The 144,179-nt window shown below is 34.7% G+C and overlaps 1 protein-coding gene across 5 annotated transcripts; it reads left to right on the top strand.

Moving 5' to 3' along the window:
• Window positions 1–35,942: 35,942 nt before the first annotated feature.
• GABRG2 (gamma-aminobutyric acid type A receptor subunit gamma2) lies at window positions 35,943–123,378 on the top strand (the record flags this gene model as incomplete). 5 transcript variants are annotated; one of them, XM_081308529.1, is made up of 10 exons in its annotated part: window positions 35,943–36,049; window positions 64,060–64,202; window positions 65,719–65,786; window positions 69,059–69,279; window positions 72,357–72,439; window positions 73,265–73,402; window positions 114,224–114,376; window positions 119,217–119,422; window positions 121,697–121,720; window positions 123,103–123,378. In XM_081308529.1, the coding sequence occupies 10 exons, from the start codon at window positions 35,943–35,945 to the stop codon at window positions 123,376–123,378; spliced, it is 1,419 nt and encodes a 472-aa protein (XP_081164655.1). The 5 variants fall into 5 exon arrangements, with proteins under 5 accessions (XP_081164655.1, XP_081164652.1, XP_081164651.1 ...); XM_081308526.1 differs by having other exon boundaries at window positions 64,051–64,202; window positions 114,227–114,376; XM_081308525.1 differs by having other exon boundaries at window positions 64,051–64,202.
• Window positions 123,379–144,179: the final 20,801 nt, after the last annotated feature.

Here is a 144,179-nt window from a genome sequence, read left to right as displayed (position 1 = left end):
TGGGCTTGTTTTTTTATCAAGTCAATATTCTATAGCCTTATATCAGAATTTTCTACATATTTCAGTAATTAGAGGCCTCACTGTAAAAACTTTTCATAAGTATCAAGCAGGTTGTGTCCTCCTTCATTTATCTTTTTTTTATTGATTATTCAAAACATTACAGAGCTCATGATATATCATCTTTCATACATTAGACTCAATTGGATTTTGAACTCCCATTTTTACCCCAAATACAGATTGCAGAATCACATCTGTTACATACTCACATTATTGCATAATGGCATATTAGTGACATTTATCTTATAAATACTTCTTTAAAGAAATTCTGAAGAGTAATCCCAGTTATCCTGCTTTAAATGGAAAAAGTGTAACAACAGCAAATGTATTTTTATGCATATTTTGGAGACCAAGTACAAGGAAGACAGGAAGTTGGCCTGGTGCTGTCCTGCAGATCTGTAATCCCAGTTATTTGGGGGACTGCGGCAAAAGGATTGCAAGTTTGAAGGCAGCTGTGCAATTTAGCACAATATTGTGTCAAAATTAAAATAATAATAATAATAATAAAACTGGGGATGTAACTCAGTGGTAGAGCATTCGTGGGTTCAATCCCCACTGGTATGGGGAAAAAGAAAGAAAGGAAGGTAATAACATTTAAATTATTTTTCTATACAAAAATGTTTTAAAAAGTCAAGCACCAATCACTATTCATCATATTCTCGTAAAAAGTGTCAATTAAACATATTTGGGAAGATTGTGAAGACATCCTTATTAAGAGACTCCATTTAATATTTAAGATGGGTGCAGACTTCACTCAAATTTACCACAAAATTGATTAGAATGTTATAAAATATATTCTGTAACTTATTGCCCTCTCTTCTAGAAAATATTAGGAAAAACATTTGATGTAAATTCAATAATCAGGTGCAATATGTTGTGTAAATCTTGAACTTGTAATTCTCCAAAGGACATAATGAGTTTTTTATGCATCAAAACATGTACAAACACCTACCAGATGGCATCTTGTGCCTAGAATTTTCTCAAGAGGAATCAAACATCACTTAGGCTGTCTTTGTGTCATTTCCAAAGGGAAAATTCTAATTTTAGTAGTCATCTATTAAAATGGGTCTAAATTAACACAGGGTGACTATGTTCTGATATTAATGCCTCAAGATTCAATAGGTTTCAGACTGTCCTCAAGGAGATGAACAAACTGAATTAAAACTCTTCCCAGTCTTTTATTTTACCAAAAGCTAAATGAAAAATGTATTTGTTAATAGGTGTAGGTAAGTCACAAAATTTCTGGTCGTCATTTCTTATTTCCTGAAATTGTCAGAAAACTGATCACATCAAGTGTTTTCTAAGGAAAGCATCACTTCATTGGCTATGTTTATTTTTAAGAATGTCTTATGGATCATAGGTGTGTTGCAAATTTTAAAAAGACATACATGTTAATTACAGAAAGCTTTTTGTACTCACGTACGTGTGACAAATTGGTTTAAAGAATAGTAAACAGTTTCACCCACTGATTTTTATCAGCATTATTATTATTATTATTATTACTGCATATGAATGATGCTTAATAAATTTCATACTGTTACATAGTTATCTCTCATCATGAAATTTCTCTCAGTGGTTGATTTATATGTAACTATTTGCCTACATCTCTGTTAACTAATATCCACATGATGATTAGCTAAAACAGTGATTTCTGTGATACAGGACATGCAATTTTTATATCACAGCCAAAAAATGCCTATTGCTTATTTTTTTTACAAAAAAGAAAGAAAGAAAGTAGTGTATAACTTAGCAAAACATCCACCAATCATAAAAATGTATCAACATTTATCACATAAAAATAATTCTTCAAAAAAAGGTGGATTTGGGGTTAGAAAAAAATGTCCCTTTTCTGCATATTTGATAAGCCAAAAATGTGAAAAATTCATTCAGAAGCATAGTTTTATATTCACTTTGTACAAAGAAATAAGAGCAATAATTCAATTAACAGATATTTCACTGCATCAAAAGTTTATGATTATGATCTCTATTTAGCAAATTACAATTTGAACTAATATGCATGGAACTTTCTTATGTGTTAAATACATCAAATGCCTTAATTAAATGAGTTTTTCCAATGATCCTTATGAAGAAAGAACTCTGTTGTCTCCATTTAACAGAGAAAAATTGCAGCTTAGAAAAGGCACTCACCCAAGGTCACAACAGCACCACTGGTGTAAGAATTCTGATGTTCTGATTTCAAAGCTCAAAATAAGAAGTTTGATTATTTGACCACATACTTATCATTTGCCCTTCTAATTCTCCTTCTTGTTATCTGTACTAAATATTTATCAGAAATAAAAGTAAAGATTTACATAGAGAATCATTGCCAACTCATACATTGATATACATACATATGTATGTATGCATATACATATATATTTATTTCCATTTCAATCTTTATCATTATTACCACACTGTTTACCTATAGTGCAATAGATATTCTACCGCTTTCCTTATTGTCTTCACATTAAGGTGTAACATAAAAAGGGTATACAAATTAGATCTATAGCTCTAGAATTTACACATATGGATAGACCCCTTTAATTCACTATACTGACAGAGATTTTTCAAGACACCAGTAGAATGTATTAATCCTCTTGGAATCAGTATCCCTGCTGAAAGGAAAACATTGCTTTAATGTCTGTTAAAATACCTTAGTTTCACCTCTTTATAAATTCATATTTACGGAATTGTGTAGTATGCTCTCTTTTGTGTCTTACTTCTTTTGCTATAGGTAGTGTTTATGAAATTGGTCTATATTTCTAATAAGATTTTTTTCAATTTGTTGAATAAATAAAAAACAGTGAATAGATCCATTCTACTGTCATTGTAGCTGGGATATTTCCAATTTAATCAATACCCATTTTTTTGTAGAAAATAATACCTCTTGAAAATGTTATATATGTGCTTTTGTGGATTTACAAAGAAGTTTTGCTGGATTTATACTGACTAGTACTCCTGCTGGGACATAGAGTATGTACACGTTCAGCTTTCTTGGAAACTGTCAAGTTGTTTTTCAAAGTGGTAATATTAATTCACTAGCAATGTAACAGGCAGCACATTGGCAACACTAGACATTGTCAGTCTTGTTAATATTAGTCATTCTGTAGAAGGAAATCAGGGTCAGATCACCAAGACCTGGAAGCAACTTTATTAGTGGAATCATGACCCAGAGCAATAATTCCCCAAATCTGAGCCCTGATCATAAATAGGGCTTTTAATTTTGTACATAAGTGAGTTTGGGGTATATCAAGGCAAAAGGCTTGGTTCAATTCTATTGGAGGGTGCATTCCACATTCCACATGTGGATAAAACTTTGTCAACAGCCTACTGACTCTTAGCTCATACAGATTAGAAACTTTTTTCTGTATTAAGCCCCAAAGGGGTTGTTCTATCCCTGCTACTTTTTTTTCCTACTTCTGTTACTGGGGTTATCTGTTACAGTTACCTGTTAGCTGCTGCAAGCCTCTGTGGCTAGATGTTTGTAAGCAGAGCTACTATGTGTCAGCATGCAAAACCACAGCCTGTCCGCTCTTAAACTGCTGAAGTTTCCATTTTGCTCCACCACATTGTTTGGGGTGTAGAGTTCTATGACATTATGTCAATGATTTGTTTTTCTCTGGTGATGAATAATATCACTCACTTTTTTGTTGTTGTTGTTATCAAACAATTGAGGATCTTGAGTTGATAAGCTTTTTGAATCTTTGCCGATTTTTTTTTTACAATGTATTGTTTCCAAAAAATTAATTAGTCAATTTTGTTTTAAGTTTGTATCTTTCCTGGCAATAAGTGTATTGCCATTTTGTTCTCTGATTTTGTGTAGTTATTATTTCTGTAATGCTGGGTATCAAAAAATCATCCTATTCTCAAAGTAATAAAGATATTATCTTTGTTCTAGAATTTTTATAACCAGAGTTTTCACATGCATTTCTTCATGGATTACTTTTGTTTATAGTATGGAATGGGCATCACGGTTATATTTCCTCATTAAAAAAACCAATTTAATCCAGCAACATTGTTTGAAAAATGATTTCTTTCTCCATTAAATAATATTAACTTATTTATGAAAAATCAAGTGAGTATATTTGCAGGTATAAGTCTGGAATTCCTTTCCATTCTATTCTAATTGCCTTACCTCACCCTAATGCCATATTGCCTTAATCACTACAACTTTATACAAATTCTGGAAATCCAGAAGTAGAACTTCCAAGCTTTTCAAGTTCGCATCGGAGTTCCAGTACAGTGTTGAATGCACATAGTGAGAGGGACTTCTAAGCACCTTTCATAACCTTTATCCTGTGCTGCCTGCCAGAGGGATGAGGAGAGGTTTGCTATTCAGTCTGAGAACCTCCTGATATTGCTAGTGGGGAAACTCACTGTACTGTGCTGTGTCTGGGAATATGGAAGCCACCAGGAGTTTCACACTGTTTAGCTTCTGCACACTCAGCCTCTAGCCATTTATCAAATTTGCCACTTGTTTCTACATATTTATGACTACAGTAACTTCTCCTCCAGGCAAATGTATCTCAGCATTGATCCAATGCTTTAGAGTTGCCTGTTAGTTCTGTGACCTTACCTCTGTGATGGTTACAAGAAAAGTTATTGATTTTTAGTTTCTCTTCATTTTTCTTCTTCCCAGGATGGGAGTGACAATTTCCAGTTTTATCTGTTTGAGCTCAAATTGGAATTCCCTGCTGTATTCATTTATTATGATAAAATGATAATATGGTTACACTGGTATACCATTTTCCCTTTTTAATTTGCATTTCCCCATGTTATGTTTTCCTCTATTATTATAATCCTTTGTGGTAGTTATTATTTTATTTCTTTATTAGCTATTTATTCACACTTTACTTGTTATTCATTTTATATTGTTAGTGGTTACTCTATAGATTAAACTATATATCCAAGATTTATTGCACTATTATCAGTCCCTAAAGAATGCAAGAAACATAACATTTTATCCTCATTTGCCACTTCCTACTCTTTGTGGTAAATATAAAATTTAAAACATAATAAAAATTTAAAAGACATTATATTTCTTTTAATAAATAAGAAGTATTAATTCATATTTATCTTTATACTTACCTTTCTAGTTTACTTCTTTCTCATCTTCTTCCATCTTCTCCTCCTCCTCCTTCTTTGTTTTCCCTTAAGTTCTGAGTTTTAATTTGGGGGTCATTTTCCTCTTATCTAAAGAAATATTTTTAGTCATTCTTGCATTTTAGCTCTACTTGCAAAAAATGTTGATAAACGTTAGTTTTTTTAATCTTAACAATTTTTATACCTCAATTACTAAAAACTACCTTATCTACATACAATTCTGAGTTGGTAGTATTTTTTCTTTTATTTCATTAAAGATTGTCTTTGAACTTTCATAGATATTTCTAAAAAGTTTGCCATCAATTTCTCATTCCTTCCCTTTTCTGGGTGGGGGGGGGGTACCAGGGATTGAACATGGGGTGCTTGACCACTGAGCCACATCCTCAGCTCTATTTTGTATTTTATTTAGAGACAGGGTCTCACTGAGTTGCTTAGCACTTTGCTGTTGCTGAGGCTGGCTTTGAACTCCTGATCTCCTGCTCAGCTTCCCAAGATGCTGGGATTACAGGTGTCCCTGGTGTCCAGTGTCATTCTTTCTGTTTTCAACATCTTTTTTTCTTTAGGCTGTGACTAAGATGACGCTTTTATTTTCGTGTCTTAGATGTGATTTCTTTGTATTTAATCTGTGTGACATTTGCTGGATTGTTTAAATGGGTACTTCATGTTTTCATTACACTGGAGAAACAATTAAATAACATTTCTTCAAATATTACTTATGCTTAGTGTTATTCTTCTGTTTTTTCTGGATCTCCAAATAAAAATAGATCATGCATTCGGACTGTATCTCGGACACTATTTCCCCGGGGTACTATTTTTAAACTAGTTTTCTCTTTGTATTCTAACTTGGATCTTCTCTATTAATTTTTCTTTTACATTATAAATCCCTTTTTCTTCTCTATTTCTCTAGTCTGGTCTTAAAACCACTGAAATAATTCTGAAGTTCAGATGGTGTATTTTTTCAACCCCAAATGGTCATTTGATGTTGGAAAATGGGTTCTGCTTCTGTTGATGTTCCCATTTTCTTCTTTATCCATCTGTGCTCCGGTGTTGTCACGTGTGAATGTTTTTATGCTGAGGTCTGCTCCTTCTATATACAGTGTCTAGTTAATCTCTGGTTATGATTCCACCGACTCTTCCATTCCCTTTGATTATCTGCCACTTTTCTCTCTTTCTCACATTTTTTTTAAATGTGCACTGAGCATCTTAGAAGATATGTGGTAGATATATGTTAGATTACCATTTTCTAAAGAGTATTCAATGGTATCTGTCAGGTATTGAATTATAAGCAATCACTTCAGTTGTTTCAACCTTTTAGTGAATCAGTGTCAATTGTTTCCTTAATACATTCAATCAATAAATATATGAAGAAATGTTCACCATCTCCAGTAATAAGAGAAATGCAAATCAAAACTACTTTAAGATTTCATCTCATGCCAGTCAGAATGGCAGTTATTAAGAATACAGACAACAATAAATGTTGGGAAGGATGTGGGGAAAAGGAACACTCATACATTGATGTTGGGACTGCAAATTGATGCAACCAATCTGTAAAGCACTATGGAGATTCCTTAGAAACTTGGAATGGAACATCTGTCACACTCCTCAGTCTATATCAAAAGGACTAAAAATCAGCATACTTTAGTAACACAGTCACATCAAAGTTTATAGCAGCTCAATTCACAATAGCTAAACTGTGGAAGCAACCTATATGCCTTTCAGTAGACGAATAGATAAAGAAACTGTGGTATTCTCACACAAAGGCATATTACTCAGCATTAAAAGAAAATAAAATTATGACATTTGCAGATAAATGGATGGAGTTGGAGAATATTATCCTAAGTGAAGTAAGCCAATCTCAAAATCCAAAGACCAAATGTTCCCTCTGATGAGTGGATGCTGATCCATAATGGGGAAGGGGTGGTTCGAATGGGAAAAATGGAGGAACTTTGGGCAAAGAGTAGGGAAGGGTGAGGAGAGGGTATGGGGGCAGAAAAGATGGTGGAATGAGATGGGCATCATTACCCTAGGTACATGTATGACTGCACATATGTGTGATGCTACATCATGTACAACCAGAGAAATGAAAATTTGTGCTGCAATTGTGTACAGTGAATAAAAATGCATTCTGCTGTCATATATACCTAATTAAAATGAATAATTTAATTAATAAAAAGAATTTTAAAAAGAGGTGTTTTCTTAAATTTTTAGAGCTCTTCCCTTGTCTTTTCCTCTCTGGAACCAGATTCCACTCTGTCTGAGAAATTCTCAACTCCAAGTACATGTCCTGTATCTGCAGAGATCCCAGTTCTTTACCTGAAACCTACTTCCCTGAAACACATTTTAGAATAGTGTCTGAGAAACTCTTACAGGGAGAGTATAGTTTACTGATGCCTGTTTCCTTGTGTCAGGACAAAAGCTACTCTTAAAGTTGAATTCACATTTTCTGCATCACTACTCTTAATAATTTCACCTATCACCCCAAATACACAAAATAAGAAACAGGAGAATTTAGAAAACTATTCTGTCCAGGTCTTTTAGTAGTTTTTGTTTGTGAGTATTTTTTGTGTGTGTGTGTGTGTGTGTGTGTTCTATAACAATATGATCTGATGCTCTCCTAATTCATCTTTGGTCTTTATCTCTCATTTCTATTTGCAAATGAAGTTTTGTAGTTAAATTATAGGGTAAGGTAAACCTCACTTCTAGATGGCACTTCCTCTGCCAGGCTAAATTTCTTCAGATGATCTCAAAGGAAGATGTGAGGCATGAAGAACAGAGAGAGGGGAGGGTGAGAATAAAGGTAAAAGAAAAATAACAGGAGGGGGAAAGAATCTTCATTTGCCCGTTGTTTTATATCTACCAGAGAAGCTGAACTATCTTTCTGACTCAAAAAGTAACCACTAAAGTTTGTAGCTGGTCCTTTTGCTCAGAGTTTTTTGTTTTTTTTTTAATTTGGTTTGAGTCCCTTCGCATTTGATTGGCATCAATTTAACATACTCTGATCAGAGCAATATAGAAATATCTCAGAGCAATATATAAATAATTAGAAGCATACTTGAAGTTTGAGACTCTCTGAACTCTTGTAAATTTCCATTAACAAGTATAATTAAGAGGTATGAAACTGGTAGACACTGTAGAACTCTCCTGATCTTTTTTCAAAAAAAGTGCCTGATTAAAAAATGCCTCCTGAGTAAGGTGTGTTCTAGAGCTTAAGTAACATTACATAAGAATGAAAATTACTTAATAAAGTTTTTAATTTAGAACTTAAATTTTTTAGACTGCTAATTATATTCTTTAAGGAAAGTTTTTTTTTTGAAAACCCTAAGAAAGGAAAAAAATATATTTGCATAATATATAGTTATTATATATATATATATATATATATATATATATATATATATATATATATATATTCCTAAATAGCTAGAGATAATGGGGGGAACTATCCAAACACTTATTTAGAGGTAACAATTATGTTTCAAGGTCATGTAGGCATTTGAATTCTGAACTTAATTCAGTTCATATCCTTCTCTTAGCATTAAACTAAAGTTTGTGGAAGTTGAAAATAATGCTAACTCATTTGTACTGACCAGTATTTCATTTGTAAAATCACGAACCTATCACAGGGAAATACCACCTTCAATGAGCTGGATGCCGTGTGAAATAAAGAACTCTAAATTGTCACATAGAAGTTTTTCCTGCTGTAACTGCCCCACTTATTTTCATGTTGGAGAAAACTTTGAAATTACCCTAAAACTGTGGTGGAATTGCCTTTGAGAAGATGGTATTTAGAATCTCCTTAAGAATGGTGGCAATGCCTTGTCATTTAACGAATATTCCCCTTCTGAATATAAACTTTGATATGAGAAATAAACATAAAAGGTGAACTGTCATAAAAGTTCTACTTACCCCTTGTGGTAATGAGGAACTATGGAGAGCTGAACCCACTTTGTGCCAGAGGAGCCTCATGAATCTCTAACAAAAATCCTAGGAGCTACCACTGATGAGCATTTATAACAATGCCAGACATTTCACATGGGTTATGTCTTTTTTCGTTTCCCAATTTATTGTAAAGTCTTCTCTTCATTTTACGTTGTACACCAAACAAGAAAAGGAGACTTAGATGGTGAAGGCATTTGCCATAATTCTTAGAATTAGTGTCCACTCTGTGTTTACTGCAGGTATCTCTGAACCCAAAGCTCAGGATCTCAATGCCCTTGCCATTTTGCCTCCACGTGGATATGACATTTATGAAAAACTAATTTATTGGGTTTTTGGACTAGTCAATTAATCTACAAGCTCAGGGAGGGCGAGGCCACTTTAATTCATTTTCATTAATTTTTGGTTCACTCATTTGTTACTTATTCATTTAGTAACTATTTATTAGTGCAGATGCCTGGACATTAGAAATTAAAAGCAAGACTGACAAAATCTTTATCTTGATAAAATTGTATTTTAGTTAGTGTGACATGAAGCATGGAGGTTAGGTGGTGATTTTGTCATGCAAATTTGAAGAATGAAATCCACAGACAAAAGAGTGAGAGTGAAGTAACTGGATTTATTAGAGCAATAGAAGAAAAGCAGAGCGCCCTAAGAAGGAGGGATCCCAAGAGAAGATTGCTAATGGGTGTCTGTTGTCTAGGGGGTTTTATGGGTTTGATCTGTCCCTAGAGGTGATTGGTGGAGTATTAGGATTCAGAAAAGGGTCATTTAACTGTATTTGTCTTCTTCAACAAATCTGCGGAAAGGAGTTTTCCAGCCTTTCTTAACATCAGGGTGTTGCACACACACACACAAAAAAAGTGCTTTAGATATTTTGTGGTTGGCTGGTGCTAACAGAAGGGTTAGGGAGGAAGAGCTGTTGTAGAGGAAGCTGTCAGAGGTAGCAACAGAATATTCTAGGTAAGAAGGAGCCATCTTGGTTGAAGCTGTCGGGGAAGTGACAAAATGTTCTCCAGACCTGATATTTCCTTCACTGATGATGAGGACTCATTTTTTCCTTCCCTTCTCCAAGGCTATTATCCTATATGCTCACTCGTGGTCTACCTTCTTTCCCATTAGGATGATTGACACTAGCATTACAAGAAATCAAAACAGTAAGATAATTCCAATCAGTGATGAGTTCTATGAAAATGGTGGTGTGATAGGACAGAGATAAAATTTATAAAAGTGAGATCAATTTACCTAGAGTGGTCAGAGGAGACCTTTTTAGTGCAAGTCACAGTGGAGTGGATAAAATTCACAGCTCATCATCAGCATTTTAAGGAGTGGATTTCATCCTTGTCAAGCCATGATTTTGGTTAAGTCAAATTTAATTTTTTTCTCCATTTCTTTAAAATGATTCTAGACAAAAAGTCACAGAGCTCCTTAAATGGAAATTTATCACTAATATGCTTCTTTTAAATCACAGTTATTACTTCATAGTAAGAACATATTTTGAAAAGATAATTGGTTTCTATAGTAGTAGAAGTCATTGGGGAAAATGATGATTTATGCACTCCTTGTTCTTCACCTATTCAAAGGGCTACTATTGCCATTGTAAGTCTTGTTGATCACTCTTGGAAGTGAGAGAAGTATGATTGTCTCTAGAGTATGTAAGGAAAAACATAAACCCACCAGACATTTAGAGGAAATGTAGTAAGTATGTCAAATACTTCTTTACACACTATCATGGTGCTATGGTTTAGATGAAAGGTGTTCGCCAAAAGCTCATGTGTAAGACTATGCAAAAAGGTTTAGAGGTGAAATGATTGGGATATGAAAGTCTTAACCTAATCACTGCATTAACCCAGGGATAGGGATTAACTGGATGCTAGCTGTATGCAGGTAGGATGAGGGTGGAGGCTAGAGGCTCCTGGAGGCATGCCTTTGGGGTACATATATTTGTCCTTGGTAAGCAGAGCTCTCTCTCTCTCTCTCTCTCTCTCTCTCTCTCTCTCTCTCTCTCTCTCTCTCTCTCTCTCTCTCCTTCTTGATGCCATGTTCCCATCTCTTCTCCTTTGCCGCACTCTTCTGTTGTGATGTTCTGTCTCACCTCAGGGTCCCAAAAAATGGAGTTGGCATTCTATGGACCGAGTCCCCTCAAACCATGAGCCCTCAAATACACTTTTTCTCTTTAAAATTGTTCTTGTCGGGTCTTTTGGTCACAGCAACAAAAAAATCTATGCCAAACACATGGGTTTTCCTTTAATGAATAATTGTCACTACTTGCACAAGCAATATTTTCATAAATTTTACCTTAAATGCAATGAAAAAAATTCAGGCCCCAAAGATTTTTTATGTTCTAAAATTCCCATCTCCTTTATAATATGCTACTATGTATATTGTCTGATCACTTAAATAATGTAACCTTTGAATTTTGTTTGTAATGTTTCCTGATAGCACCTGATATCATTAAATAAAAACTCAGTATGTAGAAGAAATTAACTTGTCTTCCATTGGAGAAAAGGTACACTGAAGAAAAGGTTTTGATAATATTATTCTTTTTGAAGACAAGGTATCTAATGCCTTTTGAAACTTGGAAATGGCATTTTAAATCGAAGTTCCGCATTGTTTCATCAGTGGGCAAACTAGTATTTTAAGAATTTTTATATTCTTATTAGCCCAATATTATAGTCTTATTAGCACATATTTTTTTTCTTTGCTGTCTATTAATTGAAGTGATGCAATCACTAAACATGAGAATAGAGGCATCTGTTCTTTTTTCTTTCTTTAATTATTTTGCATTGGCTTTGACAAGGTGTTACTGGAGATTTAGTGCAAAGAATCTCACTTTGCCTGAGCTTATGCCCTGTTGTCTAAACATGGCCGAGCCACATGCCTTGTATATAAGGCTTTGAAAAGAGCTAGAATTTCTTTTTTTTTTTTTTTTTTTAGAAGTGAAGTACAGTGTTTATTAGGCAGCATGGGTTGAAGAGGGCCAATATCATGGGAAACAACAAAGAATAAACACTTTCTTCTTGGATATACCTGATGATTTAATGAAATATGAGCTTGGCCAGGATGTTGGTTTTAATTCCTCCTGTCTTTTCTTCTCATTCCAGAAGAAAACAAAACACTATTAGGAAAATGTTTACTTCAAAGAATTCCAATGCCTATCAAGAAAAAAAAATTCTAAAACAAAACTTAACATCTTCAATAAAGCACAACTATTACAGGTGCCAAATGAACTATTGAATTGTTGCCCAATGCAAGACCTGGTAAGCTAATTCCTGTTGTGTTAACTTTTTGTTACTTGTCATGACTTCCTCAATTTGTGTGCCATGATGTTCAGTACTCCTTCTTTCTCTAGGCTTTCTTATAAGGTCCATTACAGAAGACTGTTTGGAAAATTGACATTTCATCTTTTCCCCACATACTACCTTTGAAAGGGTATTAGTTATGCTTTTCCGCTTGAGAATTTCCTAAGAATCAAGAGTGGTTTCATTTTCCTAAAATTACTTCTGTTAACTTGTTTAATTATCTGAAGTTCCTACAATAATTCAATCTCTCATCATCATTGATATGAAAACTTTCTTCCCATCGAATAACCCTCTTCCACCACAACATGCACATCCACACTAGAATATATCCATTGAGGCACAAGCAATCAGATAACTTGATGACCATGAAATCTACAAATTTTTTCATGGTTCTAAAGTGTCAACCTTGTGTGTTTTAGGAAAAGAGAAACAAAATAATATAAAAAAATCTGTGACTAAAAATAGTGTTGAAGCAAAGACACTATTATCTCAATTCTGGATATATAGTGGAAAGTTAATGTGTTTAACTTAAATATTTTTATTATTGTGAGAAATAACTACTAATTTTTCTCTAACTTCTAGTTATGGAAATTTATGAATGACTTATTATTTAAATAAGCTTTAAAGTGTTATGAGCTGATTTGAAAATTATTCAGCCTGACCCCATTCTGCTCATACATCTGACCCAAGCAACATTGGCCCCCCTTCCTGATGAGCCCTATGGCATAGAAACTAACACCCCAACCCACTTGTACCCTGACCACAATGTCTATGGGGCTGGTGATAACTTAATTCCTGAGTACAGGAGGTGCAATTCTGACAACTTGATGACACTTTATGAAATGGGTCTAGTAATTGTACTTGCCCCTACTGCCCCCCCTCCTTTGTGGATTTTTGGTTTTTAAGTCTGGCTCTCAACCTTCATTCTTTGTCTTGGGCTACAGAACTCTCTGCTTTCTGATTCTTCAGCCCTGGCCAGAATAAATCCTTTGTCTTTACTTCAAAAAGACCCAGAGTTTTACTTGGGATTTTGGAATAGCAACTTAACAAAAGGACACTTTCTGTTAACTTGCAGCTCAAAGTAGTCTGATATAGTATCTCAAACATGACCAGTGGTAAAATAAATCATTAAAAACTTTTAAATAATTATAAGAAAGCAACTATAAGTAATATAAATGTACAACTAGCTGTACATTTTATAATATCACATGATACAAGGAAGAGAAGCAATGAACTCACCTTCTCAAGTCTTTCTAAAGGCATTCGGATCCCTTATGGCCAAATCACCATCTAAGGTTTCATCTCTTAACACTTTAATATGGGGAAGTAAGTGTCAACACGAAATTTGAAGGACAAACACATGTGTCATCAGAATAGAAAAAGGTAAAGGTTGTTTAACTCTCTACTTGTTCACCTCATATGGATTGAAGTCTTCCATCCAAACCAGCTCCCATTAGGCAGAATTTAGCATATTTGTTTTTGTTTCAATTTTACATATGAATAGATAGGAATATAATTACACTTATTTTTATTTCAATTTTATATGTAGATAGAGAGTTTCTACACTTAAAATTAATATAGAGTAGTCCCCTTTTAATCACAGTTTTGCTTAGTAGTTTAGTTACCCACACTCAACTTTGGTCCAGAAATATTAAATAGAATATTCCAGAAGTAAACTATTCATAAGTATTAAATGCCAGGTCATTCCAAGTAGTGAGAATAAATCTTATGTCAACCTGCTCTATCTCACCGGGGACAGAAATCATTCCTTTTTCCAGTGTATCCAAGTTGTGTAAGTACTCTTTTTTTAGTAGTCGCTTAGTAGCCCTCTCGATTGCCAGATTGATTATAGTGGGATCCCAGTGCTTGTGTTCAAGCAAGTTTTACTTTACTTACTCCCAACTCCAAAACCTAAGATTAGTGATGCTGGTAATTCAGATATATCAGAGAAGCTGTTTATCATTTTGTACATCATTTATTAAATTTAATCAAGGGAAGTAGAGAAGAATGGAAAGAAGAAAGGAAGGAAGGAAGGAAGGAAGGAAGGAAGGAAGGAAGGAAGGAAGGAAGGAAGGAAGGAAGGAAGGAAAGAGCAGGTCAGTAGGCAGACAGGCTGCCTGGCAGACCACTAAACTACATTGATTTACAAGGCTTACCCTTCACATTTACAAACATTATTTTAAAGATATATTCATTTAAAAACATATATTTGACTAAAAAGATATAAATTAATTTGTTAATTATTGCCTTTTTAAACATCATTTAAAATATAATGGAATATAGAGGTCTTAAAAGGAAATGCAAATATCATCTAATTGTGATCTCTTTATGTATACAAGCTGGTTGAATCATTAATGTGGGCTGATGGAAGAAAACGTTTGCTAAAGGAAGAGAGATAAGGATTATGTACTTAATCACTGATTAAGAAATATAAAGATTAGGTACTTACTCACTGATTAGAGGCTATAAAAGGGTAATCTTAACACATCTTTTAAAATATCCTAAGTAGATACCTTCAAATGTCAGCAACAGTGTTGAGTCCGTGGAATACTTGGCTATGAAAGGGAAAAATGGTAAAAGGATTTTGAAAAATAGTCTGCATTGCCTTATAGTTTTGGATTCCCACACATCTAGTCGCCCAGCAGTTCCATTCCAAAGTGTATGTCTATAGACGCTGAATCCTTGACTATGGGTCCAAAAGATATATCCAAGAATATACATAAATAAACAGTTTGGAATTACAAAAACAGCACATATTCTGAATGACCACCAACATTTGGAGAATGGAGTAATATGTGTGAGATATTAATTCCACAGACTGCACTCGAGCAGAGACATCCTACACAAAGCAAAATGGATCAATCATAGGAAGTTAACTAGGTGAAAAGAAAAGTTGAAGAATATACAGTGTCATTTTGTTCATATATTTTTAAAATGAAATAGGAAATTTATGGTGATGCCAGCATGTATGGCTGAAGAAAAACAAAGGAACAATAATTTCAATATAGTGGCCACTGGCAGAATGAAGAGAAGGAGATGGGGAGCACACAGAACTTCAGGTTATGTTAACAATCTTTTCTTTACACTGAAGGTTCTGCCCACAGGGATCACCTTATCGTTATTCTTTGCTATTTACCTAAGTTTTATATTTATTCTTGTATCTAGTCAATACTCTGTTTAAAATCATGTAATGCAATGTGAGAGGCAATTGTGTCATATTTATGTTTTTAAGTAGATATTTATCCTGGTAAAATAAAAAGCTTAAACCCCAAACAAAATGTGAAAATAAATAGCAGAAGACAAATGGGATTATTTGAGATTGGCATTCCCTACTATGTTTATCTATTTGCCACTGTTGTGTGATTGAAGTGAAAATAAAGTCTTGGCTTATCTCTATATTAGCACTTAAGGGTTGTGGCTCAGTATCAGAGTGGTTTCCTAGTACATATAAGGTACTGGGTTCAATTCTCAGCACCACATATAAATAAATTAATTAAAGGTTCATTAATAATTAATAATAAAAAAACTGATTCATATAGAATAGACTTTGGCCATACTCCCAGCCATGTTTTAGTCTACATTTCCTCAGTGGTAAATGCACACCCATGTGTGTATGCATGCAATTCAAGGAAATTGCCATTGGTCCCACACCTTCATGTGTTGGAAAGACTACTTTTCCTTTTAGTAGTAATGTGTTTGGAGAATTAAAATATAATGGGATAGTTTGATGATGTATTGTTATTATTGCATTGTGAATTGTAAGGAAAATCAAATCTATCTGTGCCCAAAATAGAAATAGACAGCATTGGAATTCTCTCACAGAGGGTGCTCTTCCTACATTATTGTGTCCTATGCCCATGGTCCACCTCATAGCTTCTTCCACAATGCATGTCTAGCCAAGGCTAAAGATTTAATCACATTGAGTTTACTAACCACCACAAAGTTGATGTTACTTAACAGTAACTTGACCAAACTGTATGGTTTATGGTCTATTTGTGGGAATATATTGCTAATGGTTATTACCTATTGGTCATTTGAAAGGATGTAAAACATCAAACTGAATTTTGATTCCTCCCCTAAGCGGTGACATTGTGTACATTGTTTCTCAAATCCAAGATAATGATGTTTCTTCCCCACCCCACTCTCCCAGATAATCTAAGACATATTAACAGGATATTACAGTGTGCCACAGGGCTGCAGAATGGACAGAGAGGCTGCTGTTGTTGGAAACTGTCCTCCAGAAATTCATGTATTGGGAACTCATTCCACAGTGAGGTGGTGTTGGCAGATCAGGCCTAATGGGAGGTGTTTGCTTCACAAGGGCTCTGTGTTCCTGAATTAAATAGTGGAGTTATAAACGATCAAGGTCAGTCTTCTCTGTCACTCTTGCCCCTTGACCTTCTGCTATGGAATATCACAGTAAGAAAATCTCGGCCACATGCTAGCACCACAATTGTGAATTCCACAGGCTCCAGAAATGTGAGACAATACAGTAAATTTCTATTTATTACAACTTACTCGATCCTGAGCATTCTATTATAGCAACACAAAACAGACTAAGAAAGAAGCAAGCAGAGTAATACTTTGAAGATGCAGAAGTTCTAATGCAAATATTGGAAAATGTGTTTTAACTATAATTTTCCTTTTTCATCTCTTTAAATGCTATTAAAGGTATTATTTGTCTTTAATATTTTCTTGTTTTTTTTTTTTCCTTCTAATTTGGATCCCACCAAGTTAATTTGGCACCTAGAGTTAAGAAAGAAAGAAAGAAAGAAAGAAAGAAAGAAAGAAAGAAAGAAAGAAAGAAAGAAAAGAAAAGAAAAGAAAAGAAAAGAAAAGAAAAGAAAAGAAAAGAAAAGACAAAACTAACAGGCTTTGGGTACATTCTCCTTCTATTTAATCAGGCCAAAGAACTTTCACTTTAAATATAGAAGTTTGTCTCTCACAAGTTTCTCTGCAAATATCATGCCAGCCATTTCCTATTTGTTTGTTTTTAGATTCTTGGTCCCCATAAAAGGACAAGATCAAGAAGTGAGAACAGTCAGGTGAAGGTTCTGAATGGACTGGAATTAAAAATAATTTAACACTCCATATGGAACTAAATTTTCCTTAAGTGTGAAACTGGGGGGAAAAATAAGCTATAGTGTTGTTATTGCCTTATATGTTTTTAGAATTTTCAAAGCTAATTCACACACACCAACTTCATGACTTTATAAAGGCTGTGAATATATAGGATTGTTATTTTAATTTTTATATAGTGATGAGAAATGAGCTAGTCACAGAACATTTAGATAACCTATACAAAATCACAAAAAAACACCTCATGAAGTGAAAGAGTTGGTGAACATTAAGAGCTGATTGCAGTTCTAACACTCGTGAGCTCTACTATGATCATTTTTTTTTCTACTTACAACTTGTTTTCAGTAATGTCAAGAAAGTTAGGAAATGGCAAACACATCTAGGTTGTATCTTGGGAAGAGTATATCACTTTTATTAGTTATTAATCAGCTATTCATCTTTGGGTCAAATATAGAAGCAAATAGTGACTAATCTTGAGTCTGCTGATTCAGCTTTACCTGGATGCATATATTCAGTAAGTAAAACAAAAATGTAAAATATGCAAGTAGTGGAGCACCTATTTCCATAATTGGAAGTTTTTAGTCTATGATCTCTAAGATCTCCGTCAGACTGAGCACAGTTCAAAGTTCCGACACTTCTTTCCTGTTATGCCTAAGAACATGCTTTTGAACTCTTCTAGCACATGACTCTTTTATAAAACGAAATTACAGTATAAATGTGTACATAAATCAATATTGACTTCCAAGTTAAAGATTTTACCTTAACCTTATTTGTTTTAAACAATGCATAGTATTCCACAGAACTCCATGGTATTTCACTAAGTTTATTCAGTCATAAATCTATTTAAGGGAAATTATATTATTTTCAGAATTTTTTGTGTTTTTATTTTTGTTCTTTTGGCTTTTACAAGTAAAATTGCAGTGTATAAATATATACATATATTATTTATAATATGTATATATACATATGTGTGTATATATGAGTGCAAATATATACATATATGTGACATGATAAATAGATCATATGTATACATATATGTTTTATTTAAACTGAACATATTTCCAAGATTCCTGGTGTATTGGTAGCTGACTCAAAGAATATGAACAGCTTAAAATATTTATGTAATGATAATTATCCAGAAATGTTACAATTCTCTACATTACCCCTGACAATGTTTGAGGTAGAAAATCAGGTTACTGCTGGGATGTAAAAAACTGAAAGTGTTGATATCAGTTTATTGAAACATTAAGAAAATACTTCATCTCCCAAAGTTGAACATTCAGAAGGTGAGAGGATAGTTTTCAGGCCAACTCCCTCTTCTTTCTTATCACCTTGTGACTCTTCCTAGTGACTACAGATTGAATGCTATGGATCCTCCAGTTGTTCATTTGAGATATAAAACCATCCAAAGATTAAAATTGGCCTCTTGGCCTATTTTTGAGAGTATGCAAATCTTTTCCCCAATAAATTATCATTTCATTTTATTTTATTTTGCATTTATACATATACTTTTTGCATTAAAATTCTTATCACACATATATACCACAATTTTTCATATCTCTGTTTGTATATAAAATATGTTGACACCCAATTTGAGTCTTCATACATGTACTTTGGATAATGATGTCCATCACATTCCACCATTCTTGCTAATCCCCTATCCCCTCCCATTCCCTCCCACCCCTCTTCCCTACCTACAATTTATCTAATCCTCCCATGCTCCCCCTCCCTACATCACTATGAGTCACCCTTCTTATATCAGAGAAAACATTCAGCATTTGTTTTGGGGGCACTGGCTAACTTCACTTAGCATTATCTTCTCCAATGCCATTAATTTAACTGCAAATATCATGATTTTATTCTTTTTTAATGCTGAGTAAAATTCCATTGTGTATATATGTCACATTTCTTTTTTTATCCATTCATCCACTGACAGGCATCTAGGTTGGTTCCACAGTTCAGCTATTGTGAATTGTGCTGCTATAAACATTGATGTGGCTGTGTCCCTGTAGCATGCTGTTTTTAAGTCCTTTGGGTATAGTCCGAGGAGTGGGATAGCTATGTCAAATGGTGATTCCATTCCCAGCTTTCCAAGAAATCTCCATACTGCTTTCCATATTGGCTGCACCAATTTGGAGACCCCTCACACATCACATAGAGCACCAATATCATGTCATTCCAGTCAGAATGGCAGCTATTATAAAGACAAACAACAATAAGTGTTGGCGAGGATGTGGAGTATGCACATTTTTTGCAGAATTTGAAGAGCAGACTTCTTCAATTTCATTGGCTTGAAATGTAGCAAAAAAATCAATGTTTATACCAAGTACTGGGAAAAGGTATGACCCATCAGGATCCATCCTTGGAGTTGGATCTATGGCCAGCATATTCTAAAGTGTACAGGTATACCAGCAACTTGGGAGGCTGAGGCATGAGCATTGCAAATTCAAAGCCTGTATTGGCAACTTAGCAGGAATCTGTATTAAAATAACAAATAGAAAAGCCTGGGAGCATAGCTCTATGGTAGAGTATTGCTAGGATCAGTCCATACTCCCCCCAAATAACTAAATATAAATAAAAAGTGTGAGTATTCTGAGAAGGATGCAGAGCTGCACAAAATCGGTTACTTGTAGAAACAACTAGGTAGTTAATTGTGGTTAGGCAACCAACAATGTCTGTCATAGGTATTTTTGCCCTTGAGGGAAGGGATTATACCCATCTCATGGGCATAGTGGCATCATATTATTGTTTTAATATGCATTTCCCTGATAACTAATGTGATTAAGTTTTTTTTCACATTTATTTATTGGCTTTTGTAATTCATCTTCTGTTAAAAATCTATATCCCTTTTTCATTCTATCAGAATAAACATTCATCAATTAGCAGGAGCTCTTTGAAGAATACTATTAAAGCCTTCTGGATCCATATTTTTTAAATCATGGTCTACAACTAGACTTTGACTTATTTTAGAGTCTACTTTTGTCATCAAGATTTTTTTTTCCTACCTCTCCCTTTATAGATTTTGGATGTTTAAGAAACTATTAAGTTATAAAAATATTTTCCTGCAACAGTGCAAATAAAATGTAATCTGTTTATTCCCTGATATTATTTCTTTGGATATAAAAGTAATACAATAAAAGGAGGGGGAGTTGTCATTAGGAAATATTAATCATAATAATTTATCAGCCAGGCATGGTGGTGCACACCTATAATTCCAACATTTTAGGAGCCTAAGACAGGAAGAATACAAGTTTGAGATGAAACTGAGGACACTGTCTCAAAATAAAAAAATAAAAATAAACAAGGCTGGGGATGCAGCTCAGTGGTAGAGTGCCCCTGGGTTCAATTCCCAGAACCAAAAAAAGTAAAACCAAAATGATTTTTTTTAAAAAAATTGTAAATGTAATCAATGATCAGCTGAAAGTATAGCTCAGTGGTGAAGAGTTTGCACATCATGTGCAAGATCTTGGATTCAATCCTCAGCAATGATGATGCATTAGTCAGTTTTGGATCACTCTGACCAAAATACCTGACAAGCACTTAGAGGAGGAAAAGCTTATTTTGGCTCATGGTTTCAGAGTTTGAGTCCATGATAGGCCAGTTCCATCACTTTGGGCCTCAAGTAAGGCAGAACATAATGGCAGAAGTGTGTGGCAGAGGAAGGATGTTCAGCTCATGGCAACCAGGAAGCAGGGGGATGGAGGGAGGGAGAGAGAGAGAGAGAGAGAAAGAGAGAGAAGCTCATGAGAAAATATGATTCACGAGAGCATGTCCCCAGTTACCTACTTCTCCAGCCATACCCAAGTGCCTACAGTTAACCACCCATTCGTCTGCTCAAGCTGTTAATTCATCAAATGGACTAATCCACAACACAGTCACAGCTTCCATAATCTAACCATTTCATCTCTGAACATTCCTGCATTAACACATGAACTTTTCAGGACACACCTGAAAACTCAACCCATTAAAAAAAATGTAGTAATAGTAACTGAATGATTAGAAAGCAGGATTTCTTAAACATTCAACATAGCCTCCCCTGAGCTGAACCTCAATACAAATATGTCCTCAACCCTGTTAATACTTCTTATTATAATGTATTTAGTTTTTCTATGTACTTACTAAAATTTATTATTGTATTTTGATGTCCTGATGTACATTTGTTTTTTCTGTTTAATATCTCACCTAGAAAATAAGCTCACAGAAGAGAAGGACCACACCTGCTTTCCTCCCCACTTTATCCCCTGGACAACTAAAAGCATTGCCTTTACACAGGAGACACTAGATAAAGTATATTTAATTAACTAATTGACACAAGATAAAGTAATAGGATGCTATACTTTGGATGTTGAATGTCATCTAAAGGTTCATGTGTGAAGGGTATAGTTTCCGGGTTGGCCCTACTGGGAGATGATGGAGTTTTTTGAAAAGTGGTATCTAAATTGGGGGTCTTTAGATCACTGGGGCAGGCCTTCTAAGGGGTTGTGGTACTCTGACCCCTTCCTTTTTATTTTTATTTCCTGGCTTAAACCTTTAATCAGAACTAGAGTCAATTTCTTTTTTATTCCTACTTTGAAATATTATCTCTCCCTAGTATTTACTTCTACTATTTAGGAACTTCAGCAACAAGAATCACTGCCTCTTGTTAAATCTCTCTGGATGGAGCTAAATGTCCTAAAATAGCATAGAGGAAGTTACACAAATATAGACCTTGTGTTTTTCATTGAAAAGGACACAAAGTATGTTGAAATATGCAATTTTAAGAAAGGAAATAGAACTTAAAACTTGAGGGATCATAAATTCAGAAATCTTTTAATTTTAGGGGTTAAAGAGTTAGAATATAATATACTAATGTACTGTGCAGTGCACATTGAGTAGGGTACCAAAATATTTGACTGAAAGATTTTGCAAATTGATGTCTTTCTAAAGTATTCCTATAGATTTTCAGGCAAAGGACATAGAATACTAAAACATAATTAGCATATAAAAAAACTCCTTCATGATTCTCCTTAATCTTATAGCTTCCATTTATTTAATGCCTGGAAGTTATGCTTAGATTAAATTAGAAACAGAGTCTTTGTTTTTTATTTACCTGTTGTTCTTCATCAAGGTCTATCTCTAGCCACAACCTAATGAGTGGGGGAGGGAGAGAGAATGGGGAATACAGCATAGTTGGCAGAGGATCTGAAATAATTGCTTTGAACAGAATGTAGTAGTTTTAGGGACACAGTCTGACATCAAGGGGATCTAGCCTACAAACCAAGCTCTACTACTTTTTACCTATATTGTCTTGGCAACATAATTTAAACCTTCTCTACTTCAGCTTTCTGCTCTTCTGTGAAATTGACAAAGCATTCCTCCCTATTTCAAGGATTTGTTCCTATTTATTTATTCAAATTTGTTATATATAACAGCAGAATGCATTTCAATTAATAATACACATATAAAACACAATTGACTTTCTTAATAAGACTCCTATTGCACAAGAAATAAAATCAAGAATCAATAAATGGGATGGATTCAAACTGAAAAGCTTCTTCTTAACAAAAGAAACAATCAATGAGGTGAATGGGATCCTACAGATTGGAGCAAATTTTTTATTACATGTACATCAGATAGAGCACTAATCTCTAAGATATATAAAGGACTCAAAAAAACCACAAATAACCCAATCAATAATAATAAATGGGCCACAGACCTGAACAGACACTTCTCAGAAGATGATATACAATCAATCAACAAATATATGAAAAAACGTTCAACATCTCTAGCAATTAGAGAAATGCAAACCAAAACTACTATAAGATTTCATCTCACTCCTGTCAGAATAGCAGCTATTATGAATACAAACAACAATAATTGTTGGCAAGATGTGAGAAAAAAGGCACACTCATAGATTGCTGTGGGACTGCAAATTGGTGCAACAATATGAAAAGCAGTATGAAGAATCCTTGGAAAACTAGGAATGGAACCACCATTTGACCCAGCTACCCCACTCCTTGGTTTATACCTAAAGGATTTAAAAACAGCATACTACAGTAACATAGCCACATCAAAGTTTATAGCAGCACAATTGACAATAGCAAAATTGTGGAACCCACCTAGATGCCCTTCAGTAGATGAATTGATAAACAAAATGTAGAGTATTAAGGATTTGCTCTAAAGATTAAATAAGATAATGAGCATGAACCAGCTAACATAGTGTTTGCTGCAAAGCATTCACCAATTTCTTCTCTGAGGCCGGCATTATCAATAGTCCAGACCTGTCTCTGCTTCTGTACCTTATGCCCTTCTCCTCTGACCAAATGAGATTTAACGGAGCATATGTCTTGCACATACTAATATCCTTCCTCTCAGACATTTGATTTTTAGAACAGAGAGAACAGGATCATGATGACATTTGAGGAATAACATTAAAGGCAGGTTCTAGAGATGGTTATGAATTTTCATAGCAGAACTGTTTCCTTTTCTTTCCAGCTTGTAAGTTGTTCAAGTTTGGGGGCCTATAATATGTATTATGAAACTACTAATATTTTGATCTACGAGTTTTAACAAAAAGAATCTCAACTAATACAAAAGTGAAGAAATGCTCCAATTCTTATGTGAATACTCACATTTCCTTTTGGACTCAAGTGGCAAATAAAGACTATGAAGTTAGGAAGTGAAATAGAAGAAAGATAATGTGTATTATATGTCTATTGCACTATATATAGTGCAATAGACATATTATATATATATAATATATATATATATATACACACACACACACACACACACACACACACACACACACACATATTTGTGGATTTGCTGGCAGCCCAAGCAATAAAGAATCTCACACTGTAGCCTGGAAGTCTTCCAGATCCTTCTGCTGTTCTGAGCTCCATTCTCCATTCAAGACTAACACCATCGTGGGTAATTCAGTAAGCAGGCAAGACTCCAGTATGTTAGTATCTTGTGAAGGGGGAGAGTGATGGAGAGTCTCAGCAAATGAAATATAACATGAGGCTGGAGAGTTGGTATATTCTTAAGGGCTGTACTTGTGCCAGTTGCTAAATTAGTTTGTGCACGTGATTTTCAATGATCTCAGGTTTGCAGCTATGGGAGACGAGGGTCTCTTTAGGGCTCAAAGAGAAATTTCCATTTATTTATGTGGCACTTGAGAATTTAAATTCTCAGGCTTATCCTTTTCTCTGATTTTTTACCAAGGAAACTAGGAGTAACCAGTCATTTTCATTGTATCCCTTAGTTTGCCATATATGCAGGGTCACTCCGAGAATCCTTGCTTCTTATAAGTAGTTGTTTAGGAGTGTCAATATTTGTACTTGTTAATATCACGTAATTATTACTTTCAGGTTCTTTGGGCCTAATTTTCCCTGTAAATTGGTAATAGTTGCTTGTGAAAACAGGTCTTTAATATTAAGGTCTGAGGCAGGTATTACATTGAACTATTTACTCATGACTAGCAATATGTGCATCTCAAGCAAAATTATTGGATAGATATGAGAGAAGAAAAGAATTCTATTTGACTCCCAAAGAGAAGAAAGCCTTTAAAAATCATAAGGTACAATTTCTAATTTTAAGGAGTTTATGATTTCCTTGGAAAAATGAGAAAATATATTGATGCATTCTTTTGAACATTTCATTTTATGTGTGCTTAGATTTATCACACCTATGCACATATATATACAAACATATCCAAACAATCTTCTTGTCACAGATGCACATTATTTTTAAATATTAGCTAAGAGTGTAAGGCTATTGCTAATATTACTTCTTAGAGATTTGATACACTGAGAATTGTTAGTATGTACCAAACATTATTTGCTTTAGAGTTTAATAAGCATTTATTTTTTCCCTTCCAGTTGAAGATGAGAGAAAGACAGATAGACACAGGAATCTGCCATAATAAAATGGAATCCCAGAAGAGGAAAACATTTAAATAATGAGAGCATAGTTCCCCTGAAGAGTTACTCAAAGAATGGTATTACAGAAGATCAAGACTGTTCTTGCTCGTATCACACATTTATTGTGTGTTCTTTGGCAAGCCATTTAGCACTTTCAGAATTTTATTTCAGAATTATTTATTCATAAAATGAATAGAATGAACTGTACTCTCTGCCACTGAAGACTATTCAATTAAAAATTGTATACAGTTTTATTTAAGAACAATAATATATTTTAAAAATTCATTTTATGAATCATGGAGAAATGGTTCTTAATGTTTCATGTAAGATAAAACTTAAAAATCGTTAAAATATCCTTGAAAATAGCAAAGTTTACCATGAACTTCCTTTTATTAAATCATAGAGTCACAGAAAACCCAGTAAGATGCTCAAATTGTAAGCGGAAAGTAGGAAATTGAGGTAGATAAAAAAAATAGTAAGCAGTTCATTTATTGCTTCATCTCTCTTCTCCTGGAAGCAACTGTGGACATCAAGGGAAGAGTCACCTGGATTCTACTCCTTCTTGATCTTTGCTTTTTAGCTCTTGTTTTTAACTTTCACCCACTTGGATCAGATTTGCCTTTTTCCATGTTTATTAGCATAATGACATTTGCATGTGTCCATATCTTACTCAAACCTACACATTGTTGGTAACTAATAAATGCTTGCTAGAAAAAATAAAGGTTGTATGTTTACAATGAGAAGCAAATGTATAACATCAAAATATAAGCAAAAAATCATATTTTATAAACATATAATAATATAATAAATATATCATAACAGCAATATAATAGGACTCTTTATTGCTGTGATGTGGCTAGATATGTGTGTGACGTGATAATTAGTACTTGGTTGAGATGATCTTATTTTACTTGCAAATGATCTATGAGCTAGTTACCAGTTACTACCCACATTTTGCAGATGGGAAAATTATGGCTCAGAGAGGTTAAATAATAGGCATTAAAATATAATATAGGACTGGAAATATAGCTTAATTGGTAGAGGGCTTGCCTTGCATGCACAAGGCCCTGAGTTGAATCCCCAGCACTACTATATTGGTGAATTTTCAGCCAGTCTTCAAACAGTCTCATTCTGATGGCCACAATTTTTTCCATGTAGGTGTCTGGTTACTATCTATTCATTTATCCATCCATCTGTCAATACTTTATAACTTTGTTTACTTATTTAGCAATTCACCACCAATATTTCCTATGCTGTTAAATACTTTAATATTCTACTAATGATACGCATTTCCTCTTGTTTTTGACATTATGTACCTGTTTCATCAAAAGTAGATTGTGCTATTTTATTCTCTTTATACTTAATCTGTGCTTTAACAGAAATTAAGCTCACAGTTTTCTAAGTTAACTCGAATATGGCATTTTATGTGAAAATATTTCATAAACAATTTAAATGTAGCCTTGAATTTAATTATGTATTCATAAGCTAATTATACTTCTAAAAAAACCCTTAAAATAGCTATTTATCACATTGGAATTTGAATTTTTGAGGATTTTTTTATTCTTTTAAACAAAGCTCAAATTCTAAAAGAAAATGATAGATGACTAAATGATTCCTCCTTAGGCAGCAAGAGATGACAATGTTAATATGGTTTGAAGGGAAAAAAGAAATGTTTGAAGGCATGAATTTTTATATTAGAAAAGTTTTTCTTGGGCTAGGAATCTAGCTTAGTTGGTAGAATGCTTCCCTCATATGCACAAGGCTTTGGGTTCAATCCCCAGCACCACCAAAAAAAAAATAAAATTCTTCCTTTCTTTCTTCCTCATACATCAAATGCTTTATAGGAAACTAGCATATTTTGCTCAAATAAAAATACAACTTAAAATAATTGCTTACACTCCACTTGTATAAAGCACTTTTTAAATTTTATTTTTTAACTTATTGGTTTACTGATTATTTTTAGTTATATATAACAGTAGAATCCCTTTTGATATAATTATACAAGCACTTTATAAAACATATCTGTTTGTCAGTTTTGCAGCTAGCTGGATATGATCAAAATTCCATGAGAGAAAACTATCTTTCTGAAGAGAAAAGTAAAAGTTTTAGAATGTCATTAGTTCCATGGTTCAATCTAAGTTCTACCATTAAACTAAACTCTTATGTTGACCAACACTGTGGAAATGGACATCACCGCCCACCTTGCCCTACAATAACAAGTACTCCTGTCTTCCATACCAAGTATTGTGAAGTTTGATAACTAGAGTACTGGCATATTGTTGAACAGATTAATATCAGGAATCAATAAAAAGTAAACCATCTTTTGAAGACTGGCTTAAATAAACAAGGAGCAAATCCATATACTTCATAGCACTCAATAAGAAGAAATGAAACACAAGCTATGGTCATATCTTCACCTTTCTATGAAAGTACAAATTGAAGTTGTTGTCAGGGATATAGGGAAGATGAAGACTGCTAGTCTAGGAAACTGTCATTAATTAACTGGGCACTTTGAATCAGTCATCAAATCTCTCTGAGCCAAATTTCTCTCTCTCTCTCTCTCTCTCTCTCTCTCTCTCTCTCTCTCTCTCTCTCTCTCTTCTCTCTCTCTCTTGTTTTTCTCTTTCTCCCTCTCCCTCTCTTTCTCAAAGAGAAGTTCAAACATTTTATAAAACCTATTTCAAGTCTGAAATAATATTCAATAATTTTTTAATATTTTTTAAAGAGAGAGACAGAGAGAGAGAGATTGAGAGAGAGAGAGAGAGAGAGAGAGAGAGAGAGAGAGAGAGAGAGAGAGTTTTAATATTTATTTTTTAGTTATCGGCGGACTTTACATCTTTGTTTGTATGTGGTGCTGAGGATCGAAACCAGGCGAGCACGCTACTGCTTGAGCCACATCCCCAGCCCCCAATATTCAATCATTTTGAATGAGTAGTTAATATGATGTTGATTAAGGCATATGTGGGGAAAGTATCAAAGTTATTACATCATTTAATTTCATAAACATCACACCAGCAAACTGGTAATTTCTAAAAGTTTCAGTTGCCCTTCTATTCAGTATCAAATTCCCACATCTAGCCACGAATAAATGCTTAAGATTTCCATGAATATTTCACTTTTTTAAGTCATTTTTTTCCAAAATAGATATATGGGCCCTTGAAAACCAAGTACTAGGCTACTTCCCTGATATATCTGTGAAAAACATGAGGGAAAAATCATGGCTTGCTTCTGTCTGTATCCCCACACTTGGCAGTGCCTGTCACCTCAGGTGGCAGTTAATAGTAATTGTGCAATGAAAGAGTGAATAACTGACTTGGAAGCTGACTGGTTTGTCCAGTTTTCTGTAGAAACAATATTAAAAAGTTTTTCTATTAGAAATTGGACTCAGATATAATCAACCTCATAAATCAGTGAAGTCAGTAGTTGCTTTACTAATATTAATTGAAGAGTTAATATAAAAGGAAACCCTTTTCCTAATTATTTTCCATATTCTTATATTACAAAAGTTACAATTCCAATGTAATATATCATGTCCCTTGTTTTACATGTTTTCATATTTTAAGTTCAATTCATGTTAAGGACACAAAGAATGTGTCATTTTTTGCCATTGTCTTTAAATCAACCAATGCAAGGATTCTCTCAAGTGCACATAGAAACAGAAAACCAAGGAATGGGGTATAATATGAACAACAGGATTTCAGCAGAGACACTCAGTCATCACACTTTTATTCCACTATGCAAACAGTACCGGACAGAGGGTCCACCTTCATGAAATACACATTGTTGGTGGAGAGACAAATGTTAAATGAATAATGAATTAATTATGCAATTACAATCACCCATATTTCAAATAATGAAAATTCAGAATAGAGATGGGTGTGTGGCTCAGTGGTAGAGCACTTTTCATGACATGCAGAAGGCCTTGGGTCTAATTGCTAAGAAATGAAAAGAAAAAGAAGAAATTTCAGGATGATAGGAAACCATATCTCCTACTTAAGCTGGAAATTTTACCTAGTTTGTATGTCTGGTAAATCTTAACTGAAGAAAAAAGTTTAAAATAAGAGTTAATAGGAGATCAATAGAAAAAAAAAACATTTAAAGGCAGAAATGACAGCATATGTGCAGGTCCAGGGGCAAGGAAATTATAAAAGTGCCCTATGTAATGAGGTTTCAGTGTGACTAGTGCATAGGAGGCATTTATGAAAACAGACCGAGTTGAAAGTAGGCAGGAGGCTATAGGGAGACCATGAAGTCCTGCTTGTGAGTTCTCAATTTTATTACATACCTGAGTGATAATCTTTCACTCTATCCTTAACAAATCTACAGCCCCCCACATACGTATACACTCTAAAGCATTTATCATTCATTATTTGTACTTCTTCTTATTTACTTTTAGTATAATTTACTCTTTTATCCTCTAGTTTCTGAAGTTGGAAGTCTAGATAATTGATTGATTTATTTTTATTTCTATGTATCTTTAGCTATACATTTTCCTCTAAGTTCTGCTTTAGTTCCTCAAACCAAAATTGTATATTTTTTATTTATTGAGAAAGCTCTCTAATTTTCCTCATGGTTTCTCTTTGATGCCCCTGTTTTATTCAGAAGTATGTTATACAATTTAAAGATTTTTTAATGATTTTCTATTATTGATGTCTGAATGAGTTCTGTTACAGTGAGCTTTCAGAATCGTGAAATGTACTGAGAATTCCTTTAATAGCAGTTCAGTGTTCTATAACTGTCTAGTTAGAGAACTCCATTTAATATCTCCAAGGATGATGTTAGAAATTTTTTTATGTCCTGTTAGCTTTTGCTTCAATTACTTTGAAGCTCTGTTATCAGTTATACAAACTTTTTTGATTTTTAAAAATTTTCTGATGAGTTAACTTTTTTGTTATTTTATAGATAAAGCCTCTTTGTCTCCTTATATCCACATGTACTTTCAGCCAATATTTTGCTATGTGCCATTATTTTTCCAATTATTTTCCTCTTCTCTTCTGTATTTTCTACTTGCTTGGTACTTACTAAATTATTTGTAATATTAGATTTTAATTTAGTGTTATTTAGTGGGTTTTTGTTGTGTTTTAATGATTACTAGTTTCATCTTTCATTTATCATATTCTATTTATGGTTACTCAGATACCAATTCATAAGATATGCAGGAAATGTGTAATAGTATGATTTTATTTAACTCCATCTCTGGGGTGCTTTGTACTATTGCTAACATATTTTTTATATGTATATGTGTTGTGAACTCCAGAATTCAGTATTATAACATTAACATTACACATTACACATTACACATTAACATTACACAGTCCAGGTGTCAAAATTAAAATGAAAAAAGATTTTAAAAAATTAAAACAGAAACCAAAGGAGCTTAGGGTCTTTTAAACAAATCAAGCTAAAATAATATGATGCTTAATGTTTTTTTTTTCACATATTAACCATTTTTCAGCATTCTTCCTTAATATGGATCTGTGTTTCCATCTGGTATTTCTTTAAGCATAAAATTGTTAGGATTATTTTTAGCTCAGCTTTACTGGTGACAAATTCTCCCAGCCTTCACTTATTGGAAATATTTTTATTTTGCTTTCATTTTGAAGGTTTTATTTACCAAATTCATAGTTCTATGGATACATTTAATTTTGATGATTTACAGATGTTTTCACCCACTTTCCTGGCCACAGTTATTGTGGTAAATCAACTGTTACTGTATCATTGACCACCAACAATTGCAATTATAATGTTGCATTTTTTCAAGATACTTTCAAACTTTTCATTTTATTTTTAGTTTGTAGACACATGACCTGTATATAAGTTCCTAGACATAGTTTTCATTGTTTAACATAAATTGCATCCACTGAGCTTCTTGGATCTCTATGTTAATATTTTCCAGAACAAATTCAGCGTCATTTTGTACATTATTAAGTTAAATGTGTATCTGCTTAATTTTTTTATTCTCCTATACAATTTTATAAGTATTTTTTTTTTATTTAAGCTCACCATTCCCAAGGACTTCTTTAATTTTTGGTGTTCAGTATATTGTCTCTGTACTTTTTATACTTACTGGATCATTTTTATTGGTCTGTGTTCAGGTTTATTGTTCCTTTGTTCTGCTTTCCTACAAGTGTGTTTCTGCTATTAAGGTACATGCAGTGTATCTTTCTTCCCAAGCATTAAAAATTTAAGCTCTAGAATTTCCATTTTGCTTTTATTTACTAGTTTTCCCTTTTCTGCTGAGATTTCATGCTGCTTGATGATTTGCTTATGCAAACATCATGATCAGATTTATATTTTAAGTGCTTTAACTGTTTTTTTAATGTTTGATTAAATGTCCTCATCTGCTATTTACACTCTCTGTGTCACATTACATTTTACCTCTTTTATTGACTGAAATTATTTTTTGATACCTTCTCATCCTGTACTATGTATATCTAATATTTTTTACCATGTACTTGACATTTTCTGGAATATATTAATAATATTCTTGATTAGTTATTTTCTTCTGAACAATGGTGGTTTTTGTTGCAATGGTAGTTAAATTGCTAGCCAATCACTGTAATGTGGTGGATGGTCAGTTTTCAAGTTCATCAGCTTCAGTCCTCACTCTTAGGGCAAGTCTTTAGTCCAGGACAGGTAAGGGTGTGGTCCTCCCAAAATCCAAAAGGAATATCTCTGGTGGTAATGATGATCCTTTAACTAAAGTTCCAAACTTTGCAAGTTCTGCGGTGAGTAGCAGCTGAAATATTGGCTCAGACTTCACGAATTTTCAAGTGTTGCCTTCTTCCTGGCTTCTTACTATCTGTTTGTTCCTCCTTTCCACACAAAACAGACACTTGAGGCAAATGAATATTCAGATATGGAGTCTTATCTTTCTCTTGTTGTTTTGCTAGCTATGTCCTCATATTATGCTGCTCTGCAGTCCCTACCCTCCTCTGAAACCCCAAGCCAGTAAGATTGCTGCTTTCTGCTGTTTCTGGCTTCTTACACTTCTGGGTTTCCTGGGATGTGGGAGTCTTCATTCTAAAAACAGGACAATGTCAGGGAAATAGGAAGAAAAAGGTTTTCACCCTTTAAGTGTCCTGATGAGAAATGCCACAAAACATTAAGTCACATCCAATTCTGTTTCTTCTTCACACTTTCTAATCACTTTTGGTAATTTTCTACTTAACATTGTTGTATGTTTAATATTTTTCCAACAGTTATAATTATTATCTACAGAATGGTTAATTTCTCAAATAATGAGAGATTTTGTACATTGCTCAATTTTAATCTCATAATTTCTGAGTGTAGTGGCCATAATGTTAATAGTTATGATACTGCAAATTGGAATTAAAAGTAAATGAAGACTTTACTCAAAAATAAAAATTCAGCTGGGTATGGTGGCAGACACCTGTAATCTCAGTGACTCAGGAAGCAGGAGGCAGGAAGATTGCAAGTTTGAGGTAAGTATCAGTAATTTGTGGACGCACTAAGCAACTTAGGGAGAACATGTCTCAAAATAAAAAGGGCTGGGTATGTAACTGACTCAGTGGTTAAGTGTGTCTGGGTTCATTCCCAGTACCAACATAAATAAATAAACGTTCACATCCAAAATAACTTTCTAGCATAATGCCAATGCCTCATTTAGATCAAAGGCCATAGGTGGTAGTTTTTGTCTTTCTACTTCCCAATTTTTTAAATAAATTTTAATAAAATTGTATGTAAATAAATATATACATAAACATATGTACTATTTAAGTGACTATATATACATCATGTTTACCAAATAATGGTTATGTTTATGTATGATAAATCTTTTCTTCAGAGTGGTTAAGAAGAAATATACCTACAAGGTGATTACAAAAGAAACAAGACAATGTGTCTTAAATATACCAATAATGTAACATACAAAATATTAGAAAACTTATTAAAATAACTTTTTTTCAGAGGCTAGTCACCAGATCAGAAAGATCCACAGAGGCATAGTGAGACCAACGAGGCATGAACAGCACAATTAAAATTGTGCCCAGATTCTACAAATAGTAAAATTTCTTCTATGAAATCTCTTAACAGGCTGGAAGCTATTCTGTTATTGAAATAGATCATAAGTTAAGGGACCATTATATTCCATTATGGCTGTGAGTTTTGTGAAGGGTAGCATTCATTCTCACAGCATCATTATGCTTGTTACTAAATAAACTCACCTGAGGGTCTCACTAAGTTGCCTAGTCTGGTCTTGAACTTGTGATCCTCCTGCCTTAGCCTTCCAAGTGGCTGGAATTGCATTTGCTCCAGAATCCAATTTTACCTGAAAACCTTTACAGTGGAAAATTGAGAATATCTTGTATGGTAGAAAACAGATTTCTTATATGTAGTTTTATATATATATATATATATATATATATATATATATATATATATATATAGTCTATAATTAAATATGCAAATTAGTAGCCTGACGGGCCTATTAGATTTGGCCTTCTTAGGACATTTCACAAAATAATTATCATTGACATTTCTTCTGGGAACTCTGGGACCAGACAGTGGTAACTACATTCAGATGACCACTCTAGTTTGCATGGATTCTGCCACTTTACAAATTCATAATGAGCCTGATTCTTTTATTTCTCAAACTTGCTTGGTTTTTATAAGCATCTAAGTATATATATTTAGGCTTTATGAAAATATGATGAGTTGTCTTCACTAAGACAACTATAATTATAAACAACCTGGGCTCTTTTAAAAAGTCAAATTTTGACCATAGAGGGGCAATGTTCCTCATTGCAGCAAGGAACAGGAGAATTTCAGAGAAATGGGATTTACATTGTTCTGCCTCCATTTTAATCTCAGTGGAAAGAAATCATTTCACTACATGTGAATGCTTTTGCTTTTGCTATGTTTTATTCATATTTCCTCCAAATGAATGAAAATAACTTTTCTTCAGTCAAAGTTTTAAAGCCATGCTGATTTTGAGGTGTATCTGTCAAAGCTTGTTGTCAGAATGTATCTCTTTGGACTATGGCATGAGCAGCAGCCACCAGTAATTCTCTCTGTTTTTTTTGGGTATGTTTTGGAGTTAGTGATGGAATTTGGACCAGATCATCTTGTGTTCTGTTCCTGTCTCCTGAACCTGCCACTCAAATTTCATTTCTGGAAGAGTTTTTCTTGAAGAAAAAGTACCACTTTAGAGACAACTTCCTTGTACTTTCCAGGAAGAGGTCTGATTCCTCTGAATCTCTTCATGAACACCTTGATTGTGGCATGTTGGCTCTCTGGGAACAATGCAACATTCCTCCATCTTCTTCCCCATGATGAGTGAGTGGGGTTTCCTCTGTGATGGATGATCTGGGTTGGCATAAAAAAGGGTATCTCCATTCTATCAGTATCCATGGCAACATTCTACACTAGAAGGAAACATGCTAATACCACTCATCCACCCCAGGAATGTTTAGAATTGCTACTAAAGGACCCAAAATTTTCAATTCTCATAAAAGAAACAGAATTCCCTCTGCAAAAAAGAAGGCCCTTAATGTGTGGTCTATGTTCTTTGCTCTAGCAGCTATCTGGATGAAATTGTCTTCTTCAGTCTTCAAGGAGTTCATGTCTTCACATTTTCATTGGAGTTGGATAACTGAAAGGGTTGAAATAGAATCCTGGGAGCATAGAATGTTCCCATGTCTTGTAATCCCATCTGCATTTTCTCCCTTCACTCAAATTAAATTCACCAAATCCATCTTCTTACAGGATGGCTTATAGGAAAGCAGCCACTTTCCCCAGTGCTCCCCCACCCCCAACAATGTAATCCTGATTTCTAAGACTACCCAATTTTAAATTAAGGCTTCTTGGCAGATGTGACAAGACAAACCTTCTGTCATTAGTGATGTAGTTTATGGACTTGCTACAGCAGCTCTTCTTTCCATGAAGGCCAATCCTTACATGTCTGTGTGCATGGAAGGGTTAAAAAGCAGTGGCAGGATGCCATCCATTCATGTGTTAATTCTTGCTGCAGCAGCGTGCAGCCTTTCCCCTTTCACCTCTAAGTTAATCTGCGTGATAATCACGCAGAGCTTCTAGTGATTTTTTTTCCTTTCTTTTAAACACCACACACACACACACACACACACACACACACACTGCCCTTACTAAAAGGAAAAAATAAATAAATAAAAAAAATAAAGAATACAAAGCAAATAAATAAAACCTAAAACGATGAAACTGGGGTAGTTCGCGTGAGTGTAAGCAGCATGAATGTGCGTGCTTTTCTCTATTTGTCTCCCTGTGCATCTCTCCCTGTGCCCTCCCCCCTACCTCAATTATATTATTCCCCCAGACTTGGAAGCCGCTGCCTGAGCTGACGCTTTGATGGTATCTGCAAGCGTTTGTGCTGATCTTATTTCTGCCCCCTGAATATTAATCCCGAAGCTGGTAGCAATACATCTCCCCAGTGACGGGACCTACTACAGGCAGTTGGGGGGAGCCACCATCAAACCATAAGCATAATAATAATACAAAGGGGAGGGATTCTTCTGCAACCAGAGGCAAGAGACACGAGAGAGGAAAAAAAAAAAAAAAAAAAGCGATGAGTTCGCCAAATATATGGAGCGCAGGAAGCTCTGTCTACTCGACTCCTGTATTTTCACAGAAAATGACGGTGTGGATTCTGCTCCTGCTCTCGCTCTACCCAGGGTAAGATGTGCCTTTTTAGGCGTCGTTTTTTTTTTTTTCCCCACGAGAGGTGGGGGGAAGGGGTGGGGATGTGGAACTAGGAAGACCACCCAGATTTAAAACACTCTTCTAGGATTTGGGGCTTTATAATCTGGGGCAGAGTGAATATATGGGGCGGGAACAGGAGGGATGAAAGAGGAAGGTTACGTTGGTTTATTTATTCATGTATTGGATTTTATTTTGGTTTTGTTTGACAGCGGTAAAACTATCCCTTTAGACTTGGTATTGGGGGAATAGCCTTTCTCTATTACTGCAGTGCGATTTGTTGAGGTGGGCTTTTGCTGCACACGCCTGAGGATGAGGCCATGTTGAAGGCATTTGGGTGGGGGTCTGGGGGAGAAAACTGCAAATCGGGTCCTGGCGCACACAGGAGAGATGTTGTGAGGGAAGATGGGGGCGGGGGCAACTCTGTTTCTATACACCAAAGTATCCCTTGTTCCTGCACCTGGTTATTCAGTTAGCCAGGTTTTCTATCCAGCCCCATTGACCCTGCAGCCGACTTCCTGATGGGCAAACATGGTTCAGCACCAAGGACAGCGGTCCTGCTCTGGGCCCGATGGAAGGCGGCTTGTCAAACCTGATAGAGCATCTCTAATTCTGCACAGGACATCCCTATAGTCAGGTAGAAGGCCCATGGAGCCAAGGAGCAAAAATAAAGCCTAGAGACCCTGCACTGGTTATTGCTACTCCCTCCCTGTGGTGGATGGGAATGTAGTTGAATGAATGCTCAGGGGAATATATGTCTGCAAGAGTTGGCCTTGCTGCAGTGTTGGAAAACATGCTGAACCAAATGAATGTGAGGCCAAAATTCTGAAGTATGCATTAACGTTTTATAGCATTGCTGCACTGAGTAGAAAAGAGGAGGGGGGAGGGAGTCCTAAAAATCCTGAGTATGAGTGTGCTACAAAGTGTCTTGCATCTAAATTCTTGGAACTTTCCTGAAGCTGGAGCATTAGGGATAACCCTCCATGTAGTATAGTAAACCACTCATCTACCTACATAAATAGCCTCCACCATATCTCAAATTCCAACCAGGACCAAAAGCAGGTTAGAGATCCACTATTTACAATAATTATACTCCTCTATTTTGCTATTTTTAAATAAAACTGTATAAGAATTACCCTAAATTGCCTTATTCCCTACCCCCTAAAAAGAAAAACAAATAGCCATAGAAGAAATCCAGACTACCCCAAGGTTCTCTTGGGAGTTAGCACTCTTAGATAGTAGTTATAACCAAGCTGGAAGGAATGGGGGTTAAGCTTCATTTTACTTTTGCTAAGTGTATCTGGTCAACTGCTTTGGTCCCCTGTTCTCTAGGATGGGTGATGGAACATGCAATTGTCTGAAAAAGAAGAGTTTTAGGCAAAACAAGGAGAAAAGGGATAAGTTTGTAGATGCTGACAAAGACAGGTCTGTTCAACTCCTCCAGTGTTTTTTGTATTCTATTCCTTTTCTATAAAATAGAATACACTTTCATTAAAAGTGTAAGATTAAGAAGTTTACTCAGAAAAGAAGAGGACCTTTTTGAAAATGGTTCTATGTGAAATACATTTTAGTGGAACCCTGGAACAATAATTTTTCTATTCAAAATTCACACACACGTTCTCCTGTTTAATGCTATATGTGGTTCTTCATCTTTCTTACAGAATTAGAGAGTTCATAGTTGCTTACCAATAGAAAGTATTTTTCCTATATTCCTAGAGTTGAAGAAACCTGTGGATTAAAACCTAGACAAGACATGGGGGAATACATCTTTCTTTTATACTCGCTTCAAATAAATAATTTTATAATTAGAAGGGTTTATATTCTTATATATATAGTTTCTAACAGTTCTATTTTAACAAAAATTAATTTTATTGTTATTTAAATACTACAGTATTTAGGATGGCTCATTGTTGTAACAGTCCCACTTTTTTCTAATATCATATGAAAATCAATACCTTATGACATATTTTATTTTTCAATTATAACAGAAGCAGCCCAAATGAGCTTTTAAAGGAGCTTCAAGTAATGAGAATTATGTGTCATGAAAATATCTCCAATAGAAGGATTTTTTAAAACATTTTCTCAGTAGCAACCAAGAATGGAGTCATTGCAGCTTGATGCAGAGAGTGTGATCAGAATTTCAGTTTGCTGCAGTCCCATAAACAAGCAATTTGAATGGCTGAGTAAGACTGGATGCAAACAGAAGCTTTGATGTATGAGGCTACCCTGAGAAAGAACTGAAAAAAAAAGTAAAAATAAAAACTTGGAAACTAGGAGCCTTTGAGTTTAAATACTAGTGGTAGAGTCATATAGAAAGTTGGAGGAAAATAAAACAAACATTTAATTGACATTTTAAATTGACAAATTTCTGGAAAAAAAACTTTCACTCCTTATGAAAAGACTACACTCATTCGATTGTGTCTACATAAATATAAAACAAATAAGAAAATAAAACATTAGAGTGAGCATATTGATAACCAATATCTTTTCTCAGCAATTAAGTAGTTCTTTTAAAAATTCAAAATCTTCCGAAATGTCATGTATCTTTCTTGCAGTGCTGTCACAGAACCACCTAAGACTTAACCAAACTAGAGATTGCTATGCTATACACTAATGATTTTGAATCATTAGTAGAGTCCAGAAATATGCATTCCAAAAGTACCCTAGAACTCATTCAGAAGAAGAGGCCTATACTTTTCTAACTTCCAAAAGTTTATTCATCACCTCATTTAATATTTATGAATACTTTGCTTTTTGATATTTATTATTGAGATGGGCATAGTGAATCAATTTTGTATCCAGACAGGTTTTACTCTTATATAAATCATTTAGTATACTATACAAACCAAAAGAAATTATGAATACTAAAAAGAATTTCAATAAACTCACATAATATATATATAAAAACAGTGCCTAAAAAACCCCAAAGATATGTACATGTATAAATATGTACCTAAGTATGTTCACAAATTCTATTTATTTATATCCACATTCAAATACAAATAAGTTTTACATGATTTTGTAATTCAAATTTTATATTTTTTTAATCCAACTTGATTCTGTCTCAGAGTAAAAATATCATAAGAGAAAGAAAAATAATTAAAATACAACAAAAAATGATTTATGGTAAGTAGGAAAGACATTTATTTCTACTAGAATAAAATATCTCATAGTTAGGGTGACAAAGAATTGTTTTCAAAGATAGATCGAGCAGAAATGAATTTTATTTAATTTTTGATAAGTTGAACTAAATATTTTTTTTAAATTATTTTATTGTTGGTTGTTCAAGACATTACATAGTTCTTAATATACTATATTTCACAGATTGATTCAAGTGGGTTATGAACTCCCATTTTTACCCCGTATACAGATTGCTGTGTCACATCAGTTACATTTCCATTGATTTACAAATTGCCTTTCTAGTGACTGATGTATTCTGCTGTCTATCCCATTCTCCACTGTCCCCCCTGCCCTCCCCTCCCCTCCATTCCCCTTCTCTCTCTCCATCCCCTCTACTATAAATCGTTTCTTCCACTTATATAATTTTTCTCCTACCCCTCCTTTCCTCTTATATGTAATTGTGTATAACCCTGAGGCTCACCTTCCAATTCCATGCAATTTCCCTTAACTCTCACTTTCCCTCTCGCCTATCATCCCTGTTTAATGTTAATCTTCTTCTCCTGCTCTTCGTCTCTACCCTGTCCTTGGTTACTCCCCTTATATCAAAGAAGACATTTGACATTTGTTTTTTAAGGATTGGCTAGCTTCACTTAGCATAATCTGCTCTAATGCCATCCATTTCCCCCCAAATTCTATGATTTTGTCATTTCTTATTGCAGAGTAATACTCCATTGTGTATAAATGCCACATTTTTTTAATCCATTCATCTATTGAAGGCCTTCTAGGTTGGTTCCACAATCTTGCTATCGTGAATTGTGCTGCTATGAACATCGATATAGCAGTGTCCCTGTAGCATGCTCTTGTTAGGTCTTTAGGGAATAGACCGAGAAGGGGAATAGCTGGGTCAAATGGTGGTTCCATTCCCAGCTTTCCAAGAAATCTCCATACTGCTTTCCAAATTGGCTGCACCATTTTGCAGTCCCACCAACAATGAACAAGTGTACCCATTTCCCCGCATCCTCGCCAGCACTTGTTGTTGTTGGACTTCTTAATGGCTGCCAATCTTACTGGAGTGAGATGGTATCTTAGGGTGGTTTTGATTTGCATTTCTCTGACTGCTAGCGATGTTGAGCATTTATTTTATCTTCCTAGATGTTGCTGAGTAAAAATGCTTCAGGTGACATTTTTGAGAGCTCCTGAATTTACTCTATCCCATGATTTAATTTCACAGAGACTTTAACTTATAAATTATGACCATTCACATAGAGAAAATATTGTGAATTTTCAAACAAACAAACTCTATTTACTTACGTAAGTACTCTCTAGGGATAATCTTGTAATTCCCTTACTTTCAAATGTTTCACCTGGTTTTAGATAGAGAAAATCACATTTCCACAGCATATTTAATTGCTTTAGTGGTAGGCATAGCATTATAAATAGTCTACAGTGAGGCTGGGATTGTGGCTCAATGGTAAAGTGCTCACTTAGCACATGCAAGGCCTTCGGTTCAATCCTCAGCACCAAATAAAAATAAATAAATAAATAAAGGTATTTTGTCCAACTGCAACTAAAAATAATATTTTAAAAATATTATTATTACACTAAAATTAGCACCTGAATAATAATAAAAAAGAAGAAGAAAGAAATATTAATGACTCAGAGTTTCCTAGAATTTAGTTGCCAGTCACTATCTAAACAAAATGAGGACAGGAGGCTGGAGTTTAAAAATTATCTTTTAATTTAAATAATTAGCTTCATAAATCTCTCTCTGATATATTAGATTCATTTTTAAATAGTCAATCTCCTCAAAAGAACTGTCACAGAATATTTAATTTAAAACAGAATTTAAAATTTGTTTCATGCCAAGGATTTTCACTCAAATGGGAAGGAAGTTAAGATTGATGTTAGTGACAATATCACTGTTGTAAATATTGTGTTACTAGGGTCATGGCTACCTCTCTGCTGCAATTCCCAGCCTTTCCAAGATAGACTATTCAGAGTTTAAGTCAGTGTAAATATCTTATGACCTTGCCATGTGACTACACTTGTAAGAAAAGATTATTAAGAAATTTAAACTGATAAAAGAAACAGAGAAGGTAATTATTAAAATATCTAAAGTATAACCAGTTACCTTTATATAATATATATATATACATAAATATATATATATATATATATATATATACATATTTGTACTTTTATCATTATATACATGTACCATGTTTACTCATCATTTTGCATGCTATATTTACCAACAAACTCATCTTCTAATTATGTTTCCCTCTAGCCAGTCATTTCTTCTGTCTGTAGTCTTGGTTTCTTAGTCTATCAAACATGATTGACAATAATTACTTTAGAGTCATGGTGAAGAGTCAATGTGCATGTGTGTGTGTGTGTGTGTGTGTGTGTGTGTGTGTGTATATTTAATATAAATATATAGTTATACATATACATATATATACATACACACACAATACATACATGATACAAGGAGGTTTGAAAGTATGAATATTTTCTGGATTTGACAATGCCATTTAGCTCTTTTAACCTAGTAGTAGAATGGTGTTTTTGAGCTGTGCATATGTGGTTCTGAAGACTGAACCTGGACTTTGCTCATGTGAATCAGGCACTGCACCCCTGACCTTCATCCCTATCAGGATGTACTCTCTTTGAATCTACCAGAATAAAGTGTCCCATCTGGAATATCCATACAGATTGAAATCTTGAATCTTAGAGCACTTGCATTGTGAATACACCATAGTGATCTAACTTCTAGACTGCCTTAATTGCAACTTTTAATCAATCTCCTGTGATCAATTTGGCAAAAATAATTTGTAGAACTGCAAGTCTGTCATTCCAGTGAAGGCTAATTGTATTGCATCAACTTTAATATTTATAATTCTGAGTCTATTTTCAGATGACCAGAGTCTAGGACAGATACAGTAGATGCCGTTGGCCCATTGACTAAATTAAAGAGTTCAATTTAATCTATTCTGACACTGGTTTGAGAAAAATCAATCTCCATCAATTACACCATTACTAAATTTTATCTTATTATATTGTTGAAAAGCTCTATATAGAAATATTTAAGAGGAGCTTGCTATTTGTTATTTTGATGAGTTTAGGAACATATTAAATGACATTATTTAGTTGCTAAACCAGAATTACATTTTGAAAATTTATTTCCCCAAATGCTGTGTATATGTAAGTAAAGAATAATTTAATTTGCAATTCATTCATTATGCAGAAGCTTAACTACTGCATGACATCTCACCTATAAAGAGATCTTGCCATCCAGTGAGCAAATTTGCAGGATAACATGTTCAATGATATTCTTCAGTTTCCTTCCCATGTTAGTCAGCATTTCATAACTGTGACCAAAATACCTGATAAAAACAAGTTAGAATAGGTAGATTTTATGTTGAGATCATGGTTTGGGATTCAGTCTATGGTCAGCCTGCTCCATTGCTCTGGGCCTGAGGTGAGGCAGAACATCATGGTGGATGGGTATGGCAGAGGAAAACTCAGCTCACAGCAGCAGGAAAGTGGCGGGAGGGTCAAGCAAGTACCAGGGACAAAATATAATCTCTATGGATATGTCCCTATGACCTTCTTCCTCCAGCCATGTCTCATCTGCCTACAGTTACCGCCTAGTAAATCCACTAAAATTATTAATCTATAAATTAATTAATGAATCAATTAGGTCACAGCTCTTATGATCTAATAAGTTCACCTATGATCATTTCTACATTACCTAGCATGAGCCTTTTAGGGGACACTTCTCATCCAAACCATAATACTTAACAAACTTTTTAGAAAAATGCAAGACAAAATTGAGTAAACTATACTGAATATTAAAATATGAATAATATCACCACTTCAGTATCTGGATACGTATATTTGTAATACATATATATTAAAGGATGATGTACTTTTATCATCGTAGTACAAGCAACTGCTTAATTATCTTTTTTGTGATAACAATATTAACACACTTAAGTTTTAAAGTCTAGAGGAATTAGAAATTATCATTTCTAGAAGTTGAATGGAACTTTAGTTTTTTACAAGAATGTCTATATCCCCATTCTGTTTTTTTCTCAATAGACTTGTGTTACATAAAAAATATTTTCTGCTCATGAGAATTGCCAAAAGTGACATACAAAGAAGTTAAAGAACTTGTTCAAGACTCTGTGACTCTCAGCTTCAGGGAAGGATTAGGATACCTCCTGTTGCAGTCCTAGTGCACAGGCTACATGGCACAAGTACAGCCACTCTTTTTCTAAGTGTAACTTAGATTATTTTGAGAAGCAAAAGGACTCTCCAGCTTCTCTTACTGGGAAGGTTAATTCTTTTTATTTGTTCCATGTACTACAGGATAAATATCCTTGAAAAGGAATAAAAAGCTGTTTTTAAGTTACACATTAGTGGCATAGGGTAAAAATAAAATATTTAACTCCAAATCATATTAATCCCTGTAGTATTATACTATAAGTACACAAAATATGGTAATAATACTATATTATTATAAAATCATTGTATAACTCTGCATAGATAAAGTACCATGTAAATAAGTAGCACTTATTTATACTCTCTACCCATTCATAAAGAAAACCATATGAATACCAAGTAACATAGCACTGAAGAAAACAAGGGATATTTTTAAAGCAATGATCCTTTGTAATAACTGAAACCCTGCCATGATCTCAAGTCAGTTGTAGAATCAAAGTCTATATAGTAAGACAAATATACTGTGAGTTCTTTAATTTATTTAGGCATATTTAGGTAAAATGTCTCAAACAAACTGAATGTACTATATACAAATTCATTATATTTTTTTGGTCTAAAAAATAAATGATTGACACAAAAGTGTTCTTTTTTCCTGGTTATACATAACTGGAAAAAAAACATGGATATATAAAATTATAAATAAATGTCAAATTTCTCATTTTATTAAAGGAATAGAATTTAAGCCAATTCTTCTCTGGAGACTGTGTGTGTAATTCGGGGTCAGCAGAATCCATGGTATGTACCATCATAGAGTTTACATTCTCACACAGGGGATGATAAGTAATTACCAAGACAGTGTGCAAATAATTATTAAGCTTTAACTCAGGCAAATGCTATACATGAAAGTGACATGTCTTCTTGACAGAATATAGATTTTGATTGTAATGAATGCATGGAACAGAGAATCTGAGCTTCCCAAACTAGCAGAAATTCATACAAAATCAATTAACTTGATAGTTGGAATATTCTGATATTTTTCATGTCAGATTTGTTGCTGTCCTTTGCAGACATTCGCATTTGAAAAGGATTTTTTTTTGAGAAGTATAGATTTCTTAAATGTTCTGAAGACTTGTTTTCTTTAGAATTTAAAAAAAAATATCTATGCAATAAATAAATCTATATTAAGGACAATTTTTAAAAGCACCACTGAGGTATGACACTATCCTTACAAAGACTTAATTTACTAATTATTAACTGATTAATGCATTTTGACTCCAGCAACTTCTCACACAATAGTCAACAGATACATACATAAAACAGAGATCTTCCAGCTATTTCCATGGAAATGGAACTAACTTCTTACTTTCATCTTCCAGTGATACAACTTCTCTGAGTCTGTGGTAATTCCATGTGAATAATCAAATACGGTAATGAAGAAACCATGACCACTTTAAATGCACATATCATTTGTGAGCTGAATTTGTCTTCATAAATATTAAGGCATGTTTACTTGGATACACTAGAACTAAGAAATGCATGAATTTCTTTGGAATTTTTGAGTATTAAGTGAAAAATATACTATGTTCCAATAAAAATACATAAGGAAGGAGATGTTAGTGTCTTGATATTTTCCAATATTGATATATTATAACATTTCAGTAAGATAGTAGATGCTACATTAAAAAGATTGGGTGCATCTGTATTCCTCTTAAATGACTCCAAAAATTGAAAAAACAAAAACAAAACTCCTTTTAACTGAGGCTACATTCAGATACACTTATCCTTTTTTAATAGATGCTTTTCACCCCCCCCCATTTTTTAGTAAAGAAAATTCAAAAGGATAATTTTAGAGTCTGTAACAATATTTAGAGGTTTCCAGGTAAAAATTATCATTTGACTGAGTCATCTCCTTTTAAGTTCCTCTTTGCTGATAGAACTCTATATTTGTTTTTTTTTTTAAAATTGTGCTATGTTTAGTAAAAACCTCTTGAACATTTTCAGATGTGTATATTTAGAATTAATTTTGTCTCAATTTCAAAATAATGTAACATATTATTTAAATCCTTACTTTATAAACCTCATACACCAATATTTTTTGAACAAATTATTGCAAATTCTTAAAAATTGAGTACTTTTAGTCTATACCCAGATAATATGTACAATTTAAATTAACTTGGGTGACTTCCTTAACCCTACGACCAAGATTTATTTTATACATAGAAGATATTTGTTGTTGGTGTACTGAAATGTGCGATATTCTCTTCTAAAAATATGAATGCTAAGCTTGGTGGCACATGGCTCTAATCCTAACGATTTAGGAGGGTGAGGCATGAGCATTGTAGTTTGAGGCCCTTGGCAACTTAACAAAACTCTCAAAATAAAAAAGGCTGGGGGTGAAGCTGAGTGGTGTAGCACCTCTGAGTTCAATCAATCCCTAGTACAAATAAATTAATAAATAAACAATTACCATCACCACCACCAAAAAAAAAAAAAAAAAAAAAACACCTGACAATAATACAATTGCAGCCATGTGTAGGTATTAGTATTAATCCAGAGATATTCAATGCTATGCTTTCTGTTTTGAGATGATATTTAATTGGCCTGAATTTTCCCATACTTGATGTGTTCTGCAGCCAGGACTTGGAAGGGAATAGGTTTAAAAGTTATGTTTTCCTCCAAACCTCACCTGTTGAGTCTCCCCCTCACTTGTGGACAATGTGTTGGGTACACTCCAAAGCTTCTTGATTAACTTTAAGGTTGAGAATCCATCAGTTCGTATTCTGATATTAAAGTCTCATTAAATTAATCCTTGAATGTCTCACTCAGTTTAAATCATCCTTCTTGCTGTCTTCAGGTTTCTATAACCTCAGGCTTTTCCTTCCCTTTATTCTGCTGCCTTTGGCTTTTTAGGATCAGGGTGGGAGGAGGGAGGAGAGTGAACAAAGCAGAAAGATTTTTATTATCTCCTAACAGATGCAGAAAGACTGAATCATCTTTCACTGGTGGGTGAGGGAGAGTTTCACAGGCTCTATGGAGACAATCCCTTCCTCTGTCCCCCTGGAGTCCCTCAGCATCACAGAATTGAGCCGACTGAGTGATGCTTCATGAAGACTGACAGTATGAGACATTCCCTCAACCCCATTCCAGAGATAAATTCGTCCTGAGTCTCTGCTAGTATTGTTTGTCAAATGGGCAATCTTTTCAAAATGGTCCTGCAGGACTATCTTTGTAGCATCCACTTAGTTCATAGGAAAAAGGCAAAAGTGAAGCTCTTTCTGTCTCAGATTCATAATTGGGGAAGTTCAAAGCCAACAACTAATCTTTCTGTTTCTTCAGGAGAGAAACAGCAGTCTGTTCATGTTACAGAAAATGTACGCCAAATTTACCAAAGAATCCCCTATCAACCTCCTTTTCAGAGAGCATTAGGGAACAGGTATTTGAGTTTTTCTGTCTGGGGTAGAGTTAAGAATTTCCCTGTTAGTCTTCATTGTCTCAATTCTTTTTCTCTTGTCCTGAGCTGGTGGTGTATCCAGCACCACCGTGGGGAGAGGGGATATGAAATTGCACAGTTCATTCTACTATTAAGTTAATAACCTTCTACTAGAACTCCTCTTTCATTGAATCACTGAACTTCCATTACCTGGATGAAAAGCAGCAAAGGAAAGGGAAACAAGAGCTGGTTTGTGGTCAAATGACAGTGAGAGTGTACTTGTCACCTGTTTTTCTCAGGTCTGAGATGTCACATATGATAACAGGGAAAGTCTTATTTAATATTGTGCTTCATAGGCAAAGCATTTCTTCAAAATATCCACTTTCTTCAAATCTTTGCTTAGGCATCACCTTCTCTATAAGACCTACCATAATCTTTCAAAGCCCTATTATGAACAGACCTTTAGCCTATACCTCAATTCCTCTTAGTGTCTTTGGTATTATATTTTTCCTAAGTACTTAACTGAAACCATCAGTAAGTAATTAGAAAATTTTTATTTTATTGTCTGCTGGTTTAGTATTTTAACTTTCTATCTTAGCTTTGAACCAAGTTCCATGAGAGAAGAGATGCTATTTTGTTGCACTAATACAATTCAGGCTTTTAGAGGGTGTTTAGCTCCTCATAGATGATCAACAACTACTGGTTTAATTAAATTAAGAAAATTGCACCTTGTATTCTCTAAAATTTGTCCTGTTTTAAAAAGGGAGGAAAAAATATTTTCATCTTATCTGCTTTATCTCCTTCAAAGCAAACATATGTGGCTGTCAACTAAAACAGAACAACCAAACAGGGCCTCAGGTGCAGAGTGGAGGCTAAGAGCATAAGCTGTAGAAATCACCTGCCCAGGACTCCCTCTTCCAGCCTTTCCATGTATACAGTGACTTCCAGTCAACTTAATTGCATTTTCTCAGCCTCTTCATATAAAACAGGAGGATTATAATTCTTCCCAAATTTACCTTGAGTTGTAACTAGCATGATACACTCCGAGGATCACATATATAGAAACATTCCTTGTGCAGTGCTAGTATTGTGCCTATTGTGGTTATTGCTGTTTCTATAATAATGTCCTTATATAATTCCCAGGGAAAGTCTTACAGGCACAAATAACCCTTCTACTCCTGTTAAACTCTAAAATGAGGGAACATACTTCAACATGTACAGTGCATATTAATATATAGAATAATGTCATACATTATAACTGATAACAAGAATATTAAAGAATTTGATTTTCTTTAGTATATACATTGATTGAAAGTTAGGATTTTTAGGCTATACAAACATTTGAAAAGTTTGACAAATATTATAAAGGTCTTTCCTATAAAACAATTTATATTCTTTTACTATTATGTGAGCGATTTTTGAATTTTTCAGTCCTTCAGCTTAACCTGTATGAAAAAGTGAATTTTGTCAATGTCTCTAAGTTTCTAAAATATCTATATCATTCATTTTAAGCATATCATTTATGTGAACTCAGTGATACTAGTAATATTTCTAAAAATATGGATTAATGCCTCACAGGGGCAAGAGCCAATTGCATGAGACTCCTTCCTTAACACAACTTCCCTAACTACATGTAAAGAAAAATTTTTCCCAAAATAGTATGCAACAACTGACATTGAGTTGCTAAGCAAAATTACTCAATTCATGATTCAGAGCAAACTTGGGTTGCTAATCTTGATGGACAAGTCTATTTTGATCAGCATGAAATGAAAGCCATGGTTGTTGAATCTGCCAGAGAGGAATGAGGAAGGAGAACATCCAAGCTGCTATTTTGTTATTCAAGGTCATGACTAACTCTCCATTTTACTTTGTGCCTCTTAGATTTAAAAATTAAAGAAAAATCATCCATCACCTAGGTTACTGCCTCAGCACCCAAAATACCTTTCTGATACCAGTTTTGCTAATTTCTGATACCGATTTTGCTAACTTCCAACTCATTCCCAACATAGCAGAGAGAATTTCTCTCCCCAACTATTCCTTAAAATAAAGACATACTTCAGATTCAACAAACTGTTTATAATTTAATGAATAGCTAGATGGGTTTTCCCCTATTTTCTCTTTTTACTTAACACAGATTAGTTTTTCTTCTTTGTGAACCTCATATTGATGAAATGAATAATGTAGGTATTTTTTGTGTCTGCCTGGTTCTTTGGTTCAAAATAATGTTTTTGAGATACAGTAATGTAGCACACATCATGTGGTCTTCTTTTATTTCTATAATTGTATAATATGAGTTACTATGCATTGACCATTATTTCCTTGGTGCTTGCAATGTGAGGTTATTTGAATAAGGCTACCATGAACATTATTATGCACATGTTTTTGAGGACACATTTTAATTTCTCTTAATGAAGTTAGTGGGACATGAAATAGGCATATGTTAACATAAGAAATTAACAAAAGTGTTTTCCAGTACATGAATTTAAGGCTTTTCTAAATTCTTACATCTTTAGAGATTATTTATCTTTGTAATAGTTACGTATCTGGTAACATCCTTGCTTGGGAGGTTGAGGCAGGAGAATCACAAATTCAAATCTAGCCTTGGCAACTTACTGAGACCATGAGCAACTTAGGGAAACTCAATCTCAAAATAAAAATAAATAACTAACAATAATGGTCTGGGAATATGGTTTGGTGGTTAAGCACTTGTAGGATAAAAAAAAAAGAAGGAGTAGAAGAGGAATAAATTCGGGGCTGGGGATGTGGCTCAAGCGGTAGCGTGCTGGCCTGGCATGCGTGCGGCCCGGGTTCGATCCTTAGCACCACATACAAACAAAGATGTTGTGTCTGCCGAAAACTAAAAAATAAATAGTAAAAAAAAAAAAAAAGGAATAAACTCTTTTCATCTCAAAATTTCTGAGAGAAAGGAATATAGGAGTGAGTGGCTTAGCTAAGTGGTTGTGGTTCAGGACATCTCATGAGCTTGCCGTCAAGTTATGTAACAGGGTTCTACAGACATCTGAATCTGCTGGACAATAAGCTTCCAAGTTTGCCCCTAGGTGACCACTGAAAGGAAACTCCAGTTGTTTATGTTCAGGGCTCTTTGTGGATTTGGAGATATGGAGAAGAAACATAAGAAACATGGAAGCCACAATCATTATAATAACATCTCAAAAGTTACATGCCATTTACTTCCAAAATCTGCTGTTGATAACAGAGACGAACAGGTGCTGAAGATGAAGCATTGAACAAGGCAGGCCTCACACTTCCTCTGTGGACCTCATATTCTAGAATAAGGCATGGCTTTTTGAACACAATAAAGTATTAAATATAATAATATACTGTAAGCCTGTATTTATAAACTTACTTATAGACAATGTTGTATCTATAAATTGATTTGTTTCACTTATTGACTAGGATTTTAGGAACTTGTGTAAGTAGATACATATTTTATATTCATTTTTAAAACATGCAAATTCACATGATCATGTTCATTTTTTCCCCTAGACTGACATGGGACCTTATTTGACTCTTGTTGAGGGAAGCCCTGTTTTTTTTTTTTTTTTAATTTTTTAGTTGTAGTTGGACACAAACCTTTATTGTATATTTTTTTAATGTGGTACTGAGGATGGAATCCAGGGCCTCACACATGCTAGGTGAGTTATCTACCACTGAGCCATAACCCCAGCCCTGAAATCTTGTTTTTAAATGTGGAATGGAAACAAAACAGAATGAAGACAAAAAAAAAAATAGAGAGATAGACAAATCTTTTCCTGCCTTCAATAACTGTTAACTGAGTTCCTAATGCTTTGTTGGCCTGTTTTATCCTGGGGATAAAACAAGGAGACAGACAAATATCTTTATCCTCATGTGCCCTAAAACGTGGGGGCAGGCAAACAGTGAACAAATAAACAACAACAAAAAAATAACTTAAATTTGGGTAAGTGTGGAACAAATAACTAAGATGTGATGTTATGAAGAAAATCCAGGGAATTTTACTTTACATAGGATGTCAAGAAAGGGCATTATCAATAATGGATAAAAGCAGAAGTAATTTCTAAAAATTAAAAAAAAGAGAAGTTGAGACTGTAAGGTGTTGAAGAGAAGCCAGCTGTCACCCTTAGGATGAGAATGATGGCAGGGAATAGCAGGTGCAGGACCCTGAAAGGAAGAAGAGTCTTGTGTAATTTGGGACGTGAATGAAGGTCCAGATGACTCAAGGACAGGAACCAGGGATGGCAATTCCCTGGATTTGCCAACAAGAAGCTATTGCTAACAGATGGCCTGGTAGCCACAGTAAAACGTTTGAATTGTATTTCAGGTAGGATGTGGGTCAGGGGAGTTACTTCATCTATACATACCACTCGTGTCATTAAGGAAGAAGTGTTACTACATGATTAGAAGAATGGTGAGGGCTGCAGTTTACCTACTGATCTTCAGGTGCCTGACAACGCAACTCAATTATTGACTTTTAGCTTTCTTGGTATTCTAGTGTCATCCTACATCCAAGAAAGACATAGAATCACTTATCAATTCTATTATTATACTGATATTTTAGAAATAATAATTATTTTATGGCAGTTATGAAATTTTTGCACTAGATTGAACTAGTGTGTTTATATAGATTTAGATTTGGAGAGTTAAATGGCAAAAACCATCTCTATATTCCAAAAAATTAACAAATTTTTCCATAAATTGATTGATTAAAAAATGTAAGGATTCACATAGGCAGAATTAATAAAAGTACACTTATTCATGCCTATAAATTTTCTTGCTGATTTAATATGTGTCCAGAATTACTGAGGAAAGTAAAATGCCAGGTAAAAGTTTTAAAAAAATCAAAAAAGTAAAATGTGTGTCAAATTAACAAGAAACCATAGTACAATTTAAGTAACAAAATTTCCCTTTCCTCAGGAAATTTAAAAAAAATAGGCTTCATTATTTCATATTTAATATGAGAAAATTTAAGAAGTACCCCTCTAAAATAAACTCCCTCACCCAACTCCTTTTCACTCACAATTTCTCCCCACCTTCAACTCCTTGCAATAACCAACCTGGTGTTCATCACTGAATATTGTTCTTTCAAGAATACCAGATAAATAATATCATACAGTTCACCTTAAAGATTCATCTACTTTTTGAGGTAACAAATAAACACATGAAATAGTTTGACATTCAAAGCCATTAGTCATCAGGCAAATTCAAATTAATACTACAATATGATATCACTACAAACCCATTAGACTGGATAAAGTAAAAACAATACCGGCAAGATCTAGTGTTAGTAGAATGTGGACAATTGTGGCCCTCATACATTGCTAGTGGGAAGAAAACACAATATAGTTATCCTGGAGAACAATTTGATAACTTTTATAAGGTAAAAATCAAACACCTAATGTATTACTCATCAACCCCATTTCTAAATATTTACATGGGATAATTAAAAACTTATGTTCCAGAATAATAGCTTTTCAAAAGCAGTGATTTCTTTAGCTAAAATTATTTTTTTAGGAATGCTTACAAAAAATGAACACATTAAGTTTCCTAGGTGAAATAGAAACTTCTTCTATTTTATTGGAGAATATATATAATTGTGTTAGTCATGAACTTTAAAAAAATTTAGTTGTAGATGGGCACAATAAATTTTATTTATTTATTTATTTATTTTTATGTGGTGCTGAGGATTGAACCCAGTGCTTTACACGTCCTAGGCAAGCACTCTACCACTGAGCCACAGCCCCAGTCCAGTCATGAACCTTTCAAACTTATGTATTCTGCTTTGATATTACAGGTAGTATGTACCTGAAGAATTATGTAAAGGTATTATGTACAACTGAATTTGATACACTTGACTACCTAAGGATTGTGGAAACAGAGAGAAAATAATAACAAGAAAGATGGAAGGGAGAAACATGGATTCCATTAGAACCTCATTTTATAATCTGTGCACTAGGATTTCAGGCTTTCTAAATATTTTAAAAATAATAACCAATAAAAACAGGAAGTTACCTTGTTATTTAATTGAAACTCTCTTTTCCATAATGCAAATTCTGAATGATTCAAGTTTTCTAGCCACATTATATAATAAAGGATATAAGTTTGGAAATCTGTAAGAGATGCAAATATCCCTTTTCTATTATATGAAACTAATGTGCTTACTTAAAACATGTTTAAACTTGAGATGAAGTTGATGAAGTTAGAATTCTTTCAAATTCCACTAGGACTTTTAAAATTTTTTTCTCTTTTTTAACATTATTCCAGAATTATTGCAACAAAAGTCATTTGGACTTTCCAAATGTATTCAGAAAACACTAATTGGTGCTCATTCTCAATAAAGAACATTTTTTAAAAAATTAATAGTTCTGGGTGCTAAAACTACTGCTTAGCTCATTGGAAATCTGTGACTAAACACAAATGAGTGGATGAACATAAAATTTCTGTTATCTGGATTATTGATTATTCCTAGTTGTATAAATTTATGTTATATGAATATAAACTAGACTATTTATTTAATGGAGGAGAGAAACTAAAGAAGAGAAATATTGCTAGCAACAAAACAGAAAAACAAAGTTAGACAAACCTCATTAACTTTTAAAAGTGAGCAATACGACCTTGATTTTGAGAAAATAATTTATCAATAGTCAAATAATTTAAACTTAAGGTAGTCTTCTAGAATTGGCTTCGGCCACAAGAATGGACCTTGAATTTTTATGACTTGATCAAAGGTATATCATAATTTTGGAAAAGAAAGAGTAAAGAAGAGAAAGAAATATTCTTGGAATCATAGCCACTCAGATGTATGTAAAAAGGTTGATAAAATTCCCACTTGAAAGTGAAAGTGTATACAGTTACCTGAACAAATTCGCTCTATGGCTCCAGACATCTGGACATGAGGTAAAAATTGGAAATTTTCATTTTCTGTTACTGCATTGTAGAAGATAAAACAGCAATACGAATTTTCAACACTTTCAATACAACTGAATTTGATATGCTTGACTATGCATCTAAAAACACTCAGGTATTATACGAATTAGAACTGACCTTCATTCTCATCCACTTACTCTTAGTGACCTTTAAACAATCCAAGATCTAGAACAGTTTAATCTTCTGTTCATACACCATTTGAAAGTGCACACAGGTTGTATGCTGTGTTTGTGGGCCCAGTACAAATATTTATATGTCTGAGCATGATATATGTATGACCTTTTTTATTAGAAAAGAAAGCAAAAGTTTTATTAGTTCCTTAAAATAATTTGTATTCTAGAAGAAAATGTCTTTCTTACAGAAATTGCAATTTGGAAGTGAATACAGAGGCACTTTGATAGATGTAACCTTGTGTCAAGTTGGAGGTGCTGACAGACAGATTAGTCATGCTCTGCCACATGAGAATGTTTTATTATTGTCTTGCCTTGTTATTTAAGAGTGCCTTTTTCTAGCTGTTCAGGTATTTGTTTGTCTCCTTAAATAGATGGGAGGTGTTTTGATATCAGCATAGTACTTTGTGTGCTTCTTTCCATCTGCAACTGTTTCCTGCATAAAAGAGTCTCAAATATAAGCTGTTTAGCTAAGGATTAGGAAATCTAAATCTGTAAGGCATCATTTCCCAAATTTAACTGCCTTTATGGATTTTTACGACATCTAGGTGATACATGGCCATTTATTTACTGAATATTTTTCATAAAATAAAGTACTATATATTTTAATATAATTATTTTAGTTGATACAGTTAATAAAAGTCAAAACAAACAAACAAATCTGTAAATTTAGTGACATTTTTTCCTAATGAAAGAAACTGCAAAGTAAAGGCAATAAAACAAAAACAATGCTATCAAGTTTTTATAAGATGCTTTTGTTTACCATATGTTATTGATCTCTTCAAAAATTAGATTAGTTGGGCTGGGGATGTGGCTCTAATGGTAGCGCGCTTGCCTGGCATGCATGTGGCCCAGGTTCTATCCTCAGCACCGTATACAAACAAAGATGTTGTGTCCACCGAAAACTAAAAAATAAATATTAAAAAATTCTCTCTCTCTCTCTCTCTCTCTCTCTCTCTCTCTCTCTCTCTCTTTAAAAAAATAGATTAGCAAATCAAGGGTAGTGGCTAAGGATTAATTGCAGATAATCTGATACTTGTACCTCAATATCATTAGATATGTTGAAAAAAAGTTAAAAAGAAAAAACTTTGTAATTATGTGTTTATATATTGTTGTTGTTGCTAAATTCTGAGAGCTTGTGTATGCCATGTTTTGGTAATTAATGCCTATGACAACACTTAAAATGATCTATGTGACATTTGGAATTGTCTTGTGTTCTAGTGGCAGGTGTCCCAATTTCTTAATGAGACAAATACAGCTATTTAACAGGACATAAATATTGAGAATGAGGGTATTTTGCATTTCCAGTATACCTTGAAACACTATAGTAAGTTACATCTAAATTACCTAAGAACAGTTTCCCAAAGTGATTATTTATTCTAAAAAGAAAGATTGGAAATTTAAAGGGCTGTGTCATATGGGGCTGGGGATGTGGCTCAAGCGGTAGTGCGCTCCCCTGGCATGCATGCGGCCCGGGTTCAATTCTCAGCACCACATACAAAACAAAGATGTTATGTCCGCCAATAACTAAAAAAAATAAAAAAATAAAAAATAAGGGGGGGCTGTGTCATATACTCTCTCAGTAGCTCTTAATTCTTTTCTCAGAATTAGTTGAATACCAGTGTCTTGGTGTCATCCTAGACCAATTACATTAGTATTTTAAGAGGGTGACCTTCAGCATTGACATTTTCATGAGGTCCTTCAGGTAATTTTAACACGGAGCGAGGGTTAAGAATGATTGTTCTGTACCCTGTTTAAACATTAAGTGTGTGCTGGACATTGCGCCTTCTAAATGCCTGATATGCATCATATAGATGAAGAAATGCAAAGTATTTCCTTCTTGAACTATTTCTTGTTGGTAAATCATTATATCCTTCTCTGGCATTAACTTTTAAGGTTTGCATATCTTTGGGGGTTAAAATTGATCTTGAATTTCTATAGTTGGAACATTTCAGGAAATGCAGAATCCAGTTGTGTCTCTGGAGTGAGGGAGAGGCACCCCCACATTGGCTGAGCATGTGATCATGTTTTCATTATAGTCCAAATATAATACAAGTGCAGTTGGTAAGATCTGCCTTGTTATAGGAAAAATGATACTGCCTGAGACCCACACACTTATGGACCTACCTCATGATACAGTTAATAAAAGTCAAAACAAACAAATAAAGCCCACTTTAGGCTTTTAAAATTACACATTAGTGTAGAGTGTGCAGGATGACCCACGCCATTTACAGGTTATGAAATCGTGTTGAGTGCAACAATGTCCCTATAGCGTCTATTTCATTGAAAAGGGTGTACAAGTGAAAAATTGAAAATATTATATTCATTATTTTTTGTAAATAACCACATTACAGTTCTTTATAAAAAGATAAATAGGATATACTACAGTTTAATAATTACCCATTGATATTTCTTTCTAACTGCAATTTACCATCCAATCTTTTATATATATTCTGTTCAAAAGCCATAGATAGTTCAGATGACTTCAGAAAACATTTCATGAATTAGCCTTGACTTACTTCATTTTAATCCAAAAAAGTATTTTCAGTGTATGTCATTTAAGTTTTCACATGAAGAGAATCAATAACATTTAATGAAGAGAGAGGACTTTATGCAATTGCATGTTCTAGAGGCTGCTCATCTGAGTGTTAGCTACAATTATTCCATAGACACATATATAAAAAGAGGGGATGAATTTTACTAATTTTCACAAACATTCAGTCTTCTTTAAAAATAACCCATATTCTCATTGATTCAGTAAATATTTTGAAAAGTATTTGTTGGGCATATTAGCAGGTGCCAGGCATTTGCAAGCTTTTGGAAAAAAAAAAAAAAAAAAAACCACTGTTGAACATAAAAGTAGCTCTTGTCTGTAGGGGCCTAATGTTCTGCTTCTAACCTTGACATTTAAATCTAATTATTTTAACCTTTGTTTTTTCTTTGGGGAAGTAAAAATATATAAAAGTGCATAAGACAAATTCAGCTCAATGAGTTATCACATATTAAAATAAAAACTAATATAACCACCAACTAAGAGTGGAAATTAAATATTGCCAATACCTCAGAAAAGTCTTCATTATTTTCCCAGTTTCTGTACTCTTTCTCTGACTTCACAGTAACTGCTGTCCTTTCTTTGAGCATCTTAATTCTTTCCTGTCAATAAATTCTACATAAACATGAATATAACATATTTTATATATATGAATGAATGCACAATATCTTTTGCTCATATTTTTTATTTCTTGAATTCATTTTTGCTGTATGTAACAATAATTCATAATTATGATTTATAAATTTAATAATTCATAATTCATAAATAGATATCTACTGATGTATAATATTTAATTATGTAAATATGTGATATTTTATTCTTACATTCTACTGTTTATCTGAGCCATATCCATTTGTGTCAAGTACTAAGACAATAATGCAACTTTGAACTTTCTTATACATGTTATTTAGTAGATATGTATAAGCATACATTTTCAGAATAAATCCAGGAATGGGATTTTTGGGCTATAGTATATATAGATGTTAACATTATCAGATAATGTCTCAATAATTTTCTTCTCGCAGTATATGAGTCCTAGCCACACCATAACCTCCCACTTTTCTTTGAGAAAGGTTAAAACAAAAGAACAACAACAATTAATCATAAGGGAACTAAAAGAAAATGAACTTACTAGAACATGACCTCACAGGGATGATTTCTTCCTCTATCATATCCTTGTCTCCTCAGTGACCACTGTGTTTTCCTTCTCCACATTTTTTTTTCTCATAACCTTCTCAAATGCCCCAATTTTCATGTGGTATCTGTGAAGCCAGCACACTTTGGGGGAAGCTCCATTCTCACTTTCATATTAATGGTAAGAGAGAAACTAAAATATACAGCATATCCTCATTCTCTAGCTATGGATACTAGTTTTCTATATATGATTCCTTCCAGGCTAGTGATACATAAAACGAGAATTTTTGAGGGTTTTTAGACAACAAGGATCTCACTCTTTTGGAGAGAGCTCTTGGAAAAGTTTATCTCTGCTTCATTGGTATAAGCAAGGAATCATAGTGATGCGGAGTCTTCACCAGCAACTTAGGACCACATGGTCAAGTAAAGTTTGGAACGAAGCTGATGCCATGGAGAATGGAAGAGGAGATAGAACAAATCTGAGTTTTTGAGTAAATAGGCAGGCTAAAGCCCACCTTACCTCAGTCTTTGTAATTAGATGTGCCAAGGCTTCCCAATTTGGTTTAGATGTTCCTGAAACTTGCAATCAAAATTCATTCTGACAGACAGGTCTGGGAATGCAGTTTAGTGGTAGAGTGCTTGCCTAGCATTTACCAGTGCTGGGTGTGATCTTTAGCACTGCAAAACAAAACTTTTTAAAAAGTCACAAATATTTATTTGATATGAGTCATTGATGACTATTAATAAAATAAAGTTTGAATTTTACATACTGGAATTTATATCTCTGATAATTGATTCAGTCAAATAGACACATGAATTAAAAGGTGTTAGACTAATGTCAAAGAATAGAACTTGGTGAGAGATAAGGAAGTCATTCCAAGTACGGAAATTTACTTTCAGAAAATTTCACTCTCCTATGTGAACATTCGCATTCATGTGCACACCCTGCTGCATTGAGGAACAACCCCCTCGATAGGTCCTTTATAGGTCACTTACAGGTTGTTACTGAGAAATACAGAATGACCTCTACCCCTGAAGTGTTCTACAGAAAAAAACAACTGGTATTCCAGTTTTGTTGGAACTGGAACATCACAATATCTTTTTTTTTAAAATTGCTGTATGTATAAATGTGGCTGTATAACCAATGTGATCCTGCAATCTATACACATGGAAAAATAAGAATTCATACCCCATTTGAATCAAATGTATGATATGTCAAGATCATTATATTGTCACAATATCTTTTAAGACTCCTTGTTCTCCTGGAAATACACAGTGATATCCGCATCTCATCTTCAAATGCAAAGTTCTCTGTGCTCTCTGATGATGCAAACTTCCTTATTCTACTTGTGACTTCACTTTCTAAAGTTCTCCTCCTGCACAGGCTGGAGGGCATCTTTCAAAATGACCTGACTTATATGTCAGCCATGCTCCTGCTCAAGTATTGCTTTCCAAATACAGGAGAAGTTCAAATGAGGCAGCTTATCCCATCCATTAAGTGAAATTGCAAGCTTTGCTGTTATTCCTCACCATGGGAAGATCCAATCATTGGTATCTGCAAAGGCTAGTTTATGAAACCTAAATATCATTAACTTGGTGCTGAAGGTGCTGTATCTTTTATTGGGCTCTGATATAAACTAATTTATTCTCCTGTGGGAAGATGAGCTGGTGAAATCATTTATTTTGTATGATTTTATTGTTTGATGAATGTATAGTAACAGACTCTTTGGTCCCAATTTCTTTTCAAAGCCTTTTAGCATAACGGTTACATGTTTTGTTTTGGCATATCAAGTGTCTACTGGTAACTATAATTGTGTATCTTTATCCTCAACAGGAGGATAATTATAGGAATATCAGTGTTTTAAGAATTAAATCAGAGAAGTATTTAAACCCTCAAGTTATTTCTATAACTCAATGAATATTTAACAACAGTTATTTTGGTGCTATTATTTCTCTGGGAAAATGAGTTTTCCAGAAAAAAATGATGATTTCTACAAATTTTCATTAAACACATGCTCAAGGAATTTTATAGGTTAGTAATGGAGACAATTAATAGGCAAAGCAAAAAATGCAGATTGTGATCAGTACTAAGAAGCCATCAATTTCCTGATTACAGTATATAAAAAGTGCAGAGAGCAACTAATGTAGAAAAGTCATCCAGGCATGGCCAGGGTGAGAAGATGATGTTTGGATTGAAATTTAAAAGGTGAAATAAGCTATGGCGAGTATTAGGTAGAGGGGGGAATAAAGCGAGGACTGTAGGCAGAGGACGGCATATACAAAGCCATGCAGTTTGGCCTGATTTCTGGAACTCCAAAGTAGCATGCCGGTATGAGGAGGAAGATCTTCCTTGTTAATGGTGCTTTGGAGTGTGGAATTCCTATGGGATAGCCTCACAAGGAGCCTGAGGAGCAGGGGATCCCCCTGGAATGTGGCTAAAGCAAAGAGTGGAGATTTATGAGATATAAGCAGGGGTATTCAAAATTTAAAGGGTCCATTAACGGAGCAAAAAGCCGAAATGTACAGAAATCTTTTCAAAGAAAAGATTAAAATTTATCATTTTATGGATCATATATCTTGGGAGATATAGATTGACATTTAAAAATACTGAGCATATGATTCACTATATCTATAAAATAAAAGTTAACCAAAATCATATCAATAATACAGTGGTGAAGTTTTGAAAGAGTGAAACACTAGGGATTTAAAAATACTTGAAGTGTAAAACTAAATGAGCTTTTGTTTACTTTTTTAATTCAATGATCTCATCTATGTATGTTACAGAAAGGTACACATTGTCTTTGTGATGCATCTAATACCAACAAATTTAAAGATATATCAATAAAAAGACAACTGTGCTTATTTCTTATCAATTTTTTTTCAGTTTTACTATCTTAAGAGTGTAATAGTTAGGCTTTTCCCCCTATCAGACTTAAAGCTATATTAAGTATATGGGAATATGAAATCCTTAGATGAAAATGTAAAATTCCAGAAAAATGTGTGCTTAATCTTCTCAGTGACAAACATTCACAAGATGTACCAAAATTTAGAGTCAGAATCTTCTATGTAATTGTAAGAACTCTCAAAGAACAATGTCAATCAAGTTTTGTCTTCTTATAAACCTCTTTTAATCCTAGATAAAATGTTCTATTAGTTTGAAGATGAGTTCATGTTTATAATCATATGTGAAACTGTAAAGACAGAAATAAAAATGAATAATCCAATTTACAACATAGAGACTCAGATTTAAATGACCCTTTACGATAGGAATCTGGGAATCTATATTTTTAAAAGTTCATTCTAGCATGCAGATGCACACACACACATACACACACACACACACACACACACACACGGACTAACATTCTCATATTTTAATATGTATATGAATCTCTTCTACAATTTGTTAAAATAAAGATTCTGATTTGAGGATCGGGGTGGATCCCAGGGTTCTGCATTTCTACAAAGCTCCCAGGGGATACTGTTGCTGGTGGTCCAAGTCTTTTGGACAGATGGCTTTGTAACAATGTTTTGAAACTTTCCAGAAATGAGAAGCCCAAAAGATTTTCTTGGCACTGACACTCAGACATTATCACTCAGATGACCAAAAATAAAATCTTTCTGTATTATGGTTTTTTAATTTGAGAGTAATTTCAATTTCACTTCTTTCCCTCTTTAAGAATATCATTTTAAACTAAAGGGCACCAGGAGGAGTAATAATCTCTAAATGCTGTTGCATTTAAAGAAGTGCCTTTTGCTAGAAGTTCAAGTGTATATTTACTCTCAGCCCACACAAGGGTCAAATCGACCTGAGTCATTGTCAGTCTCTTTCTTCTGGGACATCCTCAAGGAGTTGACAGTACCCCAGAATGTCTCACCTAATGGTCATTATCCCCAGATACCCCCCCTGTGAACACAGGAGTTCTTACCTCCAGAAGAGGCCAGAGAAAGAAACAGCCAGCCTTGAAAAAGGACCATATTTTTTTAAAGACAAATTTGGAATTAATTCCAGATTACGCACCAGTCCCATTAATTTAGCTCTCAGCTGAGAGAGAGCCATAGAGAAGAAAAACCTCATTTATTTATAATACAGTGGCTCATTATTTTTCTTCCTGAAAAACATCTGTTTTTAGTTCTTCTGAACCATATTATATAAAAGCCTCAAAGTAGCATCTTTAGAATCAGATTCGAGAGCTGTTGTTATGAATCAGCAGTGGTCACTCTATAATGACACTGATATTGAGCCTAATTGCTGTGTCAGGCGTTGTGCTACATACTTAATAAGCATTATCTTCATCTTACATAAGACTATGAGCTGAATACTAGTATTTCCTACATTTAAAAAAAATGAGAGTTTTGAGGCTTATCAAGGCTAAAGTAGCTTGTCTCAGGTCATTAAACAGTAAGTGACAGACATATGAATGAATCCAGAAAGCAGACCATGGTGACAGCAGATGGGCCTCTGGGTTAAAGAACTTAAAATTTTCTTTGCCAGAGAGCTGTTCCTCCCCTATACTAGTAAGATTTGGGTCACAGGATTATAGTTCTATTACACAGAATTTAGCAAAGCGCTGGAAAAATGAAGAATTGAGCCCTCAAATGGGATTTCCTAGCAGAGGACTGGTCTCAGTGCCCACAAGAGGCCTTTCTCTTTGAGAGCTGGTTGAAACATTGCCCAGCCCATCCTACCCACTATGGACACTATGAAATTAATGCTTGTTTAAAGTTTCTACGCTCGCTGAAGTGCAAGATGTAAAACGCTGACTATTTTAGGCTTTTTGCACATGTATTTTTATAATGCTTCCTAAAACTTTAAAACACAATGAAAGAGGAGGTTACAGTACTTGCTTACTAAATTGAGATATATTAGTGATTGCTCTAAAAATTTCATCTTCAATCCTTATCCTCAAGCCACATTATTCACATAATCACCATTGTCTCCAATATTTATTCATCTAAATATTGTGTATGTGTGTGTGAATGTTTTAAAACTGTGGGTGATTGAGAAAAGATAATAAATATGGTTTGAGAATACAGGTATTCGGGGTAATGTGGCAATTTGATATCTGACATTAAAAAAAAACCTACTCTATACCACATATCCACATATTCAGGAATATAAACTGAAATTGGATATAGGGTGGGAAAGTTTGTATTTTTTCTTTTTAAATTTTGTCCAAAAAATATTCACTGAGTGCTCCTAAAAACAAAATGGCAGCTTTTACAAGGGTTCCTGTTTTTCCTAGATTAGACAAATATAATCATCTTATGTGTGGCAAAGGTGAGGGTTGGAACTTAGGGCAGGGGAAGAAGTAAGCTCTGGGAAGTCCACTCACCTTCCAAATCCACACATAGCTTCTATCTCAAGTGTGTATGTGTGTGACGCAGGGTTGGGGGAGTTCTGCCAGATTGAGTCATTTAAGACTGAATTACAGGAATAGTATATGACTATCAGTCAGAACAGGTGTGTATTTATATGATTGCACTACATCAACCACTGTCTGAAATTCCAGCTCAGAAATGTTTGCAGAAATAAATGGTGACTTAAAGTCTGCAACTGCATTTTTTCTTCATAGTGCCAGGTTCTTTTTTTTTTCTTTTTTTTTATTGGTTGTTCAAAACATTACATAGTTCTTGATATATCATATTTCACACTTTGATTCAAGTGGGTTATGAACTCCCATTTTTACCCCGTATACAGATTGCAGAGTCACATCAGTTACACTTCCACTGATTTACATATTGACATACTCATGTCTGTTGTATTCTGCTGCCTTTCCTATCCTCTACTATCCCGAGGTGCCAGGTTCTTAACAATCAAAGATGAATGAACTTCCCTTGCATTCAGTACAAGCAATGGGGGGAAAATACAAATGCACACACCCTGGGGGCAGAAGAGGCAGCAAGACAAAGTTCTCCCTAGTAGTTCAATTGAGAGGGGAGAATGTCTGGCGGTCTGTGGGAGTGGATCTAATTATCACTCTCTTACTTTCATGAATAGGTTCCTTCTAAAGGAGGAGGAAGTAGACATTGTGCTTGAATTCTTAGACTACATTATGATAATTTAAACATCACATTCACAAAAATAGTTTTTTTTTTTTAATAAGTCCTTCCTGAGGCTGGGCAGGTGGGTAGGAAGAATGTCAAACATGGGAAAGGCAGAAATAAATGATAACTCATGGTGTATTTATAGATGGTAGGGCAGAGCACCCTGGAAAACTGGAGAGATGCTTTAATACATTTTAATCCCCATCTGTACAGTTTGATCAGTTGGATTCAACATCAGGTGGATATTTTTTTTTTCGTTTGTTTTCTACATTCCTGTAAACTTGCTTCATTTTTCCTTCACCATCAGTATTTTTTGGTAAAAGTCAACTCACACGTAATTTGTTTCTTGACCAATAATTTTTTTTTTCCTTAGCTTTACCAGTCAAAAATCCGATGACGACTATGAAGACTATGCTTCTAACAAAACCTGGGTCTTGACCCCTAAAGTTCCTGAAGGAGATGTCACTGTCATCTTAAACAACCTGCTGGAAGGATATGACAACAAACTTCGACCTGACATAGGAGGTATGATGAAGCCTCTCTGAGAGGACCACCTGAATGTGTCCACCTTATCAGAAGAAAAGCAGAGACATATTTCAAGAGCCAGAAAATTTTAAATTATACTTCTATATTGTAAAAAATAGAGATGTAAATAGCATTCAAGACTGGGTGGGAAGGGTATTGATCAGTTCTACATGAAAAAAAAAATGTGATTTTCAAGTGAAGCTTGAGGACCAGAAATTCAAATTTTCTTAGTTTCTAGACAAAAGCTGTTAAAAAAAATAGTGACAATGTCTTATGAAATACCATCAAAAAATAAGAAAAAATTAGAAAGATTACACTGGTTAACCTGATGCTATGTAACAAACAAGGACCAAATTACTTGGCCAACATCAGAAAGCATTTCTTTAACACTGTGCCCAGGGATAAACTAACCTGGCCCAAACCAGGCTGAGGCTGCTCATATGGGGCAGAGGTGCTCTAAGCATCTTTCATTCTACTCTTCTAACTAGCATACTAGTTAGGAGAATCCTTTTCAAGGAAATAGAAGAGAGCAGATGAGAAACTCGCAGTGTTTAATGCTTAGGCTTAGAACTGGCAAATTAACTTTTGTCTATATATCATTATCCAGAGCAAGACTGGTCAAGCCTGAATCTAGAGGTAGAGGAACAACATCACTGAGATGAAGGTCAGACTGCACAAGCCAATATGCCTGAGGAATTCCATCCACTATGGAGTCTGGCATAGTTTTTCTGGGAAAATGAATAAAGATGAGAAAAAATGTACTTTGTTGAATCAAAGCCCAGAATGCTATTATGAATCTTTGTTCATTAAATGCTAAATGAAAATGGAGCACCCATATTTGGTCATGGATATTATATTATAGATTTTTATACCAGTCTTCACTGATAAATAGTTTTATAATGGGCTTTCATATGGTTTCCCCATCTTTTCTGTGTAGTCACAGCATGCAATAATTCACTGAGGGAGATTGATTTGGGGTTGGCTAGAGGTGTGCAAGGATAAAGTGGTCATAAAATGAATCAGTAGGGAGAAATGTTCCAAAAACAATTCATATTACTCGTGGCTCTTTATATCTACCTCATGTTTCTAATGTAGTTTTTTTTTTCCTTGAGTTACTAACTAATTATTTTCTACATGGGTAAAGTCAGGTTAAGATATGAAAGTAGATCACAGAGCTTCAAGGTAAGATAGAAAAATTCAACATGTCTGAGAAAAAAAAATGAAAATAAGCTTTGAACAGTATCTTTTGATTTCTCTATTTTTATATAGTATCAAAAGGATAATCAGTTTCAAAACTCTACTATGCTTGTTTATTGCATTTACATGCACAAAAGGAGAATTTCCTTTGAAAACATAGTTGTTATTCAAAGGTATTGAACTAGTAACTGGTACTAAATTAGTTGTGAATAAAATACTTCTAATGTAGCTAAATGAGTCTATTCTAGAATTAAAGACTAAAATGATAAAATTTTGTACCTCTCCATCTGTATATATGTCTCTGTGTTTCTCATTACAGTTAAACCAACATTAATTCACACAGACATGTACGTTAATAGCATTGGCCCAGTGAATGCTATCAATATGGTGAGTTTCATGTTAAAATTGCCTATTTCGTTAGCATGGAAGTAACAAGGAGCATGCCAATACAGGAGATTAGTTTTAATGGGTTATGGTCTCATTGAATTTCTAAATACTCAAATGGAGGAATCCAAACAGAAAAGAGGATATGTATTTCAACTCAAGAGGAAAGTGAAGGGCTGGGGTTGTGGATCAGTGGTAGAGTGCTTGCCTAGCACACGTGAGGCACTGGGTTCAATCTTCAGCACCACATAAAAATAAAATAAAGATATTGTGTCCATCTACAACTAATATATATGTGTGTGTGTGTGCATGTCTGTGTATGTATACACACACATATATATATATATATATATATATATAAATATACACATACATATAAATATATATATATGAAAGAAAGTGAAATAAGCCAGACTGAGAAAGTCAAGATTTGAATATTTTCTTTCATATATGAAAGCTAGAGAGAGGGAGGGAAAGAAAGGAAAAAGAAGGAGGAAGGTTGAAATGTCAAAAAAAATTGAAGAGAAAATAATAGAACAAAGGACAGGGATAGATAGAGAGTAAGGGGATATAAGGAAATACTAGGGAAGAGAATTATGCTATGCACATGCAAAAACATAGCACAAAACCCATATATATGATGAATTAATGAAAATAATAATAATATTAATAGTAATAATAATAATAGTAATAATAATAAAAGGGAGATCAGTAAAGAAAGGAGATCTGATGATCGAGGAGGGAAGGAAAGCTAAGGTACTGTGGAATGAGGCTGATCAAATTACATTATGTGCGTATGTGAATTTTGGCATAATGAATCCAACTAATTATGTATAATTATAATGCACCAATAAAAACTTTTTACAAAGTTTAAGTTCAACATTTTGGAAAAGAAATAAAATCTTTCAGATTTGTTTTTTTCTCTTGTGATTAGAAGATAAATATTGAGGACTTTTTGTTATAAAAATTAAATATAATATAGAAAATTAATTTTTATAAAATATTATAATATTATAATTCAGCTACTGTATGTATACTTGACAATTGCTAATTACAATAAAATAGAGCATTCCGCTATTTTTTAGAAAATTGATGTTGTGGGGATGACAGAGTTTATATCAAATTAGAAAGGTTTTTCAGAGAAAATAGTTCATTAGTTATAATAATGAATGTAACTTTGTTCTTCAATAGCATTTTCCACCCAAATCTGAAATGAGAAAGTATGCTGAGTATATAGTATAATAGAGTGGAGAGAGAAAGAATGGGGTCAACGAGTTATGATAATATGCAATATTATTTAAAAAATAATATAATCTAGTGTGATATTGGCACATTTTAAAAAGTGTTTACCAAGCTAGCAATAACAAAATTCTGTGATGAAACTATAGGGCACCCCCTGCATAGCCCATACAAATTCCATTGCTTACTTCACCATTAACCATTCCATTTTAACATGTTACATTTTTACAAATAAAATTCTCAAAATCCTTAGTTTCTGGTATAAGTTATAAATATTTAATAACGAGAATCTATAGGTATCAGTGTAACTTCATTCCTGTAGGCAGTTTATTTAAACTTAGAATTTTTGTTTTGTTTAGGAATTAGAGTCTCCAGAACAGACCCAAGGTCACAGTTTCTAAAATGCTGGTGTTAAAACTCAGATGTTTTCAGTTCTGTTTTATTTTTTGTGGGATTTTTTTATTTGGGGGTTTGTTTTCTGTTTTGGTCAAAATATATCCAAAATTTTGGTACAGGAAAAGACACAAAACAGTGTATATATTGTAAAGTAAGCACATATTCTCTAACAAATCAATGATTTCCCTGGTTCATTATGCTTAATGTAAAACAGAGTGTGAGGGACTGGGCTGGAGAACGTGGGTGAATTTTTTCCCTGTCTCTGACCATCTAAGAATACTGAGCTGTTTCTACTTTTTTTTTAATTTTCCCATCATAGACATAATTAAAATCAAGTTACAAAAAATTGTGAGACTTAATTAGGGTTCATTATTAGGAATGATGCCAATATCAAATAACTTAATCTGTAGTTTATGGTAATAATAGTTTATTCTTTGTTGTATTTGCACATAGGTAGTTTATTAGATGAGATGTTGCATGAAAAGTATTTAGCCAGAGGACTGACACCAAATAAGTACCCAATGGAATAAATAAGAAAACAAGAATAAAAAGAGAGCAGCCTTGTGATTAAGGGCTGGATGGTGGCAATGGTGGTGATAAAGTTGAGAAGTACAGCATCATAGCATTACAGAGCTGGAGGGGCCTGAGCATGTATTGAATTGACTGCTAGTTTGTGAAGATGAGGGAAATGAGGCCCAGGGAGTAAAGGGTTTTCCACAAAGACTTCCTCTAAATGTGACAGTCCCACTGGAACTCAAGTATTATGACTCCACAGCACCTTTGTTTTTCTTTGACTGAAGTCAATGATTTTTCTGGTTTAGTGACATATGCTTGAGGGGAATCATTATAGGCATTTAAGAACAGGCTTTGTGATAGAGATTAGTGCAATATTAGAAATGATTTTTCATTAATTTCATCTTCTTTAGAAAAAGCAAAAGCAGCTATAATAAATAGTGAAAAAAATGAGTTACTTTTTATTGATTGTTCGCTGTCTGCCATGCATGTGTGAAGCACTTCATGTGCATTCACTTTTTCTATGTTGACATGACCTGACTTGTTAGATTTCTTAGAATCTCCATTTTATTATGGGGTATCTGAAGCTCCAGTTTAGTACCTTTTGGGTATTCTAGACTTTGTTTCACTCTACAATAATGATTCTGAACCTAGTAAGTTTTGTTCCTTAGGAGATATTTGGCGATGTCTGGAGGTCATTTCTGGTGTCACAACTTGCTGGAGTTACAATGGAGTGGAGGGGTTGCTCCTGCTGTCTAGAATATAAAAGTAAAGAATGCTGCTAAACACACTATGATGCATGGGTCAGTTTTCCACAGCAAAGAATTAGCTGGCTCAAAATACCACCGCAAACTCTCATCTAGACATGGGAAGCAAAGAATGATGTCAGGGCTCTGAACTTTTGTCAGAATATATTTATAAACGTCTTTTTAAAAAATAAAAATATAAAACTGCTTGCAAAGATAAGCGAGGCAATGGCCTTATAAACAAAGCTCTTGCTTCCTCTTGGAGTATTCAAAGCCAAGTACTTTCCTTCATATTGGCAATATGTGCAAGAATAAAATATGCAAAATATATTTTTATTGTATTAACATGTTCTGTGTTATCTATCTTTCTCTCTAAAACAGGAGTATACAATTGATATATTTTTTGCCCAGACATGGTATGATAGACGCTTGAAATTTAACAGTACCATTAAAGTCCTCCGATTGAATAGCAACATGGTGGGGAAAATCTGGATCCCAGATACTTTCTTCAGAAACTCCAAAAAAGCTGATGCACACTGGATAACCACTCCTAATAGGATGCTGAGAATTTGGAATGATGGTCGAGTGCTCTACACCCTAAGGTATTCTTTTGGAAAAGAAGCCCAGTAATCACTAGGGATATAACAAAAATCTACCACATGTATCTTTATGAAAGAAAAAATAAAATTTCCAGCCCATATGAGGGTTGGGGTATCTCATGAAAATAGCATAGAACATCACCAAGTTTTTCTATCTGTTATCAATAATCTTCATTAAAGTTCTAATCATAGGCAGAACTAATTTTCTGAGACTAATGTAAGTACACTGTTTTCTTACAACTGGTATGAAATGTCTCTTACCTTTATGAGATCTTCTGACTTTTATACCATCTTTGATGTTTTGGATGTGAGTCCTGCTAATTTAGAAGATAGAAACTGAAGTAGTTATCTTGGGGACCACCACTTCTTGTGTTTCAAAATGTCCTCATTTCTAAGGAAATCATTGCTAAAGGAGAAGATTTGATGTGGGAGCCTCCACACATCGTTTTTCTTTTGGCCGAACAATGGCAAGCACTTAGAATTTATTATCTTCCATCTCCTGTTCATCTTCCCTATGACATTGCCAAGGTTGTGTGACATAATTTATTATCTAGTTTAGGATTAGGCATCTTTTGGAAGAGTTGAAGAAGCCATCTTATATCTTCTGAATTTAGGATTACATAATATTTGCAAAGTTTTCTATGTAAATTACTTTATGTCATCATCTTAGCCCACTTTGTACTCACAGGCATGTAAAATATTATTACACTGAAGTTCCTCACTAGTGAGAGTACATTATTAAATAGTAAAATAGTACATATACTTAAGAGTCAGATTGATCTGGCTCTCTGTCTTGTTAACTGTTTGAACTGGGCAACTCTTCAGAAATTCTATCTATGGGAACTTGGAGAAACACATATGATGAAAAGATTCTTGGTTCTAAAAGACATCTCAAAGATTTGTGTGCAGAGTAAGCAAGATGTTTTTACTGGGTTACACTTTTATTTAGATGAATTATGTGAGAACTGGTGGAAGTTACTGTGACCACCATCAGTCACTGCACTATGCTACCTCACCCCCACCTCTGCTACAATTGTGCAAACCTGTACCTTTCATTCCAGAATGTCTATAAAGTACAGATAAATATTCTTACCTTACAGAATTGTTATAAAGATAAAATGGGGTAATACATAAAATGCTTAATATTGAGTCATAAATAGTAAATATAGCAGATGTTAAAATATCTGTATATATACTTTCAGTAAAAGAATGGGAACAATATGATTCTTTTACATATTAGTATCCTAGGACATCTAACTTCAAAATGATTCATGTCACTTATGATACATATTTTTATGCCTTATGTAATATTCAATTTACACAATGAATACTTCAAATTAGTTCCAAAGCCTAAAGGCTTTGAGTTTGATCAAATCAAGAGAAAAATGACTACAACTGCAAAAGAAATTCATTGCATCTATTTTAAATTCATTCATCATGGGTTTTGTTAAATTAAAGATAAGGTAATAACTGGAATTAGAAACTAGTGAAAATCAAAGCCTGGTCCAATAAATTAGAACTTAGTCTAACTTTTGAACTATGAAGTCAGTCACACTGTCTCAAGTCTGTTTATCATTCTCATAACATTATACTCATCCTTTGACTTATTAATTTGAGAAATCACTACAATAGTTAATTATAAAAGCTGCCTCAATATGTCACTCATAAGATTCAATTAAGGTTTGCATCATTGCCAGTCTATATATAGAAATGATTTTAATCTGGTTGCTTATCTATAATGAGCTGTGTGTGCAGGGGGTGAGGGTATGTGCACATGCATATATCTGTTTCTGTGTATCTGCAATCTGTCCATATCATTTTCAACTTTAATAATTCAGGTTTAATTTGGAGAGATAATACTAATAAAGTATCAAATTTAAGAATAAATTCAATTATGAATAAAACAGTCTTTTATTTGAATGACATGTAATTATGGAGTTGCAATGATTTAAACCTCCATCTCTAAAGACTGATAAACCTAAGCCCAAATATTAACCGTGTCACTAGTTATGTGATTTTGGACAAGTTCAAGCGCAATTAAGGCACATTTATCAAATGAGGAAACAATTCACTTTATCCAGAGCTTCTTAGACAATTTCAAATATATTTAAAGATTAGTAATTGCTCTATTACAACACTGAATGATCAGTCTCTCCAATTAAAAGTTATGCAATTTGAGAAATATTTAAAATAATTTTTATAAAAACATAACTTAAACATTAACATCAACTTAAACATTGATTTTTATATATATTTAAATAAAAGAATTAACAAATATGAAACTTTAAAAATTGTCAGCCCACCACCAATACAATTGTAGATTATATTCACAGTTCTTAAAAGGTGGTCAAAACATCTGGGCTCCTTTAAATCTTCTTCCTCCTGGAGTCCCAGTCTAGGACTTTAGACTAAAACTCCGTATACATTAATAACCCTCCAGATACAAACTAATTCATACTCACTGGCAAACATTTTTCTAATATGTCTGTGTATATGTATTCAATATGGATTGGCTAGGATTTGATATTCCTCTTCTCTTTTAACATCCTATTTAATGAATTCATAGTGTTTCATTGAAAAAATGCATAAAAGTCCATTGTGAAACACAGTAATTTTTAAACTTACCTATAGCAATTTAAGGCTAACAGCTGACAAGCACTTACTAACAGAGCATCCTTATCTTATCTTAGCAGATAAGATCTGAGAATTCTCAGCATTCTTTTATATGCAAAGAATAAATGAGCTTAAGTTCTTAAAACAGTTTGTTCTGTTAAGTAAATTAAATATATTCACTGAGCAATCTCATGTGTGCAATTAATTTGCAAAAATAAAAAAAATAAAAAAATAAACAAAACACAAAACTTAAGTGATCGCAAATTTTGAATAAATGGAGTTGAGGCGAATGAGAGGCTAAGCTTTGGTCTGCGAAATTGAACACACATTTAGTCTCTTAATTTTTGACTGCACTTAGTGTTATGGATCATTTTGTGTTATGGATTGGGATGTGAGATACACTCTAGAAATCATGCTCATGTGCATTTAAAAATCTTTCTATTTATTTTTAATATCTTTCTGTTTAGACTGACAATTGATGCTGAGTGCCAGTTACAGTTGCACAACTTCCCAATGGATGAACACTCCTGTCCCCTGGAGTTCTCCAGTTGTAAGTGTAGTCCTTTTGCATTCTGTATCCCATCTCATGTATAGTTTTTCTGGTTGCAATGTCAATCAAATGGGAGAATTGCAAAGAACTGCAAAATAGCATGAAACTATGTCTCTGAGTTTGAAGATTTTTGACAGGCTTTTAGTTTAATCCCAGTTTGTCTCAATTAGGCAGTTTCTAAAAAACAATTGATCTATTTTATCAGAAACTACAGATAGGTTTCACTGGAGTTCAAAGTTTTAATGAATTGGCAAAGTGTGCTTGGACCCAGGAAAAGAATGTTGCAGCACATTGCTAGTTAAGACCTACCACACAGAATTACTGTTTTACTGGTATAACATAGGTAAAATGCTTAGTATGCACCCTGACACAGTTAAACTCAATATGACTTCTTATTAGCTCTTATTTTTACCAGATAATAAAGTCCCATGAAGTTTCATAACAAATCTAAACCAGATAAAGTTTTCGTAAACTTCACAGGTACCTAAACCCAAGCAAGCAAACCTCAGTTTCCCTAAATGTTTGACTTACTTTAGTTTAGTATCTATATTAAGTCTCTTATCTACTACTCTTTTGGCCTGCCAGGTAGACATGTTAGGTAGAATAAAAAATTGATTACGGATGAATTTTTGTTTATTTATCTGTGGTGCTGAACATCAAACCCAGGGCCTTGCAAATGATAGACCAGAACTCTCCCAACAAATTCTCTCTCCAAACAAAAAAAATATATTATAAAACCTTTTCCATTGACAGTTGTTGCTACATATGTTCCTTTAATCACCATTTATCATCATTTTTAACATGAGCTTTTCCATCTCACGGTAGATGGCTACCCACGTGAAGAAATTGTCTATCAGTGGAAGCGTAGTTCTGTGGAAGTGGGTGACACAAGATCCTGGAGGCTTTATCAGTTTTCATTTGTTGGATTGAGAAATACCACTGAAGTAGTGAAGACAACTTCTGGTAAGACCCCCTTGAAAAGAATTTTAAATGACCCTTCTGGAGTTAAAATTCTGGTATATATGGTTTGAAAGTATTTTCAATGTCTGTCTACAAATGATATTCAGAAAATTAATGAAGTGTTTTAATTTCCTAGAGAAAATTATAATTGCTTTTCTAGTAGAATAGATAAACATAACTGTATTCTATCAATTTAAAGCAAATTGGATTCAAATTGGATTAGTAAATTATTTACTAATTTGTTTAAGCAAATGTGAATAGCAATTATTTTTAAAAAGAAAATATTTATTAGGTGTAAATTTATTGTTTCTTTTAGGAAATATGTTTTCTAATATACTGAAAGAGGAATATTTGAAAGAATCTTACAGAGATAACGTACATTCCACAAATGCAGAAAAATGACTGTAATGGATATAGACTCATTCTCCATTCAATAATTTAATATTTCAGACTGGCTTTATTAGTGGAAATAAACCAAGCTTTGGGTATTATCAACTCTGGTCTCAAATCCCAACTCCATCAGTTATGAGCTATAGATGCTGAGCAAATTTATTGAATTTCTAAGGGATCAACTTTCCCAAGTACCCAAATATCGAAGATGGATAAAAAGAACCACTCGCAGGGATTCTCTGTATTAAAAAAAAAAGTGAAATGCTTAGAATAATGGAATAATACCTACCTGTCACTTAGAATTCAATCAATAGTAAGTGTTACCAAAATTAATTATGCTTATCAGGTATGCATGAGGAATAATGTGGTCAGTACTTTAGATTTTTCAATAGAAGCTAAAGTCAATGTGTTTACATGAAATCTCATAATTTATAATGATATTATTTATTTTTTTTGAAATGCCAAGTGGTGTGGGTTAAATGTATTTCTAAACAAGAACTTTCTCCTGTGTAGGAACTCTAAAATACTGAATGTATCCTCCATGCAGATGACTCCGATTATTCCTTTTAAGCTTATGTAAATTTAAATAGGTCACGATTTCAAATACATTGTATTCTCAAATTATGGTCTACTTAAGGCTTGTCATTAGAAACATATTTCCATGCGGTTAACAGATTTCTATGGATTTGTTCATACATACCTGTTTTTTCTAGAATTCACAGGACATATTTTTGGGCTAAGTTGGAATAGACATTGGTCTATTGTATAGAGAAAAGAAAATTTAGGGCCTATATAAAGATAAAAATTCAAGATTCTGCTTTTAAAAACACTATTCTATAAATCGTAGAGTTGTTTGGTCCTGACACTGTTTTCAGCATTTGCAAGTTTCTTCTCAAGGCTCTTATTCTGCAAAAAAAAAAAAAAAAGAAAGAAAAAAAAGAAAAAAAAAAGCAGCAGAAAGGTCAAGTAATGTTTGAGTATATTTTTGAAAGGTGGCCTTCTGTTCCCTTATTCACAGGAAATCCTGGCCATCAAGTACTAGAACAATCTTTCCTTTGGTTTAGAAAAACAAATTAAAAAAGAGGTTCAGGATTGCCTTAGAGCTGTAGTCTTCCATCTGTGAAAGGAAGTGCAAAAATAATCTCCAATCCTCTGTGCTGTATATTTGTATTTCTATAATTATTCTAGTACCCTAAAACAGAACCCACAAACTCATGACAAGCACATTTTTTTGTTTAGTCATTTGGGGCCCAGAGTAGCACTAAGACCAAATGACAGAAGCAGAAGGGTTGGCTTTACTTCATAGGATTCAATGTGACTCTCCTCTCCATGTTCGTATGGAGAGTGGTAGAGGACATTTACTGATAATTAGAAGATAATGCCAGGAGAAAATTATCCCCTTATTCTAATTTTACAAAGAGAATTGCCAGGGTCCCACAAGGCTGTTCATCCTGCTGAGGAAATCACAATGAAACAGTATTGAAAACATATTTGATTTGATACCGAGTATCTTCACTTACCAGAATTCATCAACTCTTTTATGAATTTTAATTTTATGGGTAGGCTCTACATTTGTTCTTTTTTGCCACTCCTTGTTCTTAACGGTTTGTATTTTGTACACTATTTCAATGACCACTATAAAAAGAAAGGGCCAAATTAAAAACTAGCTCGGATACTGACTCATAATGAGAGTTCATTTTGTGACCATTGGAAGTCTTTGTTGGATATTTTGTTTGATTTCTAATGCCATTTTTAACTTTGTATTAGTGCACTCTAACTAGTTAATAGCTATAGAGAATACATATTTATAAGTTTTGTGGAAATTATCAGAAGTCCAAGTTATAATGCTTTTGAATAATGGTCATTATCATATAGTGATTTTCTTTTAGGCTTGTAGTGAATGTATCTCCCTTCAAGAAGCCTCTGTTATAACTGGACAACAATATTGCCTAAAATGCAGCATAGCTCTTTGCAGGGTTTTCTAACCTTGATTCATTCAAGCTTAGTAAAATCCAGTCACCTAACTGGTAACTGTACTTCTTGTTCCTTAGCGTATCAGAAAACTCTGTTGTAGAAGAACTGATTGAAAGGAGTCCTGAGATCAAACAAAGAGGAAGACAGATCTAGAATTGTACAGGGTATAATTTGTTTGGGACTTCCCAACAGAAGAATGACTAAGGGCAGCAGAAAGACCAGTGGTTCCCTGTGATGTGGGGCAGGTGGAGGGGCTTATTGAATGGTGAGGATGAAATGATGTTAGCCAAGCCAGAATGTACCTGGTTTCTCTCAAACTAATGTCAAGAACATCAGACACATTCCTGGAGCTGACTGCACCAGAGTCTGGTGGTAAAGCTCCATGTCTGACTGCAATAGCATTTATTTATAGCATGCTGGGAAACTATGCTGGGGGGAAAGAGACCAGTGTTGCTATGGGCAACCATGGCAGGTGCAAGGCCAGGAACCTATGGTCAAGTTTATCTACCTCTGTATTTAGCCCTTTCTTTTTTCTTTACACTGATTGTTTTAGTAAAATAAATGTTTTTTTTTTAAATTATATTAAGACAATAAGTGAAAAGCCAGAACCAACTGACAAATTTCAAGTGTGTCTATTTGTGTTGACCAGATGAAAGATATTGAATATAAGAGAAAGAGAGAGATCTACAGATATAGCACAAACCAATTAGTATCCAAGTAAAACATTCTCCTTGATATAATTAAGATAGAAGGAACATTTCATAGGAAACAATTTTCTCATCAGATAGTTTAACACTACTTGAAAGTCATTTCATTCACCATCTGGATCACCTCCTTCACTATCAGTTTTATCTGTACTACACTTGAGAAACATATTTCCTTGGGGGTAGACAGATAGTCCATGAGAAGATACTTAATTCAGTGTCAATACATAAGAACAAATTCTGGATCCAGGATTTCTCCTGCAAACCAGCATCTCTCCCTGACTATTCTATATCTGGCAAAAGCAGCACCATTGCCCCAGCGAGCCAGGCGTGAACACTAAAGAGTCATGTGTCTGCCTCCCACATCTAATGAATCATGAAGGCACTTATGCCTCTAAAAAATCTTGTGTAACTGTCCTCTTTCCAGTTGCTACTGCCACTGTCCCAGTTCACAATTTTGTTTGTTCTCATCTGGACTATGTCAGAGGCTTATGAAGCTATGTTCCTGCTGTCAGTCTTCCCTTTAAGGTCCATGTCTTACACAGTAACCACAAAGGCTAGCACTTTGCTGCTCACTAACTACATGCATCCTGAAACACTTTGTGAAAATGACCTACTTTAATTTTCAAACCCAGCCATAATACAATTATCAACACAATGGTCTCATCATCGATGAGGAAATGGAGACTTTCAGGGATCCATTTATTTGCAGGGATCTTGTGCAAGGTCTGGGGCATGAAATCCAGTGATCTGCTCTCAGACTCATCATGTAATCATTCTAGTATTTCACTACCCTGGGGTCCAATGAATCCCTGGGTACAACTTTCATCAGATGTCAAGAATCCAGTAAGTTGGATTAAGCACAAGCTTTTATTTCTAATACATAAGAACCTGCTCATCACTTTTCAGCACTGTTTTCTGTACTTCCCAGATGTGACAGAACTTTAATTAATATTTTCCTGAATTTAACTGACCAATCCTATCCTCATATTTAATCATGACTCTTTTTTTTTCTATTTCTCACTTGTGTGGCTTCTTAATTCATTGTTATGACGTAATGACATCTCTGCAATGATTCGTTCACTTATCTTAACAGCAAAACAGTTCAGAACTATTACTAAGAACATGCACTCTTTTATTTTTTAAAGAGAAAGAGAGAGAGAAAGAGAATTTTTAATATTTATTTTTTAGTTTTTGGTGGACATAACATCTTTATTTTATTTTTATGTGGTGCCGAGGATCAAACCCAGCACCCCGCGCATGCCAGGCGAGCGCACTACCACTTGAGCCACATCCCCATCCCAGAACATGCACTCTCAAAAATAATTGCAGTTACTTGGGCACTTATTTTACTCCACAATCTCTGACCCTTTGGGCCAGTAAATGTGACAATTACTTGAATAAAGCTTCCATATTATGTTTGGCCATGCATCCAAAGCACCTGTGCTTAATGAAACAGCTTTATAATTTTTATCATACTCATCTACATTAGCTGTTATTTTCTTCCCTTGTTGTATTTAACCTACATTTTTGGCTTACATTCCATATGCTAGTCATATTTTCCTAAATTCTACTACAAGAAATATATAGCATGAATTTTTTAAAAAAAAAAAAACCATGTGCATCACTAAATTCATCATCTTCTTCACCAGTGCATACAAATACGGTTTTTGAAATGCCAGCTTCAAGGATGAAGTCCATGGTCTTTGCCTGATTTCTAAAATATCTACTACCTACTCCTTATCTTCAAACACTATTTGCCATTCTCCCACTCCACCATCTCCCTTCCTGCAATTTCCTGGAGAGGTTGCACACCTACTCCAGTCTCTGCACATTTTAATTCCATTACTCAATGCCAACTTCAAGTCCACTCTTTTGTGCATGCATCAACATATACACCCAGGGAAATAACACTCAAAATAGAAAAAATATTCTCACTTTTAAGACTGTGTTTGAATTTACATATCTTTAGAAACTAAGAAGACTCATTCTTTTTATTTTAATCAGGGATATATGATAGCAGAATGCATTTTGATTCATTGTACACGGTTGCAGCACAACTTTAAATTTCTATGGTTGTACACAATGTAGCATAGCAACATATGTGACATGTACCTAGAGTAATGATGTCCACCTCATTCCAACATCTTTTCTACCCCCATGTCCCCTTCCCACCCCTCACTCCACTTTACCCCATCAAAGTTTCTCCATTTTTCTCATGTCCCCTGCCCATTATGGATCGGCTTCCACTTACCAGAGAGAACATTCAGCCTTTGTTTTTTTTAGGATTGGCTTACTTCATTTAGCATGATATTCTCCAACTCCATCCATTTACCTGCAAATGCCATAGTTTTATTCTCTTTTAATGCTGAGTAATATTCCCTTGTGTATATGTACCACAGCTTCTTTATCCTTTCATCTATTGAAGGGCATTTTGGTTGCTTCTGCAGTTTAGCTATAAACATTGATGTGGCTGTGTTACTACAGTATGCTAATTTTAAGTCCTCTGGGTATAGATTGAGGAGTTGGGATAGCTAGCTGGATCAAATGGTGCTTCCATTCCAAGTTTTCTAACGACTGTCCATACAGCTTTCCAGAGTGGTTGCTCCAATTTGCAGTCCCACCAGCAATGTATGAGTGTGCCTTTCCCCTGACATTCTCACCAACACTTACTGTTGTTTGTATTCTTAAAACTGACATTTTGATGTTCATTTCTCTAATTACTAGAGATGTGGAACATTTTTTCATATAATTGTTGATCAAATATATATCTTCTGAGAAGTGTCTGTTCTGCTCTTTAGCCCATTTATTGATTCGGTTGTTTGTATTTTGGTGTTAAGTTTTTTGAGTTCTTTATATATCCTGGAGATTAATGCTCTATCTGACTCATTCTTGAGGTGAGCTGTTTGGGGGAGGGAGATAAAAGACACAATTTAATGGTATACTTTCACTGAAGTGGTTGAAAGGGGAAAAAAAACTAAATGGTAAAGGAAAATTAAACAACTATCAACTATAGTATGAATTCCATAGTGTTTAGTTATTTTGAGTTTCAGGGAGTTGTGAGCCTATTTTAATTAATACTAAAATTTTCAAATTAGTTGGAATAATGCAGTATCTTAAAATAAATATCATTTGAGTTTGGATCATGGTACAATATAAATTTGTATTTTATTTTTGAGCTTCAATTTAGAAAAGTTAACTTTGGTTTCAAGAAAGGAAACTGTATGGATTATGTAAATAGAGCTGGGCAGGGAGCAGTCACAAGGAAGTCACTTTTCTTCTCCAGGATAAAGTACCTTATCTATATAAATAATTCATCTTTATCAGGTGCTTCCTTAGAGTCCTCATCCTTAGCATTTTTCATCGACCCCTAGGATAACCAAGTTTATACCATAGATGTCATAATGTAAGTGTTACTTTCTCTATGTGTAAATATTTTCCTAGGCTGTTTCTCCTTCCAGTTTTTAATTGTTTTCAAAGCAAGACAAATGCAAAAAAAAAAAAAAATTCCTTCAGGATTAGATTTTTAATTTAAGGCAAACAATACTTATTTTCCATCTATTTGGTCCTTAGTGACCTAACAAATACTTTCAGAAAAAAAATGCTAACCAAAAATGGCAACTTATTTTCTTTATTTGAGTTGCAAATATGGAAGATTTGTATATTACATTTAAAAACACACATTTGAATTTAAAGATTTTCCCTATATTACCTCTCAGGAAATAGGTTTGAGGGGGTAGAAAGAGATTTTGTAGTGAAATCAAAGAAATTGTTTGGTTTCAAGGTGACTCCTGTCATTTCTACTTAGGTTCACTGGGCAAAAAAGCATTGCATGTTTCCATGGAGACAAAATAGAGCTCGGAACTGTAGCTTTGTGCTTGGAAGAGACCATGGGTGTTCTGATGTTTTAGCATCTGTGCAATATGTGTGATACCATTCTATTTCCACACCAAGCTTCTGAGAAATGTATTATCATTTTTTGATTGACAGAGTAGGAAACTGAAGTTTAGATGGGTTTAAGTAATAGGTTCAAGGATATTCAGTGAAATTGAATTATTTATTCACATTCATAATTTTTACTCTACTGCCACTTATAAACATATATTTCTTTTTGATTTTTTTTAGTTGTAGATGGACACAATACCTTTGTTTTATATATTTATTTTTTATCTGGTGCTGAGGACTGAACCCAGTGCCTCACACATGTTATGCAAGCACTCTACCACTGAGCCACAACCCCAACCCACATCTTTCATAAAGAGATAGATTACTTTGAAAAAAAAATATTCCTAATTTTGATAATAGCTAATTTTACAGAGACATCCAACAAGGTGGTATTAGCATTTAATATAACAACTACATGTATACACTGACAAGTGAAATTGTATAAATAGAATTTATCTTTAGATAGAGCACAAATAAAATCAGAAACTTAACTTGATAATGAGAACTTTCATTTTTCAGAAACATATGTAAGGTCTATGGAATGTTTGCATCTACTACCTAAGGGGACCTCGGGGTCACCATTTCTATCTGGACTTGATTAAGAAACTCTTAGATGGAGCATATTTCTATAAATTTGTCCCTTGAAGAAAAATATCCTTTGAGTATAAACATAATAAAAGATTTGCATGAATATTTTTTAAAATAAGTTCAGGAATCAATCTCTTATTTTGATAGTCTATCAAAAGCAACCAGGTCAAGAAAGCATTCAATTTTTTTTTCTTGTTGTTGTTTCCTAACTTACTTGAATATCTCACTATGTTTAAAAGATACATCAGCATGGGCATACATGACTAAGAGATAGCACCTATCCAACTCCTGTGCCAAAATTAGTTTAAAACATGAAATACGGTGTTTTTGTTTGTTTGTTTCTAACAAATGAAAATGTGAGTGAGAATATAAAGAGTGAGCAAACTGAGATCATGTTCTTCACACAAACTCAGGGCAGGTACTTTTTACCCAATTTTATGTAATTGAATGATTTCTTCATCTTATTTTTGTATTTTCAGAAAATAATCCTATTTAACATTACAGATATAGGCACTTACATATGTCAAAGACTGAGAAAAGGCAGCAGATAACAGTCCAGAAAATAATGAATTAAGAGTACTATACATTCCATTGCAGAACAACCCAGAAAATACTTTGCTGGCATACAGACTAGAGGAGGCTTACCAGACTTTATTGACAATTCTCACCTGCTACTCATGTAATCTCTCATTTAGAAAGTCAAGAACATCCACTTTTACAAGCACATGCAGAAACAGATCAGAAAATCCCAGGGAACAGGATGGACAAATATGTAAAATATGATTTGTAATGTAATTTTTTTTGTTTACTTTCCTATATGAGTATTAGCTTTTCATTGGTGCAACAAAATACTTGAGAACATCTACTTAAAAGGAGAAAAGACATCTTAGCTCACAGTTTCAGGGCTTTCCATGATCACTTGAATCCATAGTTTTTGGACCTGTGATGAGGCAGAAACATCATGGCAGGGAGCATGTGGTGGATCAAATCTGTTGAGCCTCAATGTACCTGGGAAACAAAGAAAAGAAGGAAGTAGTCAGGGTCCCAATGTTCCTTTCAAGGGCGGGACCCAATGTCCTAACTTTCTCTCATTAGGCCCCACCTCCTAAAGATTTCACCACCTCTGAAGAGCACTACAGGCTAGTGACCAAGACTTTGGTGTATGGACCTTGGAGGACATTTAAAATCCAAACCGTAACTGTATATCTCAGCTGAAGAAATAGTGCTTTATAGTTAATATAGAATCCTAAACATACTATCATACTATTCATACTATCATTTTTAATCACCCACTTCAATATTATCTGCTCCTTGCAATTAATTATCTTTCAGAGTGATGACAAGGAAGTTACACTAAAAAGGAACATTTTCTTACAATCATAATTTTTCTCCAATACTCAACACTTATCTAATTGTTTTGCCCATAAGGACTTCAGTACCAGCTCTATGAAACTTTTAGTTTTGAATAATGGAGTTCAAGAAATAAATGGCATTGCTGGTAAGACTTAAAGCTGAAAAATTCAAATTATACAATGATGTTCACTGGAATAGTTTCCAAACATGATTTCTCTTCTGGCGATACTCACAGGACTAATAGGACCACACACTCTGATTTGCACCATTTATATCCATTGTTCACTGCTAAATGGTGAAGAGCCAAATAATAAAAAAAGACAGTGTGTAATCCATGAGCTGTGTAATAGCTCCTTGTTGAAGAGATAATGCAATCATGAACACCTAGTGTAACCATGTAATGATCACATTTCCTTAGTTGGTGATTTCTTGTTACTATATCAGTAATCAAGGGTGAAATTAAATTGACACAAACATAAAAAATGGATCTAAATCTTTTTTAAAAAAATTTTTATTTGTTCTTTTTAGTAATACATGAAAAAAAAACTTAAAGATCATTTGCAACTGTAATTTTACTTAAAGGGAAATTACACCAAACAGGTAATATGAGAGGGTGTGAATTGGTAGCCAGTTAACTATCTCCCACCTAGCCTGGGTCATTAGGCACAGAGTGAAATTACTGAACTCATTAAATAATTGAGAAATTTCATAGGAAATACTTAAGCATCTTTACATCTGCACCCTATTCCCATGTGAAAACATTTGTGAGGAGTAGAACTGTCAGCCATCTCTGCATATGGGGTATGCAATTTGCAGCTTACCAAAGTTCCTGCCACTCCCTCTTCCACTTTCAGGGCTACTTGCTTTCTTCTTGAGTTTTAATTAATTGTTACAGAGAAGAGTATTTGTGCATGTTGTTACTGAAAATGGGGGGAGATGAGAAACAATCAGTCCTCAAATGACAGCACGTATGTGTCTTTAAGAGGAAAAGAGAATGTATATCATAGAACAAGACTCTATGAATGTGAAAGGTTTGTCTCAGAACAGATATGGAGTTGCAAAGAAGTACCAGGACCTGCCTGATGAAGGTCTGACTTGCTTGTTACATGCCACAGCTGTATCTCAGATGGCTAGCAGAAACAATGCAAACTGATTTTAAGCTCATTCAGTTCATCTTCACTATATGCTTTCATGGAATGCAGATTTTGAATAAAAGTAATATTGTGCTGTTTTATATATGGATAGCTCTGCTTATAGAGTTCTCTTTGTGTTTCTTTTTCACACATCAAACAGCTGAAAGCTTTGTTGCCACTTTCCTGAAAGTTGCTGATTAGCAGTCTTGCATTGCCAATTAACATTTCATTCTTTTGTAGTTTTATGAAGACCTACAGAGCAATTGATCTGCAGCAAAATCCAATTCTTCATTTTCTATAATGAGACGAGACAACTGGGTATAGGATAAAGTAGCACTACTCCTGTTTAAGGGCTGCCCGTTTAGTTGTATCACCATAAGGGTGAATGACCTTGAGCAAGTCCTTTTCACTTTAGGACCACAGTTTCTTCAACACAAAAAAGTCAGACTAGACTGATTTGGAAGGACCCTTTTACTCTTAAAATGATGGACTGTATTAACTTATATTTAGCATCTCTGTTATCTAGCAAACTCTGTTGGATATTGAGATTTTCTATGTTCTATTTTCTATGTTCCCAGGAGTTTCTAATAGAAATTTACTCATGTTGTCTTATTTTGTCAGAAATTAACAGAGGTATTTGTTAAATGACCTGCCCTAATATGTATGTATTCTAAAACGCTCAGCTAGGACTTGAGGTCAAGTCTCTTCTCCCCCCAAGTTCAGTATCCTTCCAAGCTCTTCAGTGGCATGTGGTGGGTGGGGGCATTGCCACAGAGAGGACTGGTAAGTCAGCTAAGGTCTGATTGAGAATTTGGCATGAGCACTGTGGGTCCACTGTGGGTGGGAGGAGGGAGGGGGCTGCCAATTGAATTTAGAGTGAGTGAGAAATTGGGTGGAAGTGAAGGTAGGCCAGTGGCTATAACAAGACTTTCAGAGTGAAGAAAGGACAGTCACTCAGTATGTTCAGACAGAAAGAATACCTGCAATCAAAAGCACATGGAATGACCTTCCTTTATTTACTTGATATTTTATTTTAATAACTTAAGTGTGTAAATTTGGCTGGATGCCAAATAGTTCTGCAAATAAGAAGTCCATTCAAAAATTCATGGCAGTTCCACTTCTATAATAAGAGTAATCATAATAACAACAGTGTTAGTATTTATTAGCCCTTTATATCCCTCATTTCATGCACTTTTCATAGTCATTCTATAATGCAATACTCATTTTCCAGGTGAGATTATCAGGTACAACCAAACTTGTAGAAAAATATCCAGAGAGGATTGAAGACCTTGTCCAAGATCATGTAGTACATGACTAAAGAGACACTCATGTTTTCTTACTGACATTCTGATTTAAATCCAGTGATGATTCAAAAGCCAAGGTTGTTTCTGAATTTGTTCTCAGAAAAATGTGCCCTTGTTCCCATCATTTTATCTATTGTGCATTTTTCCTGTTATAATTTCAGCATATCTCAATATCTCTATAATTATCTATTTTCTGTCAACTATTTATTTAAAACTATTCATTTGTAGGTATGGTAGAATTAATTTTACTGATCAATTTAAGCAGGACTATACCATGATATCAAATTACATTCAAATTTGTAGTGCCTTAAAAAACAACAAATTTATGTTGCTCTTCTTCTTATGCTTCGTAATTTGTTGATGCAGCATTCTCATCATCTAAAGGAGAAAGAATATAAAGAAAAATTATTTTTAAAGTCTGCATTTGGTAGACATTATTCATTTTGGTTTATATTCTACTGGCTGAATCAAATGGCAAGCCTGATTGATGTTCATAAGATGAGATGCTACTCTGTTTGCACAGAGGACCACCAAGAAAGGCCCAGTAGAGATGGTATTGAGAAAAAAAGGGCAGAAATATTTGAACTACAAAAATGTAACCCCAAATTGCATTAGTATAATCCTTAGTGCTATAAATGACCTCCTGCCCTGGCCATGTAAGAAGGAAAAGGAAGTCAGAGGGCCTGGTCATTGGCTCCCAGGAAGTCTTCTTTAGGAGCAGTGCTACATGCAGGACACTGTGCCCTCTGATCTGGTATTACCATGGTAAAAGAAATTCTTTACTCCATGGGGAAGATCAAAGCCCTTGGATGGTGGTTCATATCTCCAGTTTCTGTTGGTCTTCAAAGCTGTTGGTCACATGCCAGGATAATTTACCCTAGAAAAAAGAAAAGGATCACATACTCACAGAGAAAATACAGTCCAGATATGAAATTGTTTCTCAGCCTGGGAACCATCCTTTGGAAGAGACAGGTCAAGCCTACTTCACCTTGTCAATGAACTGCAGCTACTGATTTCTTATTTTTGTAAAATTGTTTTCAGAAGCAACAAGTGAAAAGATACAATATTAACACAAAAATGATTGTAGGGTGATGTGAAATGTCCCACCTTATAAAAATGGGCAGGTTTTCTCTTGCTGTACTGCAGAGACAACTTTATTAATTACAATGAAAATAAGTTCATAAATATTGTACTATACTAAATTCAATTTCACAGATATTAGTCTGTGGTAATTTCTAAGAAACAATAACCCAGAATCATCTTCTTGTTAGTAGCAGGAAATAATTAAATATGATTTAATAAAGAATGGTCACAAAATAATGAAAAGGTTAGGCTGTTTTGATTGTTGTTATTTTTGCATGAAAACATATTTACTGTCTTTAATAGTCCTGAGTAAGAAGGAAACATTAAATAGAGTAGCTTCAAGTAAAATTACTTTCTTGCATTTAATCTTAAAGGGAGGTTCTATTTTAACCTTTTCCTCTATGAAATACTTTTAAAATTGATTATGCTCCTCTGTTTATAGACAAAACTCATAAATTATAACACTACTAATAATTTAAAACATTGCCATGTGACTGGTTATTAGTAGGACTGGAATGAATCAGCAACAATTTGGGGCCCCAAACAATTGTTCCATGGCCATTAGGTTAGACAAAATTAGTATAAAAAGAAATTTCCATTTACTGGCTAACCATAAATAAGTTCTAAGCCATATTTTGGTCCTAAAAACCTGCTAGTGTAACCCCATTACACATTGTGGTAATATGGTGAGAAGATGCCAGCACAGATACTAATGCCAGGTTTGTTTGGGCATTGCATTTGTGAAATACACTATGGGAAGAACTTCACAAAAACCTGCAACGACTTTAGAAGGCAGAACTCCTTTTTATTTTCATTATCACACAGCTGTTAAGTGCCAGAGCCATGGACTAAACTCACAGTCTGAGAAGGGTCCCCAGCATTTTGTGTTGGTTCTCTTTGTAGGTAGTGGAGATTTAATATAGTAGATTTATTAAGGAAAAATTCTTCATATATGAACAGGGGTTACTCTGTGTGTGTGTGTGTGTGTATTTGTGTGTGTGTACACATATATGTTTATCATACATAACAAAAATACATAATTTCAAGACACTTCATAGAAACTGCATGCTGTATCAACACAGTACGTATTATTAACTCAAGTACAGCAAATGAGTTATTCCAGTCATTTTACTAAAATTATGTAAACCTGCAATAACTTTAGAGTTCATAGTTCTGATAACTGACTAACCTCAGATGTTCTTGTCATTTTACAAAGATAACAATGAGGTATGAACAGAAGTGTCTTGATCAAGGGTAGCTAAGATGCTTCCCTTGAACTGAATTGTTACCTATGACTCAAAGAACAGTCTGGGTATAATTATGTGGGTGCTATATTACCAAAATTTAACTTTTTTATCAAAACTTGAAAGGAAAGAATATTGGGCTAGGGGAGAGAAGAACTGGCTTTAAGTCCTAGTTGAGCTTTTTAATATATATATCATATATGTATCAGGGCAAGTCATATAATATCTCGGCACTCAGTCTGCTTATCTGTAAAGTGGAAGAATTACAAGGACCTTGTCAGAGTTGCTGTGAGTCTTCATTAAGGTAGATGTCTTAAAATGCATAGGAGATTATGAATAGCTTTGAAAAACAGGTGACAATATCATCATAATATAATTATATTTCCCTTAATATAATCACTGAAATAAAAATGTGTATGTGCAAAAATTGCTGGAAAATTCCAGTCATATAGAATATCTCCAAAAAAGAAAAAAAATATTTATACTTTATTGAAAGTTTGTAGAAGCTAAGGATTGATGCAGTAGTGGGATCCCGTTTGCTTTCTAACCTTGCATTTAGACTACATGGAAAGACAAGATGGATATGGGAACAATCTTTTAATAGCTCTCCTATAAAGTATCTCTGGAAGAAAAGTGCCTGAGGATGTGGGAGAGTGATATTACATTGACTTGTATATTTACTGTCACTGGCTTTAGCTGTCAAACATAGGCATGTGCATGTGTGAGTGTGCCCGTGTGCAAGCGCGCGCGCGCACACACACACACACACACACACACACTCATTTCCTGTCAGAATTTATTATTTTCCATCCCAGGTTATTAACAATACTCTATGCCATAGTCATATAATAAACAAAAGTGTGCATATGAATGAAAACCTAGACTTCCAGAGTCAAGTTCCTTCATTTTTCATATTAAAGATTTTTTTTTAACTATGGGAAAGTAAAGCAGCTTGCATAACTTCTGCCAGAGAGCTTCCCAGGAAATGCAGCATATAAAAACTGGTTTCCAGATCTCATTCTAACAGACCTCTCTCAATTCTTCCTAGTAAGTTCTAGAACTTAAAAGTTTACTTTGGCATGTCCTCTCTCTTGCCTCCAATGATGAGGAAAAGCAGAACAAAGAACAATAAAAATTAAAAGAGGAAAAATGATTGTGTTAACAACATGACCTATTTCTTCATTTGCTGGAAGATTCTGACACTGAATGCTTTATGAAGGATAAGTTACAAAGGGCTTAGAATTTTTGTGGTGTTTGTAGTTATTAATTATTAGTTGGAATATCATAGAGTTTAGAAAGAAAACTCGAGCCAGATCTCTAATCTCAGGTTCCATTCCTAGGCTGCCTTTAGTGTATTGTGTCATCTTGGTAAATCCCTTTATCTCTTTGTGCTTCAGCCTCTCATCAGTAAGGTGTGTGTGACATTAGCAGGCTTCTTTCTCAGAGATGTGTGGAGAGAATCAAATGAGATAATGGATGTGAAAATGTTATAACATCTTATAAATGAAGCACATATGCTCAGCATCATCATTACCTTTGCTGTAATAATTATCTCTAAGGCCTGTAGGTCTGATATTCTTAATTCATGCTTCATAGTTATGACTAAAGATAGGCATTTGTGCCAATAAGGAAACTGAGACAGGAAATAATGAATCACTTGTCACAATTCAAGAACTGAGACTGAGTGACTCAAGTCCCTGTCTCTTACTCCTGGGGTCCTGAGCTCAGATTTTGTCATCAGGATTTAGGGAGGATTATAATCCATAACAACCAAGGATATCATTAAAGCAACACAATAGGCAAAATTCTGACTTTTTCTGCCATTCCAGGGGGCATACTGCTAAGAAAAGATCAAGACTAGACGTGGGTGAGAAAGGATGAAGGGAATGACACTTGGAGAAAGACAGGGGAAGGTGGAATGTGCACGGCTCCTAGGATTAATGTGTTTCTACCTAAAGCCAATAAAGGACCTCTAGCCTCGGACATTTTTGAAGTCCCCAGGAGTGTGAGAAAGAGCTGGGCCAGGTCAAATGCAGTCCTTTAACTCTTGGGCATTGAAATTTAAACTGTCAGATGAAGAATGCAGGCTGGAAAGCAATTTGATATTAGACCTCACATAGAGACTCAGAAACAGGTCTGAAAAGAATAATCCTTTCACTGCAAGACAATCAATGCTTTTTCTGCCTCTAAGTGGGATGCAAGAAAAATTACAAAACTCTGCATTAGTGCTAGTCTGTATTCTGACTGAGCCTGGGAGATACAGGGCGTATTTTTTTTTTTCTTGCAAACTGATAACCTGGTTAAATATTTCTCTCAGAATAATTATTTATTTCCTGGATTCATATTTCCCCAATATTGTAATAATTAATAACATGTTTTATTTATTGATAATACATATGCAGCAAACTGCCTAAGGCAATTCATAAAATGTATCTCTTTTAATCCCTTAAAAACCCCCAAAGTAATTATGATTATTATCCTCTTTTTAGAGATAAGAAAACTATAACTCAAGGATATTGGATAACTAATAAGACGAATGGGGACTTTTAAATGAGATTCAAGGTGCCACAAATCCCATGTTCTTAAACATTCTTGTGAGAATGCCTCTGGTCAAAGGGTATACATAGGGATAAGGGATGAGAAGGAAGAGAAAAATAATTCTGGCACTAAAAAATGTACTGTAGAAACCATTGTAAATTCAGATCAACTGAGGGCACTTGCCAAAGGGCACTTGCCAAACAGCCCCTAGAGTTTGCCAAAGACTATCAACAGGGCCACTTCGTTTCTTACTTGTGTTTGCTCACCCCATGTTAACTGATGAAAAGAACATTTTAGAGATCATCTGACAGGCACCTGAATGAGTCAGTGTCCTGATTTCTTAAAGTCATTTTTTTATTTTATTTTTTTAATTTTTTTTTATTGTTGGTTGTTCAAAACATTACATAGTTCTTGACATATCATATTTCACACTTTGATTCAAGTGGGTTATGAACTCCCATTTTTACCCCGTATACAGATTGCAGAATCACATCAGTTACACTTCCATTGATTTACATATTGCCATACTAGTGTCTGTTGTATTCTGCTGCCTTTCTTAAAGTCTTATTTACTGTGGAAATTCACCAAGTCAGGGAACATTCAGAGCCTTGACACAGACCAGGGATTCCTGTGAACCTGTGGGTGAACCCATTTAAATCACATCAGATAGGAAGATGGGTTCTTCACTCTTAATGGGTACAGAATTTTCATTGCCCTAAAGGAAATGTACCACACTTTGGGGGAAAAGTTTTAAAAAAATCCAAAAAGGAATGTTTTCTTTCACTGATGAAATAATAACTAAGTCCGAGTTTTAGTTCCTGCTTCTCTCAATTACTCCATGTGGGTTTTAATATAGTCAGTGTATAAACAGAAAGACTAAGATTAAGAAAGGAGAAGAAACTGCCCTAAGGCTACATGGCTAGCAAGTGGATTCAGACTCAGTTCAGATGTGGAGACTGCACACCTGTGGAACACTGAGGGGCCATCAGTAAGTGGCCAAAAAGTTCTGTTTCGCTCCTTTCTCTGGGTCAATTTAGTCCGGTTCATTGGTTATTCATTCAATGCCTACTATGCTCCAAACAGCACTAATAGGTTTCATGAAGATAAATTTCCCTTGACCAGATCACAAGCCAGAAGAATAATAATGAGCTGTATCTAAGTGCATTTTCAAAATTTTTAACATAGACCTTTATAAGATATGCCTATAAAACATCATATATGAAAAAATCATATTTTTTACTCTACCAGAAAAAAATCAATACACATGTGCTTCAAAAGCATGTCATTCTCACTTTTACCTTTCTGAATGAAGAAATCATTATCCTAAAAATACCTTATATTCTTAAAATACCCTCATATATGGTGATATATAATTTGAAGGTATCAGAACAATCATTATCTTGTTTGAGAGCTATTGTAGTTCTTAATTGTGATGGTTCCAACGGCTCATTTTAGCAAGTTGGGACTCCCACCCACCCCTCTACCTGACAGCTGGGATTCTCACATCCCTGCCTGGAATGTCTGGTGCCTCCCACTGTGGATCCCCAGAGAAAGGTGTCCAGCCAGCACTCTGCTAAATGGAGCTCTCTTGGGGGTCTTTGCTCAAACATCACACAGTAGCAAAAGAGGTGTTTCCATAACTGTGCCAGCTGATATTGAATGGCTTCACTTGTCTTCCCTGTCTTTTGCTTTCAATTTGAGGCCCACAGAATTACCAGGCATGAGTTTTGCATCTAAACAAATATGACCCAACTCTAGATGTGACAGTTATTTGATACTCTAACCCAACTTTCCATTCAATCTCAGTTCTTTGGGAGTTCTTTATGAAGCCTGAGATAACAGATCACAGTTTTTTGAGATGGTTGCTCTAGAATTGCAATAGTATGTCTAAACAAGAGGTTCTACCCACTTGGATTCTCCATTCAACGGAAATATAAGAAGTTGTAGTAGGTACTCCATCACTGTGATTTTGCTTGAGCAATGCATCTTTCTAACATATATAATGGATTTGGGAGAATTCTAGATGAAGAGTTAGCTAAGTTACCTCCTTGTATTATCCCTGCAAACTCCATAAGCTTGAGCCAATTTCTAGATTTTTTGAGTCTCAGTTTCCAAGCCTATAAATAAGGATCAAAACATTCTATTTAGCCAACCACATAGGATCTTTGAATAATTAAATGAGATTAAAATATATAAAATAACTTTATAATTGCAAAGTACTATAAAACTATGGGATCATTTATACTGCTTGCATGGATAAATTAGTTCTCTAAGTTAGCAATATTTTAGTATCACTGAAGGCAAAAGTCAGATTTTACAAGTTCTTTAATTTACATAAAGAAGCATAAAGGTAATCTGTATAAGTGAGTAAGTATAATACATATTGTTTCTTTTTATTTTTTATTTATATATGACAACCAAATTCATTACAATTCTTTACATATAGAGAGCACAATTTTTCATACCTCTGGTTGTATACAAAGTATATTCACACCAATTCATGTCTTCATACATGTACTTTGGATAATAATGATCATCACATTCTACCATCATTTCTAACCCCTTGCCCCTTCCCTTCCCCTCCAATCCCTCTGCCCTATCTAGAGTTCCTCTATTCCTCCCATGCTCCCTATCTCATGATGAATCAGCCTCCTTATATCAAAGAGAACATTCAGCATTTGGTTTGGGGGGATTGGCTAACTTCACTTAGCATTATCTTCTCTATACATATTGTTTTGTATTCCCCTAATTTGTAGTTTAAAATATTTTGTTGATTCTACTAGGTACATGCACACAGACACACACACACACACACACACACACACACACATACACACACACACCACATACACACACTGATATGCAGGCTTTTATAAAATCTGAAAAAAATATATATACTCATAGAACTTGAAGTAATTTGGAGTTACTCAGAGATAAAAGAAAGTTCCATTGGATAAACTTCAGGAGGAATTTGAATACTTAAATGCAATTCATAGGTTCTGTATCCTAGTAAGAATTAGACCTATGCTACAAAATTGTACCTGTAAGAATCAAGCAAACCAAACCCAAACCAAACATATTGGTAATATAAATTTTAACCAAAATCTTAGTTCTTCACTCTCATTACAGTATAATGACGTCTATACTATTATTTAAATATTTTATAGAAATATTAAATATTTTTATATAAACTTTTTTTTTAACAAACAAGGAGCTACCACAATACAATGTGATGTTGCAGAGTGAAAAAGTGTAGAATCTGGAGCCAAACTGCCTGAAGCCATCCACCACTGACTTTAAGCAAGTTAGCAATCCTTTACATGCCTCAGTTTCTTCAAATGAAGTAAGGAGGGACAATTCATACACTCTCATAGAATTTTATAAATATCAAATAAGGATTATTGAAAGAGTATCTAGATGAGTGCCAGCACTTTGGTTTTGCTGTTAAGATTCCTCAGAATAAATCCTTGGGTTCAGGTTCAAAGTGGAAGCATATATTTTTCTTAATGCACATTTGAAAAGCTATTAAATGTTCATCCAGGTAACATTTCAAATATCCTGAGAACCTCAGTTGTTGCAATAATATATTTTAGGAAAGACTACTTATTTATCCTTCTATATCATGCTCATCTTGTGGTTACATAATATAAAGATCAGACACTTAAAAATAACGGCCTGCCTCAGCTCCCTATGATCAAAAATCCTCTTTCTATCCTCTTTGTGAACTTGCAAGTACCCTGGGTAGTTGGGAATCTTCCTCATGAAAATCACTCAGCAGGAGTCTGCTAGAGTAGAAAGCGATCCATGAGTGAGTAAGCTGTCAAAATTGTTCCCCATGCCCTTACCACTCCTTAGTGGTAAGGGGTGGGAAGTCAACTCAGGAAAGAGAAAGAAATTGTAATTATAGACAAAAGGGCCAGGTTCTCTCCTTGTTCCATTAACTAAATCTCATAGTTGACTGAAATATGGGCTAAGTATCCTGACTGGTAATCTTTCTGGCTCAATTCCGCAGGTTATATAAAAGAAGAATATTCTTTCTGCCCAGCGTCTCTTGTGGATGCCAATGTTGGCATCTAGTGTCCTTGGATTTTAGGAAAAACTAGCAGGGACAACACTATGGCTTTCAGTCCTTTTCAAAATGAGGTCTTTCTCAAATAGGAAGGAGAAAAAATTAAGGCTTAGCATTTGATATCACTAAAAATTTACTAGTTTTCAACCACACTTAGCAATTGTACCATGGGTTAACATGGCTATTATGAAAAAAATTCAATGCAACTCAGGAAATTTAATGCTAATCCCAGTCACATACAATCATGGTACCTTATAAATTAGGGAGTAATTTAGGGGTAAAAATAACTGGGGATCAGCAACTAGGATATTGATTAAGTGCCTGGAAGACTTGCACCTAAAACTTACCTGCATGCACTTGATGGCAATCCTCTTTGCAATACATACTGGAAATGGGTACTAGTGCCCGGTTTAGAATTTACTTGGGCATATATCTTTTGATTTTGACTATGGATAAAATTTGAAATGAGAACCATATAGAAGCAAGAGAAAATAATAAAGAGTGATACTAGTGCGGAAAAAAAATACTGTTCCTTAATTCAACAACCAAATATATATTAAAATCCAAATTTAGATGTAGATGTTGTACTTAAGAATTCCAGAACTTTTAGGAAAGTTAAAAATAACTTTAACTAAAGTGAATTTTTAACTTGGAGTAATTATTTAGCCTTAACTTTTGACAAGTACTATAATGTGTTCATAAGTGTTAAAATACGGGGCAGCAATTCCATCACGCAGAACTCAGAGGACCTCATGAAACAGTAGCCTCAGATCCTCCTGCTATGAACTCCAAATACAGATTTCCAGGCCCCACCCCAATGCTTGAATATTAGAATCTTTAGAGATGTGACCTTGGAATCAGTATTTAATACTACAAGACTCTTGAGATGATTCTCAGGCATAATAAAAATTTGAGAAGTGCTTCCTCTGATATTAAGAAAAGCTGGTATTTTAAGTTCCCCTTGAGTGAGCGATTCAGTCTTACCTAAACAATTTCTTCCCCCATGCCATTGTGTGATGCCTTCTGCATTCCTACTTCCAGACGTGTCATTTGAAGTCTCCTTTATTATATTTGATACGCTCTTTGGCCCCCTGGAGCATTTAGCACTACCTTCCTTACTGTTAATGTTTGCCACCTGGGCTTTCCAAGCAGCAGTCTTGGAACAGCTCCTGAAAAAAAATATATTGAATTAACTGTTTTTAGGAAATTAAACCAGAGATAGCAATAAATGCTAAGGAAACTCCTATTCTCTTATAAGAAATGGAAGGCATGTGAAAATAAATGTGTGATTACAGTAGTTGCTCAGAGTAAAACATCTGACTGAAGTTAGTAAGACATTCATGAAGGTGTGGTGTCCCCTTGGTCAAATACTACTATGGAATCTCACAGGTCTCCAGGAGAATCACCTGAGTAAAGACAAGTAGTTCGTTATCTTAGAGTCATTAACTTCTAACCGGCTGTGATTCTTCAGATGAGCGTGGGAATAGCACAGATGGGCTCAGTAGTTGAAATAAATGACAAACCCATAATTTACCAATTTAGTGTGTCATTCATGTTACTCATTATAAATGGAAATTTTTTTCATCTTTAAAATTAATAAAATAATAAGTATCTCAAAGTTTATTTTGATTAAATGAATAATACAGAGGAAAAAACAGTACTTGGCACTTCGGGTTTTAACAGAAGACTGTCTGTCTTCATAATCCTTTCTAGAATTGGATTTGTTTTTTTAGGAAAATACTTAAAATGCAATGGTGAGCATCCCTATAGATAGCATAACTGGAAGTTATTAGTCCAGGGAAAACTGAACTGTCTGTTGATATTTGAAAAACCTCTGTGGGTGACTGTGTCATCATGGATTGCAAGACAGAGATGAACATGAGCTAAGATGTATGGAACTGTGTATCCAATTTACACAGCGTGAAGGAGGAAAAGTACCCTGAGGAGATGAAGGAGAATAAAGAGTTTATGAAATCAATGGATTCTAAATTTATGTAAAATGAAAAGATTTTGCAGGCCAGAGTACCAGAAGGAGTTATTTAGAAATAAATAAGAGATATTTGTCACATAATAACTAGATTCAAAGACAGAGATTATGGAAAAGTCACAATTGTTAATTAAAAAATAAAACTGTTAGTCATGCCATTCAAGTGGGTGAACAAAACTGTGTTAAGACAAGATCATTGTACTATCATACCAGAGGAATTCAAGGAACTTAAAGGACAGAGTTCCATAGATCATACAGTGATCTTTAAACATTCTAAGAATACAAAAGAGACCCTAGAGTGTGTAATAGTGAGCCATGAGCTGAAATGTTCAAAAACTGAGGCAGTAGTGACCTGGTCAGATTGAGGTTAGACATGGTAGACTCAAAGTAGCTAGTGTAGTGCAATTGGTTTGGGTATTTATGAGCACAGTTATCTTGGCTTCATTTGCAGCCTGGAATGACATTTCCCTAGTCACCCCTGATAATTCCGGCAGAGAGCTTTGGAAATGTTCCGCATTGCTCTCAGGACTAATTCCAAGCACCTTAGCCTAACACCATAGCTTCTCCTAGCTCATCTTTCTCTACCTTCTCTTTCACCAGTGCTGACACTCAACATTACAACCACTAGAACTACCAGGCTTACTCTGTACAGAGGGTTTTCCCAACATTCTTCATGTGACAGCTCCTATTTGTCCTTTGTCGTTCAGTGGAGAGGCAGAAACTTCTGAGAATGTTCTCTCCTAGGCTCCCTTTATTTCTCCTCTTTCACACTTAATAACAGCACTTTGAATTGCCTGTTTCCCTGAAGTCTCTCACTGTACTTGAATGACGAGCTAAAACTTTCTTGTTTACTCTTGTCTCTCCAATTTCCACCTCTGGGAGCAATGATCAATAAGCATTCAATGATATAAATCCGTTTGGTTACCAGAAGTAACTGATTTGCTTGAGAATTTTAAAATTCATAATTACAAAAAAATTCCAGAGGTAATTTCCAGAGGCTCCATAACCTCTGTACACCTATCATCATTAGAATTCACCAGTGCTCCTCTTAAAGGATGCAAAGAAAGAGAAGAAACAAATCCTAAAGACAGACACATAAGTAATGAAGATTGAGAGAGCATCCTTTCCTAAATCTTGTTAATTTTGTGAAGGATTTTTTAAAGCAAAGTTATCAAATCTTTGTACCTGGAAACTTTTGTGTGTTGAATATGAATGCATGTCATTTTGTTTTCTTGTTCTGCATGAAAGTCATCTCTTCACTTTTGCCTGTACTGTAGATATTTGGAGTAAATGGATCTCCTCCCCCAAATTTAAACTTTGCAAGAAAAAAAATATTAAGATAATTGAGATTCATATTGGGTTTGGTCTGTTCTCCATTTACTCATCTTTATGATTTGCTTTAGGGAATCACTAATTCAGATTTTGATAAGATCATACACTTAAAAAGTGTCATTATGATGTAATCCAACCACAGCTGAAAGTTCACATTTCCAGACATGAGCAATAGTGAGATTTGGCCTTAGGGGTGGATTAGAGTGTAATTTTTTGTGTTGTTTGGGGGCTCCCAAATATATTTCTGTTAGGTACTGTGATACCAAAAAACCCACTCTTCAAGATCTCCTCTGCTGAGTTGAAAGCATTACCTTTAGAAATCCTCTCTAAACCACAACTAGTTAGGAAAATCAATCATTAGACACTTTCTGCCATGAATCTTTCCTTCCCAGTCATCCAGAAGGGAGGACATGTGACACAGAAGGCAGTTGAGTGTAGATATAAAGAATCTGGCATTCCAAGCCATTAAGTGACTTAGAACACTTGACAAGAACCAGAGTGAGGGTGCAAATCCAGACTGGTGGTGTGGCCATGATGAGAGCAGTGTGTTGCTCAGGGCAAACTGGTCTGGCAGATGCCCTGTGTGAAACTGGGTAGGAGATGGAAAGGAAACTTCTCCTTCAAGGGACAGAGGGCACCAGAAGCACAAGACCAGAGGAGTGGGGAGAATGAGGCATAAAATTCATCCTTTATCATACTTATTATTTAAGTCTTCTAAATTAACCAGGAAAAGAGAAAACCCACTTTTCTTACAACTGCCAGTCCATCTTCCTGAATGTCTTTCCTTGCCTGGAGAGCACAGAGCTTGGCCTGATGCCAAGCTGAGGATCTCTTCCAACTGTCTCTCTCTTTTGTTCTCTTCCTGGGCTGAGACACAGTGAGCGGGTGTATTGATTTCATCTCAGATTCTCTTCTGGATCATTCAACCTACATTCAGCGAGTCATGTTCTTTTCCTCCTAGAGGCGGAGACACACTGTCAGGCTCTCCCTAGAGGACAGTTGACTAAGTGTGCTGAGACTCTTTGCTGGCATCCCTTCCCTTCTCTGGGTTTGTTTTACATAATCAGATGCCACAGCTCTTCAAGGAACAATGTTAGAAATTGCCCTGGCTCCACTTCTCCTGACATCTAGGAGGGAAACATAAGTATTGCAAAGTGCTGCTTTCTCTAAGCTCAGCTCTCAGCAGGTGGAAAATCAATTTTCCCTAATGCCCAACCCCTTTCTCTCCTGTACTCGTTCTCTTCTGCCATGTTACACCTGACATCCTATGACAAAGAAGCACAAATATTTTTGATTCTCTAGGAGGCAGAATGGGAAACAAGGGGCTTCAGTTTTCTCAGTTCTAAGATGAAAGATTTGAACAAGTTGATATTAAAACCACAATGTCTGTGGTTATCGTTGTTTCATTATTAGTTTAGTTGTATGGACCAAAAAATATATGAAATGCTTTTAATGAAATGTCACTCTGAGAAAATTGCAAATTCGGATTCAAGCTCCTGGAATTCTATATATCTTAGATCTGGTACTAAGTAATTGTGCAACCCTGGTGGTTCAATTTTAACTCTTTTGAGTTTTACCAATAGATGAATTAGATAATTCTTGATTCCTTTTTTTTTTTTTTTTTACATATAAACAGTCTAAGTTGTATACTTTCTCTTTTCCATTTGGTCTGTCTTCTACTTAACTTAAAGTGACAGTGGTTTGAAGAAATTATTTTAGAACTAAAAATAAAGGGGGTTTTATTGATCAGTGTCTTTTCTAAACAAGAACAATAAACCAACCAGCAGAAAGCTATATAGTGTGTGGGGAATGTTTACATCATTGGAATTTTCTTTGCCTTCCTGCAAAAGATGAGCTGTGTATGCTTGGTGAATTTGACACTTGGGGAGATTACAGCTGTCCACAGAAGCTGATACACAGCACACAAGGAAATGAATGGGTTGTCTCTTTTTTTTTCAGAGAATATGTCTTAAAACATCACCAAGAGTGTTTTCTCAATCATAACAATGATTGGAAAACATTTAACTTACAGCATATATTTTCTTTTCTCTGATGTTCTTTACCTAGTGAGTCAGTTTTCATAAAGTATCCCAATTATTATACCCTTGCAATTGGATGCTATATGTTGTTTAGGAATTGGTTGGAGGAAGAAGCTATATATTAATGTGTATAAATTTAAGAGTGTACAACCTATGAAAACTGCCTAAAGAGGAAATTATATTTTTTTCTCCGGAATGAATGGCTATAGAAGGAAAGGAAGCAACTTCAACTTGCTTATTATTTACATTTATCAATACCAACATCAAATGCTCCTTTAGAAGTCTCTCTTGATCAGCTGACTGGGAAGTTGTTGTCACTATGCTGAGAACATTTGTGCTTCACAAATAATGGAGCTCTTTCAAAGAAAGGGCTATTATGCTTTCCCTTCTTTTTCTTTGTAAGATATAAAAGCAGTTATTCCACATCAAGGATTGGTTGACTCCAAAATTTATTCAGGCACTTAGTTATGGAAAAGGAGAAGAGGAAAAAAACCTATCAATCTTTAATGTATGAACTGTGGTTAAATTTTACAACCCTTAGCTTATTTATTGAAATAAAAGTATTAAAACAAACAAAAGCATTCAGGGATGGACTGAGTGACCAGGTTTTCAGTGCAACTTTTATACTCTGAGCAGTGACTGCTCCCTCTCAGCATTACTCTTTCTAACATATAATACAACGAAAATGTCCTATTCTATAAATTTTCTTTCAGCTCTGACCCCACAGGGTCAAATTCTAATTCTAATTCAGCAATGGAGGGAATGAAAACTCCCAATATAATGAAGCCAGAGACAGTTCATTTTAGGAGCTGAGCATTATGCCATTGTTCTCGATGCTGATTAGACACAGAATACCATCTGTGAAAAAATATTAAGTGCCAACTCAAAAAAACAGTGGACTGGGCTGGGGATGTGGCTCAAGCGGTAGCGCGCTCGCCTGGCATGCGTGCGGCCTGGGTTTGATCCTCAGCACCACATACAAACAAAGATGTTGTGTCCGCCGAGAACTAAAAAAAATACATATATATATATATATATATATTAAAAATTCTCTCTCTCTCTCTCTCTCTCTCTCTCTCTCTCTCTCTCTCTCTCTTTAAAAAAACAAAAAACAAACAAACAAAAAAAAAACAGTGGACTTGAAGGGCTTTGATAATCCCCTGTATGAATCCCGCAACAGCAGAAGCCGGCCATAGGACAGTTGCCCACATATGTTGGTTTACATGACCCTTGCTTCAGAGCAGTTTTTCCCAAAAGCCTTTTTCTGCACCAAACTTTCTCTACGGACAGAGTAAACTTGGTGCCAATCCCTGCCCTTTATAAAATGCAAACGACACACCACTCATGTAGCAGGTTGCCCTAGAATTTATTCTTTGACGTGTAAATTGAAAACCAAAACAACCTAGAGGTCTGAAATCCAAGTATAATCTGAAAATGCATGTGGATGCATGCTGTTCCCCGTCTTCAGAGTATGTCACTTAATTTCACAATCAAGTCACAGCAAAGACTTCATGGTGAACATCCCACAGAGCACTGGCACTGCCTCCCTCTGACAACCTTATTGTGTCATGGCTGGGGTGAGGCCCTTGTTCTATGTCTGGAATGGAATCTTCTCAGTGGAACAGGACGGCTAGTTTGGTTTTCTTGTCTTTGACCCCAAGTACATATTGCAGTGCTAGAGAGGATTTCTGGTCAGATGTGTACCAATAGCAACATTAGATTTCAAAATGGAACACGAAGGAATGGGACTAAGGTTTTAACTTCCTAAAATGACCTGCATCATGATGTATAAGAATATAAAGATACTTACTGTAAATATAAACCCAGACAAATAGCTCTTACATCCAACTTGGTTCTCAAGATCAAAAGATCCTCTCAGTTATTTGAAACCATCAGATAAATAAAAAATGAAGAATAATGAATCGGTAGTTTTTGTTAAACACTTTCTATATCTCAATCCCTTTTTAAACACTCTGCATGAATCATTTTATTTAATCGTTATCACATATCCTTTCCATAAGAGGAAAGGACAACTATCATCCCCATTTTTCCATGTGGGAAATGTCAGAACAAACCTTACCCAAGGTTTTGGAAAAATGAGTATTTAAACTAAGAAAGAGCTGTTTTTCATTTTTCATCAAATGTCTTATTACTTTATTTTTAGAAGTAACTTTTAGATAACTCCCATTAGTGGTATTTGCATCATCCATGAAACATGAAATATGTTTGAACTATTAAATAACAATATTATAAAAATTATTGGGTACTAAAATCATATTTAACATTTATATAGTATTTCCACTAGATGCATCATCCAATTGAATCCTTTACATTTTATAGAGAGGAGAAAAAAGAGAACTAGAAGTGATATTTACCTAGAATCACACAACAAAATCAGACTCAAATAGGAATTAGAACCTTGTTCTTCTAATTTTGAGTCCTGTGTTTCCCCCAGCAAAATAGCAAGTCTCCTAATTGAGAGAAGTTGAGCTTTGTGACTCTGCAGTATGGCATAATATACAGTTTTTTAAAGTATATCTATATATTAGCAATGATTTTAAAAAATATCTTAGCAAGGATATCTTAAAAATATCCTTGGCTATCACAAAACACCAAACTTCCTGAGAGAAAGAATTCCATGGGGTAGGTGGAAGGACTTGAAAATTGTGTGCTTAGGAATAAAGAGCAAATAAGGCCAAGTTTTTAAGCCTGTAATTTTGCAGAGTATCCCCAGGAGTGATTTGACATCTCAGGGAACATTTTGTTATTTGACCTTTTGCAACCATCGCCTGCAGTTGCCTGAATTTGAACATTCTTTTTTTTTTCCAGCTCCTTTCAAAGACATTTCAGAAATGTGGTATTCTGATAACATTAGGTTCCACAATTTCCATGGATCTATTTCTTTAAGAAAATGTCAGGGCCTAGGTTAGATTAATCAAGTCTGGCTTCAAATGCAAAGTTATACCAGGTTCATTAAAAGGGTGAAAACATGAAGTCGTTGCTGTTGTTTTTTTTAATCTAATACCATGCTTATTTCTCCAAAAAAAAAAAAAAAGGTTTCTGGGTTTAGTGTTAAAATAATTAATATCATTTTAATCATTCTTTCCAGATTTTGGCACCATTTGTGTGATATAGTCATCAATAGGACAGATAGTATTCAAATACCATCATTATTGGTGGTAGTATCAGTATTAGATTTTGAGTATAGCTTGAATTCTTACCATTTTTCCTCCAAGCCTGAAATTTGGCATTAGTCAACAATGCAGGGGAGAGCCTTGTATGCAAGATTTGCCGTGCTTAGAATTAGCAGGCTGGTACCTATTGAGTACTCAAAGTCAGAATAGATTGAGACCATGAAAGTGACTTCTTAACGTTAGTTCTTTTGTTAACACAAGAGAACTTACCAAATAGAGAATAAAAGGAAGAAGATACTAGATTCATCCAGTAAGGAAATACCTCAGTAGCCAAGTGTATCTATTTTAACACAAAGTACATGAAGGATGAGGAGGTCAGGAGAAAACCCGGAGAGGAGTGCACGCCACAGCAAGTGAACAGTTGTAGGATGGGCCTTAGAGAGTGTATTCTTAGAGCATAGGTGCTTTCAAACATTACCAGAAATATTAAATGCTGCATAAAGCAAATTATGATCTGAAAAAGGAACAAACTTTATAAAAATAATTTTTAATAATGTGAGAAATATTTATAGAGATTAGATTTACATAGAATAAGAATTAACAAATATTTTCAAATCTATAAGGCAGCATGTATCTAATTAAAATTACAACCCATATTTCATAATTCAAATGTCCCCAAGATTTTTACTGCCTTTTTACTCCTGTTGCATCTTTTATCTTTCTTAAACTATGATCAAGCCTGGGGTTTGGAATAAAGTTTGATTTAATATTTTCCACAATATTAACAAAAATTTGAAATCTTTGCATACTAATTATTGAAATATTCCAATAATAACCAAGTACAGGATTGGGAAGACATGTAGTAATAGAGTCTTAGGTAGTGATTTAATTAGATCTGTAAATTAGATCTATTAGTGCCACATAATACTCTACACAAAGAGTAACTATATATTAAAGAATATTTTGTTACCTTTGACTACCATTAGGACAAGAAATATTAAATCATTGCAGTAACTCTGAGGTTTCTATGGTGAAGTTTTGTCAGCTCTATTTTACATAAAAATGCAACTGAGGCCCAGATTCATTAGTTAAAATAACTCCGTAACATCACAAATTAGAACCTGACTAATTTGGGATAAGAACTCAGATCTCACCATCAATAGATTCCTGTTTCTAGGAAGTGGTGGGTACCAAAAGGCTTTTGCAGAGAACAAACTTTCACGTTTCAGAATAGATGGATGTGTGGCTGCCCATGGCTGGAGACTGTTTATAGGACTGTTTTCCACTGGGAATTCTGTTCCTTTCCACAAGTCACATATAGGAATTCCACTCATTTGCCCAGTAAAGTGCAATCTGTTATGCCGGCATGCAAATGTTATGTATTGACCCCTCCTCTGTGGTTCTGGGATTGTAACTCTGACCAATTAATGATAATCTTGAACTTAAATGAACACAAAGTTCTTCCCCTGGTTCAACTTATCTAGCTGCATATAGAAGTGAATGATTGCGCTCTTTCTTGGGACTTTGCAGATCTTCCCTGACAGTCTTTATACTCCATTTCCAGTATTGAAGACTTACTTTCTTACCAAAGTTAGCAGAAACACCCATGCTATTTCACATGCTCTATATTGACATCTTTCTTCTGAGCTACTGAAAATATTGTCTGAGAGCTGTAAGAGCTAAGAGTGAAACATGAATTCATATTTTAAAATTTCTACAGCAATGGGACTTCCGAAAGAGGTAAATTAGATCTGTTAGTGCCACATAATACTCTACACAAAGAGTAACTACATATTAAAGAATATTTTGTTACCTTTGACTACCAAACCATGTTGATATGTAATTAGTCTGCACTTCAGAGTCTGAATTGAACAAAAGAGTATAATTTTACTGGCACAAAACTGTGAGCTCTATTAAGCTGGGAGTGAATTAATAGTATTCATAGATACAATGAAATTGGTACAAACAAGAATAAGATTAGCTGCTTTCCTCTCATTCCTGGTAGTTGCAGCTTTTCAACAAAGGTTAAAAACACATACCCCTCAACAGGAATCTTACCTACCAATGTTGTAGAAGTTAATTTGCAAAACAACCATCTTCAGGAAGCTGATTGTAGTACCTTATGTATATACTGTGCTTGAAAAAGTACAAAACACCTTTCTTACCATTAGCAAATGTGGTTTTCACAGCAGCTTTAGCAATAATATTGCTGTCACTATTTTACTGGGAGAATTTAAATGATGTGGACATGTCCAGGTACCTTGTTATCGTTATCCTTTGTTATCACTATGCCTTGTACTTAAATTCTGGCTCTAAATCTGCTACTGGGAACCACACTGCACTTATGTAAAACATGTTTTAATATCTAGTCAGATGTTTAAGTCAGGAGTTAGACTTAATTATGCTGGGAAATTGCATTCCCTTTTGGTGGATTAGAGTGGAAAATATATTCATTTGTATGGATAGTTTCTGATTTCTCAGCCAGAGTTATTTTATTCGTATAGATCCCAAGGTGAATTAATTCAGTTTTTTTGCCTGCTGCATTTTTGGAATTTGATGGGGGATTCAGAATTTGAATCAAACTATAAAAGTTCACACTGGGCTAGGCATCTGTGGTGGCTTTTTTGGAGATTGAGGAAGAGAAGCTGCTACACTGATTAATAAAGAGAATTATGGAACAGAGGAGTGCAAGAAAACTGATATTAGCAAATTCCTCATAGTGTGAACCTACAGAACAAGCACACTCTGAAGGATTTGCAAAATCTGATTTTCCTTGCATCCAAAGCCATTCTCCAAGAAGAAAAATTTATAGTTGTTAATTCTGCCAAGCTGTTCTTCCAGATGAGTTCCTAGCCTATAAAGGGTACTATGTGTTGTTACATAAGGTTCAAGAGTAAATGAAAGTATTATTTGTTTGATGTTGGGGACCCCAGATATTCAAACCAGCTTTCTGTAGTAACTACATTCAACAATAACTGCTTTTCACTTTCTCTTCATCTTTATCTCCATGGTCCTAACCATTGGTTCAAAATGAGAGCCTGTTTTCTACAGAAGGTGTCGGGGGGGCGTTTACGAAGGAGGAGTCTTGGTTCTGCCTCTAGAAAACTGTCTTGGGTGAAGTATTCTTCTTTGATGAAACTTAATTACTTAGTCTTTAAGGGGATAGAATTCCTTGGTAAGGACACATTCTAAGATCCTTTTAATCTCTGAATCTCTCCTGCATGTTTAATAACATTTCTCCTATGGTTATTATGGGACAGAATGGTGCTTGATGGTATGACATCAATCACTCTACTTTGTAATAAGTATGAACAAACTTTATATGTGCTAGCAGGTACACCAAGTCTAGTTGATTGATATGTGAATTCTGGGTATGTTCACATAACCCTACGAGGTGGATTCTATTACTATCCCTATTTTACAGATAAGGATGATGTGATTGGGAGAGTTAGAGAAGTTGCCTAAAATCACACAGCTAGTGATGCCACTAGGAATGTTGAACCTAGCTATTCTGATCTGACTGCCCTTGTAGTGGACACTATTTTTGTCCAGCCACTTTATCTCTTTCCTTGAGCTCATGCATCCACCTTTAGATGTTAATGGGTTGGCTGCTAATGGTTCAGTGTAGTCCATTTCTCCAGAGAATGCAGCCATTTGAGCTAAGAGATTAAGACCAGCCTACCTCAATGCACAAGAAACAGATGAGTCCCCAGTCTCCTTGCCTCCATGTGGAACCAACACTGCAATGGGTTGTTGCAGAATCTCCTGGAGCCTCTCCCCAGCAAGCTGCAGCATATTCATGGTGCTTCGCTTTTACATGAATGAAAGCTTGTATTTTCCCCAATTTCCTTTTTGTTTTTGTTCTTCAACATTTGAACTTGAACAACAGATAAAATAAAAACAGCAATTTTTTTAAATGGAAACAAGTCCATTAGACTTAACATGAAGACAGAGAAGGGCCTGCGCAACAGCCAAGCAGCTTTGTTCTTTTCTTTCAATAACTGAATTTGCCAGAGAAGCCAAATATCCAATGAATGCTTCACTAAGTATCATGCAGCCTGATAGAGTTGACTTCCCTCCCCTTCTTTTCTACTTGGCAAGAAGTTAATATTGCTAACAGAAACTGTGATCTTACATTGTCATCTCAAGTGATTCAGTTCAGCAAGATATCCAGGAAACAAACAAACAAACAAAAAACAACTTCCAAATGCAATAATTCATAAAATGAAAATGCAATATTTTAAAAACTAATATTGATCTCTGCATTGGCATGAGTGACGTGGTATAGTTTATCCAAGATTTTCATCATGACATTCTGAAATAAAGTATTATTCATTATAGGAATTCATTGTTCCTTCTGTGTAACTAGATCCTGAAAATATTTTTTTTTTAAAAAAGCAGTTCAGCTCTTTCCCAGATGGAGCTCTGGATTATTATCCAGAGTGTGGTCCAGTATTTACACCATTCATATAGTCTGGATTATGATTTTACTGATGCCTTACTATGAGATCTTACCAAAGACATTGGACCCAGTAATGACTTTTTGAATGCTAGGATTAATGAACTGATCTAAAGCATGAAAGGTATGAGTTCTATAAAAATATTAGAGCTACAGTCAGAGGTATAGGCATATCCTTGTCCCAAAGACAATAAGTAGTAGATTTGGGTGGGGCATGTAAGGAACTGTAAGAATGCCAAGTAGCAAAGAAACACCAGTAAAAATGAGGCAGAAGTGAGATGATTCTTAGTGTAATTTTGATTTGTATTTCTCTAATTGCTAGAGGTATTGAATACTTTTTTATACATTTGTTGATCAATTGTATTTCTTCTTCTGTGAAGTGTCTGTTCAGTTCCTTAGCCCAGTTATTGATTGGGTTATTTGTTTGGTTTATTTGTTTGTTTTTGGCATTAAGTTTTTTGAGTTCTTTTTTTTTTTTTTAAAGAGAGAATGAGAGAGGAGAGAGAGAGAGAGAGAGAGAGAGAGAGAGAGAGAGAGAGAGAGAATTTTTTTTTAATATTTATTTTTATTTCTCGGCGGACACAACATCTTTGTTGGTATGTGGTGCTGAGGATCGAACCCGGGCCGCACGCATGCGAGGCGAGCGCGCTACCGCTTGAGCCATATCCCCAGCCCCTTGAGTTCTTTATATATCCTAGAGATTAATGCTTTATCAGAGGTGCATGTGGTAAAGATTTTCTCCCCAATCTGTAGGCTCTCCTCATATTATTGGTTGTTTCCTTCCATGAGAATAAGCTTTTTAATTTGAATCCATCCCATTTATTGATTCTTGATTTTACTTCTTACACTTTAGGAGTCCTTGTTAAGGAAGTCAGATCCTAGGCTGACATGATGAAGATTTGGGCCTACTTTTTCTTCTATCATGTGTAACTAATTAAAACAAATTAATTTTTTTTAATGAGGCAGAAGATATAGTTAGGGGAAAGACCATATGAAGTGTTACAGGTCAAGTTAAATAATTTCAGTGTCTGAAATGGTCAATAACTGAAAGGATAGGAGGCATGTGTATGTGTATGACTTGACCAGAGTGGCAGAGAACATTCTAGAAGTTGGGGGCAATATATGACAAAGAACAAAAAAAAAAAAAAAAAAAAAAGAAAAGAAAAGTACTCTTTTGAGGAGGCAGGATACTTCAGTTGGCTGGAAATAAACTGGGAACATTATAAATGGTGAGCGATAAGGTTGTGATGGTTCAGTATGGGTAATGGTGGAATGTACCAGATGTGTTGAGCGATGTAGATTTATAATGAGAAATGTGAAGCGAAGGCACAGAACAAACCCGTATTCTAAGAGGAAGAGGAGTTGAGTAAAGATGGTCCAGTTGAACTACACCCCACTGCCCCAATGCAGATTATGTACCAGTCACTAGGCATGTGTAGTATTGAGCCCTTGAAATCTAGTTTATACAAATAAGGAGGTGAAGTTTTAAATTTTATTTAATATTAATTTTTATTTAAGATGGCTATCATTTTAGACAGCTCAGGCCTAGATACACTGTGAAATTCGTGTGTGTAGTGGTGCTGGTGGTTTTGGTGTGGATGGCCAGAAGCTTTGAACGGGAAGAGGGCTGTGAAATTTTCTAGGGATCTGGGAGAGAGCTGAAGTCAGGAAGATCGAAGGCAGAAGAGTCACCGAAGTATGAAATGAAGATGATGAATTTCCTTTGGCTAGGATTTAGAGAACAGGAAGGGAATAACAAAACAGAAAGACATAGGTTAGATAGGTGAGATTCAAATTATAGATTACCTGGATGCCAGGATATAGAGTGATTTTTTTTTTTTTTTTTTTTTTGGAAAAGAAAATGGACCCGGTTAAACTTTGTGAAGGTTGGCAATATTTAGTTAGAACTTTCAGAAAGGTGCTTGTCAGAAACTTCCGCGGTGGGGTGTGAGATCAATTAATGTCCATTTGTTTTACTGGAGCTCTGGTGCCATTGTGTAGGAAAGGTAAACTGACATGGCTTTCTTAGCCTGAGGAATCCTGTGACAGGCAAGGCTACAACACGGCTCTGTTTGCCCTCCCTTGACCTCTCAGAGGCTGGTTTCTGCGAAAACACTGAGAATTGCAGAATACTTAGTGAGAGGCTAAATCACCCCTGGGAAGGTGGGTATAGGTGACAGATGCCGAAACTCCTTGGAGGCAACATGCATAGAAGCTAGCAGCTGATTAATGTAGAAGTCTTTCCTCCCTAATCATGTTCTAGATCTCTTCAACTTGAAGCCTGGGAATTGTGCCCAAGGACTGAGAATTCTCCTCAAACTTCTAAGCACACAGTTGATCTTGACAAAATCTTGGGACCCAATGAAAAGCATTATATATGAAAGTTTTTCCCCCTCCCCCTAGGTACTTAAGATCCTGAAGAAATGTAAGAGTAAACTGTGTTTTTTTTTTAATTAATAATTTCAGATTATCTTTCAAAAAGTTGCATCTTTGTATGTACCATCTCTGTGTTCTCCCCCCACCTCCAAACATATGTAGCTCTGCCCTTTGTTCACATCATGTTGGGGCTGAACTTTACATGACAGTTTTTCCTCCCTCACTCTGACAGTTTAAATGAAATATTATTTTACACCGAATTTCACTGATCAATACTGAAGTTAAAAATATCACCATACATTTAGTATCCATGAATTCTTCACTTTTTATTTTGGCTTAGTTAAAAATTTAAGTTTCTTTTCTTGGTGAATAATGGGAACTCTTTATGTATCAGTGATTATGAGCCTTTGATGTTTTTATTAATATTTCATTGAAGTGTGGTATTTTGCCTTTTAAAACCAGGTATAGAATTATTTAGGAAACATAATTTCTGAGTTTTATACCTTAAACCTTTTCATAATTTTATATTTTATGTTATGCTTGATAAAACCTTTCATACATAAAGATTGTAAAGATATTCTGTGTTTATGTAGTACTTATATTTGCTCATAAATTTGGATTTCTGGTCCATCTTAAATTGATTTTGTGTGTCAGGTGGAGGTATAAATCTAATTTGAGAAAATGATTTCTTCAAATGAAAATCCAACCAAATTTATTGTTTGCCTGTAGTCAAAATCAACTGCCCAGAATTATGATTCAGATGCACATGTCTAATAAGGAATGATGGAATAGATCTGATGCATTGTCTCACATCTCTATCTGGGTTCCAGAGAAAGAACAATATTGTTTCTATTTAACCTATTTAGTTTAGAATCAGTTGTTAGATCCCATAGGTCTTAATCTCCATATACCTAATAGAGTGCCATACAAATAGCAGTGCTTAAAAATATTGTTGATTTAAAGAAGAAACTAGAAAAAGGACTATACATTATAACACCTTGTAAAGTTAACAGAGTGGAATATGATCTGCTCTAATTATTTTAAAATAGACTAAGAATGATGGAAGAAGAACAAAACAAAGGTAAATCTTAGGCTCAATCTTTTTTCATTTTCATGACAAAGTATTTAGGACATTTTAAGAAGATGTATGCAAATCATTTAGCCCAGTGTCTGCATATAGTAGGTTCTCATTATTGGTAATTAGAAAATAATTATTATTATTTCAGGGTTCCAATGGAGACAAATAATTATCTCCTGTAAAAATCATTAAGTTTTTGAGGTTTCATCTATGAAAGAAGCTAAACACACTATTAAGTTCAGAATTTTATTGCTTTCTCAATATTTAGTTTTATTGTATTTTCTCATCTTTGGTACTGAAGAGGGGATGAATCCAGGTGTGCTTAACTACTGAGCCATATCCCCAGTTGTCTATAGTCTTTATTTTAAGACAGTTTGCTTAGGGCCTTACTACGTTGCTGAGACTGGCTTCAAACTCACAATCTTCCTCCATTAGTGACTGAAGTCCCTACAAAGACAGTTATGTGTCACCGTTCCTAACTCAGGTACCTATGATTTTTTTTAACACTATAGCTAAAAAAGGAATTAAAGTCTCATGTGTTACTGACATTGATAGTTGCTTCATAAAAATAGACATAAGATTGAATAAATTAAGGAAAGAGATGGTTGGACATTTATGTCTGTTATTCTGAGCTATGCCTCCTGAGCTCAAACATGGTCTACCTAAGTATGTACATGCTAAATCTGGACCAAAGTCTACATGCATAATAGACCAAAGTCTACTACATGCTCAGTCTAAGTCTTGACCAAAGTAGAGATGGAACTAATTTATGAAAGGCTGTAAATTTAAAAGCCAAATGTTAGGACAAATCAATGGGAAGAATAAATTTGAAGTGTCTAAAATAACCACCTTTGATTTGGTGGGCATTTAAACCTTTTGGGTTTGGGGAAATCACTGATGCAGCACTTTAAGGGGATTTGACTCTATATGCTCCTCAGCCCAAGAGTTTTTAAGAATACAAAAAATACCAGGGCCTTGAAGATAAGACAGGCATCGGGCTGTCACTGTGAAACTGCTTTGCTTTTAAACAGCTTGTTCCCAAGTTTGAATCCATAATCCACTGGTAGAAAAGCTTTAGATTTGCTGCAAATATGAAAGGTGCTCAGAAGCTCTTCCCTCATAATAGAAATTCACAGATAAGTGCACTATGGAAGTTTAGACCCTGACTTAAAGGGAACTGGAGAATTGAATTGAGATAATTATCTTGCAAATATTGGACAAGATTAAAGTTCACCTTTAAAGAGTCAGATCATTAATGTGGAAGTGCAGACTCTCATTCCCTTACATGATAAGGAGAAAAGAAATTACTAACATTGGGAGGCTTTACTTAAAATATTAAAATTTAGAAATTTTAATTTAAATATTTAAAATGTGGAGAAACTCAAGGAATTGGAAAATAGCAAAAAAAAAGTACCCATATATGACATTTTAAAAATAAATAAATAAATTTACAAACAAGCAACAACAACAACAACAAAGAAAACCCCTTCTCTTTCTTTCTTTGTGTTTTTCATACAGAATAAGAGGCCTTGAATTTTCCTTTGGTATTCTGATAAAAGAAATGAAAAGTGAAAGATGACTTAATAGAGGCCATCTCAAATAAAATGTTTTTACTCCTCAATCATATCCCATGTCTATTCTATCTGAAGTTAGGACAAAGCAAAGACTACACTGATTTAAGAAATGCTATAACTTGACCTATATATCAGAAATATTAACACACAGAAGCATAATCTCAAGGAGTCAGCTAAAATCTACTTACCATTAATCAAGTATTTCTACCTTCAAGTTTTGAGGCATAAACTAAATAGTTATTGCTGAACTGAATAGTTATTACTCATTGATCTTTGAGAGGGTACAGATGTCCCTCAGGAAGCCTTGTGTCCCACTCTGCACCAGGTAGTGATTACTGCATCAACCAGGCTTAGCCTAAACACATAGTGAGATATGAATCTACTGAAAGGCAGTGCCCAGGGAGAGGCTTTGATCCCTCAAAGAGGGCTTAAAGGGCTTTATATCCCAGCCCTTTGCAAGAATAGCAAGTAAAGCTTGAAAATGGCAAAGAACTAGACTGCATAGTGATACCTTGCAAAGTTAACTCCTCTGCATGAAGCTTCTTAGGGTGTCTGATTTCATATTAAGTCAACATAGGCACAATGCCTAGTTATTATGCTCAGGCACATGATTTGGATTTAATTATCTAGGTATTTTAGGATAAAATATAATTTATTGGGTTGGGGTTGTGGCTCAGGCATAGAGCGCTCCCCTAGCATGTGCCAGGCCCTGGGTTCGATCCTCAGTACCACATAGAAATAAATAAATAAAACAAAGTTATTGTGTCCAATTACAACTAAAAAATAAATATTTAAAAATACATACATATATGTAATATATAATTTATTAAAGAAAATAGGAAAGCAAAATTTGAAAAGTGTTCCCATGTATTTCTCTCATGTCATAAGCACAAATACAGTCTTTAAAACTAATGTTCTCATACAATATATAGAAAATATAAATATACTGTAACTGAGATGTAACTCCATGTTATGTTCTGTAATTTTGAAAATCAAAATGCTTTAGAATTTTACATGGAATGATACAAAATGATGGACATGGATTTTAAACAACAATATACACATCATGATTTAATAAAGTTACGAGACTTGAAATTGTTTTACAGTAAGTTATTCTCATGCATAGCTATGTAGTTACTCTTCAGTTCCTTAGTAATTCTAAGCAGTGTATTTCCTGGGTTATTTACATAAATTCCATTTTAACCCAAAAGTTTCATGATATGTTTTTTGTATTTTCTTCTTTATATTTTAAACTTATCAATGAATCCATTCATTTGTTTATTTATCCAACAAATTTTACTGAGCACCTGTTTAGAGTCAAGCAAGATGCCCAGTACAGATTGTACAATGGTAGACTAAAATGGGTACTTTTTAAAAAATATTTATTTTTAAAGTTTTTTAGGTGGACACAATATCTTTATTTTACATTTATGTGGTGCTGAGGATTGAACCCAGTGCCTCATGCATGCCGGGTGAGCACTCTACTGCTGAGCCACAATCCCAGCCCCTAAAATGAGTACTTTCAATGAACTTTTTCAGGTACCATGTAATAGGAAAGACAGGTATTGCAACATTCACCTTCCAAGTGAATGAACAATTGCAAATTAAAATAATTTCTATTAAAAAAACATATGATTCAGTCAGTAAAAATATGAGGAAAATGTCTCACCATAAGAATTTGGCTATAAATTCTGAGTAAAAGATTCATTTGTTATTGTCAAGCACCTAGATATTCCTCTCTGGTTTTTGCAGATAAAAGTCTAAGAAAGGCAGGAAAAGGTTACAAAACTTAGAACATACCATATTGCAGGCAAGACAGGCAAAAAATTAAAAAAACAAGAATAGTAGGTAAACAAAAATTTTATACATGGTGTTTCAAATGTGATAACAAGATTAAAAACCAAGAGTCATCTGAAAGAAGAAAATATGATCAATGCCCTTAAAATATTTTCTTCCACCTAGTAGCTAACATGGCTTCTAAAATAATCAGGATTAATTTCCCAAATTTCCACTGTATTTTTTTTAACCCAGTGTTTAGAAGAGAGTTTTCAACATAGCCCTCAAATAATGCTAAGTGAAATAAGCCAATCCCAATAAAAGAAATGCCTGTATTTTTTCTCTGATATAAGGATGCTGATTCATAATGGGAATGGGGGGGGCAGCGTGGGAGGAATAGATGAACTTTAGATAGGGCAAAGAGAAGGGAGGGGAAAGGAGAGGGTATAGAGATAGGAAAGGCAGAGAATAAGACAGACATCATTACCCTCAGTGCATGTATGAAAACATGAATGGTGTGACTCTCCTTTGTGTGCAACCAGAGACATGAAAAAAATTGTGCACTATTTGTGTAATATGAATTGAATTGCCTTCTGCTGTCATGTATAACCAATTACAATAAATAAAATATTTTTTTAAAACCCTCTCCATTTAAATGGTATTCAGGAGTGTTAGATAGCCTGGTCATATTTAAATGTTTCCAGCTTTTGATATAGGTACTGCTATCTCTCCTTTTCTCTCCAGGAGACTACGTGGTCATGACTGTCTACTTTGACCTGAGCAGAAGAATGGGGTATTTCACCATACAGACCTACATACCCTGCACACTTATCGTGGTCCTGTCCTGGGTGTCCTTCTGGATCAACAAGGATGCTGTTCCAGCCAGAACATCTTTAGGTGAGTCACATTTCTTTACGTTATGATGTCCCAAGATAAATACACAATGCAAGAAATCTTTATTTACTCTTTATATTTGCTCAAAATTCAGCCAGCAATTATATAGAAGTTCACTTATTTGTTTCATCTTTTGGAAAGTTAGTACATTTTTTTAAAAAAATGTTTATTTACAATTATTTTTAAATAATGGTTTAAAAATAGTGTTCATTTTACAGTGATGGCAATGACATTGGAAGTAATTGGCTCTTTAAAGAAGATCCATCGAACAGATTATTTTTTAAAAACACATTTATCTGTGAGATTTTGGACAAAAGACCAATTTTAAGATTATTTGAAGTTTTCTCCAAATATTATATATGATGATATTTATCTTAGATTCCCCATGTCTTTTTCTTCACCTGGAGAAGAAGTGTTAAATAGACTAAATCAAAACAGAAACACAGGAGCATTGGAGTCTAGGTTTATGAATGAAACTATAAAGACTTAACTAAGTATATAGCAAGGGAAATGTCATTATAAAACCACAGTACCCTCTCATCATTCATCCTCTACATGAAACCGAGAACCACAGCTTTTGCCAACTCCCTGGCTAAAGAAGTGATATCAAGTGATAAGTAAGAACTGGGGATTTGAAGTCAAATCTGGACTTTCAGTCACACACACTACATAACCTTAGAATGCCCTTCCATCTTTCTACATCAGTTTCCTCACATGTAAAACATGCATCGTTTCCAATTCCTAATTTGCAGGTTTTCTTTGGGTTATGTAAGGTATTCTATGCACAAAGCACATGGAACAGGGTGAAGACTCAGAAATGATAGCTACTATGTAGTCATTTTCTGACAAAATGATCTGCACTAGGTTATTAAACTGAGGGCAGAAGTGATTACTGGGAAGAAAGACAACATTTGCATATCTGTCCTCTTCCAAACCTAATTTAGTTTCCCATCTGTTTCAAAATGAAGTTATTTTGATTTTTCCTGTTATATGCAGTACTTTTTGTTTCAAGTCCTATTCAACAATTCAAATATCTCCTCTCATGCTTCATGCTGACACACACTCAGAAAACACTGAGCCTAATACGTTAGGACTAATGCTTGTCACTGAGTAGAAGGTGTTACACGTCATGTTTACATGTCATTGCAAATAAGAATGTAAATGTCATGTGTCTCCAGTGTACTGTCTGGCACATAGCTGGTACCTCAATGATCATTCAATTAATGTATATTTCATTGAATTGATGGGACAAATACATTGATAGATTCCAACTTACCCTCTTCCTCAGTATATTTTAAGTTAAATATTTCAGTCAACCTGTCCTCTTGAAACCTGGACTCTTGTTGGTCAAAATCCCTTTTATGGCCCCTTAGATAAATCATTTCAACCACTCATGAAATGTGTTCATTGGCTTATTAGCAGAAGAAATGGAGATGTGTGAGCTAAAAAATGGAGAACAGATTTTTCAGCAAGATACGGATACATACTCCTATTTCTTGATCATTTATGAATATGTCAGGCATATTCAATATGGTCTTTATTCCTTCGTTACTCTTTGAAACAACTGCAAGAAGTTGCAATGATAACAACACAAGTTATCATAAAAGTTTTTAGAGCTAAGCTAAGGAAGTAAAGATGCTGCAAGGTTAAACAGCTTATATAAAGTCACATAGCCAACAGGTAATAAATTCGCACCTTGGCTAACGGAACATAGATTTGCTCTGGGTGGGCGGCTTTGCTGAAGGCTGGTCATGGTAAAGTTGAGAAGCCAGCCCGAGCCAATATCGCTCTTTTAGCTTTGCTGTCTCACTCATCTAGATCACTGCTTTTTAAACTCAATTACATATTTATATAACTAGGAGCACTTTTAAAAAGTAAGATTCTTTAATACAGTCCCCAAAGATGCTTATTTAAACTGTCAAGGGCATGGCCTGGGGCTTAGGATTTAAAAAAAAAAAAATTCAGTTGATTTTAATGTGCAGTCCACCTTTTAGAACATTGCTCTAGATTTCATTGAGTTCCATTATCTTTTCCTGTGTTCATCATCGAGAGTTAAATGAGATGAGCATGAACACCTGCTAACTTTAACCTTATTGCCAGAGAACAGTCAGAGCCAGGTTCTTTATTGAGTGAGATAAATATGCTCACATTGCTCAGAGACACATGCTATTCTCTGTGCCTAGACCATCAGAACACAGGGAATGGTCATCCTGGAGCTTGTAACACTTGACTGTAGCTACACAGCTGGTAGCTGATGAGGTTCGATTATGTTCCAATGATGATGCACAAAAAGAGGAAAATGCCAATTGGTATTTTTTACCAAAGTAATCTGAGCTGGGCTAACTTTCCTGAGAAGGATACTTCATGTCAAAACTGGAAGACTTGGTAAAATCTATGGGTATTTTTCATCTACCTCCAGTAAGAGAATTATGTCTTTGTTTAACAAAACTGGATTTTAAATGCTTTTTTATTGTTAGTGAGTGAATAGGGGAAACCCACTCTGTCATCACTTCTCATTCTTGATGCCATAGCTACTTTCTTTCCTGTGGCTTCAGGTGGCTCTCTAAAACTATCTTATGGTGATTCTTCAAACTATACCTTAAATGGTTGTGATTGATTGACTTCCATGTAACCTAAATAGTATCTTCCAAATGTTGCAAGATCAGTGTTTAATCTGCATGTTGGAATTGTTTTGCTTAAACTGTCACACACCAGGTTTTCTAAAATGAACTCATCTTTGGTATCTACCACAAATTCGGAGGTTTTTACTTACTCATAAGTCAAGTGTAGCTTGAGGCCTGATCATGAAATGAAAGCCAAGGCTCCAATTTAATTTTTAAGTTTTCTACCTAAAAAGATGAGCTGTAATTGGGTATAATCAAGCATTTCAACTTTAATGAATGCATAGGTAATCTAACTAATTTTTTTTAGTTTAAAAAAATTAAACTAAATTTAATTTAGTTTAATTTTTTAAATTAAATTAAATTTAAAAATTTAATTTTAATTTTAAAAAACTATTTTTTTTTAATTTACCGAACATTTACTGAGACTTTATGAAATATTGCCACTCTGTGTTGATAAGCTTTCTAACACTGTAACAAATACCCAAGAAAAATCAACTTCGGAGGAGGAAAGGTTTGCTCTGGTTGTGGCAGTGCAGTACACTCTGGCAGGAGTCCACGGCAGAGGAGGCCTGCTTACCTCACAGCAGCCAGGAACCAATGACGAAGACACGGAGGGGCAGTGATCCAATATGCTCTTCAAGGGCACATCCCCAATGACCTAACTTCATTCTTCGGGATCCTACCTACTAAAGGTTCCACCATCTTCCAGTTGGGACAAGCTGAAAAATCAAGCCCAGGCGCTTTGAAGGACATTTTACAGATCCAAACTGTATCACGCTTTATGCACATTATTTAATTTTAACAAAAGCTTCATGAAATTTCCCACTGCTTCCCCACCTTCCATCGTCTGCTGGTGGATGAGAAACTCTAACTTTCCTAAGATTTCTCCACAACAGCATGAAAGACTCCCAGGCCTATAATAATTCCTCAATCAAGAATTATTCACTAACACACACTCCCAACACTTTGATGCTTCATGCTGCATGTCATTCATATATTTCCATTTGTTCATGGAAATGAAACAGTGGTGGTTCAAAACATAGCATTTGAAGTCAGGCTGCCCAGGTTTGTATCTCATCTCTACCACTTACTAGCCTGGACAAGTGTTTATTCTTCCTGTGCTTTGTGTTTTTCAATTATTAATTAAAAGGTAATAGTTATAGGACACATCATAGGAAATTAGGAAAATTTTCTTGAATAATATATAAAGCACTTGACATAGCGCCTTGCCAAAGAAATTTGACTATCTCCTACATTTTGTGAATATGAATTACTATTCTCAAATGTAGGCTGAGCCTCTTGAGTCTTTCACATATATATTATCTATTGATACATTATGTCACATTTTTCATTCAATAAGTATTTATTGAATCCCAGCACTATGCTCTACTATGGGGTTACAATGGCCATCAAGAGAGATATCCATTGTCACAGAATATAGAAAATGGAAAAAAATGTGGATAATTAAATACTCAGGAGCAGTGTAATACCAGGGCTATGACATTTATAGTCACAGTTTGCTTGATCACTCTTCCCCTCTTCCAAAGTTTGATCTTTCCTCTGAAGTCTCCTGGGCAGAAATAACTGTTATCTGCCATCACTAAGTGATGGAATCTTTGTGGGTTTTCTCCCCCCATGAGAAAAATCATAAAACTGGAGAAAATAAAGACACAGAGCTACTATTTTAGAAAAACCTAAAGACACTTCCAGTCACTACAAGATATGCAGAATTAGAATCCTAGAATGATAAAATCTAATGTGGACTTTCAAGGAGCTAGTTCAAATGATGGAAAAATCAATACCCGGATGGTTAAGATGGTGAACTAAGTTTCTACAGAAAGAGCTAGAATCAACTTGAATGCTGAATCTGTGTTACCTTTTCCCCACACGACACAGATTTTATAGAGGAAACTGTCACCTTTTCGTGGTTGTTGCAGCAGGTTGTCTTAATTTTGTTCCCTGTCACAAAACAACTAGTGGAATGGGCTGGTTTTCTTGGAAAATGTTCGAGTATATATTCAGTGTTTGTCACAATAATTGTTGCATAGTGAAAATATAATAATATTCATGGCGAGAGTGGATTAAGTTCAGTTATATCTCCTTTCTCACCACTGAAGTTGTCTATCAGAAGACACAAACCAAGTTTAGTCTCCTTGGTGACACAGTTACTCAATGTACTGATACTATAACACCATCAATTCTACTGTGCCTCTTTTTAGGTATCACGACTGTCCTGACAATGACCACCCTCAGCACCATTGCGCGCAAATCTCTCCCCAAGGTCTCCTATGTCACAGCAATGGATCTCTTTGTGTCTGTTTGCTTCATCTTTGTCTTCTCTGCATTGGTGGAGTATGGCACCCTGCATTATTTTGTCAGCAATAGGAAACCAAGCAAGGACAAAGACAAAAAGAAGAAAAATCCTGTATGTATCATGTCCTATTGGTACCATAGAAATGTTTATACAGGAAGTTTACCTGGTTTTGTCTTAGTTTGGTTCTGTTATCTTATCTGCATGCTAAGGCTCAGCACTTTGGGCTTCAAGATGAAAACAGAATGTGTGAATTTTGACCAGATCATAAATAGATCCATTTATGGCCACTAGTTACTTGAGAGAGCCCTGATTCTCTTAGACTCCTTATGCAAATATAATTACTTGATCTCTTCATTTTGTGAGGATTAAATCCATTTCTGAGTAATGTATCCATTTTCTAATTAGTATTACTCTCTAGGTTTTATTGTTTTTGCCCAACTTTAATATTTTTAAATTACTGATGTTTTAAGTTAAAACTTTCATCCAAGGTATTCCACTAAGAAGTCTTTGAAATTTCAAGATTAACAAAGCTTTTGCAAATAATGTGTGTGTGTGCGTACGCGCATGCGTGCGTGTGTGTGTGTGTGTGTGTGTGTGTGTATGTCTGTATACCTGAGCATGCACATGTACATTGCCCACTGAGGACTTCTACTGATTGCATACTTAACATGCATCTCTTTGTTTTTAAAACAAATATCTCACTATTGTGTGGACTAGTTACTAAGCCTGCATATTTTTATTTTTCTCTTCTTTTCTCATATAGAAGATAAATTTAATATTATTCAAAATAAATCTTCTGGTGCTGCTCTGAAAAATAAATATGGTAATGGAAGTAAACAAATGAAATACAAAAACATTACCAAAAAGTGCATGAAAATCCTTATTGTTAGTAGCTGGTCATGATATATGCTCTTAATGGTCTATACAGTTACCAGCCTGAATTTCTTTCAGTGTCAATGTGATTTTGAAACAGGTAGGATGATTTCCACTTGCACTAAACATTAAACAGAGGATGAGGCAAAATTATAAATGCCTACACAATTCTCTTTTATTGTGGATGTTATGCTTTGTTAGGGGTAGGTAACCCACTTGAGTGCAGTATCTGACTCTTAGAAGCTTTCATTAAAGTTAAAGTCCATTCCCTTCCAAGAGAAAGCAAAGGTAATGGCCCTGCCCTCCTTGACTTACAGCATCTGCTGGTCCTCTGTTCTCAGGGCCTCCAGGGCCATGACAGTGGCTAACTATCTGACTTATGGACTTTGGGAGCTAAATTATGAGGGAATCTGACTGAAATAGGTCATAGCTTGATGCATCTCCAAAACTCAGGTGGATTTATGCAACTGGCTCATGTTTACTTGACCATGAGACTGCGTAGCAGGTAAAGAAAGAAGCAACATTATTCTAGATGATTAGCAAAAAGAAAATGCTTATTTTAATTTTCAAAATGTTATTATGCTTTATGCAATCTTTCCTTCCCTAGCTGTTTTGCTTCTCTCTACTTTTACTTTTTATTTCCTCTCCTGGTTTTAATTTCCTTGTTGTGTTATTTTTTTTGTTTTTGTTTTTGTTTGTTCTCTCTCCTTCACTTTCCATTTCATTGTCCCACAAGAGGATGTCCCCCAAGAGGATGTCCCCCATTGACGCTCAGAATTATTACTTGCCAGAGTCACAAGGATGGGAGGGCTGGCTCTCACATGAATTCTGAAGAGCCCTTTAGAAGTCCTTTGGCCTTCTCTATCAGCTGTGTCACTTCAGAGTGGATTTTGTTGCTGAGTTAGACACAGATGGATTCCTTTAACCAGGGTCTTGGAAATAACAGAAGAAAAAAAAGACAGTAGAAAGGACAGGGGATTTAAAAACCCGAGAAAGTGAAAACAAACAGGTAATTTTATTCATTTTTTTTCCTTTTAAGCCAATTTGTTAATTTACCAAAGCTAGTAAAAGCCTACATGGTGAGTGAGCAGCCGAAATTTCACCCTGCTGTTTAATATACCCTTGGCTCATCGTATCAGGACTCACCAACACTAACATCAGGTCTCCTTGGTGACAGTGAGAAGATAAATCCATAATATTACCATATGGGGAAACCAGATAACAGGAAGTTTCCTCACAGCTGAACAATACTGGAATTTGCAGTCAGATAACTGGATTAATTTATTGAAAATTTCACTAATATCACAAAATTCTGTGTTCCAACTTTAGGCATATACTTTATCCCAAGCTCAGAAGATTCCTTCTGTGTTTATAATTTCAGTTCATTTTTACTTACTATGTTTTCAAAATGTATTTTTAATTTATCTTATTTTGTCTCTCTTTTTTATTTTCCCCTTTCCTTCTTTTAATTAAAAAAAAATGCTATTCTCTTTTCTGTCTACAAACCCAAAGCTTCTTCGGATGTTTTCCTTCAAGGTATAATGCTTTTGGAATGGAAATTCACTGCATGCCACTGCTAAATTTAACTATTAACGCTTCCATGGTGTTTTATTTATGTTTTTATAAGGAGAAATCTAAGCATTTTACTAGAAATAACAGAAATATCTGTAGATTTCTAGAGTTGATTCTACAACTATTCACTAATTCTCATAGGTTTTGATCTTATATCAAGCTCAAAAGCTATCAGGCCTATGAGAGATGTCATAGGTAAAGAAGGTCTTTTTACACATCAAAACCAAGTCTGATCCTCTTTCCTTGAATGAACATGGGATCCAATTCTACTAGATAATTTTACCACATACAGACTCTTTTAAAAGTAAATTTAACTCTATAAACCTTAGTTTTAAGAATGGAAACTAAAATTTTGTGTTTTTTATATATAATCTGTGTTTTCCTTAACTCTACTTTTGATTTTTTTTAAGAATACTGCCTTTAAAAGGCTGAGTTTAAATATCCATACTTTCTTTCTAGGGTATTATCAGGGCTGTTGGCTCTGAGAAATACTGCAATGAGATTTCTATTCAACTCTAATATCTGATTTAGACACATTAGAATTTGTGTTTATATTATCCTAAAGCTAAGTCAGTCAAATTAGCATTAAATAAGTCCTTTTGTCCTTTAGCAAATTTATTATTGGTCTTGCAACAAAGGTTAGATTAGCATGTAGTCATTTGGCACTAGTTCCTCCTCATATGCTTAAACGTTCAACAGGCAGTTACGTCTTTTTTTTTTTTTTTTAATTTTCATTCAGATGTAGGTCAACATTGCTGATAATTTTTAAGCTTCTAACTGGTGAATGTCACACAAAATTCTCTAAAACCATAAACTATCCCTCTGTGGCATAAAATCAGGAAACTTCTATTTTTACAAATATATTAGCATTTTCTATTAACATCATTTAATATACTTGCTCTGTGTAACGATTTCCTATTTGCCTTATAAGTAAGCATGACCTAAAATTTGATTTCAAAATAGATGCATTTTTATTTCTCTGTTTCACTCACATGCAATACCATTAGCCTTCATGTAACCAACCTCATATCTAATAATTAATAGAATAAGATTCCATGTAGTTTGATTTAGATCTTCAAATTTGAGTTCTTTTGGTGTTCAATATTCTTGCTCTAGCTATTAGCTTGGTGATATTATTTTCAGCTGCACTGCTTAAGCTCAAAATTTGAAATATGCAAATGTGTTCTCTAAGTTCAATTTTACCATTGTAGATCATGATGTCATAGCAATTTCCTGAGTACCCATTTTCAGATTCATCATCACATTGGTGACATTATGGAATAATCATCCAGGATTTCTCAAGTGTAACTAACTTGGATTCCTCTCCTTCCCTACCCTTGTCTCAGGCCCCTACCATTGATATCCGCCCAAGGTCAGCCACCATTCAAATGAACAATGCCACTCACCTTCAAGAGAGGGATGAAGAGTATGGGTATGAGTGTCTGGATGGCAAGGACTGTGCCAGCTTCTTCTGCTGCTTTGAAGATTGCCGCACAGGGGCCTGGAGACACGGGAGAATACATATCCGCATCGCCAAGATGGACTCCTATGCTCGCATTTTCTTCCCTACGGCTTTCTGCTTGTTCAATCTGGTGTATTGGGTCTCTTATCTTTACCTGTGAGGAGGTATGGGTTTTATTGATCTGGATCTTATTCACTGAATCTCATGGAAATAAGATGTCCCTTCTAAGTCCACCTCAAAAATCCCCTGTGTGGTTGATAATGACCTGAATTTGTTTCTATGTCCTAACCTGGTAAATCGTAGGATGTCATATCGTTTGTGCCCAACTCTCCTTTGGTTAGTATAATTTGAACTTTAATGTTTGCTGTGTTTCATACCTGCAAGGCAAAGGAAAATTAGAGCAAGAATTGAAAACAAGCAAGGTATTTTTCATCTATAGCAACTGAAATAGTGAAAGCTCTTCCTGTTTATATTGACCAGAGTCCTTACTTGATTCATAAAACAGTCAGATACCAAGGTCCAAAACTGTATCCTAAGTTCACTTGGGGGCAAGTTGTGGTAAATTTGGACATAATGAACACAATGAACTCCCTCATTTGAGAATAATCACAAGCCTAGACTAGAAATCTCTTATTCCTTCATTCCATGATAGGAAGAAAATTTCCTCCACATCACATGTACAATGATGTAAATATTTCAATAATGTAGAATGCTTCAAGTTTAATGCATGCATCTCTTTAGAGCCAAAATAAATGGATTGAAGTTATCTTCATAAAGTATTGTCCTTTATTTTGTGTCTTTGAGTTATAAGAGAATCATGAATGTAATTATAAGGATTTGGGTTTAGAATTGGAGGGAGGAATTTCCATTGCCTTCTCCCTCATGCATGAAGACTCAGTTTATTTTTATTTCTTGTATGGCATATTAAAAAACACTTTGAGTAAAATATAGGCTGAATAATTGACATTTGCCAACTCTAAATATGCCCAATTTCACAAGTAAGCTATAAAGTAATCATATGTGCTTGCCGCTATATTTTCTTCCAGTTAGGATGATAGATCATAGCAGACTTACTCTCCATCTCAAGATCTGCTTCTAGTGACTGTTAGTGCCTTGTGGGCAGAATCCTTGTCATTTCTTCTTTGGGTCCTCAGTACCTTGCATAATATTTGACATATAGTCAGTGCTCAATAAATATGATTTGCAGTGAGTTGCCTTCATAAACTTCTGGTGAATCTCTCCGTGCTGCCCCGGAACGAGTGATTCATCCATTCATGTTGGCACTGTCAAGTGATGCTTGATTTTGTAGACATAACCACAGAGGATCCAAAGATCTTTGGTTATTATGTTCATCTTCAAAAATTTGTTTCAGGTAAAGTCTGCACTCCTTTTAAAATAGTATCTATGTTCTATATTTGTTTACAGAAATGACTAAGAGGGCATAGAGTTTATAATATTTTTTTTCCAGGTTTGGGTGTGAGTCAATTCTGACCCCTTGAAAATTCTATTTGCAAATTTACGCAAGGCAAAAGCAAGATTCATACCTGACTGTCATTCAGAATGTAGTATTCTATGCTCTGTGAAAAAAGTATACAGAGATTAAACTAAAAACCAAATGAAAAGATGAATGGCCCACATGGAGGTCATTGAGCCTATGATTGTGGCCCCATGAGACTATATTGTAATGAAATGAAGTGATTGTCCCAGACGTCAAATGTGATGAATTGAGTCTTATATTTATATACTTACCTGAGTCCTTATTTTTCTAAAAGAGTACCCTTTGTTGATTCTTCTTTATGCAATCATTGCTCTAAGTCAGAGTTTAATAATAGCTAGTGTAACTTTATAGATAATCTGAAAAAAAGTAGAAAGAAGAGAGAGACTTTGTGAATATAAAACCATGTAAAGTCATCTGGATGAATCTTGAAATACATTTAGCTGCCAATTTTGCAATGTTTAATATATCAGTGCTCTCATATTTAACCTCAAACAAATGTAAATAGAATGAATTATTTTCTTGTTTTAAACCGTCAAGATATTAAATGTTGACTCTTTGGGAGAGTTGTTGGCAAATTTCAATGGTGAGAAACATGTTATTATTGTCAACTTGAAATGTGTTCTGTAATGGGGACACTAAAAAAAGCTAGCTTTCCAATGTGTGCATAGTATTGGCAACATGGATATATAGTATATATAATCTAATTCTTAATTATCAGCTGCACCCTGTCTCTGTAATTGAAAGCCTTTTCACAAAAGGAATTGCCTAATGTGGACTTTTACAATAAAAATCCTGCATTCTAATCATGGTAGCATCTCATTTGTCTGGTTGGACTGTTTTTCTTAAAGATTGTGACCTTTCTAGTTTCATTTCCCTAACTTCCTTTCTAATTGTGAGCTATGTGATGATGTTTTACATGGTGATTCTGTTGCCTTCAGAAGATTTAAGGTGGATTTGGAGCATACAATGAAGAAGGAATGTGGAAATGTGATGAAGTTAGTAAAGGTCAGGCTCTCGCCTTGAGATTTTTGATGCAGTTAAGAATAGGGTGTTTGATGTCTGACAAAGTTGGGGTCCCAAACTCATCCTTTAGTAATCTCTGTTTCCCAACTATAAATTGGGAGTAACAATGACACCCCATAAAGTAACAATCAACAAATAGTCAAATGCTCTCTCCCTTCTTCCAATATTGTCCACTCACTAATGCCCAGCTCCTTCTTCCTCCAACAAATCAACCCCACTGAAAGAATGAAGCAGTGGTCACAGATGTGCCTTAAGGTGACCCTGCCTCATGGCATTTAATTTTTAAAGGAAGATTTGCCTTGCAACTCTATTTTAAACTGAAAGTTTTCAAAAATTGTTGAAAAAAATGTTCCACATCACATTAGGTTTTATTTTTATTGATTGATTTTTTTTTTTTTTAGTTGTAGATGGACACATACCTTTTTCTTATTTATTTTTATGTGGTGCTGAGGATCAAACCCAGAGCCTCACACATGCTAGGCAAGTGCTCTACCACTAAGCCACAAACCCGGCCCCCAGATTAGTGATTTTTAAGGCTCAAATAACCCCAAAGAATTTCACTTCTGAAACTCAGATATATAGGGAGTTAATTATCCCTGCTTCAGCAACAGTGTTGTAGATTCCTGAAGTCCTTTGAAACTCTCCGAAGAATAAAATAATTCTTTAGAAAAGCTACTCTAACCGTTCTCTACCTGCCAATTTCTTGGCTCCTTGTGATTTCCTATATCTTATTTAAACACCCATTTCTCACTTTCTAGATATGTAGACACATAGTTTTCACCTAGGTTTTACCTGCTGTCTAATTCAATGCCTCATTTTTGGCTGAGTGTAGATTTATTTCATGGCCCTCATCCCTTTTTTTGGTCTCAATATTATTCTGTTAGTTGCAACAACATTTGTCTGTGATGAAGGTCTAACTAAATTAACCAAATGATGTGATCTTTAGGGATTATGCGAAAAAAACCCTGCTATCTCTAATGCTTTGTCATTGTGGATTGGAGTCAAATGTGTAGGAGAAAGGGGACAATCTAGAAGTTCTTCTGTAAAAACGTGTCCTATTCCTAGTGTCTCTTTTCCTACTAACAGACTCAACAGTCTGTACCTGGTTTTACTGAATTACAATATGCATTTTCTTTTTTTCTTTTTCAGTATTTTATGTGATTTTTGAGTGGCCTAGTCCTAATGTTTACCTCATCTGAGTATTTAACATTTGTACAATCCTCTTAGTAAACAAATTTTAAATGAACAATGCTGTGACAAGAATATGATATAAATAATTCACTACCCATTTGCATTTTAAATCAGGCTGTTTATCTTCTGCCTCTCTGCTGAATAAATGTGCCCCACAATTTTTTTTCTGTTACTTGTACATATTACGGGTCTGGAGTTAAGTCTTTTATCAAAGAAATTTTGATTAAGCACCTATAAATTTAATTCAAGAGAAAGCTTTCAGTAAACATACCATGGGCTCCAAATAAGGAACTGTGGATGCAGAAAGAGAACAATTTCAAGCCTTCTTTGCTTTAAAGTGTTTGTGATATGATAAAATACAAAAATAAATACATGTAACTATAATGGGGCTATACATAATAGCTTTAGGTGGAAGAAAGCACTATATTAACCATAAGTGAAACCAGAAAAGTGTTTCTTATATAATGCAAAACATTCTGCCATATTTGGAGAGGTCCTATCACTTTCTTAATGTTTCCTTTATGACTACTATGAAAAACTTGTGGGAAACTTATAAAATGTAAAAAAAAAATACAAGGAAGAAATATTAGTCAATCCATCAGCAAAAGTTAAGCACTAAAACTATCATATAACATTTTTTCTTCTCTACATATTAAACAGAAAAATAAAATAGGTAGATGTAGTCAAATATGCATATGGATATGGACATATCTGATTTGTAGATTAATTTTTACACAAATTGTATGAATCTATGTAGGATAAACATTTTCCAGAAGTCTATTATTATATTATACAGCTCTACCATAATATAGGTAACCAGTCTTTTGCTTCTAAAAATCTGCTTTATTTCTTATTTTTGTTGTTATAAATAATGCTACAGTAAATGTCTTTGTCAGAAACTATAGCTACCACAGATTCATCCCTAAATATAGTCTTTGCTATACCAAAATGCATATGCATATTAGAATCTTGGCAGAAATCAGGTGGTACATTCCAGAAGATATTGAAGAACAATGAATGAAGGGATTACTCATGACAATGTAGGTCAGGTTAAGGTCCACCAGTAAAAGGATGGTACAGTATTATGTGCTTACCAATACTGGAAAGCCATCGTCACCTAAGCTAATTTCCTTATGGCTACTGTACTAAATTTTCATTAGTATTTTGCCTTAGACCAATACAAATTATCATATCTGAAGGTTGAAAGTCTCACTGGATACAGTCAAGATGCAGGCAGGGCTGCAATTTTTCCCCCAGAGCTTTCTTTTTTTTTTTTTTTTTTCCACGTCCTATAGGTCTCTGTATTCCTCAGCTAAAACCTTTCTTCCAAATTCAAAGCAAGCCACTGCATTGCTCAAATGTTTCCTTTTTCACATTTCTAGCTCTGACCTCCTGCCTCCCACTTATGTGGGCTCTTGTAATTACATTGAGACTGTATAATCCAGGATAATCTCCTCATCTCCAGATTCCTAATTCATATCTGCAATGTTCCTTTTACCACATAAGTTATTTACCATTCACATGCATTAGTTTATGGACATCTTTAGGGGGGCCATCATTCTACCTAGCACATCACCCTAATCATATAAACACAAGAGAAAGAATGAGCTACAGTACTTTAGAGAAAGCAGTAAAAATAATAGTTGTTGATCAGGGAGAAGTAAACACCCAGAATGAGCTCCTGGGATTAAGGGAGGAATAAGCACCCAGAACTCTTTCTTCTTCTACCTTACAAATACCAAATTGTTCTAGGCAAATGGAAAGTAAAGGGCAAGGAAATGCAAATAATATGGTCCAGAAGGGTCACCCTATGGTGGGGCACAGATGATAAAGAGGAATGGACAATGGATCTAGAGAAATTAATGGAAATGCACTAGCAAAATTCTCCACAAATTTGTACACGTGGTACAAAAGAAAGTTTATTTATTTGCAGATTGGTCATTAGGAATTCTGAAGGAAAAGGAGAAATCTAAGTTTTTCAAGTGGGAATCCTACCCCATGAGGCAAAAAGGTAACTTTAAGAATATTAGAGTCTCATATATGTTATGCTGGGTAATATGTTCAACATGAAAATCTTTCCAACTGGCTTTATAAGCCCTTTATGGAGTTACATTCTGGGAGTTATTGTGGGTTAATAGTCATGGCCCTTTGGTTTGTCCCACAGCAAGAGTACCCAGGCAGTCACTGATTTACAGGCCCAAGCAGCCTAGAGCTGCTTCAGGAATATGGGGAACTTCTGAGCCCATATTTTTCCTCTGCTATTGCAAAACGAAAAAGAGACAGAGCTTCTGAGTCACTGGGTGCCCAAGGGTACAATTCTATACTGGGTTAAGACTAAAAATAGCAGAGCTACAGTTCTATTTCTGTAAACACAATGACTCTAAGGACAATTAAAACTTAATTGGCACAACATAACCTGAAGTGAAAACAGTTGAACCACTTGGCAAACAGACTGGTTTGGTCTGTGTTTTCCATTAACATTTTCAGACTGGATAACTGGAACCTGTGTCTCCTACTGTAAAAATGCATGCACCAGGCATACCTATGCATTTGCAAAATGCATGTCTTATCAAAACTTTCTTATAAAGCTATAAGCTCCTTAAAGTGGGGCTACACATGTTACCACTGAATTATTGCCTATCACAGTGCCTGATTCACAATAGGAATGTAAGGAATGAAGTTTTCAAAATAAAATCTGTAAAACTGATGTCATAAATTTCATAAAATTTTCATTTAAAATATACATTATGAGGCTTGGGGTTCAGATCAGTACTTGATTAGTACCAATTAAACCCTGGGATCAATCTCCACCATAAAAAATAAAATAAAATACCCATGGTATTTTTTGATTTTTGAAAGAGAAATTAAAGTATATATATATATATTTTTTTTAACCAAAATCTTCCAAAGACACACCTTCACAATTCCTCCACCAGAAGAACACACTAACTTGACAAAAAAATCAGAATTAAACACTTTCATTAATCTAGCAATGTCATCAAAGCTGAAAAACAATGAAATTTCAAAAAACTTAGTGAGGTTTATTCACCAACTATCCATCAATGACACCAGTAAATTCAATTAGTTTTGGGGAGAAACAAAAAAAAATCTTTCCTTAAATGGGATTTTGTAAGGTACAATCTGTCCAAAAGGAGGCAAAACTCAAAATGCTTTCTTTGTTGATAAGTTGGCAATCATTCATGTTTGTTTTAATTGACTTCTTCAAGTCCTCAACAAAACCCACTTTGAGAGCTTCTTGTTTTGCACGCATATAATTCTCACAACTAATCAGAGGTGGGAAAATAAAGAGATGGTTTTCTAATTATCATTTTGTATGACTTCTTCCTTCAATAACTTTTTTGACCATTTTGTAAACTTTTAATAAATTGTATGAAATCTATCACCTTTATGACTCAGAGGTGAGAGTAAGAGAAAGACCAAAAGCAAGCTAGAGCCAGTACGAGAATGAAGAGCACAATGGGCAAGGAAGCTGGCTATTGGCCCTCCTCTGGTCATTGCTTCATTACTATGAACAGTCATTTAGCTGGAATGTAACAATTTCATTATATTTGGGCTTTATTTTTTTTTTTAGCAAAATGCACATGAACCTTCATATTGCTACTAGCAGTAATTTGAGCACCTATATTTATATTGGCTTCTGTAATAAAAAATACCTTTCAAAATTTTCCAAATGGGGCTGGGGATGTGGCTCAAGCGGTAGCGCGCTCGTCTGGCATGCGTGCGGCCCGGGTTCGATCCTCAGCACCACATACAAACAACGATGTTGTGTCCGCCGATAACTAAAAAAATAAATATTGAAAAATTCTCTCTGTCTCTCTCTCTCCCTCTATCACTCTCTCTTTAAAAAAAAAAAAATTTTCCAAATGTTCTTTTGTTTATGTCAAAGTGTTATCATAGTAGGCTGCTTACAACTTGTGCTCAATAATTGTCTGCTTTAGTAACAATGAGAACTACCAAAATTTATATACAAGGAACCTCCATCTCTACATTTTTTTAAAGAGAGAGAGAGAGAGAGAGCGAGAGAGAGAGAGAGAGAATTTTTTAATATTTACTTTATAGTTTTAGGTGGACACAACAACTTTATTTTATTTTTATGTGGTGCTGAGGATCGAACCCAGGGCTTGCGCATGCCAGGCGAGCGCGTTACCGCTTGAGCCACATCCCCAGCCCTCTACATTTCATATACATTTTCCCAGTAAGTTTTACTTCATAGAAATTAATGCTTTATGACAAATGACAAGATTATTCCACTTTTCTCCAAATAAATTTCCCTTGTGTATGTCTTTATATGATTCAATAAAAAGAACAAAACAAAAATATAAAAAAAATTAAAATATAAAATGCACAAGAAGGAGAAAAAGATTTCTTAGTCAACATAAAAAATACTAAAGATAACGTGAGCAAGTGATAAACTGGATTATATTAAAATTAAAATCTACTTTTATTTACAAACTTTTTATTCAAAAGTTCTTTAATTATTTCATTCTTTAATTTACACATTTAAGAAAGCAATCCAAGGGTGTTTAGGAGTTATTTGCAATACTTGTATTTAACAAAGGATTCATTAAATTTGCCTAAAGAATTTCTACAGTTCAATAAGAAAAAGACAACTGAATAAAAAAAATGTGCAAAGAGTGAAAGATCATTTCCAAATGAAGACACCCAACTCATATATTGAGTGATCATGAAAGTGCAAATAAAAGTCAATGTCACTATACAACCATTGAAACTAGTTTAAGCAAAAATTTCAAGCACTTGCAAGGATATGAAACAACAACAAGTCTCAAGTTCTGTTGTAGAAATATAAATTTTACAATAAAATTTTAAAAATATGTTGGAAGAACCTATTAAAAATAAACTGCACATACCTAATGACATACCAGTTCTTCTCTTCAAAGTATAGAAATGTCCACACTCATACAGAACACACTCAAATGCTTATAAGAATACTCTATTCGAACACTTGGTTTTTTGTTTGTTTGTTTTTTTATAATTCAAAGCATGAAACTCCTCCAATGCAAATCAAATGCGGAATGGATTTAAAAAAAGCAAACTATGACATAGTCTAACAATAAATAGCATACCAATCTACAACAACTTGATGAACTACAATATGAATGTATTGGAAATTGATGTAAAAGACCTAGAGTATGTAGAACAACATACCAAACTCAAGAGAGAACATTATTCTTCCAATAAACTGGATATTTTTGTTCCTACTATATCCACAGGTTGAACACTCATGCTAATGTGATGGTATTTGGAGGTGGGATCTTTGGAATTAAATAGGTCATGAGGGTGCAGTCCTTATCAATGAGATTAGTGCCCTTGTAGGAAAGGCTCTCTGGCTTCTTTCTACTGTCGGAGGTGTTAGGGTTTAGATATGAGATGTCCTTTAAAAGTCTCTGAGTGAGCAAATACAAGTAAGTTTAGAGGTTAAGTGATTTGGTTATGAGAGCCATAACCTATTAAGTGCATTAATCCATTGACTGGATTAACAGTTGAGACCTGTAGGCAAGTAGAATGTGACTGGAGAAGGTGGGTTACTGGGGACCTGCCTTTAGGGTATACATTTTGTCCCTGGTGAGGGTAGTTCTTTCTCCTTCCTTGTTACCATGTTCTTGACTCCTTCTTCCTCCACTCCCCTCTGCCATGATGTTTTGCCTCGTCTCTGGCACAGAGCTATGGAGTTGGCCATCCATAGACTGAGACTTCTGAAACGCTGAGTCAAATCAAGTTTTCTTCCTCTAATTGTTCTTGTCAGCTCTTTTGATCACAGTGACAAACAAGTTGACTAAAACACAGGTATACAACAGAAATCCAGCAGTCTGTAAGCCAGAAGAGGTCCCTTACCAGAAACAAACCATGCTACAACCTGATCTCAGACATCAAGCCTCCAGAATCATGAGAACTATTTTTGTTGTTGTTTATAAGCCACCCAGTCTATGGGGGTTTGTTATAGTAGGATGACCTGAATGAATTTACATAAAATTATATATAAAATTTATATAAAATTAAAAACAAATCAAAACTATTCTATTGTGTGGCTGTGAGGAGAATTCTTGTATATATATATGGTGATGGTGGAGAGAGGATTCCCAACAAGAGGGGGGCTTCTAGGACACTAATAAAGTTTCTTTTTTGATTTGGGTTCTAGGCATACGAATAAGTCATTCTGGAAAAATTATTTGATAAGTATACTTTTCACTATATATATTTTAATAAAACTTTAAGAATACATAGAGTAGTGTTATATCTATCTACAAATTATCAATCTACCATGAAAATAAAATGTACCCTTTGTCATGAAGCATAATGTAAAAGACTTTGTAGAAAATCAAATCGATTTTATTCTAGTTCTGTTTTTAAAACTAACCAGCATCCTGACCCCAGGAAATTGATGTAACAGACCTAGAGTTTTCTCAGGAGGAGCTTGGACCACACTAACTCCAGTTATACCTTTTCTCTTTTACATTCCATAAGCTATGTATGGAATTTTACATAAATCTCCCAGGGCTGGTACTTCCTTTGAGAGGGAATTAAAAAAAATAATGCAGTTTTCAGACTACTGATAGATCCACTAATTCATCTTAGACGTATACAAGTTCACTTCATAAAATGTTTTTTATTAAATGATCATCAGTTTCAATGAAAGAAAGGTAAATAGATAAAATTTAAATATTATTTTTGTAGTTGGGGGATATTCTGCCAGTTTTACAAACTAAATAATGCAAATATTATGAAGAATATACCTACATAAATTTCCACATCCACACAGTATCTTTTATTTCTTTGAAACATTACCTCTCACAAATGAAGAGATCCTTCATGTCATTTACTCTCATGCATGCTATGTGCTTTGGCAAATCAATACTTGATCAAAATTGACAGCTGTTTCTGTATTCACAGTCTCATTACCTGTAAACATGCCTCCTCTGACCAGGCCCTCTATCTGTGCCTAATGCTTAGTTGCTTTCACACCCCGTTCTCCAAGTTCTCCAAGGTGAGTCACCAAGACTTTTGCCCCCCACATTAAAAAAAAAAAAAAAGCTGCAAAAGAGTCTCTCATGATCAAAGCAAATCATAACCAACAATTTCTTTGGGAGCCTAACAATGGTTCTACTAAAACAAATTTGGGGTACACCACCTAAAACATTTTTTAAAAAAATCTTAAAGATAACTTTCAAATTTATTAGATGGATTAGATAGAAAGATGCTTGGTAGACAGAAGACAAATGCTAATAATATTCATATTGTTTGGAGATTTAGAGATTATTAGTACCTCTAAAAATATTTTCTTTTGTGTTTACTAGAAACCTTAGTTATGAACACAAATTAATTTCATATTCAAAAAAGCAGAATACTATTCAATTAGAACATTAGTATAATAGAATTTCTGGATTTTAAAAAATACATTATTAGGCTGGGGAGAACATGCTCAACTGGCATGCGCAGGGCGCTGGGTTTGATCCTCAGCACCACATACAAATAAAATAAAGATGTTGTGTCCACCGAAAACTGAAAAATAAACATTTAAAAATTCTCTCTCTCTCTCTCTCTCTCTCTGTGTGTGTGTGCGTGTGTGTGTGTGTGTGTCTCCTCTCTCTCTTTAAAAAAAATACATTATACATGGTCAGTATAGGAAGAACTTCCTTAGAGAAAAAAATTATACCTTAAAAAAATCAATACTAGCAAAAAAATCTCATAAAGCTACATATGCAATTCACCAAAATTTTAAAAAGTGTAGTTTTTGTTAAATGTCAAGTATTCTAAAACCCAGAAGGTGAGTGCATTCCTTTTTCTGCTGTTGTTAAAACATGTTCCCTTTGTCCTTCCCCCAAGCCCTTCCTGTTTTAGATGGCATTTCAGGGAGCTATTTGAAGAATAAGCCCCTCCCTTACCCATACCTCCACTTTTAGCTGCTTTTTTTTTTTTTTTAATATGAAGAAAGTGTTCATGGGACATGACAGAGGGAGAGCTCTGGAGACTGGAAGTGTCTTTTCATTTCCATCATTAGTGGAGCTCATGTGGCAGAGTCTACTTATGTTCCATCATCCCACAGAATGATTTTAAATGTTCCTGAAGTGATGGGACCCCAAAACTCCAATTAGTCACAATGACCCTGCCTGGTGAATGTGGCAACATTCCTCTTCCCTCATGTGGACTGGTTAGGAGTGATCAGTGTGCTTTGTTCTCCACAATGTCCAGGCAGAGACAATAAAGTGACCAGCGTTTGATGAGGATGCTGTGAAAGACTGATTTAAAATATGTGTGTATACTCACATGAGAATCTCTTAGCTTATAAGAACTTTTGAGATCTTCTGTTCTACTAAGGACATCGATCAATTATTCATTCATTCAAAAATATCTTGCAAGCAGCAAGCACCAAGCACCAGAAAGGATGCTTGGCGGTGAGAACAGAGGCATGAATAAGTCATAGACACTGGCCTCTATCTTTTTTTGGTTTTTCAATATTCAATTATTTATTAAAAAGTTTGGAATACCTAGTAGGTACCCTATACTATAAAGTACTTATTCTAGGATGATGTTCAGGTCTGCTGCAAATGCTGTTAAGACCCATATCTGTCACCCATATTTGGTAAGCAATATCCTGACTTTCACCTGCCTTCTCCTGTTTCTTTATTGGGGTATTTTGGGTTACTGGAGTTCATTTTGCCATCTACACCAAAGGCTAACAGTGTCAGGGGAATTAATAGACACCCTCAACCCCTAAAGTTCTCTTAGAGCTTCCTTCAACCAGTAACTGATGGTACCTACTGTGAAGACACAATCAGGAGAGTTGTTCAAACAAGTTAGTGTGTGGAAATGTTAACTCTTTCGCAGGCTCCTCAGTGTAGCAGGCTCCACTTACCAGGGTGCTAACATGATTGTTGTGTGCCTTAGTGATGGCTTTCTCTTCCCTGTTTCTCTTTCTTATTCTGCCACCATTATTTCCTATGATCACTTTCAAAATTATTTTTACTTGAATGCTTCCCTTTTTCGGAGGGAAAAAAAAAAAGTTAAGAGAGAGTCATGATGCCCACCTTTGATGGGACCTAAAATGCAGTAACCAGGTCAGGCAAGAAAATGGCTAATTAGGAAGCAGTGTGATGAATTCTCCCGTCTAATGATGATGCTGTCTGGGAGAATAGAGGGGGATCCTGGGAGAGAGATGGCTATAAGAGGGAGTTACGTTTGAGATGAATTATGAAGGATGAGATGCCACCAATCTATTAAACAAAGGAAGAAAGTGAAATTAGGCAGGCGAATAGGACATTAAAAAAAAACTGATGCTGAAATAAAACATAATGTGCTCAAGAATCTCCAAATAGTGTCCTTTTGTTGGTGTTTAGAAAGAGGCCAGTTCTTTTGATAGAAGAAGCTGTAGATCTAAACAGATGCTGGGTCATGAATGACCTTCATGCCCTGCTAAGGAGTGGGACTTTATCCTGAAGGCAATGGAATGACATTGACAGGCTTTAAGTAAGCCAGAAAGTGATGTGATCAGATTTGACTTCAGAAAATCACTCAGACTGCATTGCGAAAAATGGATTGGAGAGGCCATGACCTGACAGAGGGACACCAGTTAGAAAGCTGCTGCAGGGATTCAGGACAGAGAATGCTGTTTGAACAGCAGGGATGGGAGAAAGTGCTGTATTTTCAAGTCATGAAGAAGCTAGAAGATAAAGGGTCTATAAGGGGAAAAGGTCCAAAATTTTTAGTGTGCAAGTGAAATATTTGGAAATCATTGCAATTATAAATCAGATGGGAGGTATCAGTTTGGTAGTGTGGGATGTGAGCTTTCCTGGAGTAGCCCTTACATATTTACCATGAGATGCAGTAGGAAAAGTGATTAATGACTGGGAACCAACCCATCTGGATTTTAGTTGTATGTATTGAGCAGTTTACTAGATATCTCTAAAACTCAGTTTACATGTAAATGAGCATATTTGAAGCTATTTTATAAGACTGAGATAATTTATGAAATCAATCTGTCAAACAGGCTGGTCCAAAGTTTGTGTTTATTGTTGTCCTTAAGTTTAATAGTACTATTATCATCCCCTTTGTGACATTCAATAGATACATGGATACTAAAACTGGAGTCAAAGAGAAAGACTTAGACTGGAAATAATCTAAAAGATTGTAAAACAGGATGACTGAGGAAGCATTTAGAATGACAAGAGCAATGTTGAGGAAAAACAGAGGCAAATATCCAATCCATAGGATCTGAAGAACATGGCAAGAAGGGTGGGGTGCATAGTGTACCTCATCTCCTCCACAATAGAGCTCAGTTTAAGGAGAAGTTAGTGAGTAGGTAAAATCCTGCACAAGTGTAACTAAAGCTAAGGCTGAGATGTTTCCATTGAATTGGTAGCAAAGATGTCAATGATGATTTTATCTACAGCAATTGCAGCTGAGTGCAGGTGGCAGAAGCCAGATTGCAGTTGTCTGAAGCACAAAGAGAAGGTGAAAAACAGAGACAGCCCTCCTCATAGGTCAATCCCTTGAGGCACTTTGTTGGGATGAGAAGGAGAGAGATGAGAGAAGATCTCCAGAGTCGCTAAGAGTGGTGAATAGAAGAGGATTTTATTGGTTTCAATATTGTAAGGAAGAAGTCAGCAGAGAAGGAAAAGATGAAGAAAAATAAAATCCGTTGTATCAGAAACCATCCAGACTTGTAGGAACCCTGGATGCAATGACATACAGTACATAGGTGAAGAAGGGAAACGCCTTTAATCTCATAACAAAAGGGAAAAAAAATCAGTGCAGATGTAAGGTGGTGAAGGTGGTCTTCTAGAAAAACTGTACTCTAACTGATGGATCACAGGGTCTAGGCAGAAGAGTGAAGACTTCAGATTGTGACAGGGATACTTAACAGTGAAGTCACAAACTAAATGTAAATTCCACAGATTCCCAGGTACCAACCAAGATCAACAGAGAATCTCAGGATATTGAAAGGAGGTTACTTACTAAAACCTCCTAAGTAATTCTTATGAGATGGAACCAGACCCAATTCATGAAGGTGTGTCTGGGAAGTATGATCTAGTTTCCATTAAAGCACAGGTCAAAGGAAAATAAATATTGAAATGATAGACCAGGAAAATTAAGTGAAATGGATCCAGGTAAGGAGCAAATATTGGCAGTGAGGGAAGGCCAAAGATCATTAGAATAGAGATGTACAAAGGACTTAGGCTATGCTATTAGAAGAATGAGCCACAGAAATGTAGAAAAAATCCTGATATTTATTCAGGGATGTGGGGTGAAGAGGAACAAGGCTATTAGTCAGATGCTTTATTTTCTTGTAAATGATAAAGTGCAACAGGAAGATCAATGAATGTCACCAAGGAGAGGAGGAAAATGCAAGTAGTGACATAACTGAAAGTCATGCTTCTCAAGTAAATGCTTTTCTTTACTTTTATTTTAATATGGGGCTATCAAGGAGTAATTGCCTGGAAGGCTTTTTTCATAAACTGAGAATAGCTCTGATCTCACTAAGCAAATTTGTTGATGCAGAAAAATAAATAGAACTACAGAAATGACGTGATTTTTCTAAATAACAGTTCCAATTCTCTGTATTTCCACTAGGATTAGTTCTCCCTTATATCCCTCAGTAGTTCAGGTCTGAATAAATGGAGACCCAAATTTTTCAGTAATCTGATAAGATACAAATGTAGTCAATGATAAATTATGGTCTGAAACTCCATAATTATTATCAAATGTCCTTTGATAATTATGAACAAATGCCAAAATATCTAATTTATATGTAATTTCTATAGCAGAATCTTCTCAAGCAATGACTGATAACTTGCACTGTAGACAAATTGATTGTAGTTGTATGGGATTAGTTACTATGGAATGAAGCATCTCGGGGGTAGGTTTTTCTGTCCCTAGAAAGATAAGTATTTCTACACAGTATGGATTTCTATGGCTGCCACAAAAATAAATAAATTTATGAAATAACTGAAATTTGATGCCTTAAGACAATATGAATTTATTCTCTCATAGTTGAGAAAACTAGAGGTCCAACATGAAGGTGTCAGGAAGTTCACACTCCTTCTACAGGCTCTAGGATACAATCCTTCTTATACCAGCTTCTGATGGCTCTAGTGATTAACTTCTTTGACTTTGGAGTTGCATAATTGCACCTCATGGTCACATAACCTCATCTCCTGCATCTCTCTCTTGTGTTTTCTTAAATAGTTACTTCTCACTAAATTTTTGTTCCTTCTGGATAATCCAAGGTAATCTCATATTAAGACCCTTCATATTATTACATCTTCAAAGACCATTTTTTTTCCAAATTTAGTAACACTCATGGGTTTTGGGACATAGATTTTTTTGGGGGGACACCTTTCAATACATTGCATGGTTCAAATACCAATTACAGCAAGTTAAAAATTATCCCTTTAAACATTGTTCAGTAAGGTTTCAAGTCCATGAAAAAGTAACCTGGGAAATGGGCATTTATGCCCTAAGAAAGAAAGAGGGGTGTTTTGAGGGTATGACATATGACCACATATTTTCTTTTGCCAATGCTGTTATTTCTTTCAAGTGATACTTTAGAATATGTGGAATTTCCATGAAGGTGTTAATTGACATTTTAGCTTTCATCAACACATTTACAAGTAAAACCAATATCAAGACTGTTAATATTATTGTCAGTTTTCTGTCCCTAAGAATTCTCCCAAGAGTGGTTATGATAACAAAGAAAGGTCCACTTCCTGCTCTACCAGTACCTTTGAGATATCTAACTTATTCACAGTCCCTGTAAGCTCTCTGCTAGCTATTGGGTATGCATTATATGATATTCTTAGTTTTCCAACAATGAAACTGTACACCAGGAGTCACTAGTACATAAGTCCACAGATACCCTAGAATGTTTGTGGATCAATTTCAGGGGTTTTGTAAATCCTCTGAGTTTGTATGCATTTTTCATAAGTCAGATAAATCAAGGGTAATCCACAGTGTACATAGTTTGAAAAATTGCTGAGTGACCCTGTTCATCCCATTCTTGCTGTTCTTATCTATATATATTTTCTTTCCAAAGTAACTGCATCAATTTAGACTCTCGCCAGAAATATGAGAGCATAATACTTCTCATACACCTGCTGATGCATATTACTTTAATTCCTGTCTTGCTTTTTGAGTATTGTTTACTTTTTATTTCTGGCACCCACAAATATCCATTTCTTGTTGTAACTTGCCTGCTAAATAATTATGATTTGTGCTTTCTAGAATTGAAGAAGTTTATATCTAGAATTGTGCCAGAATAAAAAAGTAAGTTTGTACACTTGGGGAATGGGGTGTTCTCACACAACAGGAACATACAAATAAAGGCTCATTTTTAGTTTTATAGCATTAAAATCAAATTATATGTAAACACAATATAACCACTATTGTTTTCCCTTTTTTATCCAAACTCATGCTAAAAATATAAATTATATTGTGATTGGGGTAATACTGGTAAGGTGTCCACTGATATCAATTTTTCTTTGTGATGGTGTCTCTTAGTAAATCATTGAAAATACTATAATTTTCTCCTAACAAGCTTACTTATTTTTTAATTGTTTAAACCAATGGTTTGATATTATTGTTTCCAATCACTGATTTATCATTCCAATTGAAAATAATTTACATTATTACACTTGAATTTTATTTTGAAAAGTAAAAAAAGTCACAGAAAAAATTTTAGTAATAATTTTATTTAATTCTTTGCTGAAGACTATATCTCAATTTTCCCTAATGACACAGAATATTTTATTAATACAATTTACATTTCACCTTATTTGTTTTATTACAAATGCTTCTCCATCCAGCACTCTCTTAAACCAGCCCAATTTTTAAGGGTAAAAATTTTGATTACAAAAGGCATAAATCATAAGTGTATTGTTATATGACTGTCATAAATTCACATACCCATGTAAGGTAAACCAATTTCAAGAAACAGCATTATTGATACCCTCAAGAGTTCCTTCTTTTCTCTTCCTAGGGGTTTCCTACTTTCAATTCCCAAGAGACAATCCTTGCTCTGATTTTTTTCATCACATGTGAGTTTACCTAATTTAGAATGTTATGCAAATGGAAATGTGCTGTGTATATTCTTTTTCTTAAGACTTCTTTCATGACAGACAGTGTTTTTGAGATTCATCCATGTTATTTCATATATTTTTTCCTTTGTATTCCTGAGTGTGTACTGTTTTATAAATATAGTGTACTATTTTATAAATACAGTCAATTTTGTTTATCCATCATTCTATGATGGAAAATTAACTATTTTCCTATTTTAAGGTCATTACAGTTATAGCCGCTATGGACACTGATTTTCAAAGCCCTTTTGATTATGTAATATTGTGTATCTTGAGTAAATAATATAGCAATAGAATCACTAGATCATCACTACCTATCACTGAGTTAGAGAGATATTTAATTTTATAAGAAACCATCGGAAATTTCCTTATATGTTGCATTATTTTCCAGTCCCACCAGTATCATGTGACATCTCCAGTTGCTGCCAAACGAAGCATTCCAAAGCATTCACTGTCATTTCTGTTAGCTTTACTCATTTGGGTAGAAGTGTTTTATTGTGCTTGGTTTATTTATTCATCTTTCTAAAACTGTTTAAATGGAACTATGAGTTCTGAGAAGGTGTGCATGCCTATGTGGGGATTTTGCATACTACCTGTAGGAACTAGGGGTTTATAAGTATAGCAACAAAGGTTAAATTTCTGGAAGACAACTGCCTTTGTTTCAACAGAGAAATACAATGCCAGATGGTCTAAGTCCTCAGACTGGCTGATTGAATGTAATTCCATTGAGAAAAGCAATTTCACAGAAAAGTTCAGGAAAGCAAATTACATTTTGATTGTCTAGATCATAGTTAATGTTATTGGTTTTTAATTTAACCATAGAGCTGATGACTTTATCTCTTACAAATAAATCACCAGACTACATTAACATATTAGATAAATAAACACAAGAATACTATGTTTCTTATGATGGTTCCCCAGCTTATTCGGCTTCTTTCTTAGCTTTTTAGAGCTATCCAGCCTTAAGTATGTTGCCTGGAATTATAAATCATGAAATAAGTTGCCTGGAATTATAAATCATGAAATAATAGGTGACCCACTGGGTAAAAGTTATAAGAATTATCAATCAAATGTTTCCTTTTAAAATTATAATACACAGTGCCCACCTTGTAAATGGTTTATTGTGAATTTTTTTTTACTCACTCAACTATAACCTATCTTGTAACATTATTAAATGACTTCTAAGGAGATGGCTGTTAAAAAAATGGACCATTTAGATGCTTTTAATATTTTTCCCAAGGGTGTTAAGATGTATTCGTATTGAGTTTAATAGCTGGGTAGCATCTGATTGTATCATATTTCCTTCAGTTCGTTCTAGGGATTTTGTTTTCAAGTTTCATGAAGAGTCTTAATCAACGGAAGAACAGAGTAATAAAAACATAATTTTAGCTGAGTGTGGTGGCACATTCCTGTAATCCCAGCTACTCCAGCGGTGGAAGCAGGAGGAGGGCAACTTTGAGTCTAGCCTCAGCAACTTAACAAGACTCCTTCTCAAAATAAATCTAAAAATGGCTGGTGTTGCATCTCAGTGGTACAGTGCCCCTGGGTTCAATGACTAGTTCCACAAAATATGCACACCTACCTAAACTTGATTTAGAGAAATATAATATTCAACCACTGGAGTTAAAAACTCAGTTCCCTGCTAAAGGCTTCTTCAAAAGTGAATAAGAAGACATCATTTGGAAACCTGCCTGCTATTTTTTTTTTTTGCAATTTTTGATTCCTATCACATTAAAATAGAAATAAAATAATCTTTAATTCTTGAGTCCTGTTACATGCTGTTCATGTTCTTATGTTCGTCATTTTTCTAAATATTCAATGTACTTTGTTGACTGCTTTAAAATTTATTTTTATTTGAGTATTGCCTGGAAGCTCAGGGATCATGAATATGTCCATGACCCTTTGTAGTAAGAAATGTGACTTTCAACTAATATATTGGCTTCTTTTTAATTACTATTTTCCTTCTTAACAAATTTTCAAAAGAGGAATTAGTATCCCCAGGAGGAAAAATGCAAAGTGTTTTGGTTATCCCACATCACCTAACCTTGATATTTGGATGATGAAATTGGTGATGCTACAGATGTACCGAGAGGGCATGAAAACATTCATTACTCACATATTGAGGGTTTCTGGGGGGCACAGGGCCAGGTGCACGAGCGGGTTCAAAAAATGGCTTGAGAGAGCCTCGTAAGTCTTTGTTCTAACTGTGGCTGGTTGGTGAGACTGGAGTTGTGTGTTCCAATGCACAGGCCAGGGATTTTATGGTCTGACTTTCAGGTGACCCTGCAGCAGGGAGCACTCAGGCTTTTTTTTTATAAGCTTTCTAAAATGTGGTACAGAAAGGGAAGGGGAATGGTGAGGCTTCAAATCTGTCAGCAGTCAATATGGAAAAATGGAGCCAGACATCTTTGTAAAAAGGAAACAACAGTTCTCTATATTTGGCAGAGTACAATGTACGTAGAAAGTGCTGTGCTACTCTGCTAACTAGGTGGGTGTTAAAAATCTTTAAAATAAGAATGCAAATGTCACAGAAAATTGCATTCACATGTTTTATCTCTGGCTGTGGATTCTTGGGATCCCCTTCACATGTCTTTCAAAGTCCCTATCCTTGGGTCACAAAAATTTGAGGTAGTCACATTGAAGCTTTAGGTAAGGGTTATGCAACAAGAAATAATTCTAAATCAAAAGGTTAATTTTTTAATGACTTATTGTTTTCATTTTAGTAGTTATTTTTTTTCTTTTGTACAACTCAGGTAACTAGCAAAGTTTCACTGAATTTCAGTTTCTTTATTGTTACATGAGAGATACTATACTGTTATGCTGTTTTCATTACTCTTGTCAGTCAAATATGAAGTCACAACAGCTGTCACTGTTGCAGTTTATAAAGTCATAGCTCCTGTATACAGAAAAGAGCATTGCCATGAACTTAACTCACATGCACACTTATGCATACAAAGAAAAAATAATTGTTATGCATAGGTCAATACAATACTAATTTTATAGAACTCATTTTTGAAATAATACTTACATTTTATCTTACTCTCTCAATTAGCATATAAGAAAAATAGGTTACCTCTTATCCAAATCAGAATGTTCTAGAAAGTAGAAAAGAAGAATACTGTACTATATATATAAGCTCAG

Source organism: Spermophilus citellus (genome assembly GCF_964194105.1).
Source record: "Spermophilus citellus genome assembly, chromosome: 1".
Classification (NCBI taxonomy): Eukaryota; Metazoa; Chordata; class Mammalia; order Rodentia; family Sciuridae; genus Spermophilus; species Spermophilus citellus.
This window is presented reverse-complemented; position numbering and strand designations above follow the sequence as displayed.